Source organism: Nannobrachium achirus (genome assembly GCF_963921795.1).
Source record: "Nannobrachium achirus genome assembly, chromosome: 12".
In the NCBI taxonomy this organism is placed as follows: domain Eukaryota; kingdom Metazoa; phylum Chordata; class Actinopteri; order Myctophiformes; family Myctophidae; genus Nannobrachium; species Nannobrachium achirus.
The window spans coordinates 28,497,286-28,608,417 of record NC_137832.1 but is presented as its reverse complement, the minus strand read 5'-3'; the positions used below and the strand labels follow the sequence as shown (position 1 = coordinate 28,608,417).

Sequence of the window (111,132 nt, the reverse complement as noted above, 5' to 3'; positions counted from 1 at the left end):
AAATCCCCCCTACTGTCTGTCGGTACCTCCGCGCGGTCCAAGTGAACATACCGGTAGTGGAACGCTCCCTACCTCCGGTTCAGCCAATCACAAGCCGCGGCCGACAACGCATCGCCTACGGAAACAATAGTCGCCCAGCAGACCCAAGTGACAGGGCTGATCTGATCTGTACGCTCGTCTCGCGGGTTCCCAAACACTGGGTCGGGACCCATTTGTGGGTCGCAGACATATTTTTCTGGGTCCATTTATTTTTGAGCGGTGCTCCTGGTCTGGAACACCAAAATCAAAATGGTCTGGGGACAAAGTTTGTTGTAGCCTACGCCAGGGTCCCATTGGCCAAGCTTCGCAGATCGTGCTGTGATTGGCTAGCGGACACTTGATGAAATTAACTCATAAATAGCACTGCTCAGCCCTCACTAGGTGTGATTTTTTGTTTCCAATTTTTATTTATTTATTATTATTTCAAACCTTTTTCCCAAAAATGGAAAAAAATGCAATGATTTTTCTTAGTAATTTCATTAATGAATTAATGAAAAATCTAAGAAATTCCATAAATTAGAAAACAAATGTTGAAGAAGTTGTGAAAATAGCTGATCTACATGCTCGCAACACGCGTCATGAGCTTGTAGATCTGCTGTTTTCACTATTTTGGGTGCCAGGCAAATGTCTAATGTCTCTTCTGAGTCTCGACCTGAAAAGTTTGGGAACCACTGCATGTGGTTCGGGAGTCCCAGGGGAGTCCCCAAATTATTTGGGGGTCCCCAGATGATTAACTTAATGTGCAACATTGTTTTCTTACTCAACAGTAAAGAGCAGGGGTGGGCAATTATTATTTTTTATTTCACATGAACAACAGAAAATATTGTGGAGGGCCGGGCCAAAAGGCAGTGCTCCCCGCAAGATGTGCTCCCCTCAAACTAAACACATGGCTTTACCTCCGGCTCCGTCTGGCATAGAGGGTCCACCAAATGACCATTTAAGAACTTTTTAATACTAGGCTACTAAAATGACAAATTAAACATTGGCCAAATCTTCTAATATTAGAGGCAGAAATTGTGAAAATAGCCGATGTAGATCTGCTATTTTCACAATAGAACCGTATTATACAAGATGTAATTCCTCCACTCTTAGTGCTCATCAGGGTGGGGGGTCCCCAGTTAAAATATGATTATTTTGGGGGTCACGTCCTGAAAAGGTTGAGAACCACTGCAATAGAGGGCCTCCGGATTATGGTGGTGTCCGTGCCCAAAAGAACAGATCTACAATCAACGCATCCTGCCCGACAATTGATGTGTTGTCTTGATCTGTTCTTTTTTGGCACGCAAGCGTGTCTGTGTGTGTGTGTGTGTGTGTGTGTGTGTGTGTGTGTGTGTGTGTGTGTGTGTGTGTGTGTGTGTGTGAGTGTGTGAGTGTGTGTGTGTGTGTGTGTGTGTGTGTGTGTGTGACATGGTAAATGGTACATTTATATAGGGCCTTTATGAAAGGCGCTTTACAATGTTTGTGCATTACATTCACCCATACATTCATACACAATGGCAGTGGAAACCATTCAAGGCACCACCAACCTGCACATTGGGAGCAATTAGGGTGTTCAGTGTCTTGCTCAAGGACACTTCGTCTTCAACACTATGGGAGAGCCCGGGATCGAACTGGGAACCGAAAGGCTGCTCTACCTCCTGAGCCTGATCCAAAAATCTTCTCTGCCCCAAACAGCTTATTCTCTTGTTTGGTGTAGAATCTGTAGATTGATGGATTGGATGATTGACGTCTGTCAGTAGAAAGAACACAGTGTGGGGTTTATCAGAGACTACCTACAGAATGGAATGGCCTGCCAACAGTCCTGACTGAATTTATTATCAATTTCAATTAGGTATTTACTATTTAGCAGACACTCTTATCCAGACCGACTTAAAATAAGTAACGTAAATAATCACATAGAATGCAGAGAGAGCACAGCCCGACAGCAGTGATGTACCTAGTTGAAACAAGGATACATTATCAGGTAAACAATGAACCTGGCATCTGTCTAAAACTCTAAAGAACATGCTAAATTACATTTAACATTTGTGGTCAAGAAAAACGAACTTAAGAAACAAGACATGAGAACGAGTGATTATGATATGTCTGCATAGTATTAGCGAGCCATATCTTGGCAAGGTGCTAGGTCTAGGGGGTGAGGTGGAGTCTGAAGAGATGAGTCCTCAGATTATGGTGGGAATTTGGGAGTGAGTCTACACTTCTGACTGCAAGTTATTCCACAGTTCGGGAGCCTGGACTGAGAAGAGTCTCTATAGGACATTGGAGCATTCAGACAGCCATGGGGTTGTAGGGTTGGATCAGGGCAGGCCTTGAAGGTATGAGGGTGTCGTTCCTTTGGTTGCCTGTAGGCCGGCCAAGACCAGGCGTGCTGCATTCTGGTTCATTTGGAGGTGCTTAAGTGAGCATGTCGGGAGGCCAGTGAGGAAGGAGTTAAGCTTTGAGATGTCTGAGGCTTGGATAAAGAGTTGGGCTGACCTCAACCCAAATGAATATTTGTTTGGATCAGCTACAAATTCTGGTTGATACCATCCTACTCCCACAGCTGCGTGTGACAGCTGGTGACCAACATGAGAGGCTGTTGTTGCTGTGTATGGTTAGTTCACACAAAACCGAGGCTCCGGTAACAGTTATTAATGAATACATTGTAAAATTGCCAATATGTCTTGTTTCTTTCTTGTTTCAGATAGACTTCAATCATCCAATCCACCCCCCAAAAAGAAGACATTAGCAACAGCAGAATAAGCTTCTTGGCATTGGCAGAGAATATTTGGCAAGTCTTTCATGAGTGCAGCCCACATACTGTGCTGCTCATCCCACAAATGCATGTTCCTTAAAAATGGGGCCCACCATTTAAAAGTGAAATAATGTTACAATTTAGAAAATAATCTTATTATTGTTGTTGTTTTCTTCATTTTTCAGGTGATATTTTCAGATTCAGGACACATTGCTTCATCCCAGAACTGTCTCAGGACCCGGACCATCCTTTTTTGCAAGTAAGAATGTGACAGAATATTTTGTCTTTTATGAATGACCACAAGATGGCAATATTGAATTAGCCTACTACTGTTTTAGCCCATGTAGTCTGGTATGGGATTCAAATTCCATTGCACTGGAACAGGAACTCAGATCCTGGCTGTCAAATACTTGATTTGTTGTTTTATAAAGCACTGAATTGTTTAGGGCCAAAACACATTTATGATCTTCTGCTATTATGTAGCCTACCACCCAGACTTGTCAGATTGTCTGGGACAGCTCTGCTTTCTGTTCCCAGATTCAAAATTAAATGAGGAGAAACAGCACCATATCTGTTGTTTGCTACAACTCTCATTTCTTTTAAATGTTTGTTTGCCACTGTACCTCATTGACTTTTCAACCTGAACCCCTTTTTTTTATTATTAATTGTGTCTAAATGCCTTTTTAAAATTTTGTCTCAATGCTTTTGTTTTCTGTATAATGCAAATAAGTATGATATAATTTATTCCATACTTGTGCTATAATAGAGAAAATTTGATGTTACTCCTTTTCAAAATTGAGAAGTTCCAGGAGCCGTTTGTGGAACCATAGATCGACTTAAACTCAATTTCAATTTATAGTCACATTACAGATTGATAATGTGATAGAGATCTCATTACAGCGTTACAACTCCCTTGAGCAGACCCTGCAATTGTTCCATAAGCGGGGCACACAACTTAAAAGTCTTAAGATCGTCAGACAGTCCTGAATCCTGGGAGCACGTATATGATATAGGCAGTATTCCAACCCTGTTAGAGGATGCGATGAATGGTGGGTACTATAACTATTCTCTGTTATAAATCAACAGAGTGTCAAGTGATAAACTGAATCCAAGTGTGGTAGCTGATGCATTTTTTGTAAATTACATTCCCATAATCCAAAGCAGAAAGGAAAAGCACCTATAATTTTGCATCTTCTGTTTCAGTAAAAGAAACCAAGTTTCATCCGCAACTTCTTAGTCAAAATATCAAGTGTTATATCAACTTGCGTTGCGGTTGGTTGTTAAAGTTGGCCAAATGTGGCCAAAATGTGTCCATATTTTCCCAAATATGGATGAGCTGGGATGAGGTGTCAGACCATGTCACGCACTGTGACACACATTGGCGTAATATTGATGACATCAGGGATCTCCATATATGGGCATAAAAGGGACAAGGACGGAATTCAGTTGCAACATCAATGTGATGTCAGAACAGGTCAGCTATATCCTTCTGCTGAGCTGGGATGAGGTGATGTCAACAGGTCAGCTATATTGTGATGTCATTGATGTCAGAAGAGTGACAGAAAGATGTCAGAAGAGTGACAGACAGACATGAGCTGGAGGCTTTCATACTAGCGACCTACGGACGGTCGCAACAACATAGTAAGACGCCTCAGGGCAACATTCTTGGCCATCTTGCCAGTGATGTATATCGGACCAGTTACCCATATATGGAGAACCCTGGTACCCATATATGGAGATCCATGTACTGTATATGGAGATATGCTGTGAGAGCCCAAACATGCTTACTCAGTTATTCGTTATGTGAAAGTCCTATGTTGTCTATGGCATCTGACATTCTTACCCTTGTATGCCATACATGGAGATCCCTGTCTGTATAGAACCAGCCACACAGATATGGGCTGTCTTGGCCATCTGTCTTGGCCATATATGGATTCTGTTGGTGTGGTATGTCAGGGCTCGAAATTAACTTTTTTACCTGGTAGCACTGGTGCTACCAGTTTCAAATTTTAGAAGCACCACAAAACCAAAATGGAAGGAGCACCAATATGTTATCGATGTTTTTAGTTTTTAAAAAACAACAATATAACATGAAATGGTGAAAGGAGCCTTACAAATACATTGTAGGCCACCTCTGGGGCTTTATGCAATAACTGTATGACAGATGAGAACCCTCCGCTGATTCCAATCACAACTTCATCTGTTTTATAAACCGTGGCTTCATAGCCTATTTGGATTATATTTAAAAATTCTAAACGTATAAAATAATTCCAACGTAAATGGTGAGGCGGGTGTATGCCATTGCCATTACATTATATTGCATAGAGCCACTCACTTCAAATGTGGACAATGCTCATTTGGTGGACAATGGTGTAAAGTAAGGTATTTGAGGTACAGTATTTGTACTTTACTTGAGTATTTCCAATTTCCAATAGTTTTACTTCTACTCCATCTCTGAGGAAAATATTCTACTTTTACTCAGCTACAATAATATGAAAGCTTTAGTTACTAGTTTGATTATTAGCCTATTACAAAACACACTAACCACTTCAGTCATATAATTATAATATAAGTATTTTTTTATCCCGGACTTTTACTTGTTGTAACAGGATTTCTGCAGTGCAGTATTGATACTTTTACTTAAGTAATAATGTGAGTACTTTTTCCATCACTGACAGATGCACGCAAGTGTGTGCACACGCACGCGCACGCACGCACGCACACACACACACACACACACACACACACACACACACACACACACACACACACACACACACACACACACACACACACACACACTCGATCCCTGACTGATACTCTGAACCCCCCACTGCATGTTTCCAATGAGATGGTTGGTGGCTTGCATGGTTTCCTCTGACCATTGGTGTGTGAATGTGTGTGTGTGATTGTGAATGAATGTACATTGAAATTAAGGAACTATTAAACTGATACCCTTCTTCTTCTTTTTCTTCTTCTTCTTTATGCAGTTAAACACATTAACCTCTTGATATCCAAATAGTTATCTATATTCAAATGTAAGCAAAACAATTGCATTCTCTGTTGTGCTTTTTTGGTTTGCCTACAAGCCTTATGTAGCCTATAGCTTCATGAAAATCTTTTGGCAACTGACACTGTTGAACTAGCAAACTTTCTAAAAGTACTTTATTTTACAATCTATCGCATTTCAACAGATTTCATCTTATTGAGTGAGCGATAATGAAAGTCACCTCAACTCCCCAGCCCCCAGCCAATCTCATGCTACCTTGGAATATGTCCTTATTAATTAACATACTGAGCGACTCTGTCTTTCAAAGGGTCATTTTGTATCCCCTTCACTGTCCAAGGCTTTTGCATAACTGATATTTCCAAATCAAGTCAGTGATGTCCTTGTAGTCTTTCAGTTTGCTTGGGAAATGTTAATTTCAAGGTAAACTGTATTTCTATACCTGTGTAAGCTTTCGCTTCATGCCTGCTGCTATTCATCATAATACCAAAATAGGATGATTGCACTCTTGCTAGCGTTTTATTGTATAATTGATTACCAAAGACAAACTTATTGTGCCTGTGTGAGATGACAAATTGACCCTGACTCAGCTCCCTGCTGCTTAGTCATGACTGTAAATGGAATACGTTGTCAGTTAGATGGCCCATTTGAAGTTTTTAATATCCAGCCCAAGGTATATCAAGCAGCCTCCTGCCAAACAGTATCAGAGGGATTTATTTACTTCAATTCGACTTCGACTTTCATTACGACTTTCTCTCTCCTTTCTATCATAAGATATGAGGGATGTGCCTGCCATGATTCCGTGAGGGTGTTTCTGTTGTACATTTATAATACACAGAGTAGTCTCAGAGTTTACACATATTCCAGGGGCACCCATAAACACTGTAATACGCCATGACATGTACACACAACATTCTAAAGTGGAGGCATTCAGAACATTTTGCTCTTGGAGAGTGTTAATATTGAAATGACCAAGCCTTGTGTGTCAATAGAAAAACATTCTTTTAATGTATATTTAAACATGCTAATGTTTCTTAGTGTGCCAACTAAATGCCAATAGCTGCGAAATTGAGAAAACAAGTGTAGTGACTGTTCGGAACTTGATGGATTTGGTACTGTGTGGAAACAGTATGTATGCCAAACAGATAGCTACCAGCGGATTGTGTGTTGTCTTTTATTTTATCCGCTCTCGTTGGCTCATTTCACTGCCGACGGACAAGGGACCGACTCAACAAAACCGAGCAAGTCCAGTTTCCCAGTTCTCGGTCGATAACGCTCCCGACCCGCTGCCGAAAACCTGACGATGAGCTCCCGTTCGGCAACCGACGCTATCCGCAGCCTTCCGCCGCCGAATCGTCGACGAATCTGTGCGGTTAAAAGTGGCCTTAAAAGTGTGACAAAACCAGACCAGAATCCAATAGTCAATCTAAAAAATATGAACATGGCGCAACACAACATTAATGGCTAAGCTATTGGTGAAGAGTGAAAAAAGTGTAAATGAAGTAAAAGTGGTTAAATAAGAAGACCCACAGCATTGGCCAGCATAACTGCCTATACTGTATGAGACACATTTTGAGACTATTTGCACAGATTTAATCTGCTTGAATGAAGTTTGTGCACTTCTTTGCCTTACTCTGTCCATGGTGCTGAGGGGAAAACTGAGAAGTCTGTGTCCCAGCCAGGTTCTGTTTCATAATTAATATTCATTATTTTGTGTATATTTGTGTTTCCCTGTTTGTCACAGAGATCTTTTGGGTTTGCTTTTCTCTCTCTCTCTCTCTCTCTCTCTCTCTCTCTCTCTCTCTCTCTCTCTCTCTGTGTGTGTGTGTGTGTGTGTGTGTGTGTGTGTGTGTGTGTGTGTGTGTGTGTGTGTGTGTGTGTGTGTGTGTGTGTGTGTGTGTGTGTGTGTGTGTGTGTGTGTGTGTGTGTGTGTTTCCCTCTCTACCAAGATATCTTCGCAACTGAGAGCATGACATGAACAAACAAACAATAAATAAATATTCAGAATTCTCTGAGGATAATCAGGATACAGAATACTCAGTAGGGCTGCCTGTGAGACAAAAATGAATACATGATCTTACACAAGGCTGCAACTCCCACTGTGGGTCCCATAAATATAGAACTTGTGCAACATGACATTTTCTCCTACGCCACAGACAGTGTTCCAAAAATGTGAGTTGGACCAAAATGTCTTATAATAATGTATTATCTACCTTTTACAATTTTCATTCTCCAATTTACAATCTGAGTTGTTCCATATGGTATTGTATAGCAGACCTAAAAAGATATGGCAAATAGAAGCAATCATGTGTTACTGTATACAGTATATAGGCCAACATACTTGTGGGCAAACATGATGCTGCAGCTGCTTAGTAATGTAAGAAAGAAATAAACTATTTTCTTTTAATATGTGATAATTAATAACTGACTAATATCTATTAAATGTACTTCAGAACGTACTATGGCATCATTTGCAGACCTGCAGCCACATTTGTGTCTCAGTATGAGTCGGAGTGCTTGCAATGAAGAACAGCACAGGCAAAGCTTTGTGCATGGCAAAGCTTGCTGAGCGCCATAAAAGAGGGCTATTTTTAATGGTCTACTTTGTGTTGCTCCATTGTGCATCTTTCTTGAATTAAAAACCTCAAGGACACCTTTCTCCAGCTCCCACCCACAGATCTGCACTGTTGTACCTCTCCTTGTCTCACTATACTCAAAGTAATGGATTTTATACTGTGCAAACCATTTATCATTTTAAAAGACTGACAAGAACAAAGCAGTAGCAAAGACTGCATGATTCTTTATGGTAATGAAACTGCTTTGAGACTGATTAGCATCTCCTGTCTTCCAGCTAAAAAGCAGCGAGAGTGGGGAAAAAACACAACACAGGGATTCCCACCATTGCAGTCATGGCAACTCACACACTGACAATAAACTCTTTCAACAATGTGTGCGGCTGTTTTCAAAATTGCTGAAGCCTTGTCACGCTTCGTGCAGCTGGGGGTTACCTCGATCTGTAATGAATTGAATTGAAAGCGTTGCATTATCTTTGATATTTTGCAGTAGATTGCACTACTTTTACGAAGAAAAGCTATTTTGAATATTTATTTTCAGAAATAAATTCAACCGAACATCATTCACATTTGAAAAATATAACAGAAACTCTGAAAAAAGTTTATATCACCTGAACCTTTTTCACACTTGAAAAATCACACCAAGTGTTAAGTGAGCGGTGCCTTTTCGCAGTTAATTGCGTCCCGCAAAGCTTGGCCAATGAGCCACGTGTGGGACTGTATGTACAAACAGACAAAGCCAGATGTAGGAGTGGTTACCACCGCTCAGAAATACAACACCAATCATCAAATTAAATCAAAAATGATTGCTGGCATGAAAGTAAAACTCAGTGTTGAATGTGATTGAAGGTATTAGTAATCTTGCACGCCTTACTTAGACATTAGTAATATTTTATAGCATGCAATCATCACTATTTATAAGCAACAAACACCAAGGAACATCTTTCCTCCATGTTGCACAGAATTTATTGAGATGAATTATAGTGAAATTAAATACAGGCCAGGGCTGCTGAAAAGTTCTATATCAAGTCATTAACACAGTGAGGAGTGTTCCTCGCACTTGCCTTCACAACAGGATGACACCATTTTACTCATCCAATCTCTATACTTCACCCATTGAATATCATTACCTGACAACAGTGAAACTGACAAAAAATGATTGATGCCATGGAATGGCAGTAAGAATGGTGGTTTTACATCTCCACCAACTTGCCCATCTTTCTGATCGTTTCATTACATGACATTGAAGTAGGTCAGCAAAATCTGGATTTAGTATAACAGGTATAACTTTTAAGTCTAATACATACACAATTTTACGGCATGTGTCACTCTTTTTTCACTTGTAAATAGATAATGAAGTAGAACTGCACTCTGTCGAGGTGCCAACTTGCGTCTTGTGCACAAGTTGGCCATGTATCATCGCCAGCAGAGCGCGCCATGAGGTGCGCTCTGGCATCACCTCTGGCGATGCCAGTGACATCACCACTGGCATCACCAGGAATGATTGTCCCTCATTGGCTGTTAATGATGACGTTGCCAGAAATGCTGGTCCCTGACCTGTAGGTACGCAGCCAAACTCAGTACTTGCATGCTCTGCTGGCGCAAGTAATGAGCTAAACGGTTGCATGCCTTGCTGTGATGGTAACATTATAGTTTTCCCATTTGCTCTTCAAAGTGCCAAGTTCGTGCCACCAAAACTGTGGGAGGAATAGCATGGCAAAATAAAGTTTATCCGGAAAGAAAGATGGAAGAAAGTAAGTACTATAGTCTGGCTGCCCTGGCTGTAACCCACATTTTTGGGCAAGTCATTATAAGCACAATGTTGACTAATAGGCACATGAGCAGTTAGTTGGACAAAGTATTGTGGCTTTTCAGGTAAATTACCTCTGTCGTTAAGATGTGTGAGCAATTGTTTATGCTTCTAAATGCCACTGTGTGTTTGAGTGTTCCAGTTGCATAGTCCCTTGCTGTGCCAGCATTCCCTGGGACTGTCATTAAATGGAGCTGAGCCATTGAAAATTATCTCTCCATTCTGCTGATGAACTAATTGTAGTCGCCTGCTGTAATAATGCCATTAAAATGTAATACCCTATGGATCATTGCTGCAGTTCTTTTTTCTTGTGGTTTTCAATGCAAAGTAAGGATAATAAAGGACCTTTCTCTTCTACTTTTTCACTGTAACACATAATGTCACATTTCAAATCATCAGCTAAGATCTCTATCGGTGCAATTAGGTGGTTTCCTGTTCTTCTTCCCCTGTGCTCAAAATTGCTCTCAATGGATAGACACAAACTAAGCGGATTAAGGGTAGGGGGACACCTGAAAATTGTGTTGTAGAACTGAAAATAGCATTAATCCAAGGTTCAAGCATAAAAAGCGCCATTAAGCTGCCAAGAGTGAATGATGCACTGCTGTCAGATATCAGGGTTTGATGAAACATGTTTCATTTTCTTGGCCTTGTAATAGAAATTCTCCCAATGTCAACAAAGCCCTCATTTCTTTTTTCTTTTCTTTTTTTAATTCATCATATCATTTATTCAGGGCCTAGAATAATGGAATGTTTGCCAAAATATTCATCCAATTTTCAGGGATTTCAAATGGAAATTAAACCCATTCATCTTAACTTGTTCAGGAGGAAATGAAGCAGACTGTTTAAGAGAACAAAAGGCTGTCTAGTATGCACACCTGCATACCCTGAAATAAAACATTAAACATCAGACCTACCAAATGGCTGCTATACGAGTACACAACCACCTTAACGAAACAATGCAAGCTTTTTTTGTTAATCAAATCATTTTTGGTCAGGGTTATGCTACTTCATATAGTGCAAATCAATTGGATTTTGGTCGAGTCGAATTACATAAAACGTTTTGACATCTAAAGCTGGACAGATTTAGATATACAGCAGCATCAAGAGATCGTCAGTGTCTTCCAAGGCCCCTGTACAATTATTAACCAGTTCACAGCGATAGTGGACTCCGACTTGACAAGGCTCTGGGGTTTTCAAAGGTTGGATGATTTCGTTAGCAGATGTGTGGGCAGTCCTGCCAAGCCCAATGAATGGAACTATGAAAAGAGTTTTGGTTCTGGCTTTACACAATTAGGAGAGAGGAAATAACACTGTGAACTTGGAGCAGAACTCTTAGTTAACAAGTGATCAAACATCTCCATACATCATGCAAGTTCTGTGGTTACTATTGAACTTGGTTGAAGCTCCTCCAGCCTTCAAGTAGGCTATATACCCTTTGGCAAAGTGTGTGTGTGTGTGTGTGTGTGTGTGTGTGTGTGTGTGCGTGCGTGCGTGCGTGCGTGCGTGCGTGTGTGTGCGTGCGTGCGCGTACGTGTGTGTGCATGTGTGCGCGCGGCGTGTGTGCTGTGTGACTCAACCGACTGTATTTCATAAATGAGTTTCTTCATTCAGGTTCAAACAATTAAATGATCAGCCACCAAATGCCATGCTCTGTGTGCAAACAATATGTTTCAGAATATGTCACAAGAGATATCAAAAACAAGGCTAATTAAGCCAATATGCTTTCCCTGAATGTGTATGCCGTTCCTAAAAGAGGGTAAATACCATTGCATATCATGACTGAAACATTATAAATTACAAGGGGATAAAAACACGACTGGCCAGCTGAATGAAATGCCATGTGAGTGCATTACATTTACAGGCCTTTATCAGTTGAATCATGCATTTGTCCTGTTCAGGGAATACAGGTGCAATCACTGAAGGGGGTGGAAGAGAATCTGTTTCCTAATTTATTTATGTAAACTTGGCCCACCTCCAGTTGTTGGGTTGGTTGTAGCAGATTATTTCATTTGTCTGAGCGTAGTGCCTGATTTAATAGGATTACAACCTGGCTGTTGGAAAATCTGTGTATGTGTTTCTTTAGTGGGTATATTAGAACCAAGAGCTATCACATCATCCACACGTTCTCTCGCTCTATGTCCATCTTGGGTTGAAAAGCGCCATTTGGTTGCAAACACTTTATTTCTTATCTGATAGTTAACTTCTTGGCATGAATTCAATGTTTACTTCCAAGGTCTAGGATGATAGCGGTCAGATAAAGTAACTGACCTCTTGTTCTTGAGTGAGATTAAATCAGCACAAAGGATATTGTGATAATTAAAAGTTGACCAACAACTGATAAATGGAGAAAGTAAAGTTTAAATGACATCATGCATACGCCCAAAACTTTCTCTCTTTCCTTTATTTCTCACGTCACGGCATATATCCTATAACGCCAAGATGGGTTGTCAATAGAAGGAATTGTGTTGATAGTAATAAATGTCACAGGGCCATAATTGTTATTGCTGAAGGAATCAAGGTTTAGCAATTGGCTGTAGTGATACGTGTCATTCGTGATGCCAATATTTAAAATAACAATGATTAAAATACAATAACTTTGTTTTGCTCACTAAGATGGACAAAAACAAATCTCAAATTTAGAAATGTCTTCATAGATGTTTTCTTTTTTTCATTGTAAGGCAGGAGGTTTTTGTAACAAACCTTCAACAACTTGTGCGTTATACCCCTGACACATCAAATATGTGATATTCAAAATAAAAGAATGTTGTTTTTTTCTGGCTAGTAAAATCGCTGATAGTTAAGCATTAATATATAATGATTATGAGAAATGATCATATAAAATATTATTTTTATACTCAAATTTGATAATGAATTGAAAATCTTATAGGTCTACGTCTTCGACCCATATACAGTATAAACTATAAACCCACATAACCAGTGCAACCATGAAGAGAGGCTAGTACTGGAAATGGTTTGAATGTCCTCAGCACAAAGCCAAGTTGAAAGTGAATTTCTCTAGATGAGGGATTTAGCATGGGCTGCATTAGTCCCTGTGTCTAAAGCATTCTACTGTGGCATTCCCTGCAGAAGCCTGGCAGCTTCAGCAATGTCCTCCAGGTGGGATCGAGGAAAAGCTGTCTCACACCAGGGCTACATCCGACGGACTACACCCACACACGCACGCACGCACGCACGCACGCACGCACGCACGCACGCACGCACACACACACACACGTATTACTAGTTGAGAGGACATCAAGGACCATTAAAAATATAGCTGAAAAGTGCCTAAAATGTAAATTTCCGGGAGAGGCTGGTTCACGAGGCTACCTAAAAATAGCAGATCTTCTTGCTCACAAATGTTGGAGGCTTGTTAAAAACTAAAAATAGTTTTTAACCATAAAACAATCATTTCTCTTGTTGGAAAATTGTCCTCAATGTTTCTCAAATACACACACGCACGCACACGCACACACACACACACACACACACACACACACACACACACAGACACACACAGACACACACACACACACACACACACACACACACACACACACACACACACACTTTATTTATTTATGTCCACATAAGAGATACAAGGACACAAATATTACAAGGTGCTGTAAATAATATACAGTCAACTAATCCTTGACAAATATCCAATACCCACACACCCTTCAAGGGTAAGTAACAACGCCTTCGCAATATTTGCCGACTACCGATAGTAGAAAAGATTGCACAGAATTTTGAAAGCCGTTTAGCTTCCTTTTTTGGCATCCCAAGTTGTTGGAAGCCTCTTACAACCATCCTATGTACAGTACATGTCCAAGGCTGCCAAAGATGAACACAAATAGATTGCACCTATGGCCTAGCTCTGTGATGGCTTCCTCTAAGCTAGAATCAAATGTGCCACCCACTTCAAGAATGGAAACTGAACAATTTCAGGATTTTCAGTACAGAGATGAAACAGGTTTGACACAGGTTTGACACAGGAATGTTTGTACATTCTCACGGACAGTGCAAAATGTATAGTAATGTCCTTTGTTTTGAGATCAATTCTGTCGTGGTGTGCTATGTAAAGTCCTTTATAGGCATGCCAGCCATTCAGAATGTGTGACATGGTTTCTGTAACAAGCCCTGTGGTGTGATGCAAACACAAGTGTTTCGAACGAAACACCTGTTTATTTGAGAGACAGCCGCTGACAGCTCCGTCACCGTCATCTGACGCGACCTCAGACCCGTCTGATGACGCGTCAGTGCTTACTGGTTTATTTAGGTCTGGAAGGAGGTACTCCCTCCTTTGGGTGGCGCTATTGCGTCAGCCTCACAACAGAACGTACTCACGTTAACTCCCGCAGGGCGATCCCTGATTGGCCGGAGGGCTTGTCACTCAAGTTTTACGGTGCTGGGTCAGCCCCCTATAAAACCTGTGGCATCCCATAATACTGTCTCTTGTAAGCATCTGCTCCGAAAAATCGAACAGAGGGCAGAGACTCGGAGGGAGTACCTCCTTCCAAACCTAAATAAACAGGTGTTTCGTTCGAAACACTTGTGTTTATTTTCGGTCTTCCAGTTCGGTACTCCCTCCTTTGGGTACGTCAACTCCCGTATGCGACGTCGGCCAACGTCTACTCACCATACACATGAACGGCAAAGGAGATGTCTTCCAGACACACCTTCGCCCACCCGGTCCCCCCCTGAGACCACCGGAATCAGTCGGGGGCAGTGAATAGGAAAGAAAGGAAGAGGAGCGCACCAGAAAGCACAAGGGCAGTCCAAGCGCTCCAGACGAGGAGGAAGACACAAGGGTCCTCCTCATTCTGCAGAAGAGTCAGCAGCCACCTGGAGGACTGAATGCGCTAACGAGCGTGGGGCCACGTCCAACTGGTAATGAGCTGCAAAGGTGGACGGCGAAGTCCAGTTCGCCGCCAAACAAACCTCCTGAATGGTGGTCCCTTGCCAGAGACCCCAAGAGGAAGACATCCCCCTAGTGGAATGAGCTGTGAAACCCACAGGTCTAGCCACATTCGCACTATCATACGCCAACCTAATGGCGTCGACAATCCACCCCGAAAGGGTTGCTTTAGCAATCTCCATCTTCGCGGTGGACTTGCCGTGAGGGACAAACAGGCTGCGCGACTTCCTGCGCGCCTGAGTCCTCTCACAATAAATCTTCAGTGCCCTCACAGGGCAAAGAAGATTAAGGCGCCTGTCCTCCTCCGTACCAAAGGGAGGAGGATGAAAGGCCAAAAGCCGCACCGGAACATGCTGCACCACCTTATTCTTCGGAATGAAGTGAAGGTGAGGTTTAAGCAGCACCTGCCGGCCGTCCGGAGAGAACCTCATGCAATCCTCTGACACTGAGAGGGCATGTAGGTCACTAACCCTCTTGGCCGTGATTAAGGCCAGAAGAAGAGCAGTCTTGTAGCTAAGGAGCTTCAGAGAGATGCTCTCCAGAGGCTCAAACGGGGGTTGACTCAATCCCCGTAAGACCACCTCCAAGTCCCAGGCCGGGGCCAGGGGTCTCGCCGTCAGGGAGTCCCGCCTAACCGCTGCCATAAACTGTACCACCCACGGGTGTTTGGACAATTGGTCGCCATCAAGGCTCTGGTGACAGGCCCTAATGGCCGCAAGGTAACCTCTCACCGTAGAGGCCTTACAGTTCCTATCCACCCGATCCTGTAGGAACTCCAGAATGATCGGAATTGAGGAGAACACCGGGTTCACCGAAGGGTGTTTAACCCGACACCACTCCTCAAAGGCTTCCAACTTGCCCTGATACACTTTACGTGTAGAAGGAGCCCTGGACCTCTGCATCGTATCAACGACTGAAGGGTCCAGACCGGCTGCGATCAGCCTTTCCCTCTCACGGGCCAGACCCATAGGTCTAACCTCTGAGGGTCCGGGTGGAAGATCTCGCGATCCGCTTGACTCAGCAGATCCCGTATCTGGGGCAATTGCCAAGGATCCCTGTACAGGAGCGGAGTGAGCTCCAAGTCCCCGTCCTCGGTGCTATTAGAAGCAATTCGTGACCGTAACGACGAACCCTCTCGAGGGTCGGAGTAATGAGGTTCATCGGTGGGAAGGCGTACAGCAGGCCCTGGGGCCAATCGTGCGCCATAGCGTCTATCCCCAAGGGTGCAGGCCCCCTCAGGGAGAAGAACAGTGAGCACTTTGCGTCCTCGCGAGAGGCGAACAAATCCACCACCGGATGACCATACTTGGTCCAGATCTGAAACGCTACCGACTGGTTCAGGGACCAGTCCTCGTCGCGAACCCTCCTCCTGGACAGCAGGTCCGCCCCGCTGTTCAGAAGACCAGGGACGTGGGAGGCCTTGACCGACTGTAGGTGCTCCGAGCACCAAAGGGCCACTTTGCGAGCCAGCCCGTCCAGGGCTCGCCGCCGCCCCCCCTGTTTGTTCACATAACACATTGTTACGGTATTGTCCGTCCTGATGAGGACGTGACAGTTCCGAATGAAGGGCTCGAACTCCTGGAGCGCCAGGAACACCGCCATCAATTCCAAGTTATTGATGTGCTTGTTCATTAAGTCGGGGCCCCAAGGTCCCCTCGCCGTACGTCCTTCCAGGGTTGCACCCCAACCCGAAAGACTGGCGTCCGTGGTGACTACCTTCCTGTGAATCACCGCCCCTAGCCTGGCGCCGCTTCGAAGGAAGCCGGGAACCAGCCAAGGGCTCAGGGCCGTCCGTGCTCGCTCGGAGACCCGGACCAGAGTGCCGCCCTAGCAAGAGGGGATGTTCAGAGAGAGCATCCATTTCTGGAAAGGCCTCAAGTGAAACCTTCCCAGACTCACAAGATCCACGGCCGAAGCCATCAGGCCCGTGAGACGCTGCACCAACTTGAAGGAGACCTCCTCCTCGGAAAGGAAGGTGCTGGCACGGAACAAGAACTTGTCCACCCTCTGCTGAGAGAGGCGGGCGACCATCTCCCGGGAGTCCCACTCTGCACCCAGGAAGGTGGTCCGCTGAGATGGGTTCAGCACACTTTTCTCGTAATTGACTGCGAACCCCAAGGACACGAGGTGCGCTATCACCACCCGGGTGTGTTGCGCCACCTCCTGGCTCGAGCTTGCGCTTATTAACCAATCGTCGATGTAGTTTGAGATCCTTATCCCCTGCCGCCTGAGAGGTTCTATAGCTGCCTTCGTAACCATCACGAAAACGCGTGGACTGAGAGACAGGCCAAAGGGGAGGACTGCGTACTCGTAGACCTTCCCCTGGAAAGCGAACCTCAGAAACTTCCTGTGAGGAGGATAGATCGACACGTGCGTGTAAGCATCCTTCAGATCTATTGAGGTGAACCAATCGTTCTCTCTCACGGTTCGAAGCAGGCTGGCAACGGTCAACATCCTGAACTTGAAGGTCATCAAGTACTGGTTGAGACCGCGGAGATCCAATATGGGCCGCAGCCCCCCCGTCTTCTTGGGAACCAGGAAGTAGTTGGAGTAGAACCCTAAATGGAGCTGACTCCACGGGACCTCCCGTACAGCCCCCTTCAAGAGAAGGGCCTGTATCTCTTCCTCCAGAATGCGGGCGTTCTCGCCCTCGGCCCTGGTGAAGCTCACCGTGGGGGAAAGCGGGGGCGACATCTTGAACTGTATTCTGTAGCCCCTTGTAATAGTGCGATAAATCCAATGGTTTGGATTGCACCTCCTCCACTGATCTGCACAAGGTGCCAGTGGAGCGTAAAGATGTGCCGGCAGCACCTGCCGAGCTATCGGCCGCGACACTGTAGGCCGTCCGCTGTGGCCAGAGGAAGCTGCCGCCGACCTGGTCACGTGGTGCGCCGCAGGCAGCGCAGGAATCCACCTGTGATCCACCTTCTTTACCTTCGCCCGACTCGGGCCTACAGAAAGCGTTTCCACCACCTGAGGGGAAGCGCGCTTTACCCTTAGCTTTCCTGGAAACGTCCCGGAAGGGCTCATGGTTTTTAACATTAGCAGGTTGTTCCTGGGCTGCCGCAGTGGGCAGTTTACCAAAACCTTGTGAGGAGTGTGAAGTTGTGAACTATGCTGCCCTCGTGAGGAGGGGAATGTGAGCTGGGTGTGAGTGGCTCTAGCAGAGAAGGAACTGGAGCCTGAATAGGCCGAGAAACCAAACCCTTGTACAGACTGTGTGAGTGCGGAACTAGCTGAGGCAGCGAAGGTGCCTGAGGAGGCTGAGCACATACAACTTTCTTTACAGCAGAAGATGCACAGGGAAGAAAGACACAGTTTGTATCGAACACACAATTCTTTACTGGTATTTTCGACTGGCAAGGCACGAAATTTACAGCAGTCAGAATTTTTGCAGCACACAACACGGGCGGGTTCACAACACAAACACACTGCACACAAGAACCCGCCTTCAACTGAGGGGCAAGAGGCCCCTGGGGAGGCCGTGCCTCCCTGGGCAAACAGTCATTTACGCTGCTGCCTTCCGCGTCCCTTCGCGGAGCGGGGCTGGGAACGCTGCTGATGACGGTCTTCCTTGGGCCTGGAAGCAGGAGGGGGCCCGTGGGTCTGGGCTCGAGACCCCCCCTGGAGGAAGACCTGGAGCTTGATCCCGAAGCCCTGTCCCTGTAGTCGGTCCTGTGGACGACCCTCACCATAGAACGCGGGGTACGCTGCTTGGTGGCCGACCGCTGAGAAGACTGGGCAGCAGGTGTCGGAGGTACAGTCTCAACCACCAACTCCCTGGTCTCCTTCCTGGCAGCCGCCCGCGCCTGGAAGAGAGCGAGCCCGCCCGCCATGATCTCCGTTCCAGAAGAGGGCAGGTTGCGAAGCTCTTTTTTGTCCGCTTCCTCCTTCTTCCAGTCAATGGGCTCCAGCCAGCGGGTGGACTCCATCTGCATACACTGGTCCATGGAACGCCCCACCCAAGCCATGGCATGGAAATTGAGCTCGATCATGAGGTCCAGTGAGGCCTTGATCTCAGCCGCCACATCGAGGGAAGGGTCAGAGGTAGAGTTCTCAACGGGCCTGAAAATTAAGGCCCGGCCCTAACTGGGCCCGAGTGGGCCGACCCGAAGCCCGGCCCGACCCTAACAATTATCATCATTTTCGGCCCGAAAACCCGAAAGCCCGAGAGAGAGAGAGAGAGAGAGAAAAAAAAAGAAACGTCGCCAGTAGGCAGCTGGCATCACCAGTGTCTCAAATTACAACAGTGAGAGAACGGACATATAATAGTTGGCGAAATGGCAACTTCACATGTTAAATTGTTCATGAAACATGCAAGGTTCTGCACAAAATGTGCTAACGTTAAATCCCTGTTGTTGTCAACAGTCAATCTCAATCATACAGCTCTCATCCTCTCTCTCCCTGCCGTTGTCGCTGCCTGCGTGATTTATGTTTCGTCCTTTCAACGGTCACGCATCAAACGCAGGCAGCAGCTGGCTCGGCAGATCTATAAACCCAAAACGTGTTCATCTGGCTTGCATCCTGGGCTTGCAGATCTGTTGTTTAGTGCGCGACACCACCTGACCACCATGCTTAAACATATACAACTCAGGCACGTAATAAGCGGCGCGCTGCGGCTGTAAACCCTTTAATATAAATGCACACAGCAGCAGCAAAGGACACTTGATTAACCAGAAAGCATAATGGAATTAATAATATCTTACCAGCCGAGATGATCGTCTCTATAAGGTAAGAGGATGTCAACGTATGGTGCTTTTAGGTTGGTCATGTTGATGTTGTTGTTAATACAATCCTCTTAAGTCCTTGTCAATAATATCCAGGTTGGTTCCGCTTTGAATGTACTTTTCTTCGATTTATAACTTATTACAAACTTGTGAAACTGCCTGCTGCCTTTTAATTTAACATGCAGCTCCAAACTTTCATCGTGGCCGCTCCACACAGAGCTAACGCTGACTCGCTGCCTGTGACAGACTTCCGTATATCCAAAGGTTTCGATTGTGATGTCATCACAACAACCAGACTGCTCTATGAGAATGATAGACTATACTTCCGTATGCGTCACCGATTATCCTTGGTCCATTGGTTAGGAACTTAGGCAGGTTTCAGTGCTGCGCTGAAGACAGGCAGACAGCAATATGCGTCTGTTCTCTGTTGCTTGAGTGACGGAGCCCGGAGCCCGGCCCGGCCCGACTAATTATTATAATTTTTGGGCCCGGCTCGGCCCGATAACGTCGGGTCGGGTCGGGTAGGGTCGGGTTCGGGCCGAATTTGAGAACTCTAGTCAGAGGCCGGTGGGTTCTGGAGGAGCTTCACATAGGCCGCCAACAGGCCCGCGGCATTGAGAGCCCTTACAGCATGTCCATCAGCTCTGTAAGCCTCCTGGGTGGCCTTGGCCATGAACCTTTCCCACTTGTCCTCCAGGAGCGGGTGGACAACCGACAGTGAGTAGGGACTGGTCTCACCAGGTTTGTCATGGAGGAACCGGGCCTGGAGCATGGAGGCCAAGGCAGGGCTGATGTGCGGGCATCTAGGAATGCCCATCTCCTGCGCCCCCTCGAACTCCGTGGAGTAGTCCAGCTTTTCCGGATCCTTGTGAGTGGCCCAAGTCTCCTGGAGAACCTGCTGTAGGCCAGTGATGGCCGGCAGGCAAGCCATGACAGGCGGCAGGAGCGGAGCACGGTCCACGCCCAGCCGCGGTTGACGAGAAGTTGCAGGCTGCTGCCGTACAGGGACGGTGAGGTTCTGCAAGCGAGCGGCCCTCTCCAGCACAGACCAGGGGTCCATGGGAAGGGGAGGGCTGGCACCAGTGGCGCCACCTGAAGCTGCTACGGTGCCGGAAGGAGGGAGCTGAGACGCGGACAAGGCCGCCGCCTGTGTCAGGCTCGAACTGCCGGCAGCAGAGGAGGCCTGTGACTCCGGCAAGGCGGAGGGAGCAGGCTCAGTGCCACCGGGGGCTGGGGAAGCAGCAAGGCCTGCTTGAGTCCCGGCCTGAGTGGTGGCAGGAGGAACAGAAGCTGCTTGACTCGGGGCGGCAGCGAAGCCTGCCGGGGCCCTGGCCACAGCAGCGATGGAGGCATGAGTAGAGAGAGGCGAGTCATTTTCATCAGGGTGGAGATGGATCACAGGGGACCCTACTTCCATCAAGATCACGTCCTCATCAGGCTGCTGGGTGGGGGAAAAGTCCCCCTCTTCCCCAATAGCCTCCTCGCTATCGTGACGGTCGAAAGCAGAGAAGGAAAACTCAGATGAATAGCTGTCAGCCCTGGAGTGGGCTGGAGAGGCACCACCATCGGCCGGGGGAGCGGCGCCGTCGGCCGGAACGGAGGCGCCGCCGCCGCCGCCTGGAGGAGCGCCGCCAACCGCCGGAGGGTCACCGCCGCACCGGCCTACAGGGAGGCCCGGGGAAACAGCAGAGGCGAGACCCGAGAGAAGAGAAATTGTGTCCAGGCGGAGCCGACGCGCACCTAGAGGTAGGTCGCGACACTCCAAACACACAGGAGGATCTTCCTCCAGAGCATCCAAGGCGTGACGCCAGCCCATGCAGGCGATACACGCACCATGCAGATCGTCCGGGGCTACCAGCAACCTACAGGCAGGGTTAGCACAACGGCCATAGGAGCGCGAGGACGCCATATCCAAAATAGCTTTTATCCAATAGCTTTAGCGTCGACACAGGAGCCGAGAGTCTAAGGCAGAAAAGCGTGTATTAGCGTGAGCACAGGCAAGGCCAGTAGCAAAACAGCTAACGCCAACAATAACAAAGCTAGCACAATACAACGAAGCCGGTAGCTAGGAGCTAACGCTAGGCTATCGTCTAATAACAAAGAATAAACAGCTGAGCGCTGCGTTCGCACAAACAACGAAGCCGGTAGCTAAGAGCTAACGCTAGGCTATCGTGAAGCTAATAACAAGGAATAAACAGCTGAGCGCTGCGTTAGCACAAACAACGAAGCCGGTAGCTAAGAGCTAACACTAGGCTAAGTAACGTGAAGCTAACAACAAAGTGAAACTTAACGTTGGACAAAGAAGAGAAGAATAGTCCCGAGACCGGTGGACTGGTCCTAAGCTGTCGCTCTCGGTTATCCTCGAGACGATTATATCTTCTAGAATAGGTTGAAATATACTTACAAATTACGTAGGTCAGGAGCTGTGAGATTTCGCGCTGTACCATTTGAGGAGCAGATAGCGAAAAGAGACAGTATTATGGGATGCCACAGGTTTTATAGGGGGCTGACCCAGCACCGTAAAACTTGAGTGACAAGCCCTCCGGCCAATCAGGGATCGCCCTGCGGGAGTTAACGTGAGTACGTTCTGTTGTGAGGCTGACGCAATAGCGCCACCCAAAGGAGGGAGTACCGAACTGGAAGACCGAAAATAAACAATGAGGTGCATGGGTGGAGGGGAACCAGAGGGAAAGGCTGAGTTTGGTGGGAAGGACCTGTAACCTGGCTTTTTTTGTAAAGGGGAAAATGTCCTCATTGAGAGCAGTGTTCCTGAGAAATGAATGGGAAACAGAGTGATCAGCATTGGGAGGACATGCACGTTTTCCCTGGAGTTTGAGTCCAGTCCAGTGTCCAGTGTTACTGATGTTGAAACAGATCCAACAGGGTCCTCCGAGCACCTGTATGTCAACAGGTGAGTGTGTCCACCACAAGTCACTGTTGCTCTAATCTCTCAGAGCGCTAGAGACAGACCGATAGGTGTCACCCTTTCTTCTTTGACGATGGGTTCCCAGATTGCTGTTGCTCTAACAGAGGTGAGGGGGCAGTTATTATGTCCTCAGAGACCCTCACAGTCTCTGGGTCATACCGCACACACTCTAGCGACACTCAAGTTTGTACACATAGATCGTTAAAGTCCGGCCAGTCTGATGAGATGCCAAAGCCCGTGGAGTTAGTGTCCAGTTTTCCACTGGGTTTCCTTTTGAACCCTAGGAAGTGGGGCTCTGACTCCCTGGCTATAAGGACCTTGCGTCTCCTTAAATCTATCTAGGAACAGGGAAAATCTAACCAACTCCCTTACAACCCTATCATCATTATTCAGCATGTTCAAGAGGTGGGAAACACGTACTGATATAAGTCCAAGACACATTGGGTACATACATACAGCCCTTCCCCAACTGAGGATGGAAAATGACATCACGGTTGTGTTAAGGGCAAATCACTAACGTACCATAAGTAACTGTTTTATTGTTCATTTCACTTAGTACCTTCTGCTGGATATGAACATTTGAGAAAAAGTGTTGGACTTGTAGATAGTGCTACCGGTCTAATGGCCTCTAGCTTCATAGCTAGCCTAGAGGTAGGGAGCATCTGTCAATATAGTCCAACCTAGATGTACTTCGGATAGGATGATGATAACATTCTCCTGCAATGTTACATTTATGCCCAAGATAACTGTATGTCTCATGGAGGGAGAACACACATATGGGTTTTGTGGTTATTTTGAACACGCACGTACGCACGCACGCACGCACGCACGCACGCACGCACACACACGCGCACATGCGCGCGCACACGCGCGCGCACACGACTGTGAGCTTTATGCTAACACCATGTCAGTGACAGAAAAACAGCTGCCACAGAAAAAAATTAAGGTAGATTTTGTCTGCTGAATGGAAGTAAAAATGCAGAGCATATAACCGTGTAAGATGTTATTTTGCTCCCTGTTATGATATGGATTCCACCAAATGTAATTTCTTTAAAAAAGGTGACTTGATTTAATTTGTTTCCCAACTCATTCATCACTTGCTAACTATGATTGCTGCCTCTTGTGTAACGCATAACACAGATTGATGCGTAATTATATTCACATCAGTCTAAATACCTGCCTCAGCCCATCCATCTAAATCAATTAAGCTCTCCCTGTTTGAATCTCGACCCTCTCCTCAACTCTCTGACAACTGGATCTTATTAGCACAATGTAACATCTGCCTGAGCAAATGCAGTAGTGATTGAATTATCTGAATGTCAGCAACTGTTACTGCCACCGGACCCCAGCAGTCAACTACCAACCAGGTCAGAAGGTTTGGCACCAAGAACACCTGCATCCTATAGTGGTACATTGATCCACACATAATAGACTGCATCATTAATACTTCGCCATACAAACCAATGATGACCTTCCACTATTCTCTGTTGAAATCTACTCATCTGCGAAGAGAAAAGCCTGGTCACGACATAAGGCAGAGAGTGTCTAGAAATGTGGGACTTCCGCCGTGTGAATTTCCCTGGATTCCGGAAGTTGTCTCTTTTCACAGTGCGGTCACTGCGGTGATCCTGCAAATGTAATTCCCAGCTGAAAAGAATAAATCTGTTATATTTCTCCCGCTCCTTTGGTTGCACTCGCAATAAACAATATCCAAACACAACATGGATTCTTCTGACAACCTATCAAGAGCGAGTTAAGTGCTACAATCTTTGTTTGTTTTGCTGGGGGATGTAAACAGTTACGCATGACGTAACTTCCCTTAAAAGCACTTCGGCCAAATTCGAAAACTTCCGTTAAAACAACGCACTTACCCAGCGTGATTGAAATCCATGTCCTATAGTCCCGGTCATCGCCCCTCCACCCCTGCGTCATCGATGACCATCTGGCACAGGGACATGCTGGGCCCCTGATTCAGCCCGGGAAAAAGAGTTGGAGAGGCCGGGAGGCCCTCATTGCGCGCTATAGAGAGATCTATAGCGCTGCTGCTACTCAAAGATTTGCCATTTCAGATCATGACAAGTGACAAGCCAGTGGGCCAATTACTGTACATGAGTTATATTTCGTCGTTGTCGGGTGGAAACCTTATACGTCCAAAACCGTTTGTTTTGTATTTATCATTTTAAAAATGATTTAAACTAGTGAAAACAGCCGATCTACAAGCACACGTTATGTGTTTGTAGATCTGCTGTTTTCACCACTTTTGTGCAACGGCCTTGTATGATGAAGCAGGGCTTTGCTTTGCGAAAAAATTTATCAATTTGAAACTTGGAGATACGAGGTTTCTGCCCGACAGTGGCGATTTACTTTGTTGGCCACCCAGCCCCCAAAATGGAACGAAGGCTGACATTTTATTTTAAAAATGTTCCTAATGGCCGGCCTGGACCGGCCCGGCCGTTCGGGAGTTGTCCCGCTTTTCCCAATGGCCAGCACGTCCCTGATCTGGCATACATCACTGAAGTTGTGTGGGTAGTGGGTACCAGTAGCTACCTGGTTAGCAGGTGGATATTCCCCCGTCTCATCCTGGATTCTTCCCTCGTCCAAAGAACATCCTGGCAAACGCCTGGAGGCACCCGTTGAGCGGGAGTCGTGTCACAGCAGCCATGAGCTATGGCCATGCACCTGTATCTTACCGTGCGTGTCTGTGCATGCGTTTTCCTTCTCCTTCTGTGTCCCCTGTTGTTGGTCTGTGTGTTCGTGTGTGTGTGTGTGTGTGTGTGTGTGTGTGTGCCAAGACAGGACCTCATGCACACACGCGAGCACGGCGCGCGTGTGTGCATGAGTTCCTGTCTTGGCGCTGACTCACCTGAATCCTGCACACCTGCCTGCAGTCAGCCTCTCACCTCCCTCATCCAACACACCTGTCAGTAATCAGCTTATCGCCTCCAGCATCTAACCCCGGTTTACCTGTTAAAAAAACAGGTTGATGGAAATGCAATTAGCTCCAGCGTTAGTGAAATGCCTCAAACCGTCAGAGTTAGATTGGTTTTGAGTTGATTAGTTTTACATGTTTATTACAAAGACTTTCCCTGTGCTCACACAGGATAATTCCTTGTCTGCTTGCCTGCCCAATTTCTTGACTGCTTACCTGCTTGCATGCCTGTCAGTCATCCTGCTATTCCAGCCTGTCCACACCATTCACCATCACCCCTTTAACTCAGCCACCCTCTCTACAAATAAACCTTAACCCTCATCTTATCTCCTGTGTCTGCATTCTGTGTTTGGGTTGGGTTCGCTCTGAACTCCATAGCACCGGAGGCATCTCTCAGATACCTTTATGTTCAAATTAAGCACCGCTGTCATCTTCCAAGCGCCACACTGCGCACTAGCAGCACTTGAGTGAGTGTATAATGTACCAAAGGAGACAGAAATCAGTGTTTTGCTCCCTGGGCTACCCGTGCTGCAACACAAGCTGAGATACTCGACCAGGACGAGACCCGGGGACGGCGGGGAGCAACAAGGGTGAAAATATCTTGCAGGAAGAAGGGGCAACATAATAGATGTTCTTTGAACAAGAATGGTGAGCAAACAACATGGCAATAAACTCCCCTCTAAATACCTTTTCATGCCTTTCCATTCCCATATAGACTACTGCTTTTCTAAAGTTTGTGCTGTTTGTCTCCAGCAGACCAGTTTCTGAGTGATGAGGTAAATTAATCCACTGTGATTAGCTGAGGACAGATCGTACTTTGACTTTAGGCCTGACCATCTAAGCTCAGTATGGCTCTTCACTCTGCGTCTGTTTCAGAGCCCTCTGAGAGCTCCCCAAGCACAGTTCCATCTAGTAGGATGTCAAACATAATGCTGACTGTTAATGTGGTCATTTGGTGCATGGCTGGCAGTGATGGCTTTTCAATTAATACAGCCCAAATGGCAAATATGCTCAATTAGCTTTAATGTATTCTATACTCTCTGATGAATGCTGTGCAAGTGAAAGAAGTTATTTTTATTCTATTATACATTGCCCTATCTATTTTTTATATAAGTTGCAAAGCAACATAACAATGGGACCATTGTTTAATTCTTCTCTGATACGTTTTATGTGTGAAAACCGAGGCCTTTTCATTTTACGCCAACGCAAGCCTTGGACATGTGATAGATTCTCGTCTGCAAAGGCTTTCACTGTTCCCTCTAGGGAGAGGGATATGGAAGGCGTGAGAGAATGACGTGCCAGCAAAGCTGAGAAGATGAAAACTGGATCAGCAGAGCCACATGAATATGAACTTCCAATAACCACAAAGACAAGAGGAACAGCTGTGGTAAATATCAAACACTGACAGCCTGCAGCAGCCTTGTGAGACTCAAACCCCCCCTGAGTGCCATCTACAATTGGATGGCACAAGCTGCTTGTGGTATATTGAGTTTTCACTCACTTTTATCCCTCCTCATATTTCCTTCATCAATCCACAGTGACTGGGACTGGCATTTTATTTGTGGTTCTCAAAGACCTGTTTTCACTCTATTTATGCCTTTCCCATACAGACTGATGTTTTTTTCCCCCTTTCTATTTTATAAATGTTTAGGCAAGCAAGTGTGTATGGAAGATCATTGTGTTATATAATCCTCATATTGCCTCTGGGACCAATCTTCAGGTCTGCCACTCAGAGTCAGATTAGGAGGTGCTAACAGGATTGCCTTGGAAACACAATATTAATTTTAGGGCCTAAAAAAAACAGGACAGCTCCACTTCCCATGCTGCAGCTCTGAGGCGAGGTAGGTACCACAGTCAACTCCTCCCTCTCAAAAGAGTCTTCTAAATAGAGTTGTGCTGGGAAGAAATATAACAAAATAAAATCACACTCATCTTGGGCATTAGTTCCAGATGTTTGGACTCAGATGTTTAGGTGCAAGCCGAGTGTGTGTAGAGTATACTTACTATTTTCATATGCATATGTGTGTGTGTGTGTGTGTGTGTGTGTGTGTGTGTGTGTGTGTGTGTGTGCGTGCATGTCGTGCCTGTGTGCGAGCGAGATGTGTGTGCACGTGTTTGTGTGTCTGCCTGTCGGTATTCAAGGTCTATCCAGCTTGCAGAATTTACTTGCAGACAGCAGGTGTGAGATTATCGCTTTCTTATTTTTAGGCTTTCAGATGTGCTGCCATAGAAACCACATCAGACACAAATGCTGATTGTTTGTAATATTCCCCATCATTTCTAATCACATCCAGTCCTAATTTAAATCCCCAAACCAGCACCATTACAAGCGTTAGATGTATGTTTTGTTTGACCTCACTGAAAGTGGAGCACACAGCAATATCCAAGATTGTTGAAATATAGAGAACAATTCTATATTGCAACTAGAAATACTGTTCCTTCGAAACAGTGTGGGCTCGATTCCAACCCAACAAATAGGATACTTTAAGGTACTGTAAGGTACAGTACCTTACAGTATTGTACTGTACCTTACTATACTGTACTGCACCTTACTGTACTGTACTGTACTGTACTGTACTGTACTGTACTGTACTGTAACTTACTGTACTTTACTGTACTCTACTGTACTGTACTTTACTGTATTCTACTGTAACTTACTGTACTTTACTGTACTCTACTGTACCTTACTGTACTGTACTCTACTGTACCTTACTGTACTGTACTGTACCTTACTGTACTATACTATACTGTACTCTACTGTACCGTACTGTACCTTACTGTACTGTACTCTACTGTACCTTACTATACTGTACTTTACTGTACTCTACTGTACTTTACTGTACTCCACTGTACCTTACTGTACTTTATTCTACTTTACTGTACTTTATTGTACTTTACTGTACTCTACTGTACCTTACTGTACTGTATTGTACTTTACTGTACCTTACTGTACTGTACTCTACTGTACCTTTCTGTACTGTACCTTTCTGTACCTTACTGTACTTTACTGTACTCTACTGAACCTTACTGTACTTTTACTGTACTCTACTGAACCTTACTGTACTGTACATATTCTATGTGTTCTAGATCTACATTTTTGATTCTGTGTTTGGGAACCAGCAACTGTCAAATGGACTCCAACTGTAGTGGAGTATATTGAGTGCATATACTGTAGGCTAACAATCCCAGATCACATCTGTCCTCCACTATGTCTATAACCAAGGCGTTCTTCTATGTGGCCACTCCAGACTGAGGAGTGGAGCATGGCTTTTATTGTGTTTGTGGATCTGACTTGGAAATGCATTGGTTTTGATATCTCCCTGACAACCAACAACAACCACTAATATGGCTGACTGTCCCTGCGGGCTCTAGGATATATGGCTATGGGATTTACATCCCATCGCCCGGACTTGATTCTTGATCACAGCTGTGTAATCAGTAGAGTGAAGAGGGACATTTATTTATAGTTTTAACTATAACTATAGTTTTATACATCACACAGCTTAGACATTTGGATCAAATCAGAGAGCAGACCTGTGTGAACGCAATGATATAGATAGCATATCTGAAGTGTGAACACTGCAGCCACAGCGCCTTAACATAAACATGGGTCTATTATCCTTCTCTCCACTCTGTCCCCACTCACTAAACCCATTGGAAATGCATTGGGTGCTTAAACATTTTAATTTTTTTATATTTATACTACAAAACATTTCAAAACAAAAAATACAAGCACACGTGTCCTCAGTAAGCTGAACACATAAAAATTTGAATGGTGTTGAAAGGTGTAAGCGTTTAAGAGATGAAGCGCGCCAAAGTTTTGAGGAGATACTGACTGACTGATAGATAAATAAATATGAAGATAACATACGTGTGCTCGCCTTCCAGGCGAGCCCACAATTATGCATTTTTGTAAAGATCATGCACTGTGATCTTCCGTGAGGAAGAAGCCCAACAAATCCACGGTGAGGCCTTTAGGAGGGCCATTCAACTGCAGCAGCTGAATGGAATGTTTGGATTGGGGTCTGGTGCAACGCACAGGTTCTGAACCTGGTGAGAGCAGGGGAGGACCTGGTGAGACGTAGGAGGAGCCCGGCCAGGAGTCAACCCATAGAGCCTAGTTCTTCCACGCGCCAGAATGGTACCCCCAATCCCGGCAGAGTAGTTCCGGTGCAGCACATTGAGTGACCCTGTCTTTCCCTAATAGGACTGATCGTGGATAGCTACTGGGGCGTAAGTCCGGACTTGATCAACCCTGGCTGGGTCACCTGGGCGAGGGTGTATGATGTTGCGAGACCCGAAACACCCGTCGACCCCAGGCTACATCACTGATGATACGTCCCAGTTGCATCCTTGTGATGTTTTTTTTACACTATTAGTTCTATTTATAGTGGCTCATAGGAATAGACTATGTGACAACCAGGAATAGTTTGGTGACCACCGGAGACTCGGTTGACGGCCGGAATTTAGACGGCACCCGGGAGCAGGTTGGGTTAGCGCCCCAGCCTGTGTCTTCCGTGAGGAAGAAGCCCAACAAATCCACGGTGAGGCCTTTAGGAGGGCCATTCAACTGCAGCAGCTGAATGGAATGTTTGGATTGGGGTCTGGTGCAACGCACAGGTTCTGAACCTGGTGAGAGCAGGGGAGGACCTGGTGAGACGTAGGAGGAGCCCGGCCAGGAGTCAACCCATAGAGCCTAGTTCTTCCACGCGCCAGAATGGTACCCCCAATCCCGGCAGAGTAGTTCCGGTGCAGCACATTGAGTGACCCTGTCTTTCCCTAATAGGACTGATCGTGGATAGCTACTGGGACGTAAGTCAGGACTTGATCAACCCCGGCTGGGTCACCTGGGCGAGGGTGTATGATGTTGCGAGACCCGAAACACCCGTCGACCCCAGGCTACATCACTGATGATACGTCCCAGTTGCATCCTTGTGATGTTTTTTTTACACTGTTGAACATAAATGTTTTCACTTAATGTACTGTAAGCTTATAGCAATGTTCATGTCCCTTGTAACCATTAAAACAGCACAATCTTTCTCTTTTACCGGTATGTAAATGACCAAAACGAATTTCACACACTGTTTTAGACCTGCAAACCTGTGATGTGACAATAAAGTTGATTCTGAATTACCTAAGTCACCCTGATTAAGACAGGCATTTTGTAGAAATGTTGGACAGGTGCATCAGGCTTAGGGTTAGCTGAACTATGACTTTATATATATATATTATTTCTTCAATTCCCCATGAGTGGGGAAGAAGTGGGAATGTACAGTTGTACAATAGATCAAAGTTCGCCATTAGGCTGATCTACATGACTAATAAAACTAGGTAGATATTCAACCTTGACTTCACCCACCAGTGTTATGAACATGCAATAACTTAAAACGATTTCATATGCTTTGGGAGCTTACAGAGAAGTAAGAAGCAGGAACACCATAATCCATCGCCACTAATGATTTTAACGAATCCTCCCCGAACCTGGAAGAAAAGCTAATTGGTGATTCACCTCAAAGACATTCTGTCTGTCGCTTGGAGCTGAGCAGTTGGCACCGGCATGTGGGCTCAATGTTCTGGTCATTAGTTCAAGACCATTGCCTTGATAATCTCACCTGGGAAGAACAGGTAATGGTTCCTAACGGTGCAATTATGGCAACTCACACAAACAGCTATTCATACTTGTCATTATATGGTGACTTAATTTGTGTGACCTCGCTAGTTAGACAATGGTACTTTAGACCTTGCACAGAGCCCCCCCCCCACACACACACATGCACATGCACACACACAAACATACTCACAAAAAGGACACGTCCAGTAAACATGGCCTTTATGTGGCAATTGTCAGCAGATATAGCTGTCAAATATCCACAATATATCACAGAACTGAAGAGCAGAGGACAGCATACTAGGAAAAAATGTAAAATCAACGAGATACGACTGAATATAGATATTTTTGTAATGGAGCAAAATTCACAAGATTTAATTAGAAATCATTAAAACCACAGCAGAACCTTTGTTTAATTGATCAACTTTATTTCACTCCCCTTATTTGTTTGTTTTCCTTTTTTTGTAATTTAAACGTTTATTTATTGTTGCAAAGGATGTTAAATGATAGAAAATGCTGTTGCTCATTGAATAAAACAGTAATCAGATTGCAGGTTACCGTAATGGATATACTGTGTAGCTTCATTTCAATTACATTTATAGCTTGCATCTTTACTATGCATCTGGTGTGGCTTACTCTGTTCCAACATGACTGAACCCCGGTGCTTGGAAATGGACTGTTGCACAGTTTGCTGCCCTACATTTGACACTCCTCAAATAGAATGCTTGGGATTTGATTGATTTCTAACTAACAACTAGATCTGTCTTTGTACCTGAACACCAACCACCTCCATCAAACTGGCAGAAACACAGCCAGAGAGCTATTGATTTCCTTCTCCACTGAAATCATTTATAAGTGGATATATGTACGCTTAGCTTTTACTATTTTATTTTTGTTCTACAAAATATATACTTCCTATTTTCTCCAGTGCACAAATCCCATTTTACATTACTGAGGGTGAAATTGATCATGAAATGATAGCACCCAACTCATGAAAACCCAAAGATAGGGCCAATCTTTGTGCATGTGCAACCCTCTGTGATCTATATGAGACTTTGATGAATACACTGCATTATCTACTGTATAGGTGTTCAATGAATCATCATAAGAGAATCATAAATAAAGGATGTCTTGGTTCACGTGGATTGTCCTTTTGATAAATGTTATTTCATACAATATAAAAAAATCAAATGGGATTTGTAATAGGATCCTTTGTAATGGGAATGATGTATGAACCTGCAGAGAGGCCCAGTCGTTACCATTCAAAATGGACAAGATTGGATAGAGTCATATTTTGTGTGAAGGCGATTTTTAAGTGTGGTGTATTTGAAAAGTGCCACTTATCAAAGAACAAAAATCAAAGAACTGTATGCTTCTCTCCTGAAATGAAGTATAGCACCAACAGTTTAAGATGTCTTTTATATACAAACGGTCTCAATGAAGGCATTATTGGACATTTCCCAGATCGATAATGTCCTATTATTGTGTTGCTGCATTTGTGGGGTGTGGCCTTTGAGGGAAGCTGCTCCCACATGACAGTCATGTCCCACATGACATGACTTGTGATGCCCCCTTGTGATGCAGGGGCATGGGCATCACAAGGGGGGGAAATGTGGGACTGAGTTACTAGGGCCCAAGGTGGAGGAGCATTAATTATTTTATACTTTAGCTTTTGAAAAATAGCAGATATACAAGCTCACTACGAGCTTGTAGATCTGCTGATTTTGAAAATATGTGCAAATCTTTGAAAATATGTATTTTTTAAGCAAACATTTGTAACTTCTGGGGGGGCCCTGGAACTAAATATTTTGAGATGGGGGGGGTCCGTGGCCAAATACATATTATTTTGGGGGTCCTTCACATGAAACATTTTGAGCACCAATGACATAGGAACTGAAAAAATAAATCATGACTTTTCAAAAATAGCAGATCTACAAACTCGCAGCGTGGCAGTCGGTGCCGCGCTGAGCTTGGATATCTGCTATTTTTCAATAGTTAAAGCATGCAAAATAATGCGTAATAGTGCGTTCCCAGTCTATGAACAACATTCATGGGGGCCGGCCATGCAGTGAATCCTTGTACCCAGGGCCCAGAAGTGCGACACCCTTGTCAATGTCACCTTTCGTGTCACTGCGTCAAGGAAAGTTCCCAAGGATGAGCCACCAGGTATTAAAGCATTTTTAATCTCACTTAATCTCCTGCAAATTTCGTCCAACCTCCTCTTTTGAGGAGTTAAAACCTTTAAGATTTGTGATTCACATTTATGATCCCATCATTCCCCCCCCTTGTTCCTTATATTCATACAATTACATGGAGTTTATTATGGCCTTCCTTATGTTATTACTCTCATCGTAATTTATGAGACTAAAGATGAAGTTTGACAGAAAATGCCTCATAAAGTGTTATGCTATATGTTGAGGGTTATACGCTGAAAATGGAAATGTAATGTTTGCAAATAGTTGTTCACTCTGATTAACTGTGATTAAGAGACATTTTGTGCAATGCTGTGTGAGTGACTAGTGATTTGTGATATTCTTTTATGAAACACTACAAACCTGTAGTGGAGTTGAATGTCCAGGACCTACAGTCTAACACTGTTCATAAATAGCATGACTCAACGTGATTTTGATTTATATTTTAGGGAGCTGGGTTGAACTCATCTAACCTTTACTGAGCCCCTTAATATACTGCATGACACAGTGATGAATTGTTGTAACTACTGTATACAGTGTGTGTGTGTGTGTGTGTGTGTGTGTGTGTGTGTGTGTGTGTGTGTGTGTGTGTGTGTGTGTGTGTGTGTGTGTGTGTGCGCGCGCGCGCGTGTGTGTGTGCGTGTGTATTACCATTATGTGAAATGTACATATTGCTACTGAATTACTGTGCTTTACCTCTCTCTTTCTGGCGCTCACTCATCTGTGCTGTTAGTATACATATAAAATAATGCAAAATACATGCGCGTGCGCGCACACACACACACACACACACACACACACACACACACACACACACACTCACACACACACACCACTGGGCTCCTTTAACAGCTGAAGATAGAAGTCAGTAAAACCCATTAATCAAATCACTTGTATATTTCCAAATGATATTGCTTCAAGGGACTCTAATTAAGGGAATGGCTTCTTGCTGAACAGAAATAGAATACGGCTGGTCTCAGTGACAATGCAGGCAGTCCTCTGCACTGCCTCCTTCTCCAGTTGTTTCACAACCCATTGTTTACCTTCTTCTTCCTTTCTCCTTCCAGGCGAAAACAGAACAGGCAAACCTGTAAAATTTTCCAACAAAGATAAATGTAAAAAGGATACTAGGTCAATGTAGTCGTTTTTTTGTACAGCAGCATATATCCCCACCTCCAGTCCACACACACGTGGTGCACCCACGCATGCAAGCTGCACCCAACCCACTGGCAGCAGGGAAATTGAAAGGGGGAAAAGAGATAAATATAAGAGAAGAGAAGGGTAGAATAGAATGGGGTGTTGTTGTATGGACTTGGTCTACAAAGATACCAGCAGGTACCGTATACTTGCTGACCTTGCATGGCACAGAGGTGTTGCTTGAAGCTGCTGTTTAGAAGGGTGGGTGCAGAGAAATGTCACAGAAAGGTTCCTATATATACGGTGGGTCATTATATAGAGGGACACATACACACTCCCCAGTCTTCATTCAATTGGACCTAAAGGTCAATTATACATAGTTAAACTAACATAGTGCTTCTACACTGTAAACTCCTGAGTGTTAATTTAACGCTCCATTTTAACAACCTGTGGTTCCTTAACTTTTTAGCTCAAGTCTCAAGACCCAAAAGAAAGGTTAGACATTTAGCCCGGGACCCAAACCAGTGTAACCTACTGCTGACTGTACAGGAGGCATAGCCTATAAAGACTGTATACTGAACAATCAACATGTTTTGATGGCAAAAATAAACATAGAAACCAGTTAGTATGGAAAATAATTAACACATGTTTTGTGTTAATTATCAAGGACCCTCAAACTGAATTGCATTTGGTTAAACTGATTTGAATGCTTTAATGCTTTTGCTGGGGACCCCCTAGAACCACCTCAAGGACTTGTGGGGGTCCCCAACCCCACTGTGAGAACCACTGATGTTCCAGAAAGTTGACTTGATGTTCTCCAAAATGCTGAGCTGTTCCTGCTATTAGTCCAGTCATTTTAGGCCAAAATTTGTCCAAACCTGGAACAAATTGCAATAGTAGCAAACTCAACTGATTCTGTATCCTCATTATGTCCTTAGTGAGGGAAAAAAAGTCCCAAGAAATCCCACCGGGGCAAAGTTTTGAAAACGACCTATCTACCTTCACTTACTATACACTACAATATAAAGGAAAAAATGACTGAGAAGAAATCTGCTTTAAGTGGGATGTGAGGGGTCTAACTAGGGGTTTGTCATCATGCTGAATCCATTGCAGGCATTTGTTTTGCACAAAAAACATTCTGTGGGCTAGAAATGGCCTTAGAAAACAATACACGTATGGGTGCGTTTTCATGTTAGTCGGAGGCCTTAGGGTTTTTTTTTTCTCGTGCTAATCAGTCTAAAAGTTCAAAATTTTGCACAGATGTAGCTCAGGGCATGCTCTAATGATTTAGCTAGGGCGCCCGAGTCTGCGACCTTCGGGGTCGCCACAGCACCAACAAAACTCTGAAAAGTGATGACTCATCACTTTTCATCACTAAAGTCGATGGGAGCCCAACTTGATTTGGCCGCTGTGGCGACCCCGAATGTTGCAGACTCGGGCGCCCTAGCTAAATCATTAGAGCATGCCCTGAACTACATCTGTGCAAAATTTTGAACTTTTAGACTGATTAGCACGAGAAAAAAAAAAACCCTAAGGCCTCCGACTAACATGAAAACGCACCCATACGTGTATTGTTTTCTAAGGCCATTTCTAGCCCACAGAATGTTTTTTGTGCAAAACAAATGCCTGCAATGGATTCAGCATGATGACAAACCCCTAGTTAGACCCCTCACATCCCACTTAAAGCAGATTTTTTTTCAGTCATTTTTTCCTTTATATTGTAGTGTATAGTAAGTGAAGGTAGATAGGTCGTTTTCAAAACTTTGCCCCGGTGGGATTTCTTGGGACTTTTTTTCCCTCACTAAGGACATAATGAGGATACAGAATCAGTTGAGTTTGCTACTATTGCAATTTGTTCCGGGTCTAACCCTAAAATGACTGGACTATATTGCACAAGCCTAATTTATGCTCCACACCTAAAAATAGCAGACGTCCAAGCTCACAAAGCCTTGCATCCGCGAGCATTGTGAGCTTGTAGGTCGGCTATTTTTGGCATGCGACATTGTCGTTCATCAGAGCATAAATCTGGCTTAATTGTGATGGATGTGCATAGCAGCAGCGGCAGTGGAGGACATGATTGTGTTTGTTCATGTGCGTGTGCATGCGGGTGTATGTGTGAGCGTGCACACGTGCAAACATGTGTGCACCTGTGCATATTCCTGTGTTCAGATACAGCTTGTGTAGTCTACCTGTGTGCATGTGCGTGCATGCTTTTGTGTGTGCGTTCAAGCATGCGCGCGTGTATGTTGGGTGAGGTAGGCTAGTTGCCTGCAGAGATGCTCAACTGATGAGCTATTACTCAGAACTGACAGACATCGAAATTGTCACCACGGTCCCCAGAGTTGACATGTGTGAGAGCCACAGTACAGATAGAATAGAATAGAAAGATCTACTCTAATCAACATCATAGACAGTATCAAAACTGTGATTCCAAACAATTGAGACAAAAGCACATTTAGTTCCTATCGTACAGTATACATGAGTGTCCATTTTCTCCATTTACTCGCACCACTGCTTGTGATTCTAGATGACAATATTGACAGAGAAGAGTTTTGGTTCTGATAAATACTGACAACCATGTAGGAATGGGGTTGTAATCAGTCCTGTACATAAATTTGTACTGTGTGTGTGCGTGGGTGTAACGAAACAACTGAAGAACAGATCAGTGGCGTCAGTTCAGAAAAAGCTAAGGTATGGCAACATGACTTGTGTCTTGCACGCGCGCGAAGACTGGTGGCAACAGTCATGTTGCCACCAGTCATGTTGCCATGTCACCTTAGCAACAGGCATGATACATTTATTTTAAGAAGTACATTCTATTTTTCCCCACGTTTCTATGGTTTCTTGGGCTGGATATGGCAGCCTGGAATGGTTGTTCAAGTGCAGCTAAACTTGGCATGTTAGTAAACGTGCCACAATTAACAATAATGCATTTCACCTGTGCAGCTGACCTGTGGAACCTGGGAATATACCATTCTGTCAAGATGGGGAGAATAAAAGTGTGGAGAATATCATTATAATACCTTGTTAAAGTGACCATTTTGAGAGACATTCATGGATTTATATTTAAAAGTAACTTTTATTTTCCCCCCTGGACCCATGCAGGGTATGGCTGCTGCATACCCCTGCCATACCCAATTGACGCCCCTGGAACACATGGCAGATATATTCATACAACTTGGTGGGAATGATCAGTAGTAGGTTGTTATTAACTTTTGGGTCTCATTTGTCAAAGGTCAAGGTCACAATGAAGGTCACACAGTCATGAAAAATGCCAGGAATGATCAGTGGGCCAAACACAAGACATGATTAACTTTTTGGTTGTAAAGGTCACCGTGAAGGTTACGGTAAAAAGCAGGAATGAATGAATGGGGCGAGGGCGCAAGAGGTCTTCACGGGTCCAATTTGAACTACCCGAACCCAAAAGGACCCGGGGGAAACGGACCCGGACCCATATGGCCCCGTCTATCATTTGGAATTTGAGAACCGTTACCCGATCAGCCCCGAGACGTGATGGATCCGATCCGAACGGCCCCGCCTGTTATTAGAAAAATTGGATCCGATACCCGAGCAGAACGAGAGATCCGAGACCCGAACCTGTCGCCCCGAAATGAAAGAATGCCAACGTTATTATATTAAGAGTTGTATCAGACATATTTCTTACCTAACGTCGCCACGGTGCTGCTGTTGCTGTCAGCGGCGCTGTGCCTCTCGCCAAAAGATGATCTTTTCCCAGACCAGTAAGTCAATGCGGACAGTTTGTAAATACAAATAAATCCATGTTTTTATTCCTTCTTCTTTGGCTATAGCCAATGCTAATGCTATCGTTTTCTGTCGCATGTGTTGTTCATTATATCTTTCTGCTTTGAGTGTCCATTTTGCTCTGCAGAGCATGACAACACGCAATGACAACTCCATTGTAAACCGTTAACCAAAACGTTACGTTAATATCTTTGATAATAATAACAATCCAACTGATACAGTCAGTGTTGTTGTGACTGAGTGAGTTCTACTTCTCAGTTCTCACAACCAATGCAACATATTACATGCTGCATCTTTAGTGCCATCGTGTGGCGTTATCTATTTGGTGCAGTTGTTGCGTTCACTTTCACTTCAATCTCGGCCTGTCTCGGCTCCACTCGGGTAACAGGAGATACCCGGGGAACCGGGGCAGACGGCCCCGGCCCCGGCCCGCCCCGCGGTAAAAGCTAGAAAACGGCCCCGTTACCCGGCTTGGTTCGGTTCGGATCGCGGGTAATTTCGGATCTCGGGCAGGTCCGAAGACCTCTAAGGCGCATACCACAGCACAGTGGTGGAAAAAGTACTCACATATTTTACTTAAGTAAAAGTATCAATACTGCAATATACCGGTATAAGTGTAAAATGGTTGAAGTAGCAGATCTACAAGCTCACAACGCGTCGCGATGCGATACGTTTGTCACGGGGCAGCCCGTGCCCTATTCATGTACACCTGGATTGAGGACAAGGCACACACCTACGTTTCCATTTGACTAACTTGCCGGCCGGCTTGGAGATGGCTGGGTGAAAGTTTTGTTCTTGAACAGTGAATTTATTTCCCTATGCATTTTAATGGTTGAAATGTTTTGCATTGTGGTGGTGGTAATCATGGGGTGATTAATTATGATTGGTTGGCACCTGTCTCTCCTTAGTGCTGTGGTGAACCTCTTGATTGAGTGGGGAAGTTGCCAAGTACTACCGAGCAGGATGATTGTATTTATGTTCAAGAGTGCTTACTTAGGTTATCTAATGTTACATGTTCTATGTTGATGTGTTGGTGCCTACATGTACCTGTAATGTCTTTGGACAAGAAAAGAGTCTGGTTTATAAATAATCATGGAATTGATTCAGAGTTGGTATGGTCCAATGGGAGGGGTTAAACCTTTAAGAGGGAGACCTGCCATTGCTCTAGAGGCAGTCAATGAAGGACTGGGGTTGAGTTAAGACCTAATGCCAACTGCTGGCCAGTGAAATGTATAGTTTGACTTTGTGCTGTGCCTATTTTGATCGTTTTTCCTGGACACTGTTAAGAAGAGGTGAATAAAACATTTGGCTTTTTGAAACATCGGACTCTGACCTCTACTTTTGAATATGTTGCTCTTAGTTGTTGGAGTATTTTGAGTATCAAGTATTTATTAAGTATAAATACACGTGCCTTGTGGCAAAACACTATCCTCACTCAGAGTCAGAGTGTGACATTTGGTGGCAGTGGTGGGATGTCCAAAGGAAAAAAGTTCAAGAACAAAACTTTCACCCAGCCATCTCCAAGCCGGCCGGCAAGTTAGTCAAATGGAAACGTAGGTGTGTGCCTTGTCCTCAATCCAGGTGTACATGAATAGGGCACGGGCTGCCCCGTGACATTTCCCCCCCCTTCTGAAGACGCCCCCTGTGGCGTCTAGGAAAGGAAGTCTCCTGCAAAATCTCTGACATTTCTTGCACAGAGATAGAAGGGTGGATTGCACGCAACTACCTTGGGTCTTGTGTTTGTTTGGGTTCAAGTCTTTCAACCCCACCCGCTTTGGCTCCTCCACTGGCACGGCTGTTGCTGCAGAACCTGTTGTCGCCGCCACTCTGTCGCTGCCACCGACAGGCCACACTGACCCACCAGGCACCCTTGGCTGTGCCACGGCTGCCTCAATGTCCGGAGCACGATGAAGTTGGTCTCAGGTTGAATATTCACCCAATTGGATACACGCAAATGGAGCTGTGCGAGCTGGTGGTTGAGGCCGCTGAACTTCAGTCTCCTTCTCATTCTTCCTCCGGGACTGCGTGAATGACTCCGGCAGCAGGCCCTGGTTGTAGAACTCGCCCCTTGGGAAGTGGTCATGTCCACCTGAGCTGGAAGCCTTCGCGACGGCTCCCCCCTATGGCACTTTCTTCCTTCAAGAGCATGGCTTGCTGCTGGTGACGGTTCTAGACGCATTCTTGAGTTGACTGTGCAAACTTTTTTCCTTTGGACATCCCACCACTGCCACCAAATGTCACACTCTGACTCTGAGTGAGGATAGTGTTTTGCCACAAGGCACGTGTATTTATACTTAATAAATACTTGATACTCAAAATACTCCAACAACTAAGAGCAACATATTCAAAAGTAGAGGTCAGAGTCCGATGTTTCAAAAAGCCAAATGTTTTATTCACCTCTTCTTAACAGTGTCCAGGAAAAAACGATCAAAATAGGCACAGCACAAAGTCAAACTATACATTTCACTGGCCAGCAGTTGGCATTAGGTCTTAACTCAACCCCAGTCCTTCATTGACTGCCTCTAGAGCAATGGCAGGTCTCCCTCTTAAAGGTTTAACCCCTCCCATTGGACCATACCAACTCTGAATCAATTCCATGATTATTTATAAACCAGACTCTTTTCTTGTCCAAAGACATTACAGGTACATGTAGGCACCAACACATCAACATAGAACATGTAACATTAGATAACCTAAGTAAGCACTCTTGAACATAAATACAATCATCCTGCTCGGTAGTACTTGGCAACTTCCCCACTCAATCAAGAGGTGAGCTTGTAGATCGGCTATTTTCAAACAGCCTAGGTATAAAATAGGGCTAAAGTGGTTAAAGGAGTAGTTCACCCCAAAATGACTTTTTTTCTATTGATTCGTCACACCATGGAGACTTGAGTTCGATAATATTTTTTTGTATTTGTCGCATTTCGAAGACAAAAATGTATTAGAGTAAATTTACCCCCATTGATTCTGGATGGGGACCCAAATGCATGGGCCTGGATTTGGGACCCAAATAAAAAGGCCTTGGATGGGGACACAAATGCATTTGTGTGAGTATCAATGGGGGTAAAGTAACTAGTAACTTAATTTCTCAAATAAATGTAGTGTAGTAAAAGTACAATATTTGGATCTGAGATGTAGTGGAGTAGACGTAAAAGTATTGGAAATTGGAAATACTCAAGTAAAGTACAAATACCTCAAAACTGTACTTAAGTATAGTATTAAGTAAGTTACTTTACACCACTGCCACGATGCAGCCCGAAAGCGAGTCTTGGGTTTGAGCCCAACAGACCTTTGCTTTTCCTGTCAATCTATTCTACACTGTTCCACTGAAATAAAGGCATCATCAAAAATCATGAAACTAGGTGGGAATGATCAGTGTTCTGGCAAGCCTTGTGTGCATCCTTCCTGCCAGCTTTTAACGTCCTGAACAGACTGACAAGGGGGAGGGCCGGGGGCAGGGGTGTCGCACCAAATTCTGGGCCCTGGGTACAAGGATTCACTGCGGGGCCCCTGTGCTTTAACTATTGAAAAATAGCAGATATACAAGCTCAGCTTGTAGATCTGCTATTTTTGAAAAATCATGAAAATCTTTGAATATTTCAAATCCTTCTGAGGTTTTTGGAAAAACTTATGTTTCTATGTCAGTGGAGCTCAAACCTTTTCATGTGAAGGACCCCCAAAATGGTATGTATTTGGCCACGGAACCCCATCTCAAAATATTGAGATGGGCACTCGCGTGCACTCGGTGCCGCGCTGTGAGCTTGTATATCTGCTATTTTTCAATAGCTAAAGTATAAAATAATTAAGGCCCCTCCACCACCTTGGGCCCTAGTAACTCAGTCCCACTTTCCTACCCCTTGTGAGTGACGCCCCTGGCCAGGGGTGCGGAGGGTGGAGCAATATGATAAAGATGTGGCGTCAGAATGTAAATGCTGTGGATAGTCTTTGAGGTTTTGGATGTACACGGAAGCTTTTTTTATTTTTTATTTTTGTATCAAGTTGATTAAATCTAAAGCAGATGAAAAACACAAATTTAAATATCAGGCAAGATCTTGTTGACTGCTCTTGGTTTAATTTATCACTTGGTGGCCCTAATCCTCTTGTCGACAATCTCAGATTCCCCCTTAATATGAGATGTGTTTATTGCTGCCGTGAGGCAGCAACAGATAAATCAGTTTAAGGCAGTACACAACACCCCTGAGCCACCTATGATCACAGTTAATACTTAATGCATGTTGAGGCAAAATATTTGCCGTTTTGCACAATATATAAAATCCCTTAAACATAAAGAGATTAAACTAATTTGGAGTAATCATTCTCTATACCTTTGTAACATGAATTTTAATTATAATTTTAATCCACAGATTAAATGTTTTCATTAAGGAAACTAGCATAAGCAGTGGTAAAATAACACTGGCTTCAGTACTTGCTCATCATTATCAATGCATGAGTTGCTTAAATCCATTGCATGAAGCACCTTTATTGACATATAATGCATTTCAAATGTAATGTGGTGGCGGTATAAGGCAAATCCTATTTGAAATACATGTATTTCCATTGGGAGACACATTTGACACATATAAATGTGATCGAAGGGTACACATCAACACATTGCAATGCAGCAGCTAACATTATAACATATTTTATTGAGAAAACAACCCATAGTAAACTTGTGAAGAAGACTCTTCTTGTCCATAACACAACAACATTTGTATTCCTCTGTTGTAGAGAAATATGGACCAATAGCTTAAATGGCTCAAAAAATTAATTTCCCCTTTTTTATATATATTTAACTGCATACAAATGAATTACCCTACTCTGATCAACATAAGAGAGTTACTGAAGATTAGCTGCAGATTAATTTAGTGCACATACTGTATGCAATCAGAATGAGAGTAGTACACACTCATAAAAGTCTCAATATCTAATATTATGCTATATTAGATATATTAGATGCTATATTAGATACCGGTGTCGGTATCGGGAACAATTGTACCACTCTAAGCCCACAAAGGGGTGATCAGAACATATCGCTGTTTACATTAGAGCAGTGTTTCCCAAAATGTTACATTTCAAGGTCTCCCCTTAACACTGACAGTATACAAATGGAACCAAATGTTCCATTTTAATGTGACCTGTTAGGGTCCATTTGTATACTGTTAGAGTTATGGATCAATTTAGTCCCCTCTAAAGGAACCCACAGAGTCCCTCGAATCCACTTTGAGAATCACTGCATGACTGTCTCTCCCACTGCTCTTCTTTGGGCTGAATTGTCTCTCTACGTCTCACACCCGTGCACACATACATACCGGACTGGTACATATGCACGCACACTGCTGGGACGTACTGTAGCTTAGCCTGGTATTTGTTCTGTAGCCCTGTGATCTCTCTCTCTGACAGCCACATGAGAGCCACATGATCAGGCAAACTGAAAGACCTCTGTTGCCCCCCCCCCCATGGAGTTGTTCCTTTTAAATAATCACAAAAAACAAAAATGAAACGAGTCCATGCATTTTACTCCTTATGTTTACCAAGCATAAACTGACAAGGGAAGTATTATCCAAAGAGGCAAAGTACAAGCACGCATACAAATCGCAGACTATATCAAATATCAAATATAACTAAAACATATCATAAACAAGACTGCACCTCTAACGAGGAGCAAACTTGCGCCTTCTTTCAATTCATCTTTTCTGTAAGTTTTCTTGAAAATCTACCTCAGTCTTAGATTCCAGAGTGGTGGACCTTCTCAATCCTACTCTTGGACTCCAGAGTGGTAGAACTTCTCAGGGATCAGTGATGGACCCTTTCGGTCTTAATCTTGGATTCCAGACTAGCAGTCTGGAATTCCCCCACAATATATATGTATATATATATATATATATATATATATATAGGTGTATATATATATATATATATATATATATATATATATATATATATATATATATATAGGTGTATATATATGTCTTAGAGGTGGTCTCTGAGGCATATGGGTCAGTGACGTGACGCCCCAAAAAATTTGTTTTTAAAAAAACTTTAAATTGCAGGCATAAAAGTTATTTACTTTTGTTCTACTCACTCTCAACCTTATGGAAATACATTTTGTTTTTAGATATTTTATTGGAATCAGACTTTATTCAGCAGTTTGTTGTACTTGTGCCTAAAATCATCATATGGTGTGACATGAAAATAATTGTTCATAAAATGAAAATGGAGTACATCTTTCTTAAAGTTTTACTATGTAACTTTTTTTATAAAACAAATCTTAAAATTGTCCTAACTGTTAAATCGCTAAAGTTTTAGAACACCCACTCCGTTATTTTCAGCTTCTGAAGCCTTCTCTTTATATGTTTTCTATGAGCCGTGAGGGGGGGAGAATTTCGCGCCATGATGACGTAATCTGCATCATCTGTATACGTTGTGTATACGTTGCCCAATCACATCGCCGATCATGCACACATGGTACACTACCGGCCAATGCAGCGCATCTTGAAGTGGGGTCGCCATATTTGTAGTCGCCCGTGTGTCTCTTTACTCAAAAGCTAATCTCGCCTACCAGGCAGGGTGAAGTAGTCCGTTTCTCCGGAATGCCTGAACGCACAGGAACCAGGGACCCCTCTAAAGATAGCTCTCGGCGTTGTGGAGGCAGACGCGGGGGTGTGAAGGTACGAAAAACGGGCGAAAGACGCGAACGCGACCGCGGTTTGCTATATGGCTACTGACCACTAGTTGAGAATCTTACACAGTATAGCTTTAAGTTACTCACTTTATCAAAGTCCTTTATCATAACTAACCAGTGATCCACTATAGTTTTTTGAAAATTAATTATATCTGTATATTTTTTTCATAATCGACACTCTGTGTGAGGCCCATGTTCATGATCTTACAACATATTTTAAATGTATTCTGTCAAAACTTTCTCTAAAATTACACAAATATTTGTGACTCTTCCTGATAATATTCTCTATGTAATCCATAAACATTTTTTTGGTTTAATCATTAATAAAGGTATGATTTTTCACTATTTGGAATGTCACACCAAATGATTTAGTGTCACACCGTATGATCATATCTTCATGTGTCAAAGCAAACTGTGTTTTAACCTACCTATTAGTGAGTACTGAACTTTACTGATTGATTAAACAATTACCCAGGATAAGATGGCCTTAATATTTCTGAACAGGATATTATTGTAGGGCTTTAACATGGGATAAGAAAGAATTGTAGTAGTAGATGGATGATGAGGTAGTGCACAGGAATGCTACGCACACCTAAGTCTTCTGCCGGCCCACGGCAGAAGGATCCTAAAGAGACAATAAGGCGCATAGCCACACTTGGAGCCAAGGCAACATTTTATTAACACCAATTAGTGGAAACAGAACTCAGCATTCAGGTAAATTGCTTTTTTCCGAAGTCTCCTGAACTTGAACACAGCATTTTGTGTTGAACAAATGTAATTAGGAATCATGACATTACACCACATCTCCACTAGCTAAAGAGTGCTGGGTTGCGCAACTCCGAAAATAGCTGATCTACAAGCTCTCGCAGCACAACGTGTTGAGAGCTTGTAGATCAGCTATTTTCGCTAGTTTTGTCTCGGGTCCTACCTTAACACTGTCCACTGTCCAGTCCAGTGAGTGAAAGTACAAAAGTATTAGATCAGATTAGATTATACATTTAGACTGTATTGTACATCAGCCAGTCGTATTTGGTGAGGGTAGCAAACCGGCTGCCTTGTTGCGGTTCTGCTATGCCACAGACAACCTCCTGCTCTTCGTAGAAAATGCAGTCTCGCCCCTTTGGCTCCTCTCTCCTTGCTGGGTTATTGTTTAGTTTCTCCCTGTACTTTCTCGTTCTCTCAGCACTTGTCATTTTCCAGCTGACAAAAGAAAATGGAATGTATAGTTTAAGACAAAGAGAAAATATTGTTTAGATTGAAACAATATGTTAAGGTTTCTGTGAAGGGGTTTCTGCTCTGTCTGATGAATTTGAAGTATCACTGAATGAAGCTAAATTACATTTTATGTAAAAATGTTTAAAACAAATGTTTAAATGTACAAAAGAAACATGGAACTTTGTTATTTATTGTTATATCTGTAGTTAAATACAGTATAAATCATATGGTGTGACAATCAAGTCATATGGCGTGACAAGCAGACATGTCACACCATTATGATTAAGTGTCACACCATATTACGTTTTCTGCATTTAGGTTTACCTTGAGGCTACTATGTACACATTAGCATGCTAACAGCATGCTAGCTATAACAAAGCAACCTAGATCTACATGGAAATATGACCAAAACTTCAAATAACTTAAGCTTTTTTTAATGAAAAGGTGTCACACCAACAGACATCCAAAGTGGTGAGTTTGTCAAAGTTTCAACAAGATGGCATTTCATGAAAATGTTAAAATCATAACTCACCTCAGACACCTGTCTTGCAGTTGTGCTGGGAGTGCTGAATAGCCTTACAGAAGAAGGACCTCTCTAGCCAATAGGTGTCCAAATAATTGCCTGTTTAATTTGTCCAAACTAGTGTCACACCAAATGATTTTGGTTTGGGGGACAAAATGTTTTTGATCCTAAATTCATTTTCAAATGATTTTTAGCAATTCTTTTTCTTAGTTTTATTCAAGTTCCCACTTTGAGAAACAAGGTCAGGACAGTCACACCATATGAGTTTTGCCATGTTTGGTTGAAAATTCTGAAGAAATGAGGAATGAAATGTTTTAATCTTGAGTAAGTTCACATAAAGCTTAATGTCCTGCACAATATTCAGAAGGTTTTTGACAAATATATTTTTTATTTATACATGTTTGACACCGAGGACAGCGAAAACGTTACGTCACGTCACCCACCCATATATATTATATATTACCTTCTCAATCTTGAGAATTCAATCTCAGATTTTAAAGTGATGGACCCTCTCGGCCTTAATCTTGGATTCCAGACTAGCAATCTGGAATCTCTCTACAATATACACACATATATATATATATATATCAGAGATTGCGTTAGACCGGAAATTGCCGGATTTGACCGATTTATAATGACAAAGACCGGAAAATATAAACCTCATCGGACATAAGGACCGATTGAAAATGACACGGCAGTTCACCGCAAATCTCTCTCTCTCTCTCTCTCTCTTTCTCAATGTCTCTCTCTCTCTCTCTCTCTCTCTCTCTCTCTCTCTCTCTCTCTCTCTCTCTCTCTCTCTCTCTCTCTCTCTCCCTCATCACTCTCTCTCACATGCACGTCTGGTTGCACAAACACACACGGGTTAAGTTACACTTTTTCCTGTTAATAATAACCTGTGTGAAATAAGCTGCATTGGGAGGTAAACGGGAGACACTTTATTGTGAAGGTAAGACAGGAAATGATAGTTGTTGCTGGGTAGGCCTAGTTGTCGGTTTGTTATGTTGTCGCTATGCTCTCTATGAGCTGCCTTGGTTTTGGAATATGAGCGCGCAGTTTAAGTTATAGTACATGAATGGACAGTCAAAAATAAGTTGTATTATCAGAACTGTTTAGCCTAAACATTAATTTGCGAACGGGGCGCTGGGGGAGAGAGAAGACAGCAGTCCATTTCACCGCGGTGAAGTTGGATTCAGGTTGGATATTCACGGTGTCCATTTCAGCGTCATTTTGCAATGCGCACTGTGAACCCATGGGAATTATTGAAGGCACGCAGGACAACTACAACCCATATAAAACAAACTTTATACACTCGATTGAAGTTCTTTATGAGGAGATGTTATGGAAACTGTACAAGATCACCACCAAAGCCTTTTCAACCTTCCCAAAGTTGCATAACAGAGATGCAGGATGATCGTGACCACTCGACCATACTAGTGAGTAGTCAATTGATTCCTTTCTGGCCAGATTAATCTATCAACCTATGAAACATTGCGCAGACCCCACTTTCAGACTATTTCTCATTATTCTGTACATTATTATGTGTTGGCCTGAAATATGATGCAAAACAGAAACAACTTGTTATGAAACCATGCAGTATCTGTGCAAACACACAGCCTGCGTGAGACAGTCCAATATAATTAATTTCCTTATGCAAGATGATCGATCATCATCAAAACATACAGCTTCGGAAGCTGTATGTTTTTTGTACAGCCTACTACTCCTTTACATTCAATTAGTTCAGTCCCAACTATACAGCAGGACTTAAACTGTTGTTATTGGCTATGTTTTTGCACCTGCTTGTCATCCATGCATTAAAATTATTATGTCTGGTATTTTTATCAGATGTCCGATAAATTTTAATCATGCCGGTCACGGTGACCGGCTGTTAAAAATCCTAGCGCAACCTCTGATATATATATATATATATATATTATATTATATTTAAGTGTTCCTATGTGTGCCAACAGACAAAAAAAAAACGTTCAACTGAACGCAGTACTTGCGCCTCGCTTTTCTGATGGGCGCAAGTAACGATACAGTGCAACCACCGCCACTTTCCTGGCAGAATGCTCAGACTCATTTACTTCTTTTTCTTATTTTCGGAGTACGGTTCTTAAGTTGTACAATATATTTTTAAAATGTCAATGGGATTTTAGATTTTTGATTGGTGTGATTCTGACGTCAGACATTGGTTCCTATAACCAGCCGTCCAGCACGCACGCACACACGCACGCACGCACGCACGCACGCACGCACGCACGCACACACACACACACACACACACACACACACACACACACACACACACACATATACACACAAAAGGTAAGGAGAATTGACTTTGGTCAATTATATCTCCCCTTTAATAATACCATATATATTGGTCTAATTACAGCATGGCATCTATGTGGATTTCTTCCATCATAATGGTCGTAATGTCATATTGATGACGTCACTCTTGCCCAAATATGGGCAAGAGTGACGGCTGCCTGCCTGTGCACATCGGTGTTGTCAGGCATGCGCGGCAACCGGTTGTGTTGTATGTGACGTCAGACCAGAGCTCTGCTCAAGCATATAAGAGTTGAAAATATTTTAGAATTTCACTTCATCCCCCAGAGCTTGTAGCATTAACTGACTGTACTCAGTGTCTAGAGAGAAGGAGATAGAAACATAGGGAGGAAGAGGATAAATAAATAGTCCATTACCCAACAGAACCTACAACTCTGTCCCCAGAACGGTCCATGTATAGATGCAGATGTGATGATGAACCGTCACTCCAGGAAGGAGGAGTGAGGTGTCAATCTTCCCAGACTACGGTCCGCTGTTCTAATTGTTTATACTTCACATCTCAATCGAGCCATGATGACCTCTATTGCCAAATGCCCAGAAATGGACAGATCCCCTCAGAATCCTTCCAGCAAATCACCAGAATTGCAACCAGCCAGGAACAAGGAGACACAGACGAACCTAAATCTTACAGTCATCAAAGGTTTACCAAGACTTACCAAGAAGTGAAGACACAACAGCTGACTTGTGAGAAAACTCACATCTGTAAACAGTGTGATAAGAGTTTCAGTTACTTAGGTCACCTGAGGAGACACCAGCGTATCCACACAGGAGAAAAACCTTATCACTGTAAACAGTGTGACAAGAGTTTCAGTATGGTAGGTTCCCTGAATATTCACCAGCGTATCCACACAGGAGAAAAACCTTTCTATTGTAAACAGTGTGACACGAGTTTTAATCAGTTCAGTGCACTGAAGAGTCACCAGCGTATTCACACAGGAGAAAAACCTTATCACTGTAAACAGTGTGACAAGAGTTTCAGTGTGTTAAGTTCCCTGAGGATTCACCAACGTATCCACACTGGAGAAAAACCCTACCACTGTAAAGAATGTGACAAGAGTTTCAGTCAATTAGCTAACCTGAGGACACACATGCAGCGTATCCACACTGGAAAAAAACCTTTCAATTGTATGCAGTGTGACAAGGCTTTTAGTGGGTTAGAATCACTGAAGCTACACCAGCGTATCCACACAGGAGAAAAGCCTTTTCACTGTAAGCAGTGTGGAAAGAGTTTCAGTCGGTTAACTGACCTGAGGAAGCACCTGCGTATCCACACAGGAGAAAAACCTTATCACTGTAAACAGTGTGACAAGAGTTTCAGGCTGTTAGATCACCTGAAGATTCACCAGCGTATCCACACAGGAGAAAAACCTTTCGTCTGTAAACAGTGTGACAAGGCTTTTCGTCGGTTAGATCACCTGAAGATTCACCAGCGTATCCACACAGGAGAAAAACCTTTTCACTGTAAAGAGTGTGACAAGAGATTCATTCAGTTACGTGACCTGAAGATACACCAGCGTATCCACACAGGAGAAAAACCTTTTCACTGTAAAGAGTGTGACAAGAGTTTCATTCAGTTACGTGACCTGCAGATTCACCAGCGTATCCACACAGGAGAAAGACCTTTTCACTGTAAAGAGTGTGACAAGAGTTTCAGTCAGTTACGTGACCTGAAGATTCACCAGCGTATCCACACAGGAGAAAAACCTTTCGTCTGTAAACAGTGTGACAAGGCTTTTGGTCGGTTAGATCACCTGAAGATTCACCAGCGTATCCACACAGGAGAAAAACCTTTTCACTGTAAAGAGTGTGACAAGAGTTTCAGTCAGTTACGTGACCTGAAAAGACACCAGCGTATCCACACTGGAGAAAAATCGTACTGTAAACAGTGAAAACCACCATCTGCACAATAGTTGGAAAACCCAATGTGGTCACACCGAAATGTAGCTGTAGACTGCTAAATGTAGGTTATAGTTCCGACGAAGCAATCTGATTGGTTGAAATAGCTATCCACCCGTGAGAATAATGAGCATTACCACACTGGTTACTAATAATGGTCTGTATTTGTCCCAGAGGGATGTTTCAACGACGAAAACACATAACAGAATACAACACAACACAAAGACAATATATATACCGGTACGTAGAGTCCCCAGAGTACACAAACAACAGCGGTAACCTCTTCTCTACATATTTTAACCTTTTGTGTTTTTTCGTATAGGCTTCTTGACCAATTACACTGTCACTCACAAACAAACTCATCAAAAGTAGCAGATCAGCCGGCTTGCGATGTGTTTCGATCTTGTAGATCTTTGACTTTTTTTTTTTTTTTTTTTTTACCCTGGAAAGTATGTTTTATTCTACCTATGTATGAGAGCGGATTCTGCCACTGCATTTCAATGGGATTGGAGCGTTTTATCCACAAATGTCAGGCTTCTGAACTGTCCACAGTCCTCCTCTGAGACTCCAGTGGAAAAAGTACTATTTTTTTTTTACTTAAGTAAAAGTATCAATACTGCAATATAGAAATACAAGTAAAAGTCTGGAATTCAAAATGTAAAAGTATGAAAGTATTGGCATCAACATATACTTCAAGCCCCAAAAGTAAAAGCAGGCCTACAAAATGTTTGAAAATATCATATATACAAGCAGATCTACAAGCCGATCACATTGACATGTTTTGAGCTTGTAGATCAGCTATTCTTCCAATTTTTGAAAATGTACCCAAAATAGGGACACCAGGGTTAATGTGGTAAATGGATGACTGCAACAAGTTACGTAAACATGTAATGAAACACATTTAGTCTGGTGCCAGATTTCTCATTGATGAAATGAGTCATGAAATGAATCACGGGGCTGTTATGAAGGGTGCATTATCAAAAAGCAATATTGACAAAATCATAAAGCTTGCTTGAACGAGGACTGCAAAGGACCACAAAGGAAGGAAACACATATCTTGGCAATTACGCTAAACACAAAATGATCTTTGTCCACTGCCAAATCCCACTAATGGATTTCTTTTGAGGCAGGTGTTCGCTGGTGACCCGTAAAGAAAACGCATGAGACAAAACCTGACAGTTACCAGCAGTGTCATTGCTGGAGAACAGGCACGTACGTGCACACATAGACATCAAAGGGGGCTTGAGCCCCTGCCTTTTTACGTCTGTAAAAAGTGCCCTCTCCAGACCACAAATTCAGTTTTACTATGGTGAAAGAAATGCAAATGCCCTCTTTCCATGCCATATCTGAAGGCAGCATTCAAGAGAATTGCATTGTCCCAACTCTACTGAACTTGAATGCAGCATCTTACGTTCAAAGAATTGCCCTCTCTGTGTAGCATCAAGCATTGAAAATAGCCGAGTCACAACATGTCGCTCTGCAATGCGTTGCGGGCTTGAACGTCTGCTATTTTCGATATTTTCACCAAAAAGCCTGTTTAGAAATGTCAGCCCCTGCCTCTCTAACATTCTCTGCACGTCCCTGCTGGAGAATCTCTGACCCCCCTCATCAAGCACAGCCCTGCATAACATGCCTTTTACTTCAGTCGCTGTCATATCTTGGCTCCTTTAATTTCCCCAATGAACAGCCATGATATTAGGTGTTGCGTGAATGAAGTATGTATCTGCATGTGTGAATGAATAGTATGTATATAATCATTAATGTATACAGTATCTGCATATGTATGCATCCGGTACAGATATTTATGCAGAAATTGGTTCAGTGTGTGAATTAATACTTGATTAAATGTTAACAGCATGCTGATTAAAGATGATCAGTGAAGATCCTTCCCATCCCATTTCTAGGAGCTTTTCCTTTCTCTGATTAAATCCACCGTGATAGCTCCTCCTTACCCATGAGGAAATACTGAGGAGAGAAAAAAGCCTGGATTTTCGTTTAAGTCATGAATTGCCTTCTGTCAGGGAAATGTACTGTAAATCAATGTAGCGAGCTTAAACTGATGGAGCATCTTCTAGCTGTGTGTCTGGTTTTATGAGTGCTTCTGGGGAAGCAGCCTCAGTGCTCCAGGGGAAAGCATATGCCAAAAGTTGTATTATACTATAGTCTGTAGGCCAAAAATGATGTTTCAAATAAAACCGCTTACTCTCTATGTCAACGTTTTTGTCCCACCGATGCCATTTTAGTTTGTTTTGTTTTGTTTTATCTCTGCTCATCATGTCACCCACAAGCTGCCTGTAATTATGCGTACGCCGGTGGAGAATCAAGAGGCCTGTATCCAATTTTGATCTCCATTGACAGTGTTTATGTTGACTTAATTGAGCTCATGTCTCAGGGTAGCTACCTGGCGCGATGCAGCAACATTCTCAGCTCCCTGCATGCAGCTCATTGGGATGCAAGGGCAGCACTGGCAGAGTAAACTGCGCCTTGGCAGAGATGCTGTGCATTGGTGCTGCTGCTGCCGCTGCTGCAGGGACACGACAGCTACAGTCTTCCCCTCCATAAATCCCCCCACACACCCTGCAGGGCACACGACCACACCTGTGAATTACGTTGAGAGACAGCTGAATTCAATCTCCTCCATCTGGACTTGACAGTTGGTGAACTTGGTACTGCGGGGGCCGGCCAACACACTTTTGCTGTTCCATGGACAGTGTTATTTATTCGGCATGTTTTATTTTGTCCCTTGATAGAAGAGTGGGGTAGGAATAGGAAGTGTGTGTGTGTGTGTGTGTTTGTGTGTGTGTGTGTGTGTGTGTGCGTGTGTGTGTGTGTGTGTGCGCGCGCGTGCGTGTGTGTGTGTGTGTGTGTGTGTGTGTGTGTGTGTGTGTGTGCTCGATTGGTGCTACCATGCAGACATTCCTTGGTCATTCGTTCCCATGTTTTTGTTAGGCTTTTTTTTGTTTTAATGTACAGTTTATTATTTATTGTTTAAACTGATACAATTGGTTTACCTGTGATTGTACTTTCCTGAGGCACTAAACTGGCTCTCTGCATACAGTATGTGTGATTTCCTTGCTTATTTTAAGTCGCTCTGGATAAGAGTATATTAGTCTGGGGCCTTAGGGGGATAAAATGGTCATTTCGTGCAAATCAGCACTAAAAGCACCAAATTTTGCACAGATGTAGCCCAGGGCATGCTCTAATCATATGATTTAGCTAGGGCGCCCCAGTCGGCGACCTTCGGGGTCGCCTCAATGGCCAAATCAAGTTGGGCTCCCATTGACACTATACTACAGGAAGAAAATACACAGAAATACTCAGCTTTAAGTAGGATGTGAGGGGTCTAGGGGTTGTCATGATTCTGAATCCATTGCAAGCATTTGTTTTGCACAAAACAACATTCCTTGGGCTAAAAATTGCCCCCACAAAACTGTGAAAAGTGATAACTCATCACTAAACCATAAATGAGTTTCTTCATTCATGTTCAAAGAACGCAAAGAGCCAGCCACCAAATGCATTGTATATCCTGTCTAATGAAATGTCTACAGGTACTTTCTTGACAAACACACCCCTTAAACTCCAGTGGTGTGTTTGCGTGCCCACCTGAATGCCCATTCTGGGTATTGTGTGGGGGGTCCCTGAAAGATAATTGGCCCAGGGGCCTCCATGAGTCTTACTCCGTCCCTGCTCTATAGATCTCAATAGATTGCTTGTGATGTGCAGTGATGTCAGAGCGGCAAACTCATAGACCGTAAAAAAACAGACAGGCGGCTGGAGACATGATGTACCGTTTCTCATACTAAACTGCGACCTTCGGTCGCAATAAGCAATATCCAATATGTCAATCAACACCTTTCATCAGTTGTATATGGTGAATGATTCGGCACAGCGACTACTGCTTTGGGGGGATTATCTATTCTACAGGAAATAAAAATCCCTGAAGTGAGCTGCCTCATTTGACCTTTCATCTCAACTCCAGCTAACTGCAAAATTGGATTAAGCGCCTTTATATTTATATAACACATTCTACATCTACCATAATCCTTACACAAGAATGTGTTTGTCTGTTACTATGAATTGCATTTAGCCCATAGTGATAATAATAACGCAGCGCATTGCTTAAAGACATGTGTATGATGATTGATATGTATTTTGGGCATTAAATATTGGGGAAGATGGATTCTGAAACAATTAAAATATCAGCATTAAATATGCAGTACACCAGCTTCAGTGTGTCAGCCTAGTGTGTAAGAATAGTAGCTGAAACAGCTGCGGCCACAGACAGTGATTTTACATTTTATTTAATTGTTGACTAGGGGCTTTAGAATGGTAGCCATGCATTACAACTAGTCACCAGCATCACTGCTGCCAAACATTCCATGATACTCTTCAGTATGAATCAACTTTTGTTTTAATTAAACCATTGTTGATTGTTATCTTCTTTTTCACTTTTTGTGATGCCCTCTAAATATGCATTTTCTTTCTAGGTTTATATGCCTTTAAGAGATAAAGTATTCATTCAATAATGCAAACTTACTCATGTTAATTGTTTATAATTACAAGACACAAGATTTTGTATTATAGATGTTCACCTGAATTTTACTCTAACATCAAGTAATGGATAAACACTTGATGAGTTGTTTGCAGTTATAAAATGTTTACAGCATTTTATGATAAGCGATGTTGCCCATCACATCCACCTATACGGCAATATATGTTTAAATTAGATGAGGGTAATTATGCCTGGAGTAATCCTTGCTTGGGGCAGCTGTGCACGATAGCAACAGAGACCTCAGTCTGTGGCAATATTAGAAAAGTGGGGCGTTAAGTCTTTGACCCTGAAAGCTGCGATCAAAGTCGCGGACTGCAGTTTGATTGGAGAGACAGCCTGCCGTGAAGTGTGGCGAGTTTAAAAAATATACTAGCAGGACCAGTGCCATACTGGGTGTGTAAGATGGTGAAGGTAATCTGGAAGTGTTGGCACAGTGCCACCATAACTCCCCAGGGAAATCAGGAGCTTTCACAGCTGCCCTGCCTGCCTGGAGTTGCAACACAACTCTAAAATGACAAGGCAGAGTACTTGGGGACAAAGTCAGGCAGGAACTTGGGTCCGAACTGCTACAGGAAAACTAGATCAATTGTGCCATGTCATCTACAGGTATAGATGAGCCAAAACCACATGTGTGAACATTTTTTAGGAATACCATTTTGCATTTTGGCTATTTTCCTAGCATAACTTACACACAATTTGCAGCATGTCAACTGTTCTACATCCAGGCAGGGTGGAATATAAGTTACACTGTGCAAATTGCAAAATGAATAAAAATATAAATAAAGATTTTTCTCTAGTGACGTTTCTTACAGCTCACCCAGCTTGCCAGAAAAAAAAATGTTTTTATCATACCTAAATGTGCACAATTGCACAAGTAGTGCTACACTAAAGACCTACCATGGCTTTTAAATCCCTGAAGCCTTCGTATATTGTTATTATACTTTGCTAACAGTCTTCTTAAAACTATCTATATGTCTGTTGTCTCCCCCTCCTGAATGATGGTGGCCCATCTACAGTAGCCTACTGTAGTGTCCAATCCGGTGTATCATCTGTTTAGTGACATTGTCAACCACCTTTCTAGAAAAGAAGGGAGACCATCTCCAAACACTGTAGATATTCTATTAAGTTATACTGTATTTAATACTTGAAATGTTTTAAAGGACAACTTTGTTTTTAAGGGTTCATATTTTAGATAGTAATTAAAGAATATAAAAGATGAGAGTAAAAATGTTTTCATTTACTCCTTTCTATCGTTTTAGAGATTTAAATTATTTTGATTTCAGTGGCTGGGGGCATGCATACAAGTGGCTAAATATGTCTTTTTACACAGAATAAGCCCATTCCCAAGATGCACCGCAATCTTTCATGGGCAGATGTGACTTCTGGGGTTACTGTAAATAGCAATACAAAAATTGCAGGCTTAATGTTTCTAAAAATACATATTTGGCCACTTGTACACATGCCCCCATGCGTACGCATGCCCCCACGTTTTAGCACGAAGTAAATGAAAACATTTTAACACTCACTTTTTTCTTTTCTCTAATTACAATCTAAAATATGAACCCTTGTTGTAAAAAACTAAAGTTGTCCTTTAAATATTAAATTGTAGCTTTACAGAGGGAAGTCCAGAATCATACAGAAAGTAAAATCAATAACACAGAATGAGAGCAGGGAAGGACTTAAGCCTAATAAAAAGGTACTATGTAATCTGCCTTACTTTGACTGCGCTGGAGAGAAAGTAAATAAGTCTATAGCGTCTGCTCTCCAAGTGCCAACAAAGTGTCAGCAGGACCAATGAGTTGTGCAAACAGATAAAATGCCGGCTGAATAACAACAAACTTTCCCTGATGCTGCATTGTCAAGAATCAATCAACATTACACAAGAAAATCGGCAGTGTTCATTTAACTCTGAGACAGTAAAAGTGCCATTCGAGTACATTTTATAAGCTCAGAGTGGAATTAACAGAGGACGTATAGTAGTAGTGTGTAGGTCTGGAGTAGGTAAATATCAGCCTATCAAATATTGATATAAGAAAGAAAGAAAATCTTGCAGGGTAGATCAGGGGATGACAGGTATGGCATCATGGAAATAGTTCTCCAGTTTTGACTCAGCACATATATGTATGTCTGCATGTTCTGTCTTTTATATAGCCTATACCAGGGGTATTCAACGTTTTCAGGTCAAGGACCCCTTAGTTGAGAGAGAGATGAAACAGGGACTCCCACAACCTTTTGTAGATTCCATATAGTGTCATGTTTTGACAGCACAATCATCAGTGTATTCTGGATTCATGTTAATGTTTGTTTTCAGATATTTAACCACTTGAACCGTCAATACTTAATAAACTTGACCTTACACTCTGTTCTTAGTCTGCTCTTTTCCCCCTCTATACTGAAGCTCTTTGCCGAAAATAATGGTTAATATAAAAAAGGAGAAAAAAAAGGTTTCTATCACACAAAGATTTGGAGGACCCCCTGTAGTAACTATGTGGACCCCCTGTTGAAGACCCTTGGCCTACTATACTTACAAACAATACTTCAGAATTGATTGGCCAAACTCAACATAGAGTATACATTACAGGTTTTTAAAACAGGCCAGTTCCACACTGTTGGCTGTTTCTCCACTTAACTCACAACAAAATCCAGAGTTTTTAATTTTCACTCACATATGGGTCTATTTTTACACTCTCAGAGCTGCTAAATCAACACTCAGGAGTTTGCTGTGTACACTGCACAGCATCCAAAATAAAAACCCAATAAAGCACTAGAGGGAGAGTGGAGTGAGCAATCAATCAATGTCATTAAACTGTTCCATCTGCACAGCTCTGCAGTGGTAAATCTCTCTCTAGCAGCACATATTTGTCACTGAATATGATGCTAGAGGTAGATACGTCTCCAACACATGTTCTTAAACAGATGAACACAAAACCAACATTTTACAAATGTTTGTTATTGACATGTCATTCAAAACCTGGGGGATACTGTAGATGATATTAGCTATACACAATTCATATAGATTCTTTTGACAATTATTTCAGATAACCTTATTTCAAAAGGCAAATCAACTAAATACAAACAGGCACTGCTGTACATAATTCTTCTTTTTTTACACCATGAGCACTGAAATATGACACAATACTGTACATTCTTATAAAAGGTTATGTTAAATACCCAGGGAAGAAAAATTATAGTATAAAAATAAAGTCAGGAAAACTAAATTAAATACATATATATATATATTTCTCTAGTGACCACTCAACATCATAAGTACAAAAACAACTCAATAAAAATATACCAAATCAATATGGCAGGCTCTTCTTCAAAGTCATCCATATACATTCCCAATTCAACGCAATTATACCACATTTAATTCAGTTAGATATGGTCCATTGTAATGGGACTTCATGTGTATGAGAAGCAAGTAGGTAGCCGATGTTCCCCCTTTTTATAGCTGAAAACATAATTGGGTATTGTTTTCCACACACAGATATACTGTGGTATTTTCTATTTCAGAAAAACAATGCAAGCTACAAAGATACCAAGAGCTAATGTTCAAAGAGACTTGTTTATCACATTGAGCTCAATAAACAGTCACACATTGTCACTCAGGGGGAAAGGTAGCATGTGAAAGCTGCAAGGTGCTGCAGGTGAGTTGGGAGAAGAGCAGACACACATCATTATGAGACAGTCTGTTATATTCAGCACTGTGCTCTTGAGCTTCTGCCACCCGAGGAGTTGTATAAGAGTAGGCAGCTGTCTGAGAGGATCACTTTGTCTTGCAAATCCACTCCTCCTCCGCTCCTCAAGAAACCGACTCTTGAGTCTTGACCCTCCCAACGTCAAGAACTACAGACCGATATCACTCCTTTCCTTTCTTTCCATAACCCTGGAACATGTTGTTTCTAACCAGCTCTCTCCCCATCTCTCACAGAACAACCTTTTGGATCCAAACTAGTCAGGATTCAAACATGGCCATTCGACTGAAACAGCACTTCTCTTATAGTCACAGGCACTCCATGCTGCAGGCTGCCTCCCACTCCGCAGTCCTCATCCTTCTTGACCTATCTGCAGCATTTAACACAGTCAAGCACACCAGCTTCTCCTGAACCCCCTTTCTGACTTATATGACTGGTTGGACCGACACCATTTCATTCATGAGAAAAAAGTTTGCTTTCACTTTGGACCCATCCTTTTTTGGCTTTACGCCAGGCCCTTTGACTCTGTTATCTCCAATTTCTCATATCAGTTATATTGTTTTTCTCCCTGTGTCACACTGGTTGATATATGCATCACTGCATGGCTGGTTGACATCTCAAAGTGGATATCTTTCCACCACCTCAAACTCAACGTAGACAAGACTGAGATTCTCTTCTTCCCCGGAAAGTCTTTGCATCTGTAGGATTGACAACACCACCCTGGTGGTTCCTGTTCTAACGTCAGCTGTCCCTCAAGCGATCACTAGATCCTGTAGTAGGTGTGCACTGCACAACATCTGGAGGATCAGACTCTTCCTCACAAAGAAGTCCCAACTCAACTCCTTACCTAACTCCCTCCTTGCTGGACTACCAACAACCATGTTGACCCATAACCCCCTACATTTCCACGTCCCTCCCCTTCCGTGATCACAGGTGATGACCTACAAGGCGATCAAGGGCATGGTACACTCTTACCTTCGGAACACCATCCACCCCAACCCCCCATATTTTGATCATCTAAGATCAGCTTAGATCTGTCCCTCCCTTCCCTGTAACACCCCGGGCCAACGCTCCAAGCAGCCTATAGATATAGAACCTTCTCCATCCTGTCTCCCATGCTGCAGAATGACCTCCCCCCATTGGTCAGGACAGCTGACTCGCTCCCCATTTCCCCTGCAGTCTGAAAACTCACCACTTCAGACTCTACCTCAACCACTAGGACTCCTAAAACTTTTATCACTTCTTTTTTTTTTTTTTTTTACTTTTATCACTTCTCGATAGATGCTAGTACAAATGTTTGTTGGGTATTTGTTCACATACAAAATGTGAACAGCTATGAATGTTTTTAGCCACATTTTATACTGTGCTTGTCCACAGACGTCATGTTTGACTGACATTTACTGTGGTTTATTATTTTTTTGCTGAGCAGGGTTTAAATCTGAAATGGTCACACAAATCTGCACAAATGACAAAAGGGGAAATCTCACTCTTTTGAACGACCGCCAGTTCGACCAAAGGAGCATCGGGAGGGTTAGCGACTCACCCCACGAAGGCTAGGTTTAGGGTAAGGATTAGAGTTGGGTGTCGAAACAGATGACATGAAGTAACAGCGAAGCTATCCCATGACTAAAGTGTACAATCAGGTTACTAGATGTAAAAAAAAAATGGAACAACAACATACACTTTTTTCAATGAGAGATAATTGTTACAAGAGAGCGATACAAGAAAAAATCCCATGGATATCAGGAAAAACAAAAACAAACTTCTCTGATGAATAATGCACCAAGCGTTGTGCTTGGGATTAGGTTTATTTTCCATTTGTGTAATAATTATCTGCATGATAAAATCAATTACAATCAACAAAATCATTAAAGTAATCAAAAGTCTTCATCAAAAATATATGCACTGCCGGGAGGATGCGTGGGCTGTACATCTGGCATGACGATTACTCTGCCTGTTATTCTCCAACTTGTCTCTCTAATCTAAGGTAATTTCATTTTGAGTGGCTCGTTCCTTGAGATGAAAACGCTAGGGAGTTGAGGTAGAGAAAGACCTCTGACTGGCAGCATGATTAGAAAAAGCACAAAACCCTTTTAGCTTGGTTGAACTTTAATTTGATCTGCTATTCCGCTGTACACCATGCTGCTTCCCTGATCTGTTTACTGCTTTTTTTTGCATTTAATTACTAGCAGAACGATGAGGAGCTGAAGTAGTAGAGATGTTCAATAAGAGCAAGGGATAGTCCAGCTATAGTCCTGGCATGAGAATGTTTTAATGGAAAATGCAGGACACCCTGTTACTGGGCCTCTTTTGCTAAAGGAGATATCAAGGAGGTCAGTTAGGACAGTGGTTCTCAACCTGTGGGTCGGGACCCCCAGGTGGGGGTCCCCAAATTATTTTTGGGGGGGGTCCCCAGATGATTAGCTTAATGTGAAACATTGTTTTCACACTCAACAGTAAACAAACTAACATAAAGTTTAAGTGTTGAGAGGGTATCTGAACATTTCTAAAGTGACAATTTAAGGACTTTTTAATACCTCTAAAATGACAAATTAAACATTGGCCAAATTGTCAAATATTAGAGGCAGAAATTGTGAAAATAGCCGTGAAAATATCTACATGCTCGTGTGAGCATGTAGTTCTGCTATTTTCACAATAGAACCGTGTTATACAAAATGTAATGCCTCAAATCTTAGTGCTCGTCAGGGTGTGTGGGGGGGGGGGGGGTCCCCAGTTAAAATATGATTATTTTGGGGGTCCCCAGTTAAAATATGATTATTTGGGGGTCGTGGCCTGAAAAGGTTGAGAACCACTGAGTTAGGACAATGAGCTCAACAATCAATATACCTTCGCCCACACTCACCACTCACACGGTCACACAACTCCCATTCCCATGGAGAAACATTTTAATTGTCATTAACCTGACCCTTGCTGCAGGCAACCATGTGGTGGATGGATTAATTGTCTCCTCATATACTCCATCAGAGTTTATCCAGTCTCCTTTCAGGACTGGATGTGTGTTCCCTTAGAACCCCCTCTGCATCTTCAATGCAGCAACGATTGACTTAGCAGTGGAGACCAGGGCATTGGAAACACACTGGAATGGCTAGGAGGTGGAGATTATGTCTTTGCACCAGTCCCTCTGTCCGTCCGTCTGTACTGTATCGTGTGTGTGTGTGTGTGTGTGTGTGTGTGTGTGTGTGTGTGTGTGTGTGTGTGTGTGTGTGTGCGTGTGCGTGTGCGCGTGTCTGTGAACAGCTAATCTCAGGTATTGCGGGGCCGATCGGCATTAAACTTTGCACGCACACACCCAGTAGGCCAACTGCACCCCATTTATTTTTTAATTGGCCTAATGGTGGCGCTATAACAGGCCGCTTCACGTTTTGTTATATAACTCGTATATTCCGCTGGATTATTAGTCGCGTCATGCAGCCCATTTTCACCTGACAAGATTTTCGGCCATTTAACATTTTCTTCTAAACAGTTTTTGCTACTGCTCTAACAGATTTTGTCCAAAACTCAATGCAAACCAGTACACATTATCTCTAGAGTTGTGTGATCAAAATCAGTCCAATTTTAAGATGCTACTGCAGTCATGAAGTCATGAGGCAGCGTCCGATCTGCTCCAAATTTGAATTACACATCGAGGGACCTCTTAACGCAGAGCACAAACCCATTTCACTTCCACCTATTGGGGGTGCCACAAAGGTTAACCCCCCCTCTCCCCCTCCCCCTCCTCCTCCTCCACCACCACCAAATTAGGCACAAATGGTTTTGTGAGTCATGTGACATTTACTGTCAGTCACGGTTATGATACTCTGGTCCATACTGCCTGAATTCACCTTTAAAAAATGTGCTTACAAAGAACGTCATATATCATGAAAGCAGTAACATAAATTGAAAGTGCATGTTGAGGGGCCTCTATAAAGAGCGCACGCTCAGAACCCCTTTCACTTCTGCCCATACTGCAGGAGCCACCACAAATATACGTTTTCTGTCATAGAAACTATTTCACCCGCAGCTTCCTCGTGTCCTGACAACTGCACCCCATGAATGACACAGCACTGGCTAGGCAACCTGGCCTGGCAGAAGTCAGCGAGCACAGTAGCACACTTTTCTGGTTGTAAGATGAAGGTCCAGGGGCATTCTCCCTTGAAGAAACCTTTGTGAATTTCATACATGAAATACACAAATCTGAAGTACCCTGAGAGTATAACTAAAGGAGATAATCATGTCTAAATTTGTTTTTGTATATCGTCGTTGTCGGGCAGAAACCTTGTATCTCCAAGTTTCAAACGTGTACGTTCTTTCGCAAAGTAAAGCCCTGCTTCATCATACAAGGCCGTCGCACAAAAGTAGTGAAAACAGCAGATCTACAAGCACACAACGCCTCGCACTGCGAGGCGTTGTGTGCTTGTAGATCGGCATGTTTTCACTAGTTTAAATCATTTTAAGAAACGAACGGTTTTGGACATACAAGGTTTTCACCCGACAATGACGATATTCTGGTGAGCATAATCCCCAGCCAATAAATCAAAATGCAAATTTTTGGGTGCGGTAAATCTTTTTGAAGTGCTTTACAGGCAAATGTGTTGAAGTATACCTGTGGCTACAGTATAACCATTCCTCTAAAGCCTTCAAAACCCTGACTGACTGGCAACATCCGTCTTCTTAAAATATGACAATATATCTGTCTCTGCAGTTCATATATCTGAAAATATAGTGAATAATCTCCATCACCAAACAGAATGTGGGGGTCTAGCTCCAGCAATGGGTTTTTATACTAGGCCTATTTTCACCTAAGCAATGCAACAGTAATACTGTACATTTACAGCTATCGCTGAATGGGACCAGTGATCAATACTTAAATAACCATGGGTTTGGGAAAAAGTCACAAATAACCCATATATTTTAATAGTATGAGTAAACAAATAAGAACAACAGACCACAAGTGACATGACATTACAAGCCAAAAAAAAAAGAAGAAAAATGTATGCCTGCAACATCATGTATTCAATCAATTACCAGCTAGCTTACATTAGCTAGTATACGTTAGCTCATGTAAAATAATTAAAATAAGAACAGTATTTAACAATAATATTTTAGTATGTTCCCAGTTCTCGCCACATACACACATACACGTGACAGGCTCGGAGCCAGGGGTGTCGCACCAAATTCTGGACCATGGGTACAAGGATTCACTGCGGGCCCCCCATGAATGTTCTTCATAGGGGGAGGGGGTTTTAACTCATTTAGACTGGGAACTCATTATTACACAATACTATTGAAAAATAGCAGATATACAAGCTCGAGAAATCGTGAAAATGTAAAAGTCTTTGAATATTTCAAATCCTTCTAAGGTTTTTTGAAATCCTATGTTTCTATGTCAGTGGTGCTCTAAACCTTTTCATGTGAAGGACCCCCAAAATGATATGTATTTGGCCACGGACCCCCATCTCAAAGATTTGCACACATTTTCACGACTATTCAAATATATAAAAATAGTAGATCTACAAGCTCGCAGCGCGGCACTCGGTGCCACGCTGTGAGCTTGCATATCTGCTATTTGTCGATAGCTAAAGTATAAAATAATACCCCTCCACCTTGGGCCCTAGTAACTCAGTCCCACTCCCCCCCCCCCCCCCCCCCTTGTAACGCCCCTGCTCAGAGCTGCTATGTGAGTATCAAGAGACTGCGCTCTTGTCTTCAGTTCAGACTAAATACCACATCACTCCTACCAGCATAATCTTTGTTTCGCTCTGTGCTGAATATCTGTGAAGGGACATTTTAAAATGATAAAATATATAATTTATATATACTGTATAATAAAATAATAAATAAACAGTAATAAGGGGCATATGGCACAACATATCCAAGGCTTAAGACCGACGTTAAGCCCACCCCGCAGCCACCTGGTTGAGACAGAGGTTCCTCTCAAAGCCTCGCTGTGTGCTCTGTACACAGCTCACCATTGGAGGGACTGGTGGGTCTGGGGGCAAGGCAGTGTGGGCTCAGGGGGATAGGTGGTGGTGTAGGGGCATCCCGCTGGCCTGGCTGGCACCTCCCCGGTGGTGGTAGGGGGTTCTACGCCCCAGTGGAGGTGCAGTGACAGGTGGGCAGGGCAGTAGTCTGGAACTGACTGCTCACACCGGTACAACGTCAGAGCACTCAGCTGCTGTTGCATCTGGATGGAATAAATAAAGAAAAGAAAGGAATAGAAGGGAAGGGGGAGAGAGAGAGAGAGAGAGAGAGAGAGAGAGAGAGAGAGAGAGAGAGAGAGATGGCCGGCATAGGCATATTAAGTCAGTCAAAAAGGTTCTGTTTGCATAATTTTTAAAAGAGTTTCAGAGTACTCAGAGCTGTTTTTAATTAAACATGTGTGGGAAGGGCACAACAGCACTGACACTAATGCAAGCTAGACCAGTGATACAGCGGGCAGGCCCTCAAGACCTAGAAGCCGGAGTGTTCAGCCAAAGTGATTTATATGCAAGATGAAAGCCGTAAGCTAGAGTGCAAACATATTTTGTGCCCTCTTTTAAATGGAGTCAAGACTCCATTTAGTAGAGAGTGCTTATTACATTACAAGCACTTTGCTGATTCAAGGGGTCCTCCCAGTTTTATGTGCCACTGCGCTCTGAATTATGTCAATTAAATAAAAAATGCTACATCTAGACTTTTGTGATACTGCTAAGACTATCTTGGTATATGTTAATGTTTCATTTGCAAAATATGAATGCACGCATGCATGTTGAAGAGCACACAGTTGTGTATGTGTAACAGATAATGGCACAAATCACATTTGCAATAAGACTCAGCTCTCATACAGTAGGTTTGAAAAAGAGAATCCACGTTTCCTGTGAATTCTCTGTGTTACTGATCGCTTGATCACATGTACTGTTATATTAGATTGAATGAGCAAACAAACAAAAGACTACTGCACCAAGGGAGTTGCAATGCTTTCAAAGTGAATCCATATGAAAGATCACAGACCACTGTGATGTTGACTTCCAATAGGATTTACTGATGCCCCATGAGGCCTTTACCGTACATTTGTCTGCTTGGAATCAGGTTTGTTTTGTTTTCACAATGCCTCCATCCTTATCTTTGAACTTGAGATCATAACTTGGTTCATGTTTTTATTTTCCAGGAATAGTTCCGTTCAGAGCTTTAATAGGAAGTTTACTTGGAGGCACTTGACTGTCTATTTCAGCAGCTGAACTTCACATCTCAGCAAGTAAATGCACTATTCATGAACAACAATGCCCTGAATGCAAAATGAGCTCAGTAGGAGGTCTGCATCTGAAAGCTTGCTGCACAAATTGCCTGTAGAAAGGCTACATTGAGAACAAATTGTCTCTAATTAGCAAAATAAGGAGAGGCAAACATATTGACGGACACTTTTAAATTAGCTCATGGCTGGTTGGTTGAACAAATAACCCTTCTCACTCTTTGAATGACTGTGATTGGTAGGGACTACAGCTTAAACAGCACATGCATAAAATGTACTCAAATGTCTGTCCTTATCCAAACTCTATTGAGGCTGCTGAGACCAAAAAGGCTTAATGTCTGCTTACGTGATTGTTCTGTTATGATAATAAATAGATATTACAGACAGATGTGGTACAATCATCATATGACAAGCAGGTTTTAGGTGAGGGAGTGTCATCTGTCAAAATTCTCAAAGGAGAAGGGAAGTCATGGTCTAAATCACAAAGAACACCAGGTATTATTCCCTTTTATACTCTTGCAACCTACTCACTACCACTATGCAGCTTGTTTAAGTTTCTAGCCTCCTTAAAGGTCCTGTGCACACGTACACACATGCACACACATGCACACACATGCACATGCACGTGCACACACACACACACACACACACACACACACACACACACACACACACACACACACACACACAGGTTTGCAATTGCTACTTTGTGGGGACATTACACATAGTCTACTATCTTTGTGGGGACACTCCATTCATTTTTAACCCTAACCCTAACCCTAACCCTAACCCTAACCCTTAACCTAACCCCTAAACACCTTGTGGGGACATATTAATTTGTCCCCACTTGGTTTTTTCCTCCGATTGTACTATCTTTGTGGGGACATGAGGTCCCCACAAAGTAGCAATTCCCTGTCCCCCCCCCCCCCCCCCCCCCCCCCCCCCCACACACACACACACACACACACACACACACACACACACACACACACAATGTCCCTGGGAAGTATAGTGATAAAATGGTTTTAACTATGATCATAATTTATCATGGTTTGACGTTTTTTTACTGCCACCTCCTCAAGCATTCATGGCCAACACTGTCACCAGCACAATGTCCTCCCACCTTTCACTTCACAAACTAACGCTCATTTTGCACTTACAATATAGAAGACACTCACTTGAATTAAAGTACAATCTCTGTTTCAGGTGGGGGTGTAATGTTATAAGAATAAATGTGAATGTTATTTCTAGGAACTCTGCTATGAAGTTTATGTGTACATCTGTCTCCTGGCTCGACAGAGGGAACTAATATGTTAAGCATTTCATTGGTACTGTAGGTATACACAGTATAGTTCAATTGAATTACACTAGCAATATTGAGCTGCACTAATAATCGATCATCAACCATTTGCAAGGCTGAAGGCAAAACTCTCTTGGAAAGTCAGCCATTTCTTTAAGCTTATACCTTTATGGAGTAACTAGCCAGGCATTTTCTATACACTTCAAAGCTGTAAACAATAGAGAAAAGATCTCTATTTCTTGTTACATGAGTTTGCTTGTTACAAATGTAAAACAGCTATTCTCTAAAGTGTTTTGGTTCACCAGCATTCACAGGAGTTGTGCAATCATTAAGGGTACTAGACACAGTGGCGTAGTGACCTGAATTTGAAGTCGGTTCTCGAAATACGTGAACTACATACATACAGATGTTCGTATACAGACATTTTGCACATTTATTGTAAGATAATGCACATAATAATGAGCATCTTTGCAATAATTTCTGTCACTCTAAACAGCATACCGCTATAAGGTTTAAAAGTACGAATATTCAACCCAGAATTCAACCAATTGGCAAAACCAGATATTTAAACATCAGCAGCAGACATCATGTACTGTATACTATATATGCAGGAAATACACAAAAGGGAATTTATTTTTTGCAGCATAACTAACCAGAATCCCCCCTCTCCCCATCATAGATAAGGGATTGCAGACATGCAACCAAAGGCATAGAGAAAGAAGAGACATCATGTGAGTGACTGAGCCACCAGTATCCCTTAACCACATAGCTTCCTTCACACTGGGCAGATTGCTCTTTTCCTCTATTTCAGCAAGACTACTCAATTTAAACATGCCTTTTTCTTATTTCAAAATAGGATTAAGCTTTTGACCGTGTAAAGAATAAAATAACATATGATTTTTGGGCCAAACTATTGAAGCAAGCATCCAGGTTTAATCAAGAATATTGGAAAAGAGCTGGCTGTTATGGTTGAAGCTCTAGGAGAGAGATGACTCACTGGCTAGTAGAGTCTGGATAGCAGCCAACAGCACTACACTGCTTTAGGGCTGAACACTGCAAACAGTGGCAACTTCAGCATCTTCCTTTAGGAAGTATTCTCCTATCTGTATCTACAGTACTACTGAACTACTCAAATTGGATATAAAAGGAACACATATCTCTTGGATGCAATGACTTAACCCTCAATAAAATTCAAAAGCATCCGTTAATCTTTTGTCAACATGTCATTGTGGTTAGTGTCATGTACACAGCAAACTGCTCATTGCAATTGTTTATTTCACCTAATGTAATATTAATTCATATAATAAACCTGGGGTATCAATGTGCTATGGTAGCAATATTGCATCATCTTCCAAATTTGCAGTACTAGTTATTTGCCCGTGGTTGTGTTGTGTACTGAGTTGAAAGTATTGGCTCGCAGGATGTCAGTCATCTCCAAATGTGGGCACTGTTTCACCCGTTTATGCCTATATATGGTGTTCTGTGATGTCAGTCATCTCCAAATAAATGTGGTCACTGTTTCAGCATGCAGGTACTGTATATCAGATTTGGGCACTGTTTAGTATCAGTGATGTCAGTCAAGAAGTCATCTCCAAATGTGGGCACGTTTAGTATCAGTGATGTCAGTTATCTCCGAATGTGGGCTGACAGTGATGTCAGTAATCTCCAAATTTGGGCATTGTTTCAGCATGATGCTGATGGATTAATATTATTTAATATAATATTAATATAGTGTGTAGTGTGTACCAATGTGTGTATAATGGTCAAATATCTTAATTCTTTGATTGTGCTGTTTGCCACCCTGTGTTCCAAAACAAACCCTGTTGTTTTAACTTTGTTGTTCCTACAGCCTGGGTGATTTTGGTGGGTGATTTTGTTGTACTGTACTTGCATACTGTACAATTTGAACTCTGAACTGTTCTTTCAATTACAACTAACAGAAAACGGAATTACACTGGTGTGGACTCATTTCTTGTGTGCGAGTACTTTAATATTTTGGGGGAAAACTGTCTATATGGAATATAATAATCCTTCCATCAGAGGCTGTTACCATGGTTCTTCCTATCGCCAAAATAAAATGCCTGGGTTTCCGAGGCTACCATGGTGGCAACACTGTTTAGTTAGTATCAGTGATGTCAGCATGTAAACAGACAGACATTCCGTAAATTAATAGTTAGATATTAAACCACTATTATCTGCATGTCCCTCGTGAGTTGTAGCCCCCTTGGCACATATACTGTAGTTCTCTTTTGAAAACGAATGATGTAGAATTGAGGCTAATACTAATTGCATTACATCTGTTATCAGCATTACTCCTTCAGTGCACAAATCTCTCAGTAAATAGAAATAAATAAAATCATTTACAGTATGTGTATTCTGCGTGGTCTGAGTTTTGCAGAATTTTACCAACTAGAAGCCCGGGCGGCCCAGCGTCTAGTCGGCGACCTGGCCAACTCGGAACAATGTAAATAGGGAATGAATGCCCCGCCCTTTAGGACCCGTTTTGACCATCTGTCTGCCTGTGTCCATTTATGCCCATATATGGAGATATCTGTATCTGTCTGTCTGTCTGTCTGTCGGCGTCCATTTTATGTCCATATATGGAGATCACTGCAGTTATAGTTCTGGGTCCATTTTATGCCCAGATATGGAGATATCTGTCTATCTGCGTCCATTTTATGCCCATATATGGAGTATCTGTCTGTGCCTCCAACTGTGTTGCAGACACAGTGCCGGTTCCCCCTTTAATGCAAACCTCATTATACCTGTTGTCATAGGACCCGTTTTGAACATCTGTTTGCCTGTGTCCATTTATGCCCATATATGGAGATATCTGTATCTGTCTGTCTGCGTCCATTTTATGCCCATATATGGAGATCTTTGACCATCTGTTTGCCTCTGTCCATTTATGTCCATATATGGAGATATCTGTATCTGTCTGTCTGCAATCCATTTTATGCCCATATATGGGGGCATTCATTTTATGCCCATATATGGAGAACGCGCGTGCCCGTGGGACGAACGGTTCTCGAGATACGCGGATTACATACATAATACATACACACTCACAGAGATTTTTTGTTGACTCATGTGGCGTACGTGATGTCAGAGCCTTTTATGAAGTGATGTCACAATGAGTCAGAGCTTTCGCCGATTTCCTCCGGAACAGCCTGATGTCAACAATCAACCCCGCATAAGGAGATTCCGAACGTTTCTCGCCGGTTCGGGAAAACCGCGCGTCGGGTCGGGTCGAGACCCGGCACTGCACTCCGTGCCGCGGCGGGGAACGCGCGTGCCGAATCTGAAGCCGGTGGGACGAACGGTTCTCGAGATACGCGGATTACAGACACACAGAGACTTCTCGCATTTATAGATAGATGAAACCCTCAATCAATCCACTCCACAAATGAATGCTTTACCACACCAGCTGGCAGGCACGTGCACACACTTGCGCCCTGGCCTGCCCTTTTATCCGTCTGTAAAAAGTGCCCTCTCCAGACCATGAATTCAGTTTTTACTATGGTGAAAGAAATGCAAATGCCCTCATTCCATGCCATACCTGGCAGCGTTCAAGAGAATTGCCTTGTCCAAACTCTCCTGAACTTGAATGCAGCATGTTGAAAGAATCTGTGTATAGATCCATGCTGTACGTCACATCTCCAGTATTGACTTGATTATCCTAACTTCAGTGTGGTATCAAGCACTGAAAATAGCAGACCTCCAAGCTTACAACGTGTCATAGCGCCATGCCTTGTGAGCTTGGAGGTCTGCTATTTTCAACATTTTCACTAAAAGGCCCTTTTAGAAATTTCAGACCCTGCTTCTCTAACATTCTCTGCACCTCCCTGCCAGCTGGTGCCTTGCAATGTCTTATTTATATTTTTGAAAAATATCTAGTATTAGTGGAGGAAAAAATAGGCCGAAAGTTGACCATACCCCTCCCCGGGGTCGAACAAAACGCAACATATTTTTTTCATATCTTTAGGATGTCCCCTTCATGAAATGGATTGTCCCGAGTTTTGCTTTTACTGCAAAAGTCATGAAATTGATCAATTGAGGGACTCATCACATAGGCAAAAAAACGCCTACCCTGAAAGATGGAGTTCCAAGTCAATCCTTTGTCATTTTATACCTGCTGGTTGTTTTTACCTCATACTTGCACAGATGGTCTACACAGGTAATGTCACTACATCCCAAAACAATCAGAATGCTAAAATGTGGTTCTGTTTTGAATCAGAAGCCTTTTATATAAGAAAATGTTCCCCTGTAATATCCTGGTGATATCTTCTATAAGGGGTATAACAAAATCTGACAGTGTTTGTTAATAACTTTTACTTGTCCTCTTCATGAAATGGCTGGTCAGTAGTTGCGAAACCATGACATCATGTTTAAATAATCAAGACAAGTGGCAATCAAGAAATTGTTACAGTACTATTCATAATATATAGCCATTTAACACTTATTGCACACTAATGAATGATTGTTTTAAAGATGATAATAATTAAATATTAGATAATAATATTTTTTACTTTGGTCAATTCTCATCTTCATAGACAAACTCACAGTAACAACAACTGGCCAAAAAAAAAAAGATACCAGTTCTGTTCAGAATTGTCTGTTCATCCCGCATCTTCCCACAAAATATTAGAAAATGCTCAATAGTGGGCTCGATAATTTACACAATATTTTCACAGATTTTCTATAGGGAATACACTAATACCCAAAAGAAACCAGAACAAAATTGGTCCACAAGGCACAAGCTGGTATAAAAGGATTGTGTCATTTCTTGTTTATTTTAGTTTACGGTCAATGTACTGTAAATACAGGAGCAATCCCAAAGAGAGACATTGAGGCATGTACTATTTTGACTGCAAAATCCTTATCATAGCAGTAGAGTTGGGTGAGGTCTCTTACTGCTTGGTGCAGGCTATCTTTTGAACAGGACAGGCTGTAGTGATGTAGTCTCATCCTTTAGCATCCAACCATTCCCAACTGGATTCTACAGAAGGGGTTTGGAGACATGATTGTGGCATCATATACTGCACCGTTTGTATAGTTTGGTACAGTACATAGCCTGTTGAACATTCAAAAGTATCCTCAGTGGCTCCCGCAAATGTGAGATTGGCATGTCTGTCATTGATGCAAGAATACAACAGAGCTCTGGAAGACTGGAACACGGCTGGCCCTTTACCTTCTTTTTTAGGCCATATAGAGTGAGGGCATATTGTCTTGCACATGCTGAAGCCTCTGGTAGACTATCTGTCAAGCCAAAGGTTCTCAGACCCTGACCCAATTTATATGTACAGTACTATGGATGTACTTGTGTTGCTCATCTACTAAGTCAGTCAACAACTCCTTGGAACAGCTTCCATTTTCATGCATGCTGGTCATGGGATAGACAACAATACATCCCAGTGTCTGATATTACAAATACATTGGGAGTGGCTTTGTGTGAGAGTCTTCCAGCATGGCATGTATTGACTGGATGCAATACAACAAACAGTCTGTTCAGAATAAGCAAAACAACAGCTTTCAACAAGCCGGAGAAGCACATAAATGAGCTTCAGGGTCTGATAATCTTTTGTAGTAAATTAAAAAAAACTAAAACTACTGACATCCATTTCATGAAGAGGACAAGTCAAATTTATGAATAAACACTGTCAGGTTTTGTTCTGCTACCCCTTATAGAAGATCATCACCATGATTACAGGGGAACATTCCTTAGAAATGTAATTTCCGCCTATAGAAAGTCCTTATATAAAAGGTTGCAGATTCAAAACAGAACCACATTTTTGCATTCTGATTGTTCTGGGATGTAAGGACACTACCTGTATACCATATGTACAAGTATGGGGTAAAAACAACCAGCAGGTAGAAAATGACAAAGGATTGACTTGGAACTCCATCTTTCAGGATAGGCGTTTTTTTGCCTATGTGGTGAGTCCCTTTATGGCTCAATTTCATGACTTTTGCAGTAAAAGTAAAACTCTGGACAATCCATTTCATGAAGGGGACATCCTAAAGATTTGAAAAAACTATGTTGCGTTTTGTTCTACCCCGGGGAGGGGTATCTCAAAAACTAAGGCTCTTTTTTGGGTTTTCTCCTCCACTATATAGATGTATTGTAGGGGCTTTTAAGCCGTGACATCATTTTGTAGGCAGAGGAGAATCTGCCCCCAGAACATTTTCTGTCCCTCGCTATTTCAAAAAACAACGACTAAAAAATAACGACTAAAGTATAATTCTAACACTTTCCTTTCAACAACAAAGAGAAGAAAAATGTGTAAATAGTAAAAATAGTAAAAAGATTCACGGAAACTGGGGGCAGTAATTCTCCTCTGCCTACAAAATGATGTCATACTTAACAGCCCCATACTGTACATCACAGTGACAGAACCACAAAGCACCCATCAGTAAACTAGGCACAGTACACAAAGCTGGGCACTGCACTTCCTTGGGTCGTCAGCAATACGCTTGTAATGTGTGAGCTGAAGTCGAGATGGATGAGCAGTTTGTGAGATACAAGTCCATTTAGAGCGGGGCTGGTTCTGAAGAATCGCTCATCCAATCAACTTCACCCTTGACACGCCGCCGTTGGTCCTCAGCAATTATACACCCGCCAAGTGAAATGGATCGGATGAACGGTTTTCCAGCAATTCAAAGGACAGACATTCCATATTCCACAAATTTATGGACAGATGCAGCCTTTAAATTTGAGAACTCAGATAATTGCACACGGTAACTACGGATCCCAGGGAAGACTTGAATAGGGCACTTATGACACTGCATGCTGCCATTAACTCAATTTCCTGCGCTATTACCTTTTTATATTGCTTATAAAAGCAGTCACTTAAGTTGTTCTTCTTTATGGCTGCTGTGAATTTGGGTCAAGTTGCACCTAAAGGTTTCTCTGAGACTTACAGTACGTGACAGACAGCTGCTTTGTGCCAGCATGCCTCAGATTGGCACATTAAAAGGACCATTTCCCTCAATACATCTCAACTGAATTTTGTCACAGCCTTCAGAGTAAATGATTCTTCAACAGAGACTTAAGTCCCAGCAGTATCCCTCAGCGAGGACCCAAGGTCATGCGATTATTATTATTACCCTCTTGCATTGACACAGAGCTGTATTCAAAGCATTTTGATACATGCCAATTGCAGTATGCTGGTACATACCGTGGTTACTTGTTGAATAAATGAAATAATAGAAAAACTCTATATACTATTATTTCTTTAAAAAAGATGTATTGACCACAAATGCTATAAGAATGCTATTTAATAACATGTTTAGGTTTGGTGTATAGAGCAAGGAAGGAGGAGGCACGCATACCGTCTTAAGCTCCCTGTAGGTAAGATTTATTTTTTGGCAACGTTTCGACCCCATATGGGTCTTTGTCAGGCATTTTGCAGAATTTTGCAAGAGGTGTGTGCTTATTTGACTTCTAGGTTTGGTGTATGCCTGGTATCCTAGTTACTTTGTAGCACTTAACTGTTTTTCTTTGCACTCTACTTCTACAACGTAACCATTTTCCTATTTTGGCATGGCTTCTTGTCATTTACCCTAATCTCGCTCTCTGGACAAGAGCACCTGCTTTATGCCAAAATTCGAATTGCAACTTTACATGGAGAAGTGTCCTCTTGGCAATATCTTGGGGGGAGAATGCATTCAAACTAGTTTGTATTTAAACACATATTAACTGTCAAGATGAAATGTCAGTTGTGTGATAGCATGTGCAGAGTAACTCAACGGGGTGTGTGTGGGTGTGTGCGTGCACGCGTGCGTGCATGCGTGCGTGCGTGTGTGTGTGTGTGTAATGCCCCTTTAAAAACATCCTTGGCCCTGGCTGCGCTGCTGCTCTCCGTCAGCTGGATAATTCACTCAGCGGTCAACACCGCAGCGAGAGAGAGAGTGAGCACAGACAGGCCTCTATTATCATGGCTGGCTATTAAGCTACACACCCATGGATGCTGAATGGCATGCTAATGGCCGCAAAGACCACTTCTATGTAGAACCTTCGCTTTGCATGGTTGAATAGCAGAGTGGGAATGAAAGATGTGAGAATTTCTTTAGGAGAAAAAAAAAAGAAAAAAAAAAAACACGCCAAGAATCTTTTTAAACATACTTTCAAATCATCACTGTCAGTCAGGCAGAAACCTTGTATCTCCAGTTTCTCAAATTTGTATGTTTTTTCCTAAATTAAAGCCCTACTTCATCATACAAAAGTGTCGGGCAAAAGTAGTGAAAATAGCAGATCTACAAGCACGCAATGCCTCGCGATGCGAGGCGTTGTGTGCTTGTAGATCGGCTATTTTCACTATTTTAAATCGCTTTTAAAATAATAACAAAAGAAAGGAAGGTTTTGGACATACAAGGTTTCCACCCGACAACGACGAAATGCAGCACAACGTTGCAGTGGAGGGCAATAGGAACAGATAGAAATACATGAACTTGTAGATGGTAAGAGCTGATCAGGACATTTAATTTGGAAAAAACATGTACAAATACTACATGATGCAATGGCAGACTGACGGACGAGCTCTCGTTTAAGTCATTTGCTTCTGATTGACAGATTTCAAAGGTGTAGGCAAGACCACAATATGTTGTGTGAGAGATCCATTCAGAATGATGCTCTTATATTCGTCGTCAAAATAACATAATCCTTCAGCTGGGGGAGGTTTATCTATCCCTAACGCCACTCATCCTATTTGCTGCTCTACAATGTTGGCACTTTATGCTAAGACTTCTTATTTACTGGATGGATCTTCTATGAGTCACTATAGACTCTCTTCCCATGTACGGAGAGATACCACGAGACTTGATTATAGAAAGCAAGGAGGGTGAATGTATTTTCTTTCTCTACATGGATGGATCCAGCATGTTATGGATTGATCCATGTATGAGCAGAGAGAAAAGACATGCGGTATGTGCAGAATTGTACGATTCACTCTCCAGCTCTCCCTCAATTACTGTTTTTCCTGCGTTTACACACCCACTCACTCCCCTGAGCACGCACGCACGCACACGCACGCACGCACGCACGCACGCACGCACGCACGCACGCACGCACGCACGCACGCACGCACACACGCACACACACACACACGGCAATGCTGACTGCCAAAACGCTCATTAAATACCTTGATCCTCAGAATTTTGATAATTATGTCATTTCTAAGGTCACAGAGGTACATAGATATTTATTCATAGCTTCATTCATTTATGGAACAAACAAGAAGGATAATACTGCAGATCTTGCTGCAATTCCAACTATCTTTAGTACATGATAAAACATTCACTACGCTGTTATTTCTTTTCACATGAATGCGGACTGACAGTGATCTTATTTTTTATCATAACCCAGATGGTGAATTGTCCTGGCCCACAGTTTTTAACATAAACGTGTTGCACTTTAAATAATGAGGAATCAAACCTTGTTGCATGTGTAGTCAAAGAACTACCGGTAATAGGCATAATAAGGCATAATATAAGTATAACACTGTACATAATGTGACAGATATGAGCCAAGAATGTAGTATATAATATAATAATGTAGTATATGTAGTAGTATAGTTTTTCATATCATACTGATACTGTATATGTCCAGATTATCCTTTGATTTAACCATTTAACAGAACTTTTACATGGATGTACTTGATGTTTTAGTTATGTAATGCTGGATAGGAAGAAATCTTTCTCTGCTAGCAGAGAATGACAGAACAAAGCCAAAATGATCAAACTCATGTATTGAGCTGATGAAACACTCATGTTCAATAGGATCATAAGACACCACAAAGGATTTCTTTGACTTAATTTAATCTTCAATTTCTCATAAAAACCCAAAGTATCCTAGGACGACAGAGGCTGTCAGATATACTAAGAGACAGAATAAAGGCACTTTCTTGCAACAGACTCAGATTTCATTTTTTAACATTTTTATCAGCTTTGCAAAATAAGATTTCAAGCTAATGCTGCAAATTACATAATTTCTGAAGTGCAATAATTCATAGTTCATAACATCCACACCTTCAAACAAATATCTAGATTCAAGTTGTTTATTTTTATAAGTATAGAAAGTTATTGCGGTGACAGGCCATTGTGGTGATAAAGAATTTCACCCAGACCATTGATTGAATATCATGCAAGTCTAACCTACACAACATTAAGATCTAGATGTCCTGTGTGTAGTCTGCCGCTGTTGTGGTCTGGGGACATAATTATTTCTTACCGTGGTGCTTTGATTGATTATGCGACCATTGCACACGTTGTGACATGGTGCAATGGCTGTATGAAATTCAGGAATAGCCTACACCTAACAAGGAGGACTTCTACAACAAAGGGGCATGCTTCGTCTACAAATAAGGCAAGTGCCAACTTTATATTTAGATTTTATCTAATATGTCCCTTGATTACACTTTGCTAGCCGAAATAGAATGGCTTTTTGATGGATTAGCCGTGAAATTTCTATTATTGTATTATGATCTGAGACATAATATTATGTTTATAAACATGAGCCCGCCACCCCTCCTTCTTGGACGGCGCCGTTGTTTTTTCGATCCCCCGGTCGTTAGCTCACCATGGCATGAATATCTGGATCTCCATTGGCATAGAGTGGCGGTTTTGGCCGAGGCGTCTTCTCCCCGTGCGTTTCGCGTGCGCGATCCGTGCGCATATAATCCAAGCATATGGTCCAGGTATGACTGAACGGTCGATGTGAGCATTTTCGCTAGCTTAGCCCTTAGCACTCTAGCTATGCTAATATTATCGTCTAAACAGTAAATGGATGGCTTCTGGGAAGCTTTAGCAGGGAAAGGACCTGACGTCACTTCCGGTTCATGTCAGAGCAGCCATGAGCTATCGATGGACGAGCGGTGACTAGGGAAGGTTAGACGATGGCCGATTTTCGGATAAAAATCATTTATTTCGTTTTTAATGACCCAGTACGGTAAAAGACGACGCGGCTGAGACATCCTTGCTCAGATGTCCGGTATATTCCGGTTTTAATATTAAGTGGCTCCCCGTGGCTTGGAAAGGGTTAAGTCGGACTGACTTTGCACTTTGGAGGCGTATTTGTTGATTTGTGTTTCAACTATTGAAGGCTAGGTTATACACTGTATGTGATTATCCATGCATAATATGAACTTTGGCTGCTGCATGAATGATTCTATGTGTGACGTGCCTCATACAGTAGATCCCTTTATCCCAGGCAAACGTTTCATTGTTATCGGATCCGTGAGTTGATCCTTTAATTCCCTTATCAATGTCCAATGTGGGGTTGATCTGTGGTAATAATGCTCAAAATATATTTTAGTAGCGGAGCAATTACTAATCTAATTAAAGCAAATTAATATAGTACAAATAAACTAATATAGAGCAAATTAATTTACAAAGACCCCAGAATTCTCCCATGAGCAAGAACTTAGTGATGGTGACAAGGAACAACTTCAGTTTTAACGAAAATAAACCTCAAACAGAACATGTTTTGACCAGTTATGAGTTGAGAGACGGTTAGAAATCAATCCAGAGGCTTGGTGCTGTAGTATTAAATGGATGAGAGGTGCATAGGGGGCTAAAAGAAGGAATAGGAAGAGTGAGTGGCTTCCCAGACTGTCAGGCTAGTTCTGTTTAAGAGTGAATGCTGAGGGGGGAAACATGAAGTTGAGACAGACAGAAAGGCCAAGGTGGGCAATCTCTGGCTGAGACGGCTGAACTGGAAAAGGGCAAGAGCTGCGTGGGAGCAGACTGGATGTTGAAGCTGGATCTAGCGTAGGTCGATGGTTAGCTCCATATTTTATCAGCAGTGTTCTTTGCCGCTATTTTCTGTTTGTTTTCATATTTAAAAAAATATAAATGTATGTTTGTAGACCAAACACATTTAAAAGTGGTCATTTTCAAGGACACATGAGGACTTTCTGAGACCATGAGGAAACATATTGATCTGCATTTTAAGCCAGCCAAGCAGCCTGTCAAAAGATCAAAACAGATCCATAAAAAAACTCCAATATGGCTATTAGTCTGTGATAGACAGATATGGCTAGTTGATTCCAAACGTATTGAACTATGCATATTCCTGTATGGGTTGTATATATACAGTAGTGTCTGATTGATGGTACACTGTACCCAACCATCAATAAACTGGTTGATGAAAACATGCAAACGGTGCTGATGATGGTCTGAGGATGATGGTTCGAGGTAAGCTTTTCATCACTTTGGGCCCTTTTTTTGGGCGAAGTTACTATACCCACTATTTGGGGATTTAGCATGGTGCACAGGGCGTTCTCGAACTTCTCGTGCAAAAGTTGCTATCTTACAAACACCAGCCTTATCCCTAAAACACCTGCGCTATGCGTTACATTAGGCATAGGTGTGGTTTGGGCGTTACATTAATAAAACCAATGGGGGCGTGTTTTCTCCTCTGGGTCATCAGTGCCCGTACCCTAGGTAGGGTTGGCAAAATGGCCTTTCTGTGTGGAGTTTGCGTGGTCTCCCTGTGTCCCCATGGGTAGGTACCCTCACAAAAAACATGCAGTAATCCTGGTCTCTGTAATGCTTCCCCCTGGCCAGCTGGTACGCCTGATGGAGGGGAAAGGAACTGGTTGGAATAATGTGTTCCTTCCACACGCTACGTCCAAACCAGGGAAACTCCCCCCTGTCAGGTGAAAAGAAGTGGCTTGGACACCTCATGCACTGAAGGAAGCATGAGGTCAGTCCGTTGCCCTTCCCAGTTTGGCAGAGGGAGTGTAGCTCCCATGATTACATTAAACATTTGACACTGGGTGAAAAAAATGGGTTACAAAAATCATGGGATAAAAATTTGATTAAAAAAATAAATAAATAAATAAAAAAGAATAAGGCAAGGATACAAGTGGCCAAAATGAATTTTGGTGGCTGGGATCTCCCTGGCTAGTAGACTGTGCATGTCTGGGGGAGGGGATCCATACTAATGTCATGACAAGACTAGGGATGGGACGATATGAACATTTCTTATCACGATTATTGCGACCAAAGAAATCACGATTTACGATAATGACGCGATAATCAAAATATCCCCAACATCTATTATCCTGGGGCGGAACATTTGCGACGCGTTGTGAGCTTGTAGATCGGCTCTTTTTTGGCAAAGAGATTTGGTAGAGAGTGAAAAAAAGACTGTATCAAGTACGTATATTATAAGTACCTTTTACCAATAGAGGGTTTAAGTGGTACCGGGAATGCAGCTCGGTAAATAAAAGGTGAGTTGATGCATGACAGAGGACGATTTCACGATAAATCAAATCTCCACGATACGATTATCGTGGGTGTTTTTTATCGCGAAAAACGATAATATCGCGTATCGTTCCATCCCTATAAGACAGATGGTGTTTGAAAGTTTGCATATGGAGTAAATCCCTCTGATATACAGGAAATGTCATACTGAGAGGCAGAATGTTGTGGTGCCATCGCTCCTACCACACTCCTGTCCAGTTTCCATGGTGATAACTCTAAAGAATGAGCTGTATGTCTAACTCTTAACACTGTGGAGGATTACATGCTTCTGTGTGTGTGTGTGTGTGTGTGTGTGTGTGTGTGTGTGTGTGTGTGTGTGTGTGTATGTGTGTGTGTGTGTGTGTGTGTGTGTGTGTGTGCGTGTGTGCGTGTGTGCGTGCGTGTGACACAAATGATGGTTTGTGCACCTTTATCTTTCTTTGAACCTTTTGTTTATGTGCCGATGTGAACTCTAATCGTACTGCCTACACATTAAATGAGCTATCTCTCTTTCTCTAACACACACACACACACACACGCCCCACACACACACACACACACACACTTTCTTTTCAGCATTTTTTTATTTTTTATTTTTGTCATCTCTATTGTGCTTTGGTTGGAGAGCCAACATTTCTGCAGGAAAACGATTGGCAGAGCAGAATATTCAATACAATGAACTATGGAACTACGGAACAGGGGAAAGAAATCTCAGATTTGGTTTATCCCCATTCAATTTCATTGTTGCTTTCAAACGAAGCCAGAGGATGGTCATCTGTTTAAGTGATACAGTCTGAGACAGCCCCTGAACCTGAACAGGCTTGTCCAATATTGATGTAGCCGAAAATGTAAGGCGACAAGAGATGAACTGCAGCCAGCTGTTGGCCTCCTATGATATTACCACAGAGGAATGGGTCTGTACTCGCAGGATCTGGTTGATATATGAAGGCTGAGGCCCCGCAAAGATTTGTCTGCGGTGATGAGGTGTGAATATTTGCAGCAGGATAAAGCACAACTCAAGTGAAGCTGCGTGAGCTCCAATCCATGATATGATTTCTGTAGCACGAAAGGGACATTATCGCTTTATATCTCCCCCGCCCCATCAAAACAAAGGGCAAAGATGTTGCTGTATAGCTTATTATTTAACAAGTTGAGAAATTGCCGTCCCGGCTCCCGGGGGTAGTGTCACACGCTTTAAGGATTGCTGCGTTGCCAAGCAGGCAGGGGCTGAATTAAAACAGCGCTTCTACAAAATGAGCAATTCTGCCATGGTGTTGTCAACAGGTAACTGAGTAAGTGTTCTAATCTGAGGATTGATCCTGCAAACGGAACACTGTGGATGGCGCTGAGAAATCTCTCGCGACTCTGCCTTCATCACTCCACTCTGTCTTTCTCTCTGACTCTCTCTTTGCATTTCATCCCTCCTAACTAGCACCTCTTCAGCCACAGCACTTTGACGTACACCACATTATTAAGATGAATGAATCTCGTCCATGTGACTTCTTGCCTCATTCAACCGCAATATATTCCTCACGTGTGTGTGCTGTGCAGGTGCCCGCCTAACTGTCACCTTGGTAACTCCAGTTAGTTTGACGGGATCTCTCCGGAGGTCACCTTGAAGATCCGAGGGACACGTCAATGTGTCGCAAAAACGTTTTGTTAGCCTGACAAATCTGCTGCAGTGACGCAGTTATTTTTTTTTTCCATTGGCCGTCATCACTTCTGCAGCACTGCAAGATGCACTGTCTATGTAATAAATGTAATAAATCACATAAGATAAACAAGCCAAAAAGGAAGGAAGGGAACATGCAAGGTCAGCAACCTGGATGTCTTCTGAACAGATCCATTGGAAACAACTGATATGAAGAGATATGTGGAAAGAGAAGGGGTGAAACATCATGCCAGCATAGCTCTGCATGTTCTGCAGTGATATAAGAAAGCTGTCTGGCTTTTGGTTGGTGAAACACTACCCTACATCTGTTCCTAAAGCCCTGCAGGATTTGGGGCAGTAAATGTAATTCATTACAAGACCCAATGGTTCGATTTGGCCTCAGTTTGATTATTTAGCACTGTTCTCAATGGGGAATAAACCACACAAGCAGATTAAGGGTTGAACATTAATCTCCTTTGTTGAGCAATCACATTCACAGCAATTTACACTGAAAGGGCTCTTCTGGATTGATAGTACTACACTCATTTTGACTGTGAGAAAAATGCAAGACAGATGACCTGTTTGTGTGTGTGTGTGTGTGTGTGTGTGTGTGTGTGTGTGTGTGTGTGTGTGTGTGTGTGTGTGTGTGTGTGTGTGTGTGTGTGTGCGCGCGCGTGCGTGCGTGTGTGCATGCGTGTGAGTACAGTATGTGTATGTGTGTGTCTGTGAGTATGTGCGAGCATGCGTGTATGTGCTCTTATTAATCTTTGTGAGAACCAAATTTATCTCACAAGGATGAGAAAAATGAGAATTGCAGAAAGTGAGACCATATAAATAAATCTGCGACCAACAGAATAAAAATATAAATGAACGGGCCACTGGCGATTGTAGCGCCGTGTCGTTTTCGCGAGGGACGCTGTCGGGAGGGCGGGGGAACTAAGCGGAAATACGGGGGTGGCTAAGCCGACGGCCGATCGTTCGGGGCCAGTCCGCCCTGGCCTCGAGTGAAAGACCCACCAACTTCTTATTTTCGTACGTGTCCACAGGAAGGTGGTAATGTTTGTGCGTGTGTATACACACACGCACGCACGCACGCACGCACGCACGCGCGCGCACACACACACACACACACACACACACACACACACACACACACACACACACACACACACACACACACACACACACACACACACACACACACACACACACACACACATGGCGATAGGGGCCTCCTACATTGGGCCCAGTATTTCTTAAATCTGTCTGCAGGCAGGGTCAGTGCCTGAGGATGCCTTGGTCAAATCAGGAGCGCTCTACATGACTGTGAAGACTAGTTTGCTTCCCAGAGAGGGACTTTTTGTAGTTTTTTCCTGACATGTATTTTCTTCTTAATAAATGCCCTGGCCACTTGCCAGTGGGGACTGCAGCAACCTGTGTTTGTGTCTGTCACTACACCTACAAAGCTCTCTCATACAGCCCAAGATCGGCATGGGAAAACGGGGCCACGGCCGCGGCCGAGTCTCTTTAAGACTAAGCCCCTCAAGGAAAAATACTCTTGTCTCTTCCCGTGTATGTGTGTGTGTGTGTGTGTGTGTGTGTGTGTGTGTGTGTGTGTGTGTGTGTGTGTGTGTGTGTGTGTGCGCGCACATATAAAAATATATAGACGAATCCACAGAGCGACAATCATAACTGCGGTATCAATAGCCACCGCTTTGCGCCGCGACACCGCAACTATAATGCAGCACACTGTGGATTCGTCTATATACGCCTATATATTTATAATAAGTACAGGCATACATAATGTATGTATATCGTTTTAAACAAGAGAAAAAAGTTGTTCATTTCCATTGGCAAACTTGGGACATTTCTCTGTTCTCTTTCTCTCTGTATCTATCTCTCTCTCTCTCTCTCTCTCTCTCTCTACAGCGTCAGGCACAGCTGACATTAGTATTCTGATGCAGCCTGCTTCAAGCAGTGTTCAGTGCCAGCCACTTAATTTGTCATTTATTGCTCCATGACAACTGAGGTAATTGAACTTCTTGCCCATGGAAGATCTCTGCCAGCCTTGTGGCCCTTTCCCCTCATTGTGGAGGAGGCAGGCCCACAGGACCTTGGTTGAGATAAGGGCACAGATCTAATTTAGTAGGGCAATGAGATGGTTAGTATGTACGCGAGACACAAGGGCCTCTGAGATGTTTATTGCATGCCCTTAGAACTCCAATGAAGGCCAACGGGACTTCAGATGAAAATGGAAAAACTGAACTAGCATGAAAACAAAGGAGCAATGAAAGAGAACACAGTAACATGGTTACCACGTAAGCAAATATCTACAGTACACAGTGATATATATTAGCCTGGCCATGCCAGGCTAACACAGTATGACTTTAAATCAGGGGTCTTCAACAGGGGATCCTCAGAGTTACTACAGGGGGTCCTCCAAATCTTCCAATCCTTTTTTTATTAACAACTCGAACCCTAGTGTCCATATGAGGACTGTAGCCAAAAATAGCAGATCTACAAGCTCACAACGCCTTGCGCTGCGAGGCGTTGTGAGCGTGTAGATCGGCTATTTTCGGCAAAGAGGTTTGGTGTAGAGGGGAAAAAGAGCAGACAAAGTACAGAGTAAAGGTCAAGTTTGATATCTGAAAACACAAATTGACATGAATCCAAAATACACTGATGATTGTGCTGTCAAACGATGAAACGATATGGAATCTATGAGTTGTGGGGGTCCCAGCTTCATCTCTCTCAACTAAGTGGTCCTTGGCCTGAAAACGTTGAAGACCCCTGCTTTAAATGAACACTGAGGATTTGACTGTGTAGTTGACTCGGCTACCATGCACCCGCAGTGGCAGGATTTTAGTTTCTCATACTTCATGGTAATTATCGTGGATTATTTAATGATGTTGGTCAAACTATTAATTGTACAATTTGACCTTTAAGCACTCTTTGAATTTATTTGTTATCTTTGCCTCAAAGCCAATTAAGTTCTGGTCGGTTCTTGGGCCTTTCTATACTCATTTCTCCCATTGTTAGTTGTGTAGCAGTAATTATTGGATACACAATAGCTCTTCGATGCAAAGGACAGTCCTGTGAGATTACACTGATAAGATTATTACCCAATGCTGGGGGGGAATCAATTGATGGAAATACGATTGGCTTCATTTGGAAGCAGTACCGAATGAAGAAAGTTATAGTGATGAACCAATAACACTTGAAGTATATTGGCTACTTGTGCTTTATTAGTTAAACAGGGTGCCCAGTGCAATGCTCTCAAATGCCAATCACATTACCTAATCCTTTAAATTGCCTAGCCTTTGCTCACATCTACAATACTTTGCAAATCAACCATTCAACATGGACACACAGTAATAGAAACGGGCCATTGTCATCGTGGTCCAATGACATTTCTTTCTTCAAATTCTTCAAATTAAGTTAGAAAAATAGTTAGTAAAATAATGGAAGAATTTCCGACCTTTTAAGTTAAGGTGCAAAAATTCTGTATAGGAAATAGTACCACAAATGTATTGTCTTGACAGGAAAATATCAATGACAATTCTACCATCAAAAGGTAAAAACTTGACCGAACCGTTGTACTGTGCTTGAGTGAAGAAAAGGTTCAACCCAATCTGTCAACAAGAACTGTAATGCCCGATTTATACTTACTGTCACACACTGAAAATAACCGATCTACACAACGCAGCATGATGCATTGTGAGCTTGTAGATCTGGTATTTTCAGTGCATGCCACCCGTGTGCAGCTGTGTATGACTCAGGCTTAAGCCCCCATATCAAACACTTCTGTACCAGGCAACATCATCACAGTACCTGACATCACTTTGAATAGCTGTGACTAGACTCCAAAAGCAATTCTATAAGCTTCAACCCTCACTCCTATCTCATGACTCATTAGCCGGTTCATCTTTTCCCAAGGCATTACTAATTTGGCATGTCTGGACAACCTTGCTATCAATCACTTGAGAATTAATAATTAGCCCCATAGCCTTGACTCTTACCAGGGCTCATTAGTCTCTATGGAGTCTAAGAATGCCCACTGCAGGCAGGGTACATAGTGTGTACATTGAGGTGACGGCGGCCAAGCTAACCTTGATTGAACCGTAAATTAGTCACATACTGTAAGGTCGACGTCTCAAGCACTTCTCGGGTCAAAAGAGGCAAGTAAAGCCAAGACAAATAAACTTTATCCCCAGGCTATTTGGATATCAGGTGCAATAGGGTACTTCTTCTACAGCTTCTTGTTTATGACTATAGGTTTTATAGCAATTTTCTATAAGGTCAAATGTTCTGATCATGTTCTAATCATGTACTATCTACTTTACATTTGGGAAGAAAATGCTGATTTAAAATTGAGGTGCCCACTCTTCCTAGATGCCCACATTCCTGCATCCATTTTATTACTTTGCTACTGTTATTAATGCAGCAAAAATGTATTTGGAACAAAAACTGAATACTATGTACTTGCATGTAAGAAATAAAAGTATAGCAAGCATGGCATGCGGCAACACGTAAATAACTGAGTTTGAATGGCAAAATTCTGCCGTCCTCTGTTCCCTCCTACTGTGGTGGATTGGCTGGGAACATTGACGGCAGCAAAGCGGCCCTGGCTAGGAGCCCAGCTACTAGCCCCAGCACTGTGTGGATCAGCAGCATCGTCTAGCTGGGGATAGTATAAGTGCCCTGGCGAGGAGCAGCATCAGAATATGGCTACGAGACTCACAGTGTTGATTTTGTCGACTAAAACTATGACGAAAAATGTTTGTCGACTGCGTTTATTTCACAGACGAAAACGAAATAAAAACGAAATAAAAATTAAGCTGTGATAACTAAAACTAAGACTAAATGTATTGACAATTTCTAATTTCTAAAACGTTAGGGAGGGACTAGTGTAGAAGAGAGTCATTTTATGTTTGGTTGCTCTCAGGTGTTACAGTATGCGCGACGCGTTGTGAGCTTGTAGATCGGCTATTTTCAGTACACAACCAAGTGTAAAATCAGTCATTACGATGCCATCAAGGCCTGCCAAAATACATTTCAGTTGACTAAATCAACTGTAGATTTAGTCGCCTAAAATCTCATGATATTTAGTTGACAAAAATTAGACTAAAACTAAAACTTTTCAGGTGACTAAATTATGACTAAAACTAAAATGCATTTTATTCAAAAGACTATGACTAAAACTAAATCAAAATTTGCTGTCAAAAGCAACACTGGAGACTCAGCAGTCTGGCTACCAGCCGGGCTACCAGCCGGGCTACCTGGGGACCAGTAGTATCCCGGGGGACAGCGGCAAAGCTCCCCAGGTGAGGAGCAGCAGCAGAGCCTCGCTATCAGCCCAGCCGTCAGGAAGCAGCAGCGTCCTTGGGGGACTGCAGCATGAATGAGCCCCAACCCCCAGACACCCAGGCAGTCATTCCCTGGCAACTGCTCTGTGCCTCCCCTCTCCCCACATTTCCTGTCAGTCTACTGTCCTATCAATAAAGGCATAAAAGCCCAAAAACCAATCTAAAAAAAAAATATATCTTGATCACATGACTCCAGAGATGTCTACAAAATATCGATTTGTGTGAGTTTGAGATCTGTGGGAGTTGTAGTAAAAAGTGTGTTTTGTAGTAGGGTAACTTTTCAGTCTGGATGTTCCCGTTGTGTATAGTGGCTGCTCTCAGCGAATGGTTTGCTAGCTGGTACCTGCTGTGCCTCACCAGCAGATTGGTATGTAGGATACATCATGTAATAAATGGCTACTTGGCTTACACACTTTGCATACAGGCCTCCTCAACTCCGTGATCAGACTAGAGTAGCCTACATTACAAAACAAAAAAGTTTCCCAAAACATACGCCCATATATAGGCAGACCACTGCGGCCCGTCAATATAATTCAGACAACCATAAACAAACCCGATAGGCCCATAAATAGAAATGTATAGAGATCTGGTTGTTCAGAGGCACAGAGCTGACCGATATGCCCATATATAGTCATGCCAAGCGCATACTGTATATGGAACTGACCGACTTAAAACTCTGCATGAGCATTGGCAAGGACTTGAGGGAGTGCGGTGCCCGCAATAGAGTCATTCGGGTAGGCGGTTGTCCAGAACCGCCGATCCGACTGATATGTTCATATACATATAGCCATATATGGATATTTTATTTTGCTAAAATAAATAAAAGTAATCACAATATATAACTTAAATCCAGGATAAACACATGGAAGCATAATGAAACACTTCAAGGGGCAGTCTCAACTCACGAATGCAAGCCTGATTTAAAAATAATGTCCTAATAAATCTGATATCATAATGACTCCATCGTCCACCGTTTAGGTTAAAAATATGAAGCCCAAAGCTCTGATTCAAAACATTATAATTCTAATTCAAGGAATCTCACCACAATCTATCTATAAATGCGACAAATCTCTGTCTGTCTGTCTGTCTGTCTGTGTGTATGTAACCCGCGTATCTCGAGAACCGTTCGTCCCACCGGCTTCAGATTCGGCACGCGCGTTCCCCGTCGTGGCGCGGAGTGCAGTGCCGAGCCTCGACCCGACCCAACGCGCGGTTTTCCGAAACCGGCGCAAAACGTTCGGAATCTCCTTATGCGGAGCTGATTGTTGACATCAGGCTGTTCCGGAGGAAATCATGTCATTGTGACATCACTTCATAAAAGGCTCTGACATCACGTACACCACATGACCCCACACTCCTATGACAACACGGGCATATTTACATTGTTCCCGAGTTGGCCAGGGCGCCGACTAGACGCTCGGCCGCCCATCTCCATATATGGGCATGAATGGACGTATCGGCGCAAGCGCTGATCTCCGTATATGGGCATAAAGGGGATACAGATACAGATCTCGAGAACCGTTCTTCCCACCGGCACGCGCGTTCTCCAGATATGGGCATAAAATGAATGCTCGAGAACCGTTCTTCCCACCGGCACGCGCGTTCTCCAGATATGGGCATAAAATGAATGCCCGTATGCGGAGCTGATGTCTGACGTCAGAGTTTTCAGCAACCAGTACTGTGTGTGCAGAGATCTCCATATATGGGCATAAGGGGACAAAGGCAAACAGATGGTCAAAACGGGTCCTATGACAACAGGTATATTGGGGTTTGCATTAAAGGGTGGGGCATTCATGGGGTCCGCTCCAAAAAAGAAAATGAAAATAAAAGAGACAAAGACAAACATAAGACAAGCAACAAAGCGTGGGACTGGGAGGATGACTTGAATGATGCAGATTTAAGCAGGCTGCGTATTCTGCTTAAAGAAGAAACAAACAAACAGCGACAGAGATCTCATATATGGGTATAAAATGGACGCAGATAAACAGATATCTCCATATATGGCATATATGGGCATAACATGGACGCAGAATCACAAAGATCTCCATATACGGGCATAAAGGGACACAGACAGACAGATACAGAGATCTCCATATATGGGCATAAAATGGACACAAATAGACAGATATCTCCATATATGGGCATAAAATGGACCCAGAACTATATCTGCAGTGATCTCCATATATTGACATAAAATGGACGCCGACAGACAGACAGATATCTCCATGAATGGGCATAAATGGACACAGGCAAACAGATGGTCAAAACGGGTCCTATGACAACAGGTATAATGGGGTTTGCATTAAAGGGCGGGGCATTCATTCCCTATTTACATCATTCCCGAGTTGGCCAGGTCGCCGACTAGACGCTGGGAAGGGCGGCCCAGCTTCTAGTCTATCTATAAATGCGACAAATCTCTGCGTGTCTGTCTGTATGTAATCCGCGTACCTCAAGAACCGTTCATCCCACCGGCTTCAGATTCGGCACGCGCGTTCCCCGCCGGGCATAAAAGGGACACAGACAGAAAGATACAGAGATCTCCATATATGGGCATAAATGGACACAGGCAAACAGATGGTCAAAACAGTCTAGTATAGATAATTATTCAATACCAGGAATTTACTTCATAAGGAACAGTGTGTTATCAACTTATAAATAGTTAGGGGGCGTAAGATAAGAAGCGGTATTTTACGCTCAATACTTACTATTGGAATATGACTATTTAAAATGTATATTATTTACTTATATGTATTTGTTTATGTTGTTTTAAACAGAATAAACCAAGCATGTATGAGGCCTGGCAGAATGCCTGTCAAGATGCACACATTGAACGCTCTGTAACCCCACAGAGGCTCACACACTGTGTGTGTGCGCGTGTGTGTACGTGTCAGCGTGTGTGTGTGCGTGTGTGTGTGCGTGCGCGACTGCGCGTGCGCGTGTGTGTGTGTGTGTGTGTGTGTGTGTGTGTGTGTGTGTGTGTGTGTGTGTGTGTGTGTGTGTGTAGGTAGACAGCATGTGTGCTGGTATAGTGTTGAAACAGTGTGATGAGAAGTCAAGGTGTGCAAGCCTAGTATGCAAGTCTGAATGCTAGAAGCCCTTGCCTTGACATCTTTCCGAAGATTTGGAATCAACATGTCAGCCCAAGTGAGAAAGAGATGTTAGAAAATATACACCATAGTGCTGCAGTGTGTTGATAATAGTTATGTTTGGGGGGGAACTCGTATAAGCAAAAAATGCTGAGCATGTGGAAAAGATTCCATCATGCACCTGAATCCAGTCACAACCAATTCCAAGTATATGCAGGGTGAGGTAGGCTGCATTTAACACAGTGGGCTTGGTGGATATTTAACCAAAATCAGTTTTCAGGTTTTCAGAAATCAGCATAACAACTAAACTGTGAGAAAATAGGAAACATATTTGTTTATTTACTTACTCACTCTGTGACCTCTGGTTCAAATGTATCTTCATTGGAGCATGGACAAGTAGTTTCATGAGAATCCACCCATTCGCTTTTGAGATAAGTGAGCAAGTGGGGGTAGAAAAAAAGGCAGTGGGGGGCATCCTATGGGGAGCATGAACGTGCTCAGCAAGTTTAAAGGCAATCCAGCCAGTAGCCTAATTCTCAAGATAAAATTAACACACCAAGCGACCATGCATCCTTAGGGTCCCGCTACTAGCAGCGCAAAAAAACATAGCAGTGCTGGTACTGTCACATCACTGGGCTGTATTTTCATTGTCTTAAGTACCAGCTCTTATGCCTTGACTTAAAGGCCTATCCATACTGTCTCCAACCACCAAACCTTTCGCTGGAGAGTTCCGACTTTCCGACGTGCAGCTTTCCGAACTCATTTGTCATTTTGCAGTTGAACCGGAACTTTCCGACAAAAGGTTTGGTGGTCGGAGACAGTATGGACAGGCCTAAGAGTTAAGGCATAAGAGCTGGCCTGGTACATAAGACAATCAAAATAGAGCCTGTGTCCTGAGTTCGATTCTGGTTAGAGACATTGTTGTTGCTTGCTTTGTATTTGTCCTCATTTTCCTGTCTCTCTACTCTCCTATCTACACACAGCAAAAACTTCCCAAATAAAAGAAAACTGAAGTTGAGGGCAATCAGAGATACATGTGTTGGCAGGTGGCATGAATGGGATATCCATTCCCTTCGGGGGCCACAGAGACACTTGACCACTAAGCTCCACGTGGGGCCAACCAATCAAGCTCACTACTCAGGGCCCCTGGAGATGGAGGTTGACTGTTAGTGGTCTCAAGGAGTTTGCCAGAAACAGAAGGACTCAATAATGTCAAACATGCATGGGCTGGACGATCAATACAGAGTCCTGATCTCCAATTGATGAAATGCCTCTCTTCTCGGCTGCAACGATAATCCCGTCCACTGATTTATCTGTGGAGAGAATGCTTTACAGACATGCAATATTGATCTCTCTCCACTTCCTTCCAATTTCCCTCTATCCACTGCTGTGTCTGACACAGTGTTGGGATAACGCATTGCATAAGTAACACATTACAAAATATTACTTTCGTGAGTCTCAAAGCAATAGAATGTGAGCATTATTTGGGGTTAATTGGGTAATATTACAGTTACTATGTCAAGTAAAACACATTTTCATCAGATTTTTCAAATATATGCCCTGTGCCAATAGATAGTTTCATGATGACTGGTCTCTAAGCTGCACTAATTGCATTTAAATAGCAATACGTTTACTGTGGCATTCTCTATTCCACTGGATCTACTGTACCCTCTTCATTTACAGTAATATTCATGTCCTTTTGCGCTTCATTTGTGCTTTTGTGTGTGAAAGTAAAACCAAAGTAATATAACGCATTACTTGACAGTGACACACAAAGTAATGTTGTAACTTCATTTAAAGTAATAAGTAGGATATATTATATATTTAAATAAAATGCAAGAAATACACATTAATGGTGTGATATAGTGATAGTAACTAGGGCAAAAAAATATTATCTTAATGTACTTGATTATTGATTTCTTTTTCTATAATTGCACTCTTAAGCTGGTTGCACACTGCTGCGTTTTTTGGTTGTGTTTTGGAGACCGAAATCCGCAAAAATATTTTTCAGGCCAAGGAGAGAGAGAGGAGAGAGAGAGAGCAAGGGACCCAGTGGTGACAGTTGCGAAAATCTGAACAAATCTACCCTGGCCCAAAAATAAACACGAATCGGGCGGCAGTGTGAAAATATGTGAGGTTGATTTTTTTAATTTACGTGCTCCGAAATTCGCTCCTATATTCGTCCGGAAAAACACAGCAGTGTGCACCTTTATGACCTTTACTCTTAAGTATATCAATCTAAAAAGGAACCTTATTGTGCATTCGCAACATTATAGGTCAACTTCCAGGCATATATATCCAGCCAAATTACTTCCAGGATATTTTGGGAATCTGTGTTAAGTGTTCCACCCAGTAAACAGCTCATTATTCATCTTATAGATTTGACATCGTTGCTATGATTGCACCATTACAGGCAAGGCTGAACATTTGATTTTAACTATCAAACTCACTTGTCTGTATCAATCTAATTCCAATCTACCTAAATACCATCATCCCTCTGTCTACTGTGTCCAGTGGGCTGTTCACCGTGTCATTCACTAGCTCATTTTGCAAGTCTCCTAAGCGGAACCTGAAAAATTGTCCAAGTAGTATGAAATAAGTAACAATACGCTGAGAAAACATATAGGGGGTGACCTCGTTTGCTCTACTTATCTCTTAGGAGCTTATGGGCTACCAGAGTAAAGAAAGCCCCTCCTCTGCCCTGCACCTGTGCATGCCTCTGGTTATAGCAAATGATAAGACAACAATTCATCCAAACCACTGCACATTATCATATTCACACCAGAATGCTGTGTGACAGTCAAAAATACAGAATTAAGAGGAATTCATAATACCAAGATTTAGATGAACAGCTGAGGCTTGTTGCATATGTGAGTTAAATTGTTGCTTGTTAGCTGAGGTCTATTTTATTCTCTCTTTAAAGAGACGTAAACACTAACACAAATATTCACATTTTCCCTCTTACACCAACATTCAATGAATTGTCATGACAGCATCTCAGATTTTCAGCAACCTGTACCTACAGTACCACAACCTTATCAGGGAAAGCAAATATAAACAGCCGAATGTGCTGTATTGCACTCCTATTGCACTGCATTACTCACCCATCCAAGACATCTCATAGCAAAAACACTGATAAAATACATGTACAGTACATGACAAACCACAGTGGTTGCAATTGCTGCATGGGGATTTTTACAAAAACTATTCTTAGACCTTAACTCTCCTACTGCCAGATTATTTATTTATTTATTGGGTCTGGTGCCATCAAAAAGCGGCTTACCTTTGCGACGTTATAGCAGATAGACAGACATTTTATTTTTTATTGTGCAATAGTGCACTTTGGTCTGCCAGGCAGCAGAGGGCGGCGTCATGCGAGAATGAATGTGAATTTGCCTGTTATGTGTTGAAGAAGAAGAAGACCAGTCACTGGCCACTAGGGCTGTCCTCGACGCAGGATTTATCAAGTCGATTCGAGTCGCGGGGGTTAATCCGACGCGTCGACGAATCGTTTATGTAAAAAAAAGAAAAAAAAGTGGTGCTTTAAGCTTTTAAACCACGTCAACGTAATACAATAAAACAGCAATATGTTTTAAGCCTTTAAAGTGAATTAGATCCATGAACTACCGTGCATATTGAGACATGATAGCGGTGGACACTGGACATTAATGACGATAAGATTGCGTCCAGCCGTGCGTAATTTGCCGTGCGTAATTGTGAATTGTGGAGCAGAGTAGAACAACGGAGGAGAGAATAATGCATCTCTTTGACAGCATGTCGTGTATTATTTCCACAAGTTGTATTTTCTCAGAGCACCGCTGCTGTATCAAAAGAGCTATGTTGCCGATCTGGTGCGAGATAATAAAAAGAAAACAGTTCGCCCGTCGCTATTCCTCAGCCTGAGTCCAACCACCACACACCCACGGCAGTGAAAGTGAAAGCGCATCGCGCTGGCTCTGCTGCTTCTTTGGCCAGCTCTCAAGTAGAATAACAACTCGTCGACGCATTTCCTTTCCAAGCGGTTAACTTCAAAATAAGAGCTCCCTGTTATATGATCAAGGCAACTTTCAAGTCACGTGAACTGATTTTATTTTTAAGTCTAGTAGTAGGAAGTATGGGCTCAATAAGAATTACATGACAGTCACAGTCCAGCGCTCTCATACCGCACCACAGTATACTGGTGTGATAAAAAAAATTATATATTTTTGACGGCTCGACTCAAACAATTGGCGTCGATTCCGGGGGCTTAAAACGGCGCGTCGATTCGTCGATTTTTAGAGGACAGGCCTACTGGCCACAGAGCCTTACAGCCAGAGGAAATCAACAAGGAAGTGAATTGTTCTCCGTTGATCTAACGCATAATGGATTTTTTACACCATCACCGCGGAAAATGTGTTTACAGTACACGGCCGAGCGACCCCTCATCAGCTTACAGTCATCAGACGAACGAACCGAACGAGCGCCGTATTGGCATCGAGGTTCTGTAAAAAATGGGGCGAACGTTAACGTTCAAAGCGTGGGGAGAGTTAAAAACAATCATCAAAATCCATGTTACTATAGAAAAACAATCCAATACTTAGTTACAAATGAACAGTATTCTGGCCATCAAAATGAGCATTCCGGCAATAGCTGGCACGTAGCCTAATTGTGTGCCCAGTAAACTTTGCATTGTGTCGTTGTCTGTGCAAACTGCAGAGGCCATATTAATGCATTTTTCAAAATGATTGCATTTTCGAAGAGCTAAAGGTGCACAGTAACACTCACATCAGAAATCCACATCTTGGACGTGTGTGGCAAAATGTCTCCATAACACGTTAAAGTCATAAGTCAAAGTTGAAGTCCCACATTTGGGTTTTACCTGTACCAAATGTTGTAGGCATGCCTCGATCTTCTAGGTGCCATATGGCCTAGCCTGGGATCAATACAATGTTCATGTTTCTGGTCCGGTCTGGATTCCCCAAGTTTGAAATGAGTTTACAGTAGTTTGGTATAATCGTTGTTTTGCTTCTTCTGGTATAATAATCATTCTAAAACAGCTAGTTCCATTCCATGATTCTGACTGGCTGGTTTCCCTTAATTGCTGTGGTATATGAGACTATAACCCACACCTTTAATCAGTTTATATCAAACCCAGGTGTGTTATTTCTTTCCACAGTGTTCCACAGCTAGTGCACCAATTATCTGCACCTGTGTTGTTGGCAAAAGGCTGGGAACTACTTTCTTGTAGCGGGGGACTACTTTCTTGCAGAGCAGACATAATAGTGAATTATTAGTGAAATAGAACAGTTTTAATTGGTACAAGTCTATGATTTTTCAGGTTGCCATATTGTAACCGTTTTAGAAAAGCAATAAGCCACGCGAGGCTTGTGGTTACCTGTATTTTACACCGGCTGAGAGGGTTGGAGACACTCGGCTATGCCTCGCCCTCGTGTCTCCCTACGCCTCTCAGCGGGTGTAAAATACCAGGTAACCACTCGCCTCTTGTGGCTTATTGCTTCATTAGTTATGTCCATCTTTTAACTCGTATAGCACGACTAGCAAGCCTAAATTAAATGATTCTTAGTATGTGGGGAACAAAATCAATGCAACGCCAACGGGATTACATCACCTGAACAAAGTTTTCTTCCCCCTTTTTTCAAAACCAGATCACACAGCTCAGTTTTAGAATGAATAGGATGGCCAGGTAATGTGAGGTTTCGGACCAAAGCCAACCTGAAGATAGCCATTTTGAAATTATTGTGACAATTTCTTTTCCCTCCCATTTACATGGGCTGTACTTAAATGAACTCCTTATAAGAGGTTAACCAAATCCCTCCTCAAACTTACTCAGAAAAGCCCATAATGATGCAAAGTTATCAAACGTGTGGGTTTCTGTTAGGCAAGGCGTCAGATTTCACCACAAAACAGTATAATTTGTTTTACTATGGTAAAATCTGCCCCAAAGGTTGCATACATCATCATTGCTTGCAGCTTAATCTTTTTTTTTAAATAATTCCTTGCAATATCTTGTTCAGGGGATTAATGCAGAACATTAGATATAACTACAGTATTTCAGCCAAACTTTAACAGCTATAATTGAATAAATGAATCCCAATGAAATGAATGCATGATTAAGTAGATACTAATTGTTTCTAGCTGATTTGAAGAATTAGTGTGCCTTACAACTGCATAAAACTTTATGCTTAAAATGTTCAGAAATTATATCTCGGCCTGGTTTGTTGTACAGAATATTCCACAATTGGCAATACTTGCCCTAGAAACATTCTTTAAAGGCTAATTTGTTAGTAGTGAGGATAGACTTGAGTACATGGTGCCCCATATCATGAACTATCATGAACATATACGTAAAAATATGAGAGGGGGGTGGGGGGTGCACAATTTGGGCTATTGCTGACCTACTAGTGTTGTTATGCTCAAAAAGTAGGCTACTTATCACAGTATACTAGCACACAGCAAATGTTCTATTTCAGCAAATTGAAACAAACCAAATATCACTACAGTAGTCACTAAGAACAGCACTGTACATGCCAAATCTGGAAAATAAGCCATGTGCCACAGGCCACTGCTAGCAAGTGTGTCTGATCTTTCTGTCTCTTCATTTCTTTCATCAGCTCACAGCCTACTTTATTGATCTATGTGCCGGAAGTCCACATGGAAGTCTGAGTGTTTTATTATGTTTTATTCAGTCATTTCCTCAACCTGCCATATTAGTGCTATATTTTAAATCTCCTCTTTGCGACTGACGGTCAGACCATATCGTTGCTGCCCTCCATATTCTAACTTTTTAATTAACGTCCCACGTGATCATACTACAGCGCCCGCATACTCGAAACGCAGTGCAAATTGGCACGTTTTGAGCTTGTAGATCTGCTACTTTTGTTGTTTTTTCATTTGAATTGTGAAAAGTCCAGTTTTGGACATGTGAGGTTTCCACCCGACAGAGACGATATATTCCTTATATTCCCATTTGGCATTTCATTTGTAAAGTCTTACTCACTATGATGTACTTTTCTTGCCATATGTAATGTTTGTTCATCTACTGTATGTGTTGTGTCCTAAGTGGAATTCACATTTCGTGTGAATATACAGTACCAATAAACAGATCATTATTCTGATTAAATCTGGTAACGTCTCATGGGTTTATTGGCTTATATTACCAGCTGATTCATAGGTGCTCAGTCACAATGTACTGCAGCTGCTGCTCCAGAGCCCAGCAAGATGGCATACACAGTAAGGAAGTGGCCATTTTATCCACATTATACGCCACAATGAAAAACCCAGGGAAAACCATGAAACCCCATATTTCACAGCACCAATTAAAATTTACATTCTACCAGTTCAGCTTGCAGCTTTTAATACAAACAGCTGAGCAGTGCTGGAGGAAATCTAAAGAAACAGTTTAACTGCAATGTGGACCGGGGCATCCAGGGGCCAAAGATAACAAGCTGCTACTGCCAAGCTCATCCTCCTGATTGAAAATGAAGCTAAAAGCTTAAGTGCCTGTTATCTTCTGTGGTTACAGTAATGTGCTACGAGGCACATTGTTGGCTCAGCAGGCTAGGGTGCATACAGTACAATGAGATTGTTAGGTTGAGGGTTTGAATCCAGGGTATACTGTCACAAAATCTCAAATAACTAGTTACAAATGGATAACTGAACACTGAGGATTTGACTGTGTACAAACTGAATTGTGTTTCAGATCCCATTTCTTCACATTTTCTACTGTGTGCTATCCAGTACAGCAGAAATGCTTGTTCCAGTTGGCAGTGGTGGAGAGTAATGAAGTACATTTGCTTGATTACTGTACTTAAAGGAATACTTTACCCATTTTCAACCTATCTTCATTGGCATTACCACAGGAAGTATGGGTGCTGTGGGTGTGGGGGGATGGTGCCAGCCGCCACAGCCCCCCTATGTTCAAAGCAGTTGTCCTCAAAACCACGTCATTATGCTCCGTCCTGCGATGGCGTTGCGCGCAGAGAAAGGCACAGAACAGCAGACCTCCAAGCTCACAACGGTCGGATCCGCAAAGAGATGTGAGCTTGTACAGTATATGAGCTGTTTTCGTGCGCAATGCCGTTGCGGGGGTGAAGTATATTATGTGGAGCGTCTCTTCACAGTCACCAGCCAACACAGAGAGGAGGTTTAATGAACTGAAAGCAGCACTCCCCAAAACAACAGGTTTGGGAATCTGTTGGGAACTGAATGATTATATGAAACAGGCATGTGCAGTCTCAATGTTGGTAAACAAGAAATCTGTCTATATATCCTTCTGGCTGGTGCGTGTGCACCATTTGGCTTTTTTGATTTGTCTCCACGATGTCCACAGCGTGTGGAGAGGGAAAGGGAAAGTGTAATTCTTGGTTGTGTTACATTTAGCTAAAAAAATTAACTGTGGAAACCCGATAATAACACGAACAAAACCGGATAAAAACCTGAATTCCTTTGTGTCATTGCGACCGTAGGTCGCACTTACTACAGAAAGCTGCTCGAGGTGTCCGTCCGTCCGTCCGTCCGTCCGTCCGTCACACACGTCACACGTCACACTTTTGCCCTGCTCATATCTCCGCAACCGTTGCCCCGATCCATGCCAGATTTTGCACACACACTCCTTACCTGCCAAACTACAACCTCCAAGGACCCCCGGAGCTCCAGGGACCCCCAGCTCCCTCGGGGACCCCCAAGTGTAAAAAATGAGCACATGTGCAAAAATTACCAAATGACCACCCCAACGGGGCTGCTCACGGGGCATTCCCGGGGACCACCCACTCCTGGTGCTCCAGAACGGATGCAAAAGTGGTGGCGCCCCCAGTGGAGGACCCCCTGCCACTGCAGCTCACATAAAATGCCGTAACTCGGGCTAGGAGCGACCGGGAGAGCCGGGGCCGGTACCTATTCGTCCGCCTTGGCGGCGCGGAGACCCCACCCCTCATTTCTCACATGGCCCTCTAGCGCCACCATGAGGCCGATTCAGATTTTGCCCTAAAATCACGAAAATCACTACACAGTATGTCGACACTCATGTCATCAACATGCTCAGGAAGATTTTGGAAAAACAAATTTTTGCTCTATTTGTGGAGATAAGTGACCTACGGTCGCTTATCTCCCGATTAGGGAGTCTTACTGGTATTATCATAGCTCCACCAGGTGTCCGTGCGTCAGTCAGTCCGTCCGTCACACGTCAGACGTCACACTTTTGCCCTGCTCATATCTCCGCAACCGTTGCCCCGATCCATGCCAGATTTTGCACACACACTCCTTACCTGCCAAACTACAACCTCCAAGGACCCCCGGAGTTCCAGGGACCCCCAGGTCCCTGGGGGACCCCCAGGTGTAAAAAAAAAACCAAATGTGCAAAAATGACCAAATGACCACCCCCACGGGGCTGCTCACGGGGAATTCCCGGGGACCACCCACTCCTGCTACTCCAGAACGGATGCAAAAGTGGTGGCGCCCCCAGTGGAGGACCCCCTCCACTGCAGCTCACATAAAATGCCCTAACTCGGCCTAGGAGCGTCCGGGAGAGCCGGGGCCGGTACCTATTCGTCCTCCAAGGCAACGCGGAGACCCCACCCCTCATTTCTCACATGGCCCTCTTCTAGCGAGACCTACGGTCGCTTATCTCCCGATTAGGGAGTCTTACTGGTATTATCATGAGCATTAGTGAGGACCTAGACTTACATTAAGACACTTCTAACGAGACTTACACATTGTGACGTTGGGACGACGGTAGGAGAGTCTTACAGACTTTGTCATACAGTCATGCTGGATGGTCGGCAAAACGGTCTCTAGTGGCTCGACACATACACAAATGCAAAATATAAGACACCGTCGTCATTCTCCCAACTGTTAATGACTACGGCGGTAACTTTGCACAATGTATTAGTCCGTTGTTTTCAATAAAAATACATTTTTTTCGAAAATTCCGAAATGGATTTCTTTCTTCTTTCTTTTTTATTATATATATATATATATATATATATACAAAAAGTGTCCTCCTACCTCGCAACTGGGCCCCCTTTCTGTATCGCGCTGCCTGTGTTACACCTATTTCCTGTTATACTGTATTAACCGAGTAAGATTTCACGCAATGGGAAGTAAAGGGGGACACTTTATTGTGAAGGACAACAGGAAGAGAAGACAGGTGTTCTGGCTGCTGTGTTCACAGACAGTATGTTGTTGACATGTAGTGAGTGAGAGATGGCTGCAGTGGAGCCGTGCAGATTCAAAGCTTTTTGTATCAATTAAAATATGCCCCAGACAGGCAGCGATGCACAAGTAAGCAAGACGTTAATCATGACGGTGGGTGGACACTACAAATAGATGTACACCAGCAAGGAAACTATACAATGATCAACATATCATCACGGATACTTTCTGGAAGTGGAACAATCTGTGAGAGTACCGAGCGGTAGCCTCATAATTGCCTGAACAGATCAGCTGAGCAACGTAACTTGACACGTTAGGAGTTAGGACCCTCTTCTTTTCTCTAGCTTATCTATCTATCCCGCAGCTCAAGCGTGTATCTACAGAATAATGTGCACGTGTGTGTGTGTGTGTGTGTGTGTGTGTGTGTGTGTGTGTGTGTGTGTGTGTGTGTGTGTGTGTGCGCGTGCCGTCACCGTGCGTAATTTGGTTGCATGAGATTGATGTATTGTTGTGCACTTGTGTGCTCATGCAGTCGTGTATAAAAGCTACTACTATTGTGTATGTATAGGCTATGTGTGCATGTGTGCCAGTCAGATAGTGGTGTGTAACTGTTTTGGGTGGCTGTATTATTGTATATAAATATGTCATAAAGGCAGAGTCTGACACAGCTGCCCGCGGGTAAATCTCATTCTTTTGAACGACCGTCATTTCAACAAAGGAGCGTTGGGAGGGTTAGCGACTCACCCCACGGAGGTTAGGGTTAAAGATGACACGTAGTAATATCGAAGCGCTCCCACCACCGGCGATGGCGGTGGTTGGGGCGCCCGAACATTGTGGCTTGCTTACTGGCCCGGTTTGGACTTGTTCCGCTAGTGTACTTATCTTTCTGACACTATCGTACATTCGTCCCCTTCTCTTGCATCATATTGTTGAACAGTTAATGAGCCACCTGACCCAACCCGACACAAAACCGGATCACCCCAAAACCCTCAAAATGTTCATGCGCGCGACGCATTCAAGAGAGCTGGCTTAGAGCACCAATTAGTCTGGCAACGGGCCTGGAGATAAGATTGGCATCTTACTTTGTATCTCCGTTTTCCAGAATGTGTGCTCACCAAAACGTTGCTCTGTGCTCCATATTAATGTTGTGGATATAAGTTTAAATGTGATATATTAAACATAAGATAATAATGTTAAAAAGTACATGACGCTGTGATTTTGTCACACCTAGCAAGCGTTGTACGAATAGAGGACACGTTGTTATAAAAATCGATCGTCTGTGCCATGATACACAGCACAGACCTATTGCATTTTAAATCTACCTGTTTGGAGGATTTAGTTACACCCAATAAAAATGATTTGATATAAATAACACATTTTGTGTTATGGAATAACACTGCAAGCATAAATGTAAGTATGCCGCATATGCCCCATTTTCCTCTGAATTCACTTAGAAACTAACAAGATACAAAGTCATTAAATCATGAAGACAGCTCTCTTACTGCTGGCTCACGCTTAGTATTGTGACTTGGCGTTGGCACGAAACAAACAAAATAAATAACAAAATAAGCACATTGCATTTTTAAGCACTCTCTCAGTCTGCTCCCCCACGAGCTGTAGAGGAGGGAAAGGAATAACAAAGCAGAGGGAAGTCTCGGCTCCTTACCTCTGATGGGCTGTTAGCTAGCAGAAGCCCCATTAGGTCTGCCATTTAACGCTCCCACACCAAGTTCTCACATGAAAAGCTACAGTACAAGACTGTCTCAAGCTTCCATCAGCAGACTGTATTTTAACGATTTTCCGCTGGATATTCTGGGGACTGGTGAAGATTTGGTCAAGTTAAAGGGGAAGACCACCCATTTTCAATATTGAAATATGTCATTAATATACCTTAGAGAAGTTGTGTGGAAATAGAAAAAAAGGTTCCCCCCCTTCTGTGTTGCCTAGAACTGGAGGATTGATTTTGGGGTTTGTATTGTAAAGTACAATGTGTGATGTCATCAAGTTGTAATTTACAATACAAACCCCAAAATCAATCCTCCAGTTCTAGGCAACACAGAAGGGGGGGAACTTTTTTTCTATTTCCACACGTATATTAATGACATAGTTCAATATTGAAAATGGGTTTTCTTCCCCTTTAACTGTGTACTTGATGTTACATTCAACATTACTGAAACTCCTTAAGCACAACTGGACTCAAATGGAAACCACCAGAATTATTGTAGAGAGTGGTGTGTGACAGCTGTGCTGTCAGGGAGAATGCAAGAGAAAGCTGCCTCACATATTACATTGTAGTTTAGTTCAATAAATAGTGACAAAGAACAGTGAGTGAACACTACATCTTTCCCTATACAGTGTCCTGTTAATCACTGTCTACCACGCTGCCAAACAATATCCCAAAGCAGCGCATGACAGGAGAATACAGATACTGTACGTGACTTTACACACAGTACACACAGGCAAACATGGCTAATTAATATGTGAAAATTGATTAGTCTTTCTGTTATTCCTCTGGGAGTCGTACAGTGGATTAGCACCGATCCAGGCATTTAAACATCAGCTTAAACATCTGAATTGAAACTCCATTGTCAGATTTGTGGATGTTTAGTGACTACATATCCACAGCTAATTAGTGACATTAAATGTGTCAAACGATGCCAAAACGTTTTCATTAAATCCAATATCCACTTAGAAAAACGCTTGGTTCTTGAGATGTCCTCGAGGTAGAGGTCTTCGGACCTGCCCGAGATCCGAAATTACCCGCGATCCGAACCGCCCCGAGCCGGGTAACGGGGCCGTTTTCGAGCTTTTACCGCGGGGCGGGCCGGGGCCGGGGCCGTCTGCCCCGGTTCCCCGGATATCTCCTGTTACCCGAGTGGAGCCGAGACAGGCCGAGATTGAAGTGAAAGCGAACGCAACAACTGCACCAAATAGATAACGCCACACGATGGCACTAAAGATGCAGCATGTAATCTGTTGCATTGGTTGTGAGAACTGAGAAGTATAACTCACTCAGTCACAACAACACTGACTGTATCAGTTGGATTGTTATTATTATCAAAGATATTAACGTAACGTTTTGGTTAACGGTTTACAATGGAGTTGTCATTGCGTGTTGTCATGCTCTGCAGAGCAAAATGGACACTCAAAGCAGAAAGATATAATGAACAACACATGCGACAGAAAACGATAGCATTAGCATTGGCTAGCCAAAGAAGAAGGAATAAAAACATGGATTTATTTGTATTTACAAACTGTCCGCATTGACTTACTGGTCTGGGAAAAGATCATCTTTTGGCGAGAGGCACAGCGCCGCTGACAGCAACAGCAGCACCGTGGCGACGTTAGGTAAGAAATATGTCTGATACAACTCTTAATATAATAACGTTGGCATTCTTTCATTTCGGGGCGACAGGTTCGGGTCTCGGATCTCTCGTTCTGCTCGGGTATCGGATCCAATTTTTCTAATAACAGGCGGGGCCGTTCGGATCGGATCCATCACGTCTCGGGGCTGATCGGGTAACGGTTCTCAAATTCCAAATGATAGACGGGGCCATATGGGTCCGGGTCCATTTCCCCCGGGTCCTTTTGGGTTCGGGTAGTTCAAATTGGACCCGTGAAGACCTCTACCTCGAGGCCATTGCCCCTATAGTGGCCCTTAGTGGCAGAGAGAAGGATTTCCATAAAGCCATTTATAAAAGCATTGCCAAAAGGTCAAGGTCAAATGAATGCTTTGTCAACTGTTTGGAATTGGGCCTATGTGATGACTTACATTATGCAAGGAATTTCTTGCATAGGCCTAATTGAACTTTTTGCAATTTGTTAATAAAGTATTAAATCAATCAATATATAAATAAATACACCTAAACAAACACTGGCTTGAAACAGAATAACATTAAACAAAACATGTGTGGGACCTGCAAATACAATATTCAGACAAAACAATATATATTTATCCCATACCCAGCCTTTATTTGACATGGGGGAGGGAGTGATAAAAAGACTGAGAGGATGATAAGCTTGTGGTTATTTGCCAGCTGCTGTATCAGCCCTAGGGAATATAGCTGAGACATGTTGCTGCGCTACAAGCTACTTCACTGCTGATGCAACTCCTCATTCAAACATGAGTGACACTCGAAACATGGTTGCTGTGGGGTGGATATTTGGTAAAGCCTGATTTATATTTAGTTTCGAAATATAACAAAAATAGCAGTTCTACAAGCGCACAATGCACTATTATGCGATGTGTTGTGAGTTTGTACAATAAATCAGGTTTAAGATTCATGGTTGATGAGGATACACTGAACGTTATCCAGGCACAAACGAACCAAAACACTAAACAGAAAACAGCAAAGGTTGACAAAATGGCTGCCTAATGGTAGCCAACTGTTGACTTAATGCTATTTTCATATTGCCTTTCTGTTTCTTAATGAATAAGGCTATGAGTGAGAAAAACGAATTATCGACTGACATTTGTCATTGCCCTTAATTGGAAGCTGAGGGCAGGTGTATCAGCCCAAGCCATTGGCCAGGGCTGAAGTTGCCTACAGCACAGTCTTAAACACCAGTGAAATTCCTCTGTGATGATGTACTGGAGACAAAGAACCCAATGAGGACTCATGTGATGGATGCATTTATGGATGCAACTAAGCACTTAAGAATGCCTACTGTTGTAGCAAACAGACAAGACAAGAGTGTCACTTTCATGGTAACTCCCCCAATGTTCTTTTAGCTCATTCTATTGTTGACAGCAAACCAATGGAGCTTAAGTAACAGTTTGACAGCAAATGCATAGATCCATGTGTTTTTACTGTATCATTGTGGTTGGACCCGAGACAAAGAAGCTGGCAATGCAGTTTCAGCTAACGGGGATCCTAATATAAAGTAGTTACAGTGTATGTAACAATAAAACTACAACATTGAGAATAGCAGCTGGGCTGTCAAATGGATATGAACAAGCCCCACACGTTACAATAAAAGTCACCATGAAACTGACCTTTACTCCTGAAACAGATAAGACAGGAGGAGAAAATATATATTATGTTATTTGTAGTGCTCTTCACATTGTTGAGAAATTTACCTCTTATGCCCCGCAGTGGAAACAGACTTTCGCTGGCCAGCGGTCATACCTCGCATTCCCTGGAGCCTGATATGGTGTACGTGTAGGGTCCTGTTCCATTAACCAACATGTCCATAGTCTCCGAGTGCGTAGGCTTGTAGTCCACGTAATACTCTTGCAGTGGCGAGTTTAGGGAGCGTTCAGTCTCGCGCACCTTTTTCTGCCGTTTTTTAACCATGGAGCGCTGTTGAAGTTGCTTGATGCTGCTGGGGTAGCGCTTCCACGAGACGTAGATGACCAGCAGGATTATGGCAACAGATAAGAGGAGGGCCACACTACCAGCAATGATCTTATGATAGGACACATACTCCGTTTCTGGCAGAGGGATTGTGGGGGAAACCTCTGAAGGTGTGGAGGGGGCCGTTGCATTCCAGGTCAGTTTTTTATCCTCTGTGGGCAGTGAGGGGAGAGGCGGAAGCTCAGGCCGAGTTGGAGAGGTGAAGGTGGATATCGTCGAGGTTATGGGCATGGGTGTTGCTTTGCAGATGTTAAGTGTATCCACCACATCGTTCACCCTCTCCCCTTGTGTCACCTTGGGGCCCGCACAAATCATATCTGACTCTTTGTAGCCCTTGAATTTCCTCAACCAAGCCACCAGGGGACATATGCTTGAGTTACAGTACCATAGGTTACCGGCCAAACTGATGGTGTTGAGGGAGATCCAAGCCTCCACCGTCTGCTGAGACAAGTAGCTGAGTTTGTTAGAATCCAAGTTTAGGGTCTGCACATTGGGTAGGCACTGGAAAGTGCTGGCATCCAGCAGCTGGAGCTCATTTCCCGAGAGGTCCAGCTTTTGCAAGGATGTCCACATCCAAGGTAGGCCCTGGGTTAAGGACTTAATACGGTTCCACTGCAGATAGAGAGCTCTCAGGTTGGTGAGGCGGGGGAAGTGGGCAATGTTTATCTTAGAAAACTGGTTGTGCTCCAAATGAAGCTCGATGAGTTTAAGAAGTCCAGCAAAGGCATTACGTGTGAGGCTCCTTAATCTGTTGTAGCCAATATCAAGGAATTCCAGATTGCGGCAATCCAGGAAAACTCGCATTGGGATGGTTTTTAAAGAATTTGACCTCAAATGTAAACTAAGCAATTTCCGAAAGCCCAGGAACTGATTAGGCTGGAGGACCTGCAATTTGTTGTATGACAAGTCAAGATTACGCAAATTTGGTACGTCGTGGAACGTGTTGTTTTGCAGCTGAGTGATCTTGTTAGAGCTGAGGATCAGTTCTTTGAGCCGCCGTATCCCATGGAAGGCCTGTCCATCCACAGCGGCAATGTAGTTGTGGTCGAGGTACAACCAAACCAATTGGCTCAGGCCCGAAAACTGTCTGGCTCTGAGATCCACCAGGCTGTTGTAACGGAGGGAGAGACCTTGTGTTCCCACTGACACGTTGCTTGGCATGTCGCGGAAGGCACTGGACTCGCAGTATATTATTTTCCCATCACATCTACAGCTCAGAGGGCAGGGACGTTCACGAATGCCACCCGGAGCAGCGACCAACAAGGCAGGCACCACCAGTCCTGTGATAACCAGCCATTTCAACAGCAACAGAGGTCCTGCGCACACAAACAAACAGACACACACGCACGCCACACACACACACACACACACACACACACACACACACACACACACACACGCACACGCACACGCGCACGCACACACACACACACACACACACACACACACACACACAAAAGTAAAAACACTTACTCTTGTGAAAGAGGACAACCCAAATGTAGGCTATACATGATTTTGTTTAAAAAATAATACTTATTTACTGTAACAATGACGGTTACAAATGCACAATTACTGTGTAGAGATGAGAAAGAAATAGAACAGACATTAAAATGCAAATAAGTGAACAAATTAAATCAGGATGTTTATTCTCTTTTGAAGTTATTGCATCTGCTGATAAATTATCTTATGGGCAGGCATAGCAGCAGTGTAACATAATTAATGTGTTCAAAGAAGGTACAGCTATTTGGGGAAATCTGTCAAAGCAGATTGTTGGCTACATCACACAGGAATGGTGACTGATAACAAGAAAAAACCTATAAAAGCATGAGCTGCTCGTTACTGAAAGACAAATCCCCTGTAATCACTGATAACAAGATAGCAAAAACGTCGGCAGCAATGTATTTATAAAGTGATAGAGGATTTATTAAGTCTCCGCTATTTTTCCACATGAATAGACTTCACATTTCAATCAGACACTAACAGATAAGAGGGAGACAAGGTGTGTGAGTTTCCATTAGCCTGCCTGCCTACTACTACTTGACCCTCAATCTTGTGACAATTGATGAGGAATGTGTGTCCTGTCCATACATGAATGTGAGTGGAACGGATCAGGGTATGTTACCTACCCATGTCTGCGCGGTATTGGCGGCTCCTCATGCTTAGAGCGTTCTGTTGCACGGGTCCCAAGTCCACATGTCAGACGCGCTGATCCGCATTCGGTCCAAATAGTTAGACATGTAGCCTAGCGGTCCGGACAGATGGACGCCAAAATCCTTGTGGCTTTCGCACAGGCACAGCCGCACACCTGTCGTAGATTTAGGGACTGGTGGTGGAGGAGGACAGAAGAAGGAGCGATCGAGACGACCTGTATCTCTGTAGTTTTGTGCGGTGGCGGGCTACATCTAAAACATAGGCTACAGCCTCTATGTGCACAGACAGTCTGCAATTCAACACAACGTGAAATTGAAATCATTGAATAGCCTACTATCTACAGCCTACGGCTACGATGATGACGCTACCACACCAGTTCCCGTCCCCCAATTCGGCAGATGCAACTCGGAGCAGCCAATTGTTGAATTTCACTCGGGTACGTATGATATGAGGCATCCCAAATTGGTCAAGTAAAAACAAAAGTAAGATAAGTCGCATTTTCTATAGTCCGGACTGGAGTCTCCGGACAATAACGTTGAGTCAGGTGTAGTCCGATTCAGATGCGAGAGTGAGGCTGAGTCGTCTATTATAGAACAGACCCGTTGACCGTGGGCTCTAAAATAAATCACTCTTTATCTCAACAGGAGTGATGTTGGACCATTACACAGACAGAGACAGAGATGCTTTCTGAAAGGACTTGAGATGCCCTCTCCTGGTCAGTGGGATGAGAGACTTCTTGCTTCGGTCTCACATATTTGGATCAGTTGCATATTAGGACTAATTAGGATGGGAGATCTCTCCTGTAGATTTAATCAATGTGTTATCTTTGTGCTATACATACAGGCTAAGGACCTCACAGTCACTCTCACACACACACACACACACACACACGCACGCACGCACGCACATACCACGCACTATTTTCGTCAAAGAGGTTTGGTGTAGAGGGGAAAAAACACACTAAATAGGCCCTACAGATTGAAACTAAAGGTCAAATGTATTAAGTATTGACGGTTCAAGTGCATATCTGATAACACAAATTGACATGAATCCAAAATGTAATGATTGTGCTGTCAAACGATGAAAGTCATGAAACTATATGGAATGTGGGGGTCCCTGCATCATATCTCTCTCAGCTAAGGGGTCCTTGGCCTGGAAATGTTGAAGACCCCAGACATGCTTCAGGAGTGGCACTTTTCTTTTTTTGCTTTATTTTTCTCCACCGTGATGCAGTCACTGCTTTACATTTTCACTGAAATGTGCCATGAATAGACAAAGGATGCATTCAAGTCCTCATAATGGGAGAGGAGTTTGAGTCCGGGTCAAAGTCATCACTTCTCTTCTAATGGGTCCCCTCTGCCCATGCTCTAATGAGCAGCGTCATTACTGATAGCCTAATGGACGTTTGGACACATATTGCTAATACACTGCAGTGGTTATTGACAAAACAAAAGTGTAAAAGCCAGGAATAGGCCTACAACTCAAGCAGACATTATCTACAGCTAAAACAAGTAGCTACTTAAAAGGTGGGGTAAGTGCTTTCCCCCCCATTTTCTTTTCTTTTCTTACATTTTCTTCCTTCCTTAATTCGAGTGTTAGCTCTATATTCTGATATAGCCTATAATGCTTAAAGGGAAAAAACGGCGTAACAATTTTATCCAAAGGAGTGAGAACTCAAACAGCCTACACAGGATAAAGAAGTGAAATTGGAAGTGATAAGAAATGAGCAGACAAAACTGAAACAGGAACACTATCCTGATTGGATGGCATTTGCAACCTGCCTGAAAATGTATTCTGTTTATTAAAGAGCGAGAGAGACTGGGAGACCCCAGTTTACTGAACAGACACGCCAGCAATGATTACTATCAGAAAATAGAGCTGTAATTCAACATAGGCCTACAAACAAAAAATATGTTAAAATATCACTTACCCTATAAAGGATACTGGCCCCCAATAAATAAATAAACAATGTACCCTATTAGTTCAGAAACTGGTTTATTGGCCAAACATGCTTTTAAACATATAAGGAAATGGACTCAGGAGTAACTTGTCACAGTCAAATACAGTATAGGCACAGCTGTAAACTAAATATAAGAAATGTATGAATTAATTATTGCACAATGGACTTGGCTGTGGGTTTGTACGCTGTGACTATAGCATATATATATATGATTGGCAGACATATTGTCCTCAGCACAGGCAATGACGGTCACATGGCTGAGTTAGTTATCATTAGAGTGATGGGAGCGTGTGGGAAGGAAGAAGCTATTCTTGTGTGGAGGTTCTGGTGGTGTACAGTGCTCTGAAGCGCCTTCCGGAGAG

At 43.0% G+C, this 111,132-nt stretch overlaps 1 protein-coding gene across 1 annotated transcript; it reads right to left on the bottom strand.

The window, feature by feature from the left end:
* Positions 1-53,453: 53,453 nt before the first annotated feature.
* LOC308295500 (leucine-rich repeat transmembrane neuronal protein 4-like) lies at positions 53,454-108,816 on the bottom strand (the record flags this gene model as incomplete). Its single annotated transcript, XM_080738551.1, has 4 exons — positions 53,454-53,607; positions 65,247-65,461; positions 106,432-107,975; positions 108,786-108,816. 4 exons carry the CDS (start codon positions 108,814-108,816, stop codon positions 53,454-53,456), a joined length of 1,944 nt encoding a protein of 647 aa, XP_080594677.1.
* Between the last annotated feature and the right edge of the window lie 2,316 nt (positions 108,817-111,132).